The 144,179-nt window shown below is 38.6% G+C and overlaps 1 protein-coding gene across 1 annotated transcript; it reads right to left on the minus strand.

Moving 5' to 3' along the window:
• Nucleotides 1-7,120: 7,120 nt before the first annotated feature.
• HFM1 (helicase for meiosis 1) lies at nt 7,121-118,967 on the minus strand. Its single transcript, XM_004619925.2, has 38 exons — nt 118,897-118,967; nt 112,477-112,586; nt 107,911-108,223; nt 103,473-103,738; nt 102,961-103,008; nt 93,498-93,568; nt 92,914-93,046; nt 91,264-91,415; nt 90,174-90,251; nt 88,870-89,028; nt 87,016-87,216; nt 86,846-86,934; nt 83,789-83,832; nt 83,231-83,332; nt 82,715-82,860; nt 81,342-81,436; nt 80,281-80,414; nt 78,478-78,525; nt 75,267-75,347; nt 72,789-72,880; nt 70,171-70,277; nt 70,036-70,083; nt 62,488-62,585; nt 62,276-62,407; nt 56,076-56,161; nt 55,770-55,853; nt 55,456-55,613; nt 50,214-50,317; nt 47,991-48,134; nt 33,235-33,315; nt 32,424-32,539; nt 28,818-28,897; nt 23,686-23,792; nt 18,588-18,698; nt 17,198-17,288; nt 8,475-8,586; nt 8,220-8,389; nt 7,121-7,187 (listed from the first exon to the last, which is right to left on the minus strand). The coding sequence occupies exons 1-38, from the start codon at nt 118,965-118,967 to the stop codon at nt 7,121-7,123; spliced, it is 4,329 nt and encodes a 1,442-aa protein (XP_004619982.2).
• Between the last annotated feature and the right edge of the window lie 25,212 nt (nt 118,968-144,179).

Consider the following 144,179-nt stretch of genomic DNA (forward strand, 5'->3'; position numbering starts at 1 on the left):
GGTGTGAGATGGTATCTTATTGTTGTTTTGATCTGCATCTCCCTGATGATTAGTGATGAGGAGCATTTTTTCATGTGTCTTTTGGCCATTTGGATTTCTTCTTTGAGAAAGTTTCTGTTCATTTCATCGCCCCATTTTCTGATGGGGTTGGATGTTTTCTTTTTGTAGAGTTCAACCTGTGCCTTGTAAATCCTTGATATCAACACCTCATCAGATGTGTGGGACTCCACAACAGGTTGTTTTCACTCTGGGCGCCCCAGAGGGGGGCGGGTAAGAACCCTTCCCGTCCAAGGTACCCAGCCCCGGCAGCTGACCTCCACTACCCAACCACAGGCATGCTCCAGGCTGCTTTCCAGATGCTCCGGCTGAGCCTCACGCATGAATGAAGTCCTGGGAGCCCAGATAATGTGGAACTTTGTGACTTTGTACTCCGGACTCAATGGGACCTGGAAGCAGAGATCCTCTGCCTGCTATCCCCCAATCTCCGGTGACCTAGGGATCACACCTATAAGCCACACCCTGCCACACCTTGCCAGCACCAGATAATATTCTCATTGGCCACCCTCCAGATCTCAAGAGCTGCTCCTCCCAGATGGGAGTGTATAAAATGAGGCCCCCATAGCCATGCCACCGGACTCCGCGCCAGGCTGTTTTCACTTGGGGAGCCTCAGAGGGGGGTGGGCGAGAACCCTCCCCGCCCCAAGGGACTCAGCCCCAGCAGCCGACTTCCACTACCCAACTGCCACCATGCTCCAGGCAGGTTTCTGGACACATTATAAGACACTTTCTACCCATTTTCCATGAAGAGCCCGGCAAGCTACGGAGAGTATCCTGCCTGCACGGGCAGAACCTGGCAAAGTACCTGTGGCGTATTCGATATACCAAAAACAGTAATGATAGGTCTCATTCCCCTGACCTTGAAAGAGCCTCCAATTGTTGGGAAAGACAAGTAAGGAGAGGCTGCTAAAATCTCAGGGTTTTGAGGAATAGAGATGTTACTGTTGCCCGCTCGAGTTAATCAACGAACAACAGGATGACAGTGATACAGCGATACAGTGAAATGTTTATGCCATAGGGATACAATGTTATTATCCATCACCAAAGTGCCAATATTTCTCCACTTCTATCCACAGAACATTCTTCCATCCCCACAACCCCAGCCTTAATCCTAGTAACTTTAGTTCTGTTGTTAGAGCCTAAGGCTTTGTTTCCACTAGACAATGTCTATCCCCTTGCTTTATTTATCACATTTTGAAACTCATCTTAAAGAAATTAAAAGCTGAATTCAAAATTGAAAGAAAAAAAAGCCAGCACTTCCTGGTTAGAGACAGTTGTCCTTATTTTGTTCTTTCTCCCAAAGTCTAAGATAAGGAAACACTGAACCTCTCTCAGAAACCTCTGGTTTAGGTTTGCAGATAAGATGAAGTGTGACTTGGGGGACCTGTCCTGGAAGCAATTTACTCATCATTCTGGCCCCCAACAGTCTGAAGCCCACCTTTCCTAAAAATGTGCTTACCTACAAAGAGTGTCTATAAACACCACCTTTATGACTGTACAGAGGAAATATAGACACCTTCCAACCTGCAGACATGCCGCCAGTAAAACTCCTTCTCCACTTACCACACTGTTTCTAGATCAATTTGTCCTCAACAACAGCAAAAGAGGATCTCTGTGGTTACTATATGAGTGAGATCTTTAGTTATTTATCTTTGTCTGAGCTATTTTGTTTGATATGACACTCAAGGGCTTTCGTTTTGTTTTGCGGCTACACCTGGTGTTGCTCAGAGTTTCTCCTGGCTTTTCACTCAGGAATCACAACTGGTGGTGCTTGGGAGACCATATGAAATGCTGGGGATTGAACCCAGGTCAGCTATGCAAGGCCTACCCACTGTACTATCTCTCCATCACCTCAAGGTCCTTTTGAATATAAAAAGAATTTAATGCAAAAAAGGATTTCTTGTGGGGCCGGAGAAACAGTGAGTGAGTAGGGTGTTTGTCTTGTATCCGGCTTACCTGTGTTAGATCCCAGGCAACCCATATGGTTCCCCAAGCACTGCCAGGAGTAATTCCTGAGTGCAAAGCCAGGAGTAACCCCTGAGCAAAGCTGAGTGTGACCCAAAAAGGAAAAAAAAATCATTTTTAGGAAAAACTCACCTGTATAGTTTTTTTTTTTTTTGCTTTTTGGGTCACACCCAGCGATGCTCAGGGGTTACTCCTGGCTTTGCACTCAGGAATTACTCCTGGTGGTGCTTAGGGGACCATATGGGATGCCGGGGATCGAACCCGGGTCGGCCAAGTGCAAGGCAAACGCCTTACCCGCTGTGCTATCGCTCTGGCCTCTCACCTGTATAGTTTAGATATTTAGATATCATTGTCACTGTATCACTGTCATCTCATTGCTCATCGATTTGCTTGAGCGGGCACCAGTAATGTCTCCATTGTGAGATTTGTTGTTCCTGTTTTTGGCATATCGAATACGCCACAGGTAGCTTGCCAGGCTCTGCCGTGCGGGTGAGATACCCTCGGTAGCTTGCTGGGCTCTCCGAGAGGGACAGAGGAATCGAACCCCTGTCAGCTACATTCAAGGCAAATGCCCTACCCGGTGGTCTATTCTTCCAACCCTATATTTAGATATAATTTAGATATTTGGAACTTACAAAATATGAAAGTTTTAGTGTTATTATCTAAGAAAATGTATCAAGAATTAATTTATTTAAATGGGTCAGCATATATTTTGAGTTACACATATGTAGCGCTGTAGCAACTGTCATCCCATGTCCTGTTCATTGATTTGCTCCAGTGGGCACCAGTAACATCTCTATCGTGAGACTTATTGTTACTGTTTTTGGCATATCTAATACGCCACGGGTAGCTTCCCAGGCTCTGCCGCGCAGGTGGGATACTCTCAGTAGCTTGCCGGACTCTCTGAGAGGGATGGAGGAATCGAACCTGGGTCAGCTGCATGCAAGGCAAATGCCCTACCCGCTGTGCTATCGCTCCAGTCCATATGTATCATAATTATATAATTAAAATTACATTTTTGGGGGTGTAAACACAACCAAGTCATGTCTATGATAACACTGCCACATTGCCATTCATTTTTTTTAATTTTTAGGAAGAGAATTGTACCTTAGTGTCTACAATTGATTTGACCATGAGAAAATACCTGTAATGCTTATTCAAACAAGAGTATTTCCAGTCCTCTTCTTCAGAGACTCTGAAACTGTAGCTATTAGTAGAAATCTAGGAATCTTATGTAATAAATAGATTATCAGACGGTTTTTCAGGGTAAGAAAGTTTGAGAAACAGTTTGCTGAGTAAAATTCTGGATACTTGGCAATCAAAAGTTCTCTAGAGTCTGGATTTAAAATCTCAAACATCTACAAAATAAATCTGTTTAAAATTATCCTTTCATCATTCCTTAGATCTTTCCTCCCTTAGAATTTTGCTCAATGGCCAAAAGGCACATAAAAAAATGCTCCACATCGCTAGTCACCAGGGAGATGCAAATCAAAACAACCATGAGATATCATCTCACACCACAGAGACTGGCACACATTCAAAAGAACAAAAGCAACCAGTGCTGGTGTGGATGTGGGGAAAAAGGCACGTTCCTTTACTGTTGGTAGGAATGCTGACTGGTCCAGTCTTTCTGGAAAACAATATGGACAGTCCTTCAAAAACTAGAAACTGAGCTTCCATATGACCCCACAATACCACTTCTTGGAATATATCGTGAGGATGTAAAAAAGCACAGTAGAAATGACATCTGTACCTACATATTCATTGCAGCATTGTTCCCCATATTCATTGCAGCATTGTTCCCCATAGCCAAAATATGGAAACAACCCGAGTGCCCTAAAACAGATGACTGGTTAAAGAAACTTTGGTACATCTACACAGTGGAATACTATGCAGCAGCTAGGAGAGATAAGTCATGAAATTTGCTTATAAATGGATAGACATGGAGAGTACCATGTTAAGTGAAATGAGTCAGAAAGAGAGGGACAGACATAGAAGGACTGCACTCATTTGTGGAGTATAAAATAACATCACATGAGGCTGACACCCAAGGACAGTAGATACACGGGCCAAGGGGATTGCCCCATAACTGGAAAACTGCTTCATGAGCGAAGGGGAGAAGGCAGATGGAATAGAGAAGGGATCACTAAGAAAATGATGACTTTTTTTACTCCCTGAGCGGTACTCAGGAAGGAACCAGTTGGGATGGGTGATGCATTCCGAAAGTAGATAATGGACCAAATGTGATGACCTCTCAGTGTCTGTGTTGCAAGCCATAAAGCCCCAAAGTAGAGAGAGTATGGGGAATATTGTCTGCCACAGAGGCAGGGGGAGGGTGGGAAAGGGGGTGTATACCTCGGATACTGGTGGTGGGGAATGTACACTGGTGGAGAGATGGGTGTTTGATCATTGTGAGATTGTAACCCAAACATGAAAGCTTGTAACTATCTCACGGTGATTCAATAAAATTTAAAAAATTTAAAAATATATATATAAAAAGAATTTTGCTCAAGATATTCTCTCTGCCTAGAATTTCTTTCTCATATAGATTTACTTATCAAAATCTTAATAATTTTTCAAAGCTCAGATCAAATTTTAACTTTACGATAAAGACTTCCCTGACTGCACACATTATATTGTATGATAAATGATATGACATAATATGATATTAACTCCCACAGTACTTTAACCTTATTGCAATGATTCAGACAGTGTGTTTCCCTGGACTAGTAGCTGGAGTACTTGGGAGCTTGTTAGAAATAAAATTCTTAGGCTCTACCTAGCCAGATCTTCTGAGTCAAAATTTTGGTTATGGCACCAGCAATCTGTTTTGTTTGTTTTTTGGTTTTAGGTAATACCTGGCGGTGCTCAGGGCATACTTCTGACTCTGTGCTCTGGGATCACTCCTGGCAGGCTCAGGAGGCCATATGGGTACTGGGTGGCTGCATGCAAGGCAAGTGCTCTACCAACCGTACTATGGCTCTCACAATAACTTGTTTTCAAACTCTCTAGATAATCACAACATACCCTGAAGCTTTAGTACATCTTTAATGTATTCTACATTTTATAATTGCACTATTATATGTCTTCTCTACACAATATAAGGTAAATTCCATGAATGTAAAAAGTGTCTTCAATTTATTTTCATTTTGGCTTTTTGGGTCATACCCTGCAATGCTCAGGGGTTACTCCTGGATCTAAGGAATTACTCCTGGGCTGGAGGATAGCACAGCGGGTAGGGTGTTTTCCTTGCATGCAGCCGACCCGGGTTCGATTCCCACCATCCCATATAACCCCCTGAGCACCGCCAGGAGTAATTCCTGAGTGCAGATACAGGAATAACCCCTGTGCATCGCCAGGTGTGACCCCCCCACCCCCAAAAAAAGCAGAAAAAAAAAAGAAAGTACTCCTGGCGGTGCTCAGGGGATCATATGGGATGCTGGAGATCAAACCCAGGTCAGTGGCGTGCAAGGCAAACTCCCTACTTGCTGTACTACCACTTCAAGCCTTCAATTTATTTTCTTAGTAACACCAAGCACAGTGTTTTTCATTCATCATATCGTAAGACTTGTTGAATTAAACTCCCATTTCTTTACTATCAAAATTTATGTATGCAAGATGTATAGATTGTTCTACATCACTTCTTTCCTTTCTTCTTTTTTTTTTTTTTTTGGTGGGGGCCATGCCTGACAATGCTTACGGGTTACTCCTGGCTTTGCACTCAGGAATTACTCCTAAAAGTGCTCCAGAGGGGCTGGAGTGGTAGCACAGCGGGTAAGGCGTTTGCCTTGCAAGCAGCTGACCCGGGTTCGATTCCCAGCATCCCATATGGTCCCCTGAGTACCACCAGGGGTGATTCCTGAGTGCAGAGCCAGGAATAACTCCTGTGCATGGCCAGGTGTGACCCAAAAAGCAAAAAAAAAAAAAGTGCTCCAGAGACCACCACATGCCAGGATCAAACCTGGTTGGCTCCCTGCATGACTATACCCTACTCGCTACACTCTTGTTCCAGCCCCTCATTTTTCATTTTAATAATGATTAATAACCTTTAAAGTTGTGACATGGCTGATTCAATTGCAAGAACATGCCAATTGTAAAGATAAATGAAAGGGAGCTAGTTGCTCTTATTTTTCAAGTACCAAAGCTTTTTAATTTTAAGTCTTTCCCCTAAGTGTAATATATATGATGCCTCCTAAATTTTTCCTAATAACAATCGTATCTTATCTGGAAGTGCCTTTTTCACTTTACTTCTCTTATTTGTAAGGCTTAAAAAATCTATTTCCTATAACTTGAGAGAGAATACAGGAATGAAGGTACTTGCCTTGCATGCAACTGACTTAGGTTTAATCTCTGGCACTACATTCATGTGGTCGCCCAAGCAAAGTCAGAAGTGATCCCTGAGCACAGCCAGGAGTAAGTCCTGAGCACTACCAGATATAGTTCCAAACCAAACAAATATAAAACTTTATTAAATTTTATTAAATTTATTTAAAATTCATTAAATGAGCTTCAACTTCATTCATGCTACAAATGAGATAATACATACGCATTGGTTACAGTGTTATTCATCAATAAATCTGAAATCTAATTTATTAAAAAATAATATAGATTTTGTTAGAGTAAAAGTTAATATAATAATGTTTTAGGATTTACCATATGAAACATGTAAGTTGATAAACATTTTTATAGATTAGCATTTTTTTATTTAGCATCTTCATACTTCAAACAAGCAATATTGTTGAAGCCATAGAATAACTTCATTGATTTAGCATTATTTCCTCCAAAAGTATCTTTCTTAAGAAAATTTAAAAGTAAAATTTTATATTGTTTCCTTCAGAAATCCAATAATAAACAAATAGTTATTTTCTAAGTATAATTTAAATACCTCTTTACTTAAATAAAGGCACTATAAAGGTACTTTATACAGTTATATTATAAGAATTGGAAAATAAAGCAGTCTAAATATATTGTAGCAAAAAGAATCAACAAATTCAAGAAAAAATATCTGAATAATTATGAACTTTTAAAAAAAATGAAAATAATGCATCAGGTGTCTTTATACTTTTCTTAGTGCAAGAATGAGTTTTTTAGATTTGTCTTAGAAAATACCATCAAATATTCCCATTGAAGACTTCATTTCATCAGCTTTATCATCAGGATGATAACTATTGGGGTAAAAGCAAAAATAAATATCAATATTTTTGTGACAGCTTATTTTCAAATATAATAAATAATGTAATGATAAGTATAAATGGATAAATGTGAAGATTACTAAAAAGTTAATATGTCAAGTTAAGGTCAATATACAAAATCTCTTAGAGTATCTGTGGGGAAAAATTATACCTCATTAACCATAAAAAATAGGGAACAAATCTCTTGAAATTTCTTTAAACAAATTGGAGAATAATGTAATTAAAGCTAGTATGTAGAGGCCTATATACTTAGACTATTCAATATGAAGAGGAATACTGCAACCCATAAAAATGATCAGCAGTCAGGGCACTATTGATTAGATCTTACCTTATTCCATTATTGAACCTATAAAACTGTGAAAAATTAATTGGGTAAAATAAAGTCTAAATTAAAAAAACAAAAGCAGATCCCATTTGATCTCTATGTCAGGTGACTTTCACTTTATACTGTTAACATAATATGTGCAAATATTAAAGGCCATTTATCAACACAATATGTTTTAAAGAACATTAAACATATATTTTTGGGCTGGAAATGTGGTTCAGTGACACAGAGTCACTTTCCATGTATGTGGGGCTGGATTCAATCCTTGGTGCCACAAAAACAACAAAATATATAGGTTTTTAAAAATTGAGATATTGATACTATGAATTATCTTGAGGAGCTTAATTTATCATGGTCCAACATTTCAGTATCTACAGTAAACATCGGGTTTTGGTTCTGATCTTTAACATAAACCCAGAATAAAGGAATGCTGAATATGGTTTTTTTGTTTGTTCATTTTGTTTTTGCTTTTTGGGTCCTGGCGATGCTCAGGGGTTAATACCCTGGCTCAGGAATTACTCCTGGCTTGGGGGACCATATGGGATACTGGGGATCAAACCCAGGTCAGCTGCATGCAAGGCAAAAGCCCTCCCGGCTGTACTATCAGGCCAGCCCCAATGCTGAATATGTTTGTAAAAAGTTTCCACTGTAGTTTTAAAATGCCTAAGAAAAGTACTTACCTTATATCAACTTCCTTTTTATTGTCACTGTTTCTAAGAAAGACATCCACTTTCTCGCTTGAAAACTTCTTTTTAAATTTTGAAGAATTTGGTAATTTTTCAGAGTGAGTAAAGCATATCCTTTCAATCACTGGTGATAGATTTTGTTGGTTTTTTTCATGTAAATGGATCTATATTGGGAGATTAGAAAACAGCAGTCATTGAAAGTTTAACTGCTCAGGCAGAATTGAAAGATAAAATAAACACTTCTCTTACAATATTTGTATTTCCAGTTTGTTGAGGTAGATTTATTATGGAGGATGCAGCAAACTTGGATACAGCAGACTTTGATAGATAAATATCTGGCTCTTGATGTGATGAAATGAAACTGAGAAAATTAATTAAAGATTGTAAAAATATAACAAATAGGAGGAACAGTTATTCTAATTTAGATCAATAGTGATACTTTGGGGAAGATGATAAAAATTCATCATACTTTCAAAAAAATATTGGTACCTTGTTTGTTAGGCTCGTGGTGAACTTAGTGAGTTTTCTTTCCTTTAGAAGAAATACTAATTCATAATTTCCAAATTATATAAAAATGCTTTTAAAGGTCTAACAGAAACATTTAATAATTTTCTTTTAAATTAAGTCTTATGCTTAGTTGTCTACCACTTAACAAATGTAAATCTTTTAAAATTATACTTTTAATATCCTTTTTCTGTCTGGTTGCCTCCGGATAAACATCTCCACTTATCTTCTTTAGTAACATAATCTAATAATAACATCTCATCTTCTTATAAATTTTTTTTTCTTTTTGGGTCACACCCGGCAATGGACAGGGGTTACTCCTGGCTCATGCACTCAGGAATTACTCCTGCGGTGCTCGGGGAGACCATATGGGATGCTGGGATTCGAACCCGGGTCAGCCGCGTGCAAGGCAAACGCCCTACCTGCTGTGCCATCACTCCAGCCCCCTTATAAAATTTTTAACACTCTATTGTATAATGTATAAAGCATTCATTTAAAACATTTACTATTCATTATCATATGCCAGATATTATACTACAGGCTGGGGATAAGTGGTAAATAAATTATTGGGGAATGAAGATAATAAATAATTATATACATAACTATAGATCCTGAAATGGCATAAATTAAAATTATTGAAAATTACTGTATGAATGTATTAAACTCAAGTAAATTTAAAAATTAGGGGCCACATACCCCTTGCTGCTCAGATTTTACTCCTGGCTCTGTTCTCAAGGATCACTCTTGGTTGTGCTTGGGGTACCATATGCAGTGCAGGGGGTCAAATTCATGTTGGCCACTTGCAAGATAAGCACTTTACCCACCGTACTATCTCCCTGGTTCTGGAATTTTAATTTCAATTCAAACCTTTTTTTTTTTTTGCTTTTTGGGTCACACCCAGCGATGCTCAGGGGTTACTCCTGGCTTTGCACTCAGGAATTGCTCCTGCCAGTGCTTGGGGGACCATATGGAATGCCGGGGATCGAACCCAGGTCGGCCGCGTGCAAGGCAAATGCCCTACCCGCTGTGCTATCGCTCCGGCCCCTCAATTCAAACTTTTAAACTTTGGGCATCTCCCAAGAAATGTTTAGGGGGTCTGGAGGCCATTCCTGGAACACTCAGCTAACAATGTCAGTTAGGGCCAGGCCAGGCGATTCCAGGGATCAGATATGAAAAACATGAGCCTCTGATCTTCAAGCGAGCTCCCTGGCAATATAAACCCACTTGCATTTGCTTTGTTTTGTTTTTGGTCACACCCAGAGATGCTCAGGGGTTCCTTCTCTCTGCATTCAGCAGTGCTCAGAGGACCATACAGGATGCCGGGGATCAAACTCAGGCTAGCTGTGTACAGAACTATCTCTCTATACTATATGCTGTACCATCTCTCTGGCTCCTTAAACCCACTTTTAATAGGTGGTTATGTGAATATCTTTGAGGTAATAACTTAACCTTACCAAACAAGTTAAAGATGGACAAGAGGTATATGGAAAAACATGCTTTTCGTTGCTAGGAAATGTTAATCAAAACAACAATGAGGTATGACTTCACACCAGTGATATCGGCACACATAAAACTGAAACAACTAGTGTTAGTATGGATATGGGGGAAAAGTTACTCTATCCACTATTGGAGGGAAAGCTGACTGGTTCAACATCTTTGGAAAACAACATGGACATTTCTCAAAAAAATAAAAAACCCACAAAAAAACCACAAAACCCCAAGCCCAAAACAAAACAACCCCCTCCACATGATCCAGCACTTTCATTTCTTAACTTCTTAGCATCTACCCCAAGGGTCCAAAATCCTTGAAAAGACATTTGTGCTCCTATTTCACTGCAGCATAGTTCACAACAGCCAAGATCTGGAAATAATTCAAGTGTTCAAGGACAGATGACTGGATAAAGAAATTGTGGTATATATACACACAATAGAATGCTATTTAGTAATAAGAATAGATAAAATTATGCAATTTGATGCTATGTGGATGAAACTTGGGGAATCATGCTGCATGTAGTCAATCAGAAGGAGAGGGAAAGGTACATCTTGATCTCTCTTACAGATGAAATATAAAGAATAATAGTGGTTTGCAAACTATAACAACCAAAGGGAGATAGAGATACAGAGGCAGGGGATGGTAAGGGGTGGGGGGTGGGGTGGGAGGGATAATGGGAACATTGGTGGTGGATAATGGGCACTGGTAGAGGGATGGATGCTTGATCATTGTATGACTGAAATGTAATCACAAAAGTTTGTAAGTCTGTAACTGTATCTCACTGTGATTCATTAAAAAAATAAAAATAAATAAAAGAATAAAAAATAGAGTAAAAGTAATGGAATAACAAATGGCCAAAAGCAATAGAAACTGGGTTGGTTTATAGAATTTAGATTACCCAGGGGAATGGGCAAGATCTTGGAACATTAGTGGAGGGAGTCACTGTGGTGATTGGTATGGTGTTGGAACATTCTATACACAAAATTTTCATTAATAGTGTTGTAAATTACAGTATCTCAAAATAATTTGGGGGAAAATGTGACAGCTATAAGAAGCAATAAGCAGAGGAGCAGAGAGGGCAGGAGAACCACTTATACTGATCAAGCCGCTTTCCCCCCCATTTATTAATGGCATGGAGTTAAATAATTAAAATTAAAGTATCATTTAAATAACAATTTAAAAAATTTTAAATGGCGCAAGAGGAAAAGAGAGCCTCTTTTTCACCCCAAATCTCAGTCTCTTATGTCTTCTCAGAAGCAACTTTGGCATCCATTTCTCAGAGGTTTCTTGACTGGATTTGCTTGAATACTCAATAATCTTCTCTAACCACTTCTAAACTGTTCTAAAAATATTTGTAGTTTTTAAAATATGTGGCAAACAGTAACCAGCCACCGCCACACTCCAGGGAGCTTTCCCGGACACTCGGGCCGAACCCCATGCATGAGTGAAGCCCCACAGAACCAGATAAAACAGAACTTTGCTAACTTGGACTCCAGGCTCAATGAGACCCAGAAACAACATCCTTTGACTGCCTCCTCCAATCTCCAGCACCCTGCCCCAGGGATCAAACCCAGACAAACCACCCTACCAGAGCCAGATAAATACCTCACTGGCAGACCTCCACTACCTCCACTACTCAGCTACCGCCACACTCCAGGCCGCATTCCGGACACATCATAAGACATTTAATACCCATTTTCCATAATTTTTGTACCATATTTTATGGGCTTCAAATATGGTGTGAACCATGGGATCACCTGTAAGGGCGACTGAAGGCTGCCCTAAAAGCTTCTATCCCTCTCGGAGAGCCCAGTAAGCTACTGAGAGTACCCTGCCTGCACAACAGAACCTGGCAAGCTACCTGTAGCATAGTCAATATGCCCAAAACAGTAACGACAATGGGCCTCATTTGCCTGACACTGAAAGAGCCCCCAATACAGCAGCGTTAAGAAGGATGAGCAAGGAGAGGCTGATAAAATCTCAGGGACGAATTAGACTGCCAAAACAAAGAAAGACTAAAATGACTGTCTGTACTTTCAACGCACGTATGCTGGCATCGGAAGCATCCATCGAGGACCTGAGGGTGCAAGTGCAGAAGATCAAGTACAACATCATTAGTCTGACCAAAATGAGAAGGCATCAGTCACATCACGCCATTTTCGACACTGGAGAAGAACTGTTCCTCGGAACACGCTATAACAGAGGCATTGGTGGCATTGGTGTCCTTGTCAACATGAACTTGGCATTGGTGTCCTTGTCACCAATGATTCATTCGAATGCCTAACAACCCCAATAGGACAATTACACTTGAATAGATGTGGCTCACTGCCGGCAGTTTCTATCTTCGTTGCCTATGCACCAACATTCAACTATAATGAAGAAGAAATTGAGAAGTTCTACATGGAGCTGGAGAATTTCTATAAAGAAGACCACACCTTCTACAAGATCTTGTTGGTGATTTTAATGCCAAGTTAGGACTGAGAAGGTCGCCCAAAGAACTCCACATTGGAACCCATGGCCTAGAAAGGAATGAACAGGGTAGAGACTGAGTTCATCATGTCAATCAAGACCATCCATGGAAACTCACAGTTCCAGAAGGCCAAATCTAAATGTTGGACATGGGAGTCTCCCAGTGGACAGTTCCACAATGAAATTGACCACATTATATTTAGGCGAAGATTTTGTCTGACTGATGTCACTGTTGTCCCAAAATTCCAAACGGGATTGGGTTACCATCTCCTTTGTGCAAAATTCTACTTCACAGAGCGGGGAGAAAGGTCTGCAAAGTTTAAGTTTAAGAAGAGAATTCCCAGAACAACCACCAATTGGGAGCTCTTTGGCACTATTGGGGCAATGTGGGAAGATTGTGGCAATGTCAACAATGCCGTTGTTGACAACATCGATGAGGAATACGATCAACTGGTTTAGCACCTCCATGACTGAGCGAAGAATGCTGAGAGTGGGAAAGTCACAAACAGACGCCTGTCTTTGGAAACTCGAGCTCATTTGCCAATGTAGTTTGGCACGAGCCTCAGGCAACCACAAGCTAATGTCCGAGCTCGCAAAACTGTGCAGAGAAGCGGTAAAGGAAGACCTCAAAGAGAGAAGAGCAGCAGTGTTGGCCGATGCAGCAGAAGCCGGGAAAAGTATTCTCAATGCTCGCCTGTCCTTCACATCTTCCAGAAAAGTAATGGAGAGGATGATTCACAACTCCTACTCAGATCTCTTTGACAGCCATTCCCACCTGCCCACATACCAAATTCCACAGGATGGATATGTCGTTCCCAACATCCTCCCTTCCGAAATCCGACATGCCATTTCATCGGTAAAGAAGTGTACAGCACCCAGTCCAGACAAGGTCAGACCCCAACACCTGAAAAATCTGCCATCAGTACTCGTCAATACACTGGCTCGGCTCTTTATACGCTACCTGTCCGTATGCAAGTTCTGTCCCAGTGGAAAACCAGCAGGATTGTTCTGTTGTATAAGAAGGGAGACATACATTACATCTGCAACTATCGCCCAATCTGCCTGTTGTCCATCGTATACAAGTTTTTCACTAGAGTCATCCTGAATAGAATAGGCAGAACACTAGACGAAGGACAACCATGTGAGCAAGCCAGGTTCTGAAGAGGATTCAGCACGATGGACCATATCCACACACTGACCAAGCTCATTGAAGTTTCGCGGGAGTTCAAGATGCCACTCTGTCTAACATTCATCAATTTAAAGAAGGCCTTTGATTCTGTTGAGACTGAAGCAGTCATCAAAGCCCTAGCCAAACAGGGCATTCAAATTCAGTACAAGATCATACGAGAGCTGTGTTATGGATTTACCACCAGGATCTCACCATTATACAAAGAAGTGATCATTGATGTAAAGAGAGGGGTTCGGCAGGGTGATAGCATTTCACCGAAAACTCTTCAGTGCCACCCTCGAGAACATCATGTGATGACTGGAATGGGAAGAAATGGGAGTGAAGATAGATGGTCGGCAACTATACCACTGAAGCTTCTTTGATGACATTGTTCTCATAACACCAAACGCTAGCCATCAGCACAAATGCTGGCCCACTCCAACCACAAGTGTGGAAAGTTGGACTCCAGCTGAATCTGAGCAAAACAATGTTCATGAAAAACGAACTAGTCCCTGATATACCATTTGTTCTCAATGGAGTGAACAACTCCAAATGCAGCAGATATGTGTACCTGGGTCGAGAACTCAAAATGAGGAACGACTTGGCACCAGAACTGTGCAGGAAGAAGAGAGGAGCGTGGAACACCTTCAAGAGTGTCAAAGAAGTGGTTAAGAGCACAAAGAACCTCTGGCTCTGGGCACATCTTTTCAACTCCACCATTCTTCCTTCACTAACATACGCCTCAGAGACCTGGGCCCTACGAAAACAGGATGAGAACGCTATTCTGGTATCCCGAAGAGGAATTGAAAGAGCTATGCTTTACTCTAGTATCACATTTCACTCAAGTGAGAGAAGGAATTCAGAGTTCCAACCTCCATCGATGGTCAAGAATCATGGATGTTGTCTCATTTGCCAAGGCGTCAAAAACCAGATGGTTCAGACATGTAATGCGATTCAGAGATGACCGCTGGACTAGAGCTGTTACTGACTTGATTCCACAGGATGTCAAAAGAATGCGTGGCTGCTCACCAACGAGATGGTCAGACTTCTTCACCAAAACCCTGAATGAATGGTTTGAGGCTCTTCCTGTTCCTGGAGTGAGCAGATATCATTGGGCTACACTAGCACAATGGAGATGTTATTGGCACCCGCTCGAGCAAATCAAAGATCAATGGGATGACAAGTGACAAGTGGCAAACAGACTGGGCTGGAGTGATAGCACAGTGGGTAGGGTGTTTGCTTTGCATGCGGCCGACCCAGGTTCCATTCCTCTGCCTCTCGCAGAGCCCGGCAAGCTACCAAGAGTATCTCGCCCGCACGGCAGAGCCTGGCAAGCTACCCATGGTGTATTCGATATGCCAAAAACAGTAACAACAAGTCTCACAAAGGAGACATTATTGGTGCCCGCTTGAGCAAATCGATGAGCAACGGGATGACAGTGACAGAGGCAAACAGACTGTTTATGTAAACTCAAGAACAGTTATCTTCCCATTTATGACTTATTTTTTCTCTATATGCAGAGTTTTGTTCACTTTGATGCCTCTATTGTTTATTCTGTATGATTCTGAGTTAGAACCAATGGATGAAAATTTTAAAAAGACAAATTTTAGGCAAATACTTTTTAAAAGCTGTGCTGGAGAGTACTGGAGTTAAGGTAATTTCTCTGCATAGGGCCTACCCTGGTTCTATCTCCAATCCCTCACGGTCCCTGAACACCATCAGTACTGCTGAGCACAGATCTAGGAATAGTCCTCCAGCACTCTAGCCCAAAAGCCCAATCACCTCCTCTGTAAAACAAAAATTGTAAACTATTGAATGGTTTGAGAGATCCATATGAAATAAGAGGGGTTTTTTTGTACAATTAGCCACAGTATGCTCTTTATTTTTTTTAATGTTTTATTCAACATTTTTAATTGAAATTTTGTGGCTTAGAATAATTGTAATAATGGTTTTCTTTTCTTCTTTTTAACTTATTTTTTTTTATTGAATCACGATGTGGAAAGTTACAAAGATTTCAGGTTTAGTAATAATGGTTTTCATGCACATAATTCCAACACCATAGCCATCACTCATGTGCCACCTCCCTCCCTTTCAACCTTCTGCCTCCATTCCCTGCCACTAACTTAATTATGTAGATCAGCTCTTTCATTGTGGAGAATGTGTTTTGTGAAGAATATAGTCCCTACACCATATCTGATCTACACATATTGTCATTTTGGGGGCCCAGGACAGCACTCCCGGCCCCCTAAATGACAATATATTTTAACAAGTATCAATGGTTGAGGAGATGGCTCAAAGGGCTAGAGAGCATGGCTGGCATACACTAAGCTCTAGTCTATTCCCCAGCACCACCTGGCTCCCTAAACACTGGCAGCATGATTTTGGTAGACCCATTACTGCAGGGTCACAGAAATACTATATCACTATACTCCAGGTATCACTGGTAGTAGCTCCCAAGACCTCTGAACACTGCTTGGGAGGTCCCTCTCATCCCCACTCCCACAAGTCATCAAAATAAAATCTGTTGTCAAAATTTTAAAGTCAGGAGATTAAAAAAATAGTTTCCTTAATTTATACAAGACTCATATTGACTGCACAGTAATATCTGGTTGGAGCTGCTGGTGGTGGCTTCCTTTATTATTTTTTTTCTTTTTGGGCCATACCTGGTGATGCTCAGGGTTACTCATATTTTTGCACTCAAGAATCACTCCTGGCGGTACTCCAGGAACTATATGGGATACCAGGGATACTATCATCCCAGCGCCCTTTAGATTAAATACTTTATATTTGGCCTTGGGCCACCAAATACTGAAAGCAGATTGAGTTTGAGATCATAGGCCTACTGGGTTAAAGCACAAGGGTATAACATGACATTTCAGGTCCCTCAAATTCCAACTTCAGCAATCTCAATCCTAATGTTGTGGCCACGTGGATCACATTTTACTGAATCTTGAACATGGCTTGACTTTTTCTGTCCTATTACCATGTACATAATTCTACCTGGAGCATCTCTTACTGCTTTTTTCCTGTCAAACTTCTATTTAGATTGTCAAGTTTTCTTAAAAATGAAGATTTCTGGGCTCTAGTCCCAGAGAACAAGATGCTGTAAGTTTAAGAAACCGAGGGATGTACAATTTCAATATGCACCCCTTGGTGATTTGATGTTTGTGGTAAGACATCCACACTTAGAAGCACAGCTCTAAGATTAAGAGGGGTTAATTAACAGGTTAACTAATACCTTACAGATTTACTGAATCTAAGGACTTGATCCCCTACTCCAATTACATGTGAGGTGGATAAAAAGTTGTAAGTATTCTAAACCAAAGTTTTAGAACTTGCCTGTTTGACATATCTCTTTGTATCTTGTTCTCTGACTCTTGGAAGGATCTCATACTCCCTCTGCTACTTAAACTCAAAGTGGTTCCAAATCCTTGGCAAAGAGATCACATGTTTATTAAATCACAAATAAAATTCTTGGAATCAAATGAATGAAACACTGTGCAAGTTCTACAAAGGCTCTTTTCAACAGATTAGATATAGTCAAGTAAAGAATAAATAATTATTCACAAAATTTTAATTTACTTCTCATGGAGAAACAAGAAAGTAAAACTGCAAAAGACATAGTTTAGCTTATATATCTCTGTCTATACTAAAAGCTGCCCAAACCACTATCTATTCATACTGCATATAAATGATCTTGTATAAAGTTCATACAATATTTTCAATGATTGCCATGCAATTAAGTTAAAGTTGTCCAAACACACAAAAATATCATTGACTGATTTTCCAAGTACTAAAGTTATGTTCTAATATTTTCATGTTACATCAATGGATAAGTATAAAATTGCTTCTTGCGCTACATGAATTTTTATCTGGACAGAATTTGGTAGTTGTTTTGTAACATAGGAAACTACCACTGATCCCATGTCATAAGATTTTCCTAAATTACTTTGTGAAGTTATTATTCCTTCTAAAATGAATATCAGTTTTGTAGATAATTCTTAGGACCCTAAACCAGTAATATTTTGACTCTTTACTATTTGCATTAAAAGATATTTAAAGAGCATTAAGGTGGATTTAAAAAGCAACTATAATTCTGAAGAACCAATTTCTTTCAACCTTCATAGGAGAGATTATTCCTATCTTGCACTTTTGTCATATAGGGACCATGATTTTCTCTTTTAGAAAAATAGAGTGAATTTTCCAGCAACTAAAATAATTGTGTTTAGTACCTTATATGATAATTATTCAATATAAGATAAATTAATTCTCTCCTATTATTTATACTTTAAAAGCCAACTAGAAATAAAAATTATCTTTCTTTCCTTTCCCAGCAGGTAACTACTTTTAAAATAGAATTTTTTCCCTTTATAAACATTAGCAAACCATGTGTGATCCTCAAATGGAGTACTGGATAGTATTTTATAAAGAAAATTCAATAAACAATCTAAATTTGAATAGATTCTTTAAGAAGATTCATTTAATTTTTCATAGAATATTCTGCATTTCATCACCATATAATAATCCTAACCACTGCCCTCAAGAGGAGGAGATACTATTTGTGTAATTGTGTAATTTCAGTTTTTCTCAAAATTAAAAATTTTAATTAACCAAAACTCATTAAGTATGCATACAAAAAGGCAAAGGAAATTATTCCCAGAGACAGAAATGGAAAAAAACATTAAAATAATTTCTCATGAAATTACTTTATACTAAAGTGCAATTTTACCTGATGTTTTTATCTCTTCAGTATCAGATAAAAAGTTAGTTGCTTTTATTAATTTTCCATCATCAAAATCACCCCAAACTTCACTTCCCCATTCAAAGTCCACATTTTGAACTTCAGAAAATGAAGAGTTGCTTTTATATGCTTCTGTCAAATTTTGGCTTCCAGATGCATTAAGATTTTTAATGAATCTCATTTCTTGAGGGGCTTTTACAGTTGAAGGTGTGGAATAGCTCCATCTAGAAAAACCTGTCATGTGTATGTATAAAAGAGCCATATTTTAAAACCATATTTTAAAACTATAAGCATCAGTATGTATTGATGAATTGAACACATTTTTCAACTACTAAACAGAGGTCTTATTTATTTTTATTTTTATTTTTTTGCTTTTTGGGTCACACCCGGCAATGCTCAGGGGTTGCTCCTGGCTCTGCACTCAGGCATTACTCTTGGTGGTGCTCAGGGGACCAGATGGGATGCTGGGAATCAAACCTGGGTTGACCACGTGCAAGACAAACGCCCTACCTGTGGTACTATTGCTCCAGCCCCTAAACAGAGGTCTTGAGTTATTTTCAAAAGCACTGGCTCAACCATTGCTGAATTCTTCGTTCTATTAGTATAACGTATTCTATTTACTGTTTATATGTACCCATCACTTCATTCTCAACAGGTTCTTTAGACAGTTAATTTTCTTTATTAATTTCCATATGCAAATAACGCTACTCTAAGATTAGAATATAGTAGGCTTTAAAATGGTCTTCTTGGTTTTAAGACATAAACATTCTTTACTGTAGTTCTCTTTTTTTGGAAAAGGGATCTATAAAAGTCTCACAAGGCACAGTATATTGAAAAGATTCCTCAAATCTTCATATATTTGGAGGTGTGAATTAGAAGAACTTCCGAATAAACTGCAGAATTTTCTCTTTTTCAAGTAGGTCAGAGTTGGTGAAAATGAAAAGAATGTTATCCTTTCCTGTGCCCTATCTTTTGCTATATGAGATGATGATTAGATCATGTGTACTTGTGTACTTCCTAGAAACCCTTGTACCTATTCTTTTTTATAAAAAAATTAAATTATTTATAATGTGGATTTAAAAAAAATAAAATGGTCGTCTTTCCTCTAGCTCTTCTCTCTACAATTTAATTTCAACTATTATTATAAAGTGTATTTGTCAAAAATATATTTTAATTTTTTTCCTGCTAAAAAATTCTCAGTGTTATCCATAATCTCTGAGGGGGACTACATGCCCTACTTGTTCAGTTTTCCATTTTAGTATGCTAAGAAACATTTAATAATTGTTTCTCTGAAAAATATATGTGCATATATACATACATAACTTTATCATTGTATACATTTATTATATATAAAGCATGTAGCACTATTGCATTGTCCTCTCATTGTTCATCAATTTGCTTGAGCGGGCACCAGTAATGTCTCTATTGTGAGACTTGTTACCGTTTTTGGCATATAAAGGATGCATAGAACACAATTTTAAAATAATAAAAGACAGTATGTCTTTTTTCTTAATTATAAATTTTATTTATCTAATTAAATATCATTGAATGTTTTTATTGTTTTGCCAAATTCTTGCAACTGCAGTCAACTTATCCAGGCAACTGACAAATGGAAGGAGTTCTTACAGGAATTATGGCTTTTTTTTCACTTTAACAAGTAAAATGAAAGAAAATAAGAGACATATATTGAAAGCACTGACTTAATTAGCTTTTTTCTAAATAAACAGTTCTTTGTATCACTGTACCACTGTCATCCCATTGCTCATCGGTTTGCTCGAGTGGGCACCAGTAACGTCTCCATTGTGAGGCTTGTGTTTACTGTTTTTGGCGTATTGAATACGCCACGGTAGCTTGCCAGGCTCTGCCGTGTGGGCAAGATACAGAACAGTTCTCAAAGACTAGAAATAAATTCTCTCAATTCTTTCTGCAATTCATAATGTTGTGATTATAGGCATGACATAGTTAAACTAATCTTCACTATTAACATTTTCTTCATTAAAAAATATTTTAGGCACCATGGCTTACAATACTGTTAACAGTAGGATTTCATGAATAAGACATTCTGGCATCACACCCTCCACCAGTGTCTACTTCTCTCAGTGATTCTGTTGTTTTGTTGTTTTGTTTTGATCTGATTTGTTTGTCTACCATGTTTTCCCTTCTTTTAGTAGGAGTATCTTTCTAGTCCTTTGGGGAAATTGCCTCAATCATTCTATGTGATCCTGGTAACCAGGTCACTTATGGAATCTTGTCTTCCATGAATAAAGGGACCATGAAATGAAACATTTGATACAAGTCTAGGTTACAGAAATTGATCAATGCGTAAATATATTATTCATATCAGGACTATTACAATAAACAAAGTTCTGCAAAAGCTAACAACTGAGACTGCATTTTTCTCCTGATTATGCCAAACAGGAAATATGTGTTAGAGGTTACCTACTCTGTGAGAAAGACTTTTAAAAAATAAAACCAAAAATCAATAGATATACCTAAAAAGATTTGAGAGAAAATCAGCAGGAAGAATAAATTGGGATCTAGAAATGTATGGATCTAGAAAAATAAAAGCCACCTGTATATTAGGACTTTTTCCAGTTTACATGGGATTAAATCAGTTTCCTTTATTGGGATGCACTTAATTCACTTTGAGTAATCAAAAAGATCATGACAAGCTAGATGGGGATACGGAACTAAAGAAGGAAAAACCATTTAAATTCTGAAGAGTGGAGTGAACCCCCAGAAAATCCAGGTATGCAGGACTTTGTGACTGAGAACCCAGAGTTCAATGGTACTGGGAACAGAGATCCTCTGCCCGTATCCCCCTGTCTCCAGCAACTCAACAGTCATGCCTATAAGTCATCCCTGGCTAGCACCAGATAATCTCATCATTGCCACCATCCAAGATTGCATGTCCTTCTCTCCCCGAAGGGAGCATAAAATGATGTTCACCATAACCATGCCTCCAGACCCTGCGCCAGGCTGGTTCCACTCAGGGTGCCCCAGAGGGGTGTGGGTGAGACCCCTCCCCGCACCAAGGGACCCAGCCCTGGCATCCAAAAACCTCCAGAACTCAACTGCCACTACGTTCAGGGCCACTCTGCTCTCCATACACTCTTGAGCCGAGCCTCACATGAGTGAACCTTTTCCTGGACACTTCATAGTGACACACCCTACCCATACTCCAAGAGTACTGCACCACATCTGACGGGATTCAAAGTAGGAGGCAACCAACCTTAGAGGGAAATATTATTATTATTTATATTATAATTTTATATTATATTATTTCGGTTCTGCTTTGGGGCAGGGATTGGGGTTCGGGATGAAAACACCCCAAATATGGTGGTGGGATGGTGTAATGGTGGTGAGATTGGTGTTTTTATATTCACACCAGTATTTTATATTTACAAATATTTACATTTAAATATGAAATATTATTAAATATGAAATGTAATCAAATATTGTGAAGGACTTTATAAAATAACAAAATTAAAAAAACAAAAACAAATTTTGAATAGTGAAAGTTAGAATAGGGAAAGAGAAAAAAGTTACAACAGCAATAGAAGATTCAGAACTGGTCTTCTATGCCATAGCATAGACAAGATTGGAAAGATTCTGATTACAGGTGGTGAGATAAATCTTGAAAGGAAAAGATAATTCTTTTAAGGCAAATAGAGAGTTATGGATGGGTGCAAGAGCAGTATATAAGCAGGGTGAAAAGTTGAAATAGCTCATATACTATGGGTTCAATTTTCAGCTTTCCAATGATAACTAAGAGTCAATTTCATTTGATAGAAATTGCACTGGACTGGGAATCAAGAGATATGGAATCTATTTCTGACTCTACCATTAATTAGATTTGTGATTTTGAGCAAGTCATTTAATCTCCCAGTGTTTGGTTTCTTTCATTGAAAATGAGAAGTCACACAAAGGCCCCTTACAATTTAATGATTCAGCATGCATTCCCATATAATTTTGACATTTTTCTTCTTTCTTTTTCTTGAATTTATATTGGGTAAACAACTGCTATGATGTCAAAATAAGTGGTGGGTATCCTAGACCTTGCCTTTCTAAATTATGCTTAGAAGAAGTGTAAAAGCACCAGCATAAAGGAAAATGTGACAATGGAAACCAAGGATGCACACACAATTATTTTTAGGAAACCACAGCTCACCATTTCTACACAAAGCTCTTGAACAAACAACTTTATGACCAGGATTATTTCTCACACATTTCAATGACCAGGATTATTTCTCACTGGCTACTAATAGCATGATCTAAATTGATGAGGTTATTAAAGGCAGGATCTATACAATTACAATTCTGAAGAATTTGTGTAAATTAATTAATTTAATCATAGATAAAGAGCAAATCTCTACTATGTACTAAGAATAATCCCACAAATTAGGACATACTGATATTACCATAGAAAAGATAAGAATCTTAATCATACTTTAAGAAGCAAAGGGCTACTAAAGGTCCAACCAATTTGATGCCTTAGTTTTATTCTATTCTGTGTGCACTTTAGCTTACTCCTGAATCTGTGCTCAGGGATTATTCCTAGCAGTGCTCAGGGGATCATATGAAGTGCTGGGGATTGAGTCTCGTGCAATTCATGAGCCTTAACCCCTGTACTATTACTCTAGTCTAGTGCCTTAATTTTAAAAAGAAGAATAAGGCCCAATTTTTCCAAGATCATACAGCTAATTTTAAATTGGATTAATCTTATAGTTACAAAATTATTAAAATAAATTTAAAGATATATAATGTAGTGGTTCAATACTTTAAGATTTTATATAAAAGTTTTCTCATATTCCCAGCTTCGCTTCATACTACTTTTAAATTAAATTATTCAACACTATGTAGGAAAAAGGTTTTTTAAAATATATGATAGACTTAGTAAGACCATCTGAAATAATGAACCAAGAATTTGAAATTGCTTCAGTAACCCCCCCAAAAAAGTTACTAAGTTAATAATAATTTAGTAGGTTTATAGGTTTATAGATTGGATTTTCAATAGCATTACTTTCCTATCTGAAGAAATCATAAACCACATTCTTTGTCAAGTTAATATCAATGATTACTTTACCATTGTCTTGATATTCATATGATTCTATTTCTTGAACTTTCAAACAGATTTCATGATGACTTTTCTGCTCCATTATAGGCAACTCAGGTGAGTTTAGATATTCTGACCTTTATAAAGATAGATGAAACAATAACAATGTTAAAGAAAGCATTACAACTAATCTGCATTAAAAAATTACTTACATAAATGAAAAAATTATGATTAATCCACTCAACATTTATATGATAAACTCTACCAGAGTCTGGATAGTAAAGGGTAAAAACTGGGCATTTAATAAATGTGACAGATAATTTAGTAATCTTTATATGCCCCCCATATGTACATATCTGCTATCTATGTCTTAAAATTTTATTGCTAGTACTATTTTCAGTTAGATCACAAAAGCTAGGATTTCTTAAAGCAGCAGTGGCATCTGTTCTGATTGGTCAGTCAGTGGCTGTTTTTTACTAGTTGTTAAGTATATTAAATGTCATCCCTGCATATAGAATACCCTTATCTGAAAGGGAAATTCAGTATACCACTGCCTCCTAAACATCAAGATATAGCATCAATATAGTGCTGTTATTATTTAGGGTTTTTTGTTATTAACTATGAATATGATCTTCATTTATTTTATCTTTAAAGTAAGATTAAAGATATCTCATTTTATGAATCAGATTACCATTAAGGTAAAAAAAGATAGTACACAAAGTACAACTTTTAAATTACATGCTTCTTTGTAAACCTGAGATCCTGTTAATGGAAAAGATTAGACTTTGTATATTTGTATATCAACATTTCTCTCTCCTCTCTTTATTTTTGTTTTGGGGCCACATCCAGAAGCACCCAGGACTCCTAGCTTTGCATTACTGAATCACTCCTGGGGGCCCAGGGGACCACTGGGATGCCAGATGGGGATCAACCTGGGTAGGCCAGGTGCGAGGCAAGCACCCCATCCACTGTATCTAGACCCCTCTCTTTATATTTTTGCTTTTGTGTTTGTTTGGGGGCACACTGACTGTTCTCTGGGTTTAGTCCTGACTCTGTGCACAGAGAACAGTCCTGGCAGTTCTTGGGAGACTATTTGTTGTATTACCATATTACTGTCATCCCGTTGCTCATCGATTTGCTGAGCGGGCACCAGTAATGTCTCCATTGTGAGACTTGTTGTTACTGTTTTTGGCATATCGAATATGCCCTGGGTAGCTTGCCAGGCTCTGCCGTGTGAACGGGATACTCTTGGTACTTGCTGGGCTCTCTGAGAGAGATGGAGGAATCAAACTCGGGTTGGCCACATGCAAGGCAAATGCCCTACCTGCTGTGCTATTGCTCCAGTCCAACATAATAACTATCATCATCATCATCATCATCATCATCATCATCATCATCATCATCATCCTGTTGATCATCGATTTTCTCAGTAACATCTCTATTCATCCTAGCCCTGAGATTTTAGAATTCTCTCTTTACTCATCCTTCCCAACAGTGCCACATGGAGGCTCTTTCAGGGTCAGGGGAATGAGACCCATCATTGTTACTGGTTTTGGCAAATGAATACGCCATGGGGAGTTTGCCAGGCTCTCCCATGAGGGCAGGAAACTCTTGGTAGCTTGCCAGGTTCTCCAAGAGGGAGAACTAGGCTATAAGATGTCGCGTGGCTGTGAAAAGTAGGAAAAAGCAAGCTGAAAAGCATTAAGTATAGAACAAGTACCTTTTTTTGCGGTGCTGAGGATCATACCTCAAACATGCAAGGCACGTGTTCTACCACTAAGCCACATGCCCTTGAATAAATACTTTATCTCAGCAGATACACATAGCAATCTGGAAGAATTTACAAGAAACTTAACAGTAATTTCTGGGAAAGGAAAAATATAGGAAATTTGTACCTCTGACTATTTTATAATGCTGAAATTTTTTTACATAAGAAAGGTAATCCAGCCCTTTTGGCGCCACTGCCGATCGAGCAGGATAGAAGAGCCTAAAAGAGCGCCCTTGGACTCCAAGCAGCCCACTGAACTAATTACAGCATGGGAACTGAGACCCTACACTGGGCTGCGACAGTGGAAGCCGGACATTCCCCAATTTTTTTTAACCTCTCTCTCGACCCCTTCCTCCTGAGCACAGCACAGGTTCCGGGGCTTTCTGAGCGCAAAATGGAGATGCCGAGCCAGCTCTCTCTAGGTTTCTCCATATTATGAGCACCATAAAAGGGTAAAAGTTTGTAGTGATGTTATTTCTGGTTGTACTTTCCCTGGACTTTATACAGAAACCCAAAACCGCATGGCCGCTGCCGCGGCCGTGCGACCTAATGTCATCCAAGCATCAGCAATATGTAATGGTTCCTTTTTAACGGGTCGGACTTTGGGGGGAGATCCTAACAAGAATAGTAAGTCTTTCGCTGAAATATTGAAGGCAATCAAAGTGGTAGCCATCTCTCTAGACTGAACTAAGCCATATCCCACGCCAGCTGAGAAGAAATATCCTTCTTTCTCGGGAAGAAACGCGGCGTGGCGTTAACCATAGTATGATGACCATTAAGCAAACACAGACCTGGTGGCGTGGGAATGGGATATAAGGGGAAAAATTATGTACATGGAACAGCGGGATGCTGGTGGAATCTTGAGCCGGAGCCGATACCAGCGCACTACTTTTGGTTCTAGAAACTGCTTGCAGACATTCTACTAGACTATCAACTAAGCCAGAGCCCCACGCCGGCTGATGACGGGAAATAACCATCTTTTTCGTTTTTTTTTCCCTCTGTCAGGCAGCATGGCGATTACTAAACAGGCATGAACTCGGTGGCGTGGGGCAATGGGGGAAAAAAGAAAAGTTATGTAACAAACAGCGGGACTTAATATCTCTACATTCTCAGCAATGGAGAACTATCAAATGCTTCCTTGGCAATAGGACTGTCTTTTTCTTTTGGGGGGGAAACCCCAGCAACAATAGTGAGTTATGTGTTGAAACATGGAATGTAATCAAGATAAAGCGTAAACGAAGTGAAACTTATCACTTTCAAGGGCGGAGACTGGGGGGCTGGGAGGGGGCGGTAGGTATACTGGGGTGGTTGGTGATGGAATATGAGCACTGGTGAAGGGAAGGGTGTTTGAGTATTGTATAACTGACATAATCCTGAGAACTATGTAACCCTCCACATGGTGATTCAATAAAACTTAAAAAAAAAAAGAAAGGTAATCCATGCATTATAGGAAATATTTTTAAATATATTCCAATTGTTACAATTAAGTTAAGAGCTTAATCTAAATAAAGTTGTTAGTACTTTTATATCATTGTTACTTTATTAATGCAATATATTAATATTAATATTAAAAAACAGCAGTTAGGGGAATCCTCCCTAAGAAGAACCTGCACTGGGGCTGGAGCGATAGTACAGCGGGTAGGGCGTTTGCCTTGCACTCGGCCGACCCGGGTTCGAATCCCAGCATCCCATATAGTCCCCTGAGCACGGCCAGGGGTAATTCCTGAGTGCAGAGCCAGGAGTAACCCCCTGTGCATCGCCAGATGTGACCCAAAAAGCAAAAAAAAAAAAAAAAAAAAAGAACCTACACTTCAATTTCCCTCTACCCTTCCTCTCCTCAAATAAAGTTTCCACTGAAAAGAAAGAAAGAAAGTATATGAAACAGATAAAGTTTAATGCAAAAAAAATTAGGAGGCAGAGTATGTCAATAAGCAAACATCTTAATATAAGTTGTTAATATGAAAACATGTTCCTTCTCTTGGATAAATTTAATTAAGAATTTAAGAATTTTATCAACACACTGGCTTACCCCATTTATTTAATTACAGCAGAAAGTATAATAATATTTTATATATTATTGTTTGGATGACTATATTATAGTAAACAAAATATTATAGAGCTGTGGCTATTTGGCTGTAGAGAAAGCCAGTGATTTGGAACATTGCATTTGCATCTAAAAGCAAAGTTTATATATATATATATATATATATATATATTGCTTTTTGGGTCATACCTGGAGATGCACAGGGGTTCCTCCTGGCTTGCACTCAGGAATTACTCCTGGTGGTGCTCAGGGGACCATATGGGATGCTGGGAATCGAACCTTGGTCGGCTGCGTGCAAGGCAAACGCCCTACCTGCTGTGCTATAGCTCCAGCCCCAAGCAAGGTTTATAATTTGAATATAGAGTGTTGTGGGAGAAAATTTAGGATTTCAGTGTGACTTTATATTTGTGAAGGGGTGTGTATATGCATGCCTGTGTGTGTGTAAGAAGAGCCACACAAATGAGATCTAATTATATTGTAATATAACTATAGCATAACATGATATATTTTGACACCAGGGTAGCTCACAGCTTGCCGTGGTCCATCTAGTCCCTTGTTGGGACCCTACTTTTGGGGTGCTAGGAAGTAACTTTAAGCAACTGAGGCTTAATTGAGTAAATCGAGTAATTTACTGCTTTACTCGAGTAATCGAGTAAATTTATATCCAGGAATAAATATTATTTGGAGTCAATTTGTATCTACGTAAAAAGGACATTACTCTAAAGTAAACTCTGCAAAAGGACACAAGGAAAAGAAAAGAGCAATATTTCACTTAAAAACACAAATCCAGAGTCCTTAAGAAGGGTCTGACCTTACAAGTCAACAGAGTCTGATTTTGGGATAAAGGTGATTGATCGGTTGGGGAAGAGAGCACAGAGAGTTAAAGATAAACTTAGAGGAATGGGAGTACCTCGGGAGCACTGTGAATGGTGTAACCTAATAAACCCAAGTTCCCTGAGGTCAGGAGAAATGACAAGACAATGTTATCCTAAAATTAACATAATATTTGAAGACTTTTTTTATTGAATCATTGTAGATAGACCCTTACAAAGCTGTTCCTGATTAGGTGTCCCCAATTTCCCTCCCACCACCCTTCTCCTCCCTCCACCCCAGCCTGCCTCTCTGGCAGGCACTTTTCTTCTCTCTCTGTCTCCTTTTGGGCATTGTGGTTTGCAATACAGATACTAAAAGTTTATCATGTATATCCCTTTATCTACTTTTAACTCATTTCTTGTCTTATGTGATCATTTCCAACTATTATTTTCATACTAGTCCCTTCTCTATCATTATCTATCCTCTGCCTCCCACACACCTGTAGTATATTCCAACCATATAACATAATATTTGTACCTTGATATACTGGGAAGAGAATCTTTGGGAGTAAAACTAAACCGTTTAAAGTCCACGTTTTGAGATTTATCCATTTGCATCTATTAACAAAAAAAATTTACAAAGAATTAGGTGAAATTCAGGTTACTTCCCAACTCAAGGATTATTTTTAGGCCCCTTAAAAGTGCCGATATTTTTATGGCTCCTAAGTAGACCTTTTCTCTCTGTAAATATTCTCAGTCAACAATCTCACTTAGCCACTTGGATTCAATTATCATCTACCCAAGAAAGACTCAAATCTATATTTACAGGTCATTTTCTCTCCAAATTTTCAAACACTATATTGAAGTATGTATAGAACATCTTTACTTAGACATCCTACCTACAGTTCTCAAAATTAAGTATTTCCCAAGCTAAATGTTTACCTCTTTTTCAAACTAGCTTTTTCTTCAGAGTATCTACCTTTAAAAGGCCCCATCTCCCTCAGTTGCTCAAGTCAGAAAGCTGGTCACCATTTCTTTTTTTTTTTCTTATTGGGTCACATCCAGCTAGGCTGAGGGGTTACTCCTGGCTCTACACTCAGGATATTCCTGGTAGTGTTTGGAGGGCCACATGGAATGCCGGGGGTTGAACCCACGTTGGCTTCGTGCAAGGCAAATGCCCTACCCACTATACTATCACTCCAGACCAGGTCATCATTTCTGATTACTTCTTTTCTCCCTGCACAATCAATACAACACCAAGGTATTTGATTCTACCTATAAAAAGTAATAGTTATTAAACCTAGTCACTTCTATACATTGATATCATTACATTAGTCAATGTAATCATCTTGTTTGGAGTATTGAAAACAAAACAAATCTTTTTTATTTATTTATTTTTTTTTTTAATTTATTTATTTTTAATTAGAGAATCACCGTGAGGGTACAGTTACAGATTTATACACTTCTGTGCTCACACTTCCCTCATACAAAGTTTGGGAACCCATCCCTTCACCAGTGCCCATTCTCCACCACCCGTAAACCCAGTGTCCCTCCCACCCTCCCCAATCCCATCTCCCCCCCACCCCACCCTGCCACTGTGGCAAGGCATTCCCTTCTGCTTTCTCTCTCTAATTAGCAACAAATCTTTTTTAAAAAAACAAAGACCTACTGAATCCTTGTGTAACTTTTAAAATTATTTTCCTCTAATTGATTCTCTATATTACATCCAGAGTGACTTTTATTTTAATTCTAATTTATTTAAAGTCCTTTAATTGATTAAAACCCTTCAGTGGTTTCCCAAGAATTCATCATAAATTCCAAATCTTTAAAACAGTAAAGGATGTGCATGATATAGCACCTCTGTAGCCTCATCTCTATTTCCCTACTTGAAACTAAACTCCAGACATTCTGAATTACTTAGCTCTTTAAAAAAAAAGAAAAAAATCTCATCTCTTTCTTACTCCTGCATAATTACCTATGTCTGAAACACTTTTCTATTTTTCTCTACTACCACTTTCTCTATACTTGAATTATGCCTGTACATCTTTCAGACCTTAAAAAAAGTTTACTAATACTTGCCTGGCTCATCAAATATGGAACACATATACTTTCTTTTTTTCTCCATATTTTTAATTAAAGTACTATATATAACTCAGTGCTTTTGAACACAAGTTATTCATAGTTGAATCTTAGACATAAATATTGCAACACTGATCCCACCACCAATGTCAATTTCCCTCCACCAATGTTCCTAGGTTGACTCCAATATCCCCTCCCCACCCCAATCCTCACGCCTGCCCTCTTAACAGGCACCTTCTGGTCATTAAAGTCTGGGTCTCATGACCTCAGTGTTGTTGACTCTGTGGTTTTGATATTTGATTCTATGATTCCTGAAAACCACCTTTGTACTTGACTCCCCGACCTAATCCCTGTTGTCCTCATCTGTCTCTTCCCCTCCCCCCTCTATTTTATTCCCTCTCCTCCCTATACTCTAGGGTCAAGGCTGATCAGGACATCCTCCCTTAAAACACTGTATTCCTTCATCCAGTTATTCTAAATACCACATATGAATGACATCATTCTTTGTTGCTCACATATACTTTCTAACTAAGCTCAGTATCTTAAATTAGCTTATTACTGAAAAAGCTTACTTAATTTTATCCTTTACTAAACTATAAATTTTAAAAAGATAAGGTTTAAAACTACCTTAAAATACTCTATTTTAGCACCATCATAGTGCTTGACATACTTTTAATGCTTAATAAAGGTGAAATGGCATTAAACAAATACAAAAGAAAAAGATGAAAGAACAGAAGAAAGAAGTCTTGGATAATTAAAAAATTATCTGAGAGAAGGTTGTAACCATTTCAAACTGCTTACTTCTCCCTGTTTTACAATTTTCCCCCTGTGACATCCTCATGATTAGAATCTTTTTTACTATAAAAGCTTAGAAAAAAATAGGCACCATAGCATTTTCTTGGCTCCTTTCTGTGGCTTGGTCTATTTTGCCCTGTATATGGTGATGTATGCTTAGAAAAAAGCTTAGTGAGTAGCCCATCAACTAGTAGGACTCTTCATTACTTCATTACTTGGAAGAGAGCTCTTATTCATTACTCATTAAAATCAGTGTTCCTCAACTGGAGGCCTTATAGCCACCTTTGGGCCCTCAGGATATTTCTAGGGACCAGGTAAAAGTTGCATAAATGGGGCCTATAGCATAAGACTAGGGTGTCACAGGAGGCCACAGGAAGAAAACAAGGTTGGGCGACAGTGGAAGAAAGGTTGGGAAACACTAATGTAGATGTATGAATAAAAATCAACCTGACTTTTCCGTTTAGTCAAGTACACTAGAAGCCAGGAAAGGGGCAAGTGTGCAGTTTCAATTGATACATGAATTTAAGGAATATGTGTTTTCCTTTTTTTTTCTGGTTAAAAAAAGCAAATAAAAGAAGGAAGAGACTGTACAACCATATCCCCCAAGAAGATTTACAGAATATTAAGAGTATGAATATACTTTCCTTCTAGAAAAAAATATCATGAATAATAGTGGAATTTTCATTTGGAGATATTTTCCTCACAAGCAATGTTCAGGGAGTCCAGGGAACATTCCCAGTGACACTCTAACAACTAGATCAGTGATTCTCTGATAGGACCCAAGTTTGTAATGCCAGGAATCACCAGGGCCACCCCAGTGATTCTCTGGGCCCTACAGGGTTTTACTCAGTGATTTTTCCAGAGGCCACCTGGTGCCAGTGGTTGAATGGGATTAGGTACATGCTAGGCATGTACCCTAAACACAGTGCTATCTCCTGGCCTAGTTACATTTCTATTTTTTTTTTTTTTGCTTTTTGGGTCACACCCGATGATGCACAGGGGTTATTCCTGGCTCATGCACTCAGGAATTATTCCTGGCGGTGCTTGGGGGACCATATGGGATGCTGGGAATAGAACCCGGGTCAGCCGCATGCAAGGCAAACGCCCTACCCGCTGTGCTATTGCTCCAGCCCCCCTGGCCTAGTTACATTTCTAACCAAACCTACAGGTAATTCTGAAGTAACTATGGTTACCTATGTAATTGATAGGCAAAAAAAAGGAATATTCATGTACATTTAATTATTAAATAAGGAATGTTACTGAAATTAACCTTTAGGCGTTTAGCTGGAGGAAGAGATAAAACAGCATTCCTGTTTCTTAAATCTGATAAATATGAAGAAATTATTGATTCTTTCATTTCTGACTTCTGTGCAACTCCAACTTTACCTATGAAAAGAAATTCTAGATTAGACTAAACTTTATTGTTCAACTAAAGTCAAAATTCTTCAAAAATTTTTTTCCATACTACCCAGAAAAGAAGATTGAATTACATACTTTATACTGCACATATACATAATTAGAATGTCACTAATATTCATCAAAGAAAGACCTTTCCTTGGGGTTGGAGCGATAGTACAGCAGGTAGGGAGCTTGCCTTGCACGAGGTTGACCCGGGTTCGATTCCCAGCATCCCAGATTGTCCCCTTAGCATCACCAGGAGTAATTCTTGACTGCAAAGCCAGGAGGTAACCCCTGTGCCTTGCCGGGTGTGACCCAAAATGCAGAAAGCAAAACAACAAAAAAAGACCTTTCTTTTTTTGTGTGGGGGATGGTGGGGATTACAAAGTAGTACTCATGGGAACTAAGACTACTCCTGGCTATACTCAGCCCAGCTGTAAGGACCTGAGAGTTCAATCCTTGGGCCTGGTGATGTGGTGCTATTCTGGCCCAACAGTGTTTGGAGGTCACCTGGGCTAGACTCAGTAGTGTTCTGAGGGCTACTGAGCCCCAGGAATTGAACTTGGGACTTAGTGGGTGTAAGGCATGTACTCTAGCCCTTTGAGCTATCTCCTTGGCAAAAACAGTTAAATTTCCCCCTGCCATTTTTAAAGTTATGAAATAAACTATTTTATGGAACTTACAGCAGTCATGTCCACATGTTTGTTTATTTTTACAGTGATGATTACATTCTCGGTTCCCAGGCTTTTTGCAGGCTGTCAGTCCTAAATTGATATTTTTAAAAGAAAAGCATTTTTACTGCATCTGTTATCATGAATCTAATATGACAAAATTTTACCTAGTCTCTTTCCTTTTAGACAGCATAAAAACATAATAATTTCATACTTCTCCAGATGTCAGCCCATTTTGGGAATTGACAAAAAATTACTTCATAATATAAAGACCACATATGGTAAGCCACAACTAAAATAATAATAATGAAAAATAAAAGAACCTCCTCTATGATCAAGAACAAGACAGGTATATTCACTCTCATCACTATTATAAATAGACTCTAATCAAAGCAATCAGGGATCCAAACTGAAAACAAGGAATTAAAATCATCATTATGTGCAAATGATAAAACATAGAGAAGTTCTAAAAATTCTACTAAAAATTTAAGAATTAATTTATCAATGCACTAAGGCAGCAGGCTATAAAACCTATATACCAGCCCAGAAACTTATATTTATTTTTCATTTGTCTTCATCTTTAATTGGCACTGAAATGTTTTTTGTGGATCTGTAGAGGCTTTCAAATAGATCTGACCTTGGTCAAGCAAGTCACATAACCTCTATGTATCTCAGCTTACACATCTGCAAAATGGGGGTAAACCAAACTTTCACATTGTTGTGAAAGTTACTCCTTTTTAAAAAATTTAATTTAATTTTTTATTAGTGAATCACAATGAGGTACAGTTACAGACTTACAAACTTCCGTGCTTACATTTCAGTCATGCAATAGTCAAGTATCCATCTCTCAGCCAGTGCCCATTTTCCACCACCAATGGTCCCAGCATCCCTCCCACCACTCCCACCCATTCCCCCTCCGCCCACCTCTATGGCAGGGCATTCTCATTTGCTATCTCTCTTTCTCCTTTTGGGTGTTGTGGTTTGCGATAGAGGTATTGAGTGGCCATCATGTTTGGTCTATAGTCTGCTTTCAAGGTGCGTCTCCCATCCCGAGCAGATTCTCCTAGCACCATTTACTTGGTGACACCTTCTCCAACTGACCTGCCTTTTCCCCCAGTATTTGAGGCCATCTTCTAAACTGTGGAGTAATACTCCCAGTACTTATCTTGGGTATTAGTCTCCCATTCTGTTACTTTATAGTCCACAAATGAGTGCAATTTTTCTATGTCGGTCCCTCTCTTTCTGACTCATTTTGCTTAACATGATACTTTCCATATTGATCCATCTATATGAGAATTTTGACTTGATCTTTTCTAACAGCTGCATAGTATTCCATTGTGTAGATGTACCAGAGTTTCTTTAACCAGTCATCTGTTCTCGGGCACTCAGGTTTTTTCCAGATTCTGGCTATTGTAAACAGTGCTGCAATGAACATGCAAGTGCAGATGTCATTTCTACTATACTTTTTTGCATCTCCGGGATATATTCCCAGATGTGGTATTTCTGAGTCAAATGGGAGCTCAATTTCTAATCTTTTGAGAATCGTCCATATTGTTTTCCAAAATGACTAAATCAGTCAGCATTTCCACCAGCAGTGAAGAAGAGTCTCTTTCTCCCCGCATCCATGCCAACACCAGTTGCTTTTGTTCTTTTGGATGTGGGCCAGTCTCTGTGGTGTGAGGTGATATCTCATTGTTGTTTTGATCTGCATCTCCCTGATGATTAGTGATGAAGAGAATTTTTTCATGTGTCTTTTGGCCATTTGGATTTCTTATTTGAGAAAGTTTCTGTTCATTTCATCGCCCCATTTTCTGATGGGGTTAGATGTTTTCTTTTTGTAGAGTTCAACCAGTGCCTTGTAGATCCTTGATATTAACCCCTTATCAGATGGGTATTGGGTGAATATACTATCCTATTCTGTTGATTGTCTTTGAATTCTGTTCGTTGTGTCTTTTGTAGTGCAGAAACTTCTCAGTTTGAGGTGGTCCCATCTGTTTATCTCTGCCAGAACATATTTTAATGGGCTAAGGGTATGTTTTGCATAGACAAGCTTTAAATTTGATTTTCAGCACTAAGTGGTGATAAATAAATAAATATATAAATTTACTGGTGTGGTAACACAGACTTTGCATAAATCTAAAACTATACCCCTAATACATATCTAGTCATGTAAAAGTTATTCTAATTTTAAAAATTAAAAACATAATTATGTATAAACCTAACCAAGTGCTGATCCTATATGTAATAATTTTTAAAAGTACTTGTGATAGTGGAGGTATCGCCACATTCCAGGCCACTTTCCGGACAATCGTGCTGAACCCCACGCATGAGTGAAGCCCCACAGAATCAGGTAAAGCAGAACTTAGAGAACTTGGACTCCAGGCTCAACGAGACCTGGACAAAAGATCCTCTGTCTGCCTCCTCCAATCTCCGACACTCCAGGGTTCAAACCCAGAAGCCCCACTGTACCAGAGCCAGATAAATACCTCACTGGCAGACCTCCACTACCTCTACTACCCAGTCACTGCCACGCTCCAGGCCACTTTCGGACACAGCATAAGATACTTAATACCCATTTTCCATAATTTATGCACCATATTTGATGGGGTCCAAATATGATGTTAACCATGGGAACACCTGTAAGGGTGATTGGAGGCCGCCCTAAAAGTCTCCATCCCTCTCGGAGAGCCTGGCAAGCTACCGAGAGTACACCGCCTGCACGGCAGAGCCTGGCAAGTTACTTGTGGTGTATTTGATATGCCAAAAACAGTAACAACAATGGGCCTCATTTGCCTGACACCAAAAGAGCCCCCAATACAGCAGCGTTAAGAAGGATGAGCAAGGAGAGGGTGATAAAATCTCAGGGATGAACTAGACTGCCAAGCGAAGAAAGACAAAAATGACTGTACATTCAACGCACGTATGCTGGCATCAGAAGCATCCACTGAGGACCTGATGTGCAAGTGCAGGAGTTCAAGTATGACATCATTGGTCTGACCAAAATGAGAAGACATCAGTCACATCATGCTATTTTCGACAATGGAGAAATATTGTTCCTCGGAACATGCGACAACAGAGGCGTTGGTGGTGTCGGTGTCCTTGTCTTCACAAACCTGGCCATGAACATTGATTCATTCGAATGCCTAACAACCCGAATCGAATGCTTACATTTGAATACATGTGGCTCACTGCTGGCAGCTTCTGTCTTCGTTGCCTATGCACCAACTACGATGAAGAAGACATTGAGAAGTTCTACATGGAGCTGGAGAAGTTCTATAAAAAAAAAAAGACCACACCTTCTACAAGATCATTGTTGATTTTAATGGGAAGATAGGACTGAAAAGGTTCCCCAAAGAACTCTACATTGGAACCCATGGCCTAGAATGGAACGAACAGGGTGAGGGACTGTCTGAGTTCATCATGTCAATCAAGACCATCCATGGAAACTCACAGTTCCAGGAGGCCAAATCTAAATGCTGGACATGGGAGTCTCCCAGTGGACAGTTCCACAACAAAATTGACCACATCATATTCAATCGAAGGTTTTGCCTGGCCGATGTTGTCCCAAAATTCCAAACGGGATCGGGCTACTGTCTCCTTTGTGCAAAATTCTACTTCACAGAGTGGGAAGAAAGGTCTGCAAAGTTTAGGTTTAAGAAGAGAACTCCCAGAATGACAACGAACTGGGAGCTCTTTGGCACTATTGTGGCAACGTGGGAAGATGCCGTCGTTGACAACATCGATGAGGAATACAATCAACTGGTTCAGCACCTCCATTATTGAGCAAAGAATACCAAGAGTGGAAAAGCCACAAACAGATGCCTGTCTTCGGAAACTCTCGAGCTCATTCACCAAGGTGGTTTGGCATGAACCTCAGGCAACCACAAGCTAACGTCCAAGCTCGCAAAGCTGTGCAGAGAAGCGATAAAGGAAGACCTCAAACAGAGAAGAGCAGCAGTGTTGGCTGATGAGGCAGAAGCCAGGAAAAGTATTCACAACACCCGTCTGTCCTTAGCCAACTATAAGACCAAGATAACTGCCCTCTGGTATCCTGATGAATCTATCACATCTTCCAGAAGGGCAATGAAGAGGATTATTCAAGACTTCTACTCAGATCTCTTTGATAGCCACATCCATCTGCCCATATACCAAATTCCATGGGATGGATATATCGTTCCCAATGTCCTCCCTTCCGAAATCCGACATACCATTTTTTCAGTAAAGACTCTATAGTACCCGGTCCAGACAAGGTCAGACCCAAGCACCTGAAGAATTTGCTGCCAGTACTGTCAATACACTATCTCAGCTCTTCACATGCTACCTGTCTGAATGCAACATTCTGTCCCAATGGAAAACCAGCTGGACCATTCTGTTGTACAAGAAGGGAGACATCCACGACAACAGCAACTATCACCCAATCTGCCTGTTGTCCATCGTATACAAGTTGTTCTCTCGAGTCATCCAGAATAGAATAGGCAGAACACTAGACAAAGGATAACCATGCGAGCAAGTCGGGTTCTGAAAAGGATTCAGCACCATGGACCATATCCACACACTGATCAAGCTCATTGAAGTTTCATGAGAGTTCAAGATGCCGCTCTATGAGAGTTTAAGATGTCGCTCTATCTAATGTTCATCGATTTAAAGAAGGCCTTTGATTCTGTTGAGAATGAAGCCGGCATCAGAGCCCTAGCCAAACAGGGTGTTCAAACTCAGTACATCAAGATCCTCTGCGAGGTGTATTACGGATTCACCACCAAGATCTCACCATTCTACAAGAAAGTTATCACTGATGTAAAGAGAGGGGTTCGGCAGGGTGATACCATTTCACCGAAACTCTTCAGTGCCACTGTTGAGAACGTCATGTGACAACTGAAATGGGAAGGAATGGGAGTGAAGATAGACAGTCGACAATTACACCACTGATGCTTTGCTGATGACATTGTTCTAATAACACCAAACATTAGCCAAGCAGCACAAATGCTGGCCGACTTCAACCGCGAGTGTGGAAAAGTTGGACTGCAGCTGAATCTCACCAAGACAATGTTCATGAAAAATGAACTAGTCCCTGACGTTTCATTTGTTCTCAACAAAACTAACATCTCTGAATGCAGCAGCTATGGGCTGAGAACTCAACATGAGGAACGACTTGGTGCCAGAACTGCGCAGGAGGAAGAGATCAGCATGGAACGCCTTCAAGAGCACTGAAGAAGTGGTTAAGAGGACAAGAATCTCCAGCTCTGGGCACATCTTTTCAACTTCACCGTTCTTCCTGCACTAACATATGCCTCAGAGACCTGGGCCCTATGCAAACAGGATAAAAATGCTTTTTGTGTATCCCAAAGAGGATACATGAAGTATCATCCAATACTATGCTTGGAGTATCACGTTTCACTCAAGTGAGAGACGGAGTCCGGAGTTCTGACCTTCATCAACGGTCAAGAATCATGGTACCTTGTCTCATTTGCCAAGGCGTCAAGAATCAGATGGGCCGAACACATAATGCAATTTAGAGACGACAGCTGGATTAGAATTGTCACCGACTGGATTCCACAGGATGTCAAAAGACCTGGTGGCCACCCACCAACGAGATGATCAGACTTCTTTGTCAAAACACTGAATGAACATTTTGAGGCTCTTCCTGTTCCTTGAGTTAGCAGATACCACTGGGCTCGCCGGCTCGAGCAAATCAAACTTCAACGGGATGACAGGTGATACAAGTGATACTTGTGACAGATTCATTGGTCCACTACTAGCTCCATTCTAGCTTTTCACAAAGACCACCAAGTCACCTTAACGCTCACCCTCTCTTATATAGAGCCAAACGTAGTAGAATATCAGTAACTCTTATCCTCCATGAGGTAAGAGTAAGGGTGGAGTTTTAATTTATTAATTATTTTTATTAGCCTCCAAAGCTATGCTCAAGGGAATCAGGGGCCACTCAGCCATGATGTGCTACTCAGGCCCAGCAGTAGGGGAAGGGAGAGGTACTAAGGCTATACTCAGTGGTACTTCTGGGGCTACATAGGACTGGAAATTGAACCTGGGGCCTCTGTATGCAAAGCATGTGCTCCAGTTCATAGAGATATTTCTTTGTCCCACAGATGGAGTTTTCAATCTGTTCTGCTGTTTTATACTTAGGCCTAAAGAATTTGGAAACAGTGATTAGGGAACTTGCCTTACACATGGCCAACCAGGGACTGATCTCCAGCACCCATATGGTCCCCCAAGTCTGCCAGGAGTGGTCTCTGATAACAGAGCCAGGAAGAAGCCCTGAACAGCTCCTGTGTGGCCAAGAAAACAAACAAATGGAAAAAGAATCTGGTAAAAAGTAAACTTCATGGCATTTGGAAGGCAGCACTGATGGCTACTCATGGATAAGGCACTAGAGGTAATTAATACATGTTAGAAAAATAGCTACATATTTCTATTTTTATATAGAAATTTATATTTTTCTATTTTTATATAAATTTATATTTTATGGCTATAGGGCTATAAAAGCTTTAAGAAATTTTATGTATAAGTCCACAGAAAAAAAGAAACTGTTTTCAGCTTGGCTGCCCTAAAATATAATATATCCAGATATATTCATTATACATTTCCAACTTCCCTGTCTGTTCTTCAATAACCAGTTCAAATGTTTTTCCCCTCCTTAGTAAGATCAAGAAAATAAATATTTTTGTTAGAGCATTGCTTTTTTTTTTTAACGTATGAGTACTGCTATTTATTTAGCCATTGATTAAGCTGTTTGAACTGGGCATGAACTCCACATTACTTTTTTTTTTAACTGAATCACCGTGAGATACAGTTACAAAGCTTTCATGTTCGAGATTCAGCCATACAATGATCGAACACCCATCCCTCTACCTGTGCACACTCTCCACCACCATGTCCCCAGAATATCCCCACTCCCCATCCCAGTCTTCACCCTGCCTCAATGGCAGGCAATTTTCCCAATACTCTCTACTTTTGGGCATTATGTTTTGCTCGAATTTTCCCACCACCATTCAAGCCTACCTTCCAGGGGCAGATGCTAGATTATTTATTGTTCATTGCTAATTTTGAATATCTTGGGTGCTGAAGCTATGCACTTCTGGAATCCCAGATTGTAAATGGTTGGGTTCCAGAGACATTTCTGTAGGGCACTAACCCATTTTCGGATTCAATTGGGCATCTCCGGACCAAGGTTGTTGGTGTGCCAAGATGGTATCCAGAAACACATTGTGGACATGACAGCCAGACTGATGAGCAGGTGGGGAGCCAGGGAGGGACAGCCTGGCACCTCTGTCGCCATGTGGCATGGAGATTTAGTCCTGGAACTTGCATACCTGGGCCTTGCTTGTGGAAGCTCTTGGTCACTGAGACTCCATCTGAAGTAGGCAGGGAGTGTGCACCTTCTCCATCTGGGATGACCCAGTGAAACTGGCTCAGCATGGGGCCCAGAGAGATCTCCAGCTCACTACTGTCTTCTGGGACTCACTACTCTCTCTAGACTAGGGCTGTTGGTGTGCTAAGGTGGCGCCTGGAGGCACATTGTGGGCCAACACCCAGGCTGAGGAGTGGGCGGGGAGCCGGGGAGAGACAGCCTGGCACCTCTGCTGCCATGCGGCATGGAGCTTAATCCTAGGACCCACATACCTGGGCCTTGCTTGTGGAAGCTCTTGGTCACTGAGACTCCATCTGGAGTAGGCAGTGACAGTGCACCTGCTCCGTCTGGGGTGCCCCAGTTGAAACTGGCTCGGTTTGGGGCCCGGAGAGATCTTGAACTCTGTAATGTCTTCTGGGACTCCTTGCTGTGTCTGGCTTTTGATCTCTTTCAAGATTTATTTATGGGTCTCTGAAGCAAGGCCAGTAATAGAGTTTACAGGATGGTGCCGAAGTTGGTTCATGGGGGTGACTGCCAGTGCTTCCATGTGTATTGGGAAGTGGGGGAGGTAGCCCACCCCAAGTCGGTGAAAGCTTTGTGAAATTTCAGTCACAAAATCCGCATGCCCAAATTTTCAGCAGATTATATCTGGTGAGGTCCATCCTGAGACAGTGGAGTCAGGCCGGGGGTATGGCAGCGATTTTGGATTGTGGAAGCAGGTGGCTGCTGGGGGTTCTGCTTGGGCATGCACAAGCTTCCCTCAGATTTACCCCAGTCTGTTCAGCCATGTGTGGGTCTGGGATTAACTGTGGCTTTTGGTCTCTTTTAAGATTTATCTATGGGTCTCTGAGATAAGGCCAATAAATGAGTTCATATAGCTGAGCTGGAGGTGATTTATGGACTTGGCTCCCACATGCCTAACTGTTAGCCATTTAATTTCTCGGAAAAATTTGTCCCAAGTGGTTGGGGTCCGGCCAAAGGCACAGTGGCAATTTTGGGGTGTCAGGAAGCCTGAAGGCACCATCAGGTTGCTGATGAACTTGCCCTGCAGGTACAGGTTGATCTGTTGACAGCATCATACCCCCTAGAGCACTGCTTTTAAGTGAACCAGAAAGTTGGAGATACTATAGAGTTTGAACACCACTGCAAAGGTTTTTCTTGGTCATTCATTCTGCATTTTCAGTGCCTTGTTTAATCAGACCCTTTCAAAAGACATGATACATCTAGACAGTACTGTATTTACAGCAGCCTGTATAAGGTTGTTTGCAGTAAGAGCCAACTAACTAGACATCTGAGGGCTAAGCAGATCAATATACTGGGTACTGATAAAGTAATAAAACAGTCCTAGTAGCTGAACATTAACAGGTAAGCCATAATGTTCCCAAAAGAACATTAAAAACTTTGGCAGAATATAAACTGTCTAAAGAAGGTCTGTTACTATAGTAGATGTCAGAAAAGAGATTGAAATGCAACCATCTCTGAAAGAAACAAGAACACTCAACAACCACAAAAATAACTAAATATCTCCCTCTTCTGGCAAACACAAAGAAAACTAAGTCCTTCCATCTCCAAAACAGTAACTACCAAAATATCCAAAACCCCAGTTTCTGGGGCTGGAAGGAGCATAGACAACAAGGTGTTTGCCTTGCACCATCCGACCGGGTGTGATCCCTGGCATCCCAGATGGTTCACCAAGCACCACCAGGAGTAATTCTTTAGTGCAGAGCCAGAGGTAACCTCTGAGCATCATAGTCTGTGGCCCAATGCACCCCATCCAAACAAAAAAACAAGAAAAAACCCCACCCTGATTTCTGAGAGCACACAATTTAGAATTTACACTTTCTTTTTAAGAACTGAGCCTTTTTAAGAATAATCTAGCACAAACATTTTAGTATTTCCATATTTCTGGTTCACTTAAAGGCAATGTTCTAATAAAAATAAACTTATTTCCAGCTTCCCTGTCTATTCTTCAAAGACCAGTTCACCTAGCACATCACGCTGTTTTTGATACTGGACAAGAACTGTTCCTCGAACATGTGACAGTAGAAGTGTCAGTGGTTTCGGTGTCTTGTCAACATGAACCTGGCCATGAGCACTGATTCATTTGAATGCCTAACAACCTGAATTGAACACTTATATTTGAACAGATGTGGCTCATTGCTGGCAGTTTCTATTTTCATCGTCTACACACCAACATCCAACTATGATGAGGAAGAAATTGAGAAGTTCTACATGGAGCTGGAGAAGTTCTACAAAGAAGTCAACAACTTTTACAAGGTCATTGTCAGTGATTTTAACACCAAGATAGGACCTAGAAGGTTACCTGAAGAACTCCAAATCAGGACCCATGGCCTAGAATGGAACGAACAGGGTGAGAGACTGTCTGAGTTCATCATGTTGACCAAGACCATCCATGGTAACCTGCAGTTCCAGAAGGCTGAATCTAAACGTTGGCATGGGAGTCTCCCGGTAAACAGTTCCACAACGAAACTGACCACATCATATTCAACCAATGGTTTTGCCTGACCAATGTCGCTGTTGTCCCAAAATTCCAAATGGGATCAAACCATCGTCTCCTTTGTGCGAAATTCTTCTTCACGAAGTGGGTAGAAAGGTCTGCAAAGTTTAAGTTTAAGAAGAGAACTCCCAGAACGACCACAAACTGGGAGCTCTCTGGCACTATTGCAGCAATATGGGAAGATGCCATCATTGACAACATCAACAAGGAATATGATCGACTGGTTCAGCACCTCCATGATTGTGCGAGGAATGCAGAGAGAGAAAGCCACAAACAGATGCCTGTCTTCGAAAACTCTCGAGCTCATTCGCCAACGTGATTTGGCATGAACCTCAGGCAACCACAAGCTAACATCCAAGCTCGCAAAGCTGTGCAGAGAAGCAATAAAGGAAGATCTCAAACAGAGAGAGCAGCAGTGTTGGCCGATGTGGCAGAAGCTGGGAAAAGTATTCGCAACGCTCACCTGTCCTTCGCCAAATATAAAACCAAGATGACTGCCCTCTGGCATCCTGATGAAACTATCATATCTTCCAGAATGGTAATAGAGAGGATTATTCACGACTTCTACTCAGATCTGTATGATAGCCATGCACATCTGCCCACATACCAAATTCCGAAGTAAGGGTATGTAGTTCCCAGTGTTCTCCCTTCCAAAATCCAACATGCCATTTCATCAGTAAAGAAGCATACAGCAACCAGTCCAGACAAGGTCAGACCCGAACACCTGAAGAATCTGCCGTTGCTACTGTCAATACACTTGATTTTGTTCTCTAATTCTTTTTCTATGCCATTCTATTCTATTTACTGGCTGAAACTTAATGTTTAATTTCTCTGATATGCCAATTAATTTAAAGTTTTATTACATTAATAAATTATCCAGTTGCTCTTTAGTTCATCTTCTGTTTACTTTTTTCGGGCTTTCTTTCAATGTTCCAGGTTTTCCTCAAATGTCTCTTTATTCTCTGCCACCTGCTGGTAAGGCAGTTCTATTATATCTCCATTTCAAAAATGAGTAAAGTAAGTCATAAGAGGTTAAGTAACATGCTTGAGTTTATGCAGATAATAAATATAACTTTGAGATTCTAATTCAGGTAATTTAATTGTAGAGTCTTATCTCTCAGCTATTCTGCTTCCTTACTTATTGATTGACTGCCTTAATCTTTTCAAGTAACTGACTTTATTTATAAAGGAAAGAAATGTGTTGGCTGGAGGAAACAGGTTGCAGGTTGTTTTGGGATTAGGCATTGCTTTGCTCCTTAATCCAAAACGTTCTAATAGAAGCTTTTCAAAACATTTCCACATGGTGGTGCACAGTGACCACACATGTTTCCAGTTGTGATCAGGGTTGGAACCCTAAGATATATCTTAGATATCTTAGATATTCCAGGGACTGTTTCGAATTTTAAGGCAGAATTGTCAGATTTGGTGAGAAATGAAAACTATATGCATGTTTGCTTATAATATCAGTATATATTTCCTTAGTGATTATTTTGCTATATTCTTCCTTAGAAATTTCCTTAGAAAATAAATATTATTGCTATCTAACTCCCACCTACTCCCTACATCCTGAGAACTGTCTGAATGCATCTTACTAATAAACATAAGCTTTCAAAAGTTGATTGTTAAATAAATAAGATTCTTGGACAAATTGGCCTACACTGTAACCTTAGGTATACTTTATAATTAGCAGATCCCACACCATCATTATTAACATCGGAAATACATGTATTTTCAGTTTTGTAACACATCATACTAATCTGTATATTTCTAAAGTCCCAGGTTTGCACTTATCCGAAACATACAAAAGCACTAATTGAAGAGATATATACACTGCTGTGCTTACTTCATTATTTACAACAGCCAAGGACTGAAAACAACTAAAATGTTCAATAATAACTTTATAGAGATGTGATACATATATATAATGGGATGTTACTCAGCTACAAAAACAAGATGAAATATTGCAACAGCATGGATAGACCTAGAAGTTATCGTGCTCAGTAAAATAAGGCACAAAGAAATATTAACACCTTATGATTTCACTCATATGTGTGTATAGAGAATATAAAACATATGAATTAATTAAAAAAAACTATAGGACCAATTAATGATTACTAGACGGCTGAGAGTAGAGTGTATAAAATAGGACAAAGGAGACAATTTTATGGTAAAGAGTGAATTTAATATACAATATACACATATTGATTTTCAATGATGAATACACGAGATATATAACAATACAATGTTCTTCATTTAAATAAAACAATGTCCCCAGTTCCACATATTTAAAGTAAAAACCATAATGTCAACTACAGCGGGTAGGGTGTTTGCCTTGCACGTGGTCGACCCAGGGTTCGACTTGTCCGTCACTCTCAGAGAGCCCGGCAGGCTACCAAGAATATCTCACCTGCACGGCAGAGCCTGGCAAGCTACCCATGGTATATTCGATATGCCAAAAACAGTAACAACAAGTCTCAGAATGGAGACGTTACTGGTGCCTCCTCAAGCAAATCGATGAGCAACGGGATGACAGTGATACAGTGATACAGTGAAGACATTAAATATACTTGAACAAGTCAGTAATAGATGGGAGATAGGGTTTGGTTCTTTAAAAAATTTCAGAAAAATTCAAAAGTATCAGGCATTCCTCATACTTTCACCTCACATTCTAATTTGAAATTAAAATAAGTTAGTGAACAAGCTACTAGAGTTAAAATCTAAAATATTACTTTAACTTTTACAGTTATGATTTTTCTAATCATAGATTTAAGCTCTTTGTGATTTTTACTTTTTAAATGATAATACATTTTTAGTCAAAATAATACTATCTCTTTTACTTATCAAAAAAAAAACCACACTGGTGAACTGGAAATCTTATGTTGTAATTTAATGTAAATATACACTGGAGTAGATAAAAAAGACTGACTTTTGATTAGCATTTAAATGTACACACTTCCAAAATGTTCAGGTAATGTGTCTCCCCCCACCAACTTTCTTCAAATACATTAAATTCTTAGAATGAGAAAGAAAATCCAAATGAGTTTATTAATGTCAAATCAGTTTTATTCAAATTTTAAAAAGCTTAAGCTAGCCCAACAAATTGGGGATGTAAGTAAAAGGTTAAAGTTCTGAATGCCGAACCGGAGCAATAGCACAGCAAGTACAGTGCTTGCCTTGTGCACAGCCAACCAGGGTTGGATCCTCAGCATTCTGTTTGGTCCCCTGAGCACCTCCAGGAGTGATTCCTGAGTGCAGTTAGGAGTAAGTCCTGAGCATTACCAGGTGTGGCCCCAAAACAACCCCACTATTTTTTGAATGCCAAAATTGGCTACTAAGAAATATATAACCTGAATTTCTTTTAATTTTACAATTTAAAAAGTGAGTTTTCATTTGTGACATATAAAATAACATAATATGAGACAGACACCCAAAGACAGTAGACACAAGGGCCAGGAATACTGCTTCACAGTTGGAAGCCTGTCTCATGAGCTGGGGGAGAAGGCAGCTGGAATAGAGAAGGGATCACTAAGTCAATGATGATTGGAGATATGTGCTGAAAGTAGATAAATGACCAAACATGATAACCTCTCAGTATCTATTGCAAACCAGAATGCCCAAAATTAGAGAGTATGGGCGAAATTGTCTGCCAAAGAGGCAGGAGGAGGGTTGGGATGGGGGGGGGGTGATAGTGGGTATATTGGTGGTGGAAAATGTGCACTGGTGGAGGGATGGGTGTTTCATCACTGTATGACTGTAACTGACAGCTTTGTAACTGTATCATATGGTGATTCAATAAAAAAAAAGTGAATTTCACATTTCCATTATATTTAAAATAGCCAAAAAATTTTCCTTAAATTTTACAAAAGTTTTTCTTGTAGTATAATAATACATAAGAAACTGATGATAAAATGTTTTCAGAATTGTAAAAAAGAATACAAATAATTTTATTTTATTTTTATTTATTTATTTATTTTTTTGCTTTTTGGGTCATACCCGGCAATGCACAGGGGTCATTCCTGGCTCATGCACTCAGGAATTAACCCTGGCGGTGCTCAGGGGACCATATGGGATGCTGGGATTCGAACCCGGGTCGGCCGCGTGCAAGGCAAACGCCCTACCCGCTGTGCTATCACTCCAGCCCCAAGAATACAAATAATTTTAAATTTTGCACATTGAGGCGCATATTTTAAAAATAGCATTCCTATAATTTGACAATAGACACTATTAAAAGAATCAATTTGTAAGCTCACTTAGAAACATTTGGCAACTATCTCTGTGTAGAAAATAAGTTTTTTCTTTTTGGGACACACCCAGTGATGCTCAGGGGTTACTCCTGGCTCTGCACAAAGGAATTACTCCTGGAGGTGCTTGAATGACCAGTTGGGATGCCGGGGATTGAACCGAGGTTGGCCACGTTCAAGGCAAATGCCCTACCCATAGTACTATCTCTCCAGCCAGCAAGTTCCTTACTTAATGTGCGCATCTTTCCAGTCACCTCACTACGTATTATTATTGCAACTATTATCACTGTCATTGTCACCGTCGTCCCTTTGCCCATCGATTTGCTCGAGCGAAACTTTGTAAGACTTTTTGTTACTGTTTTTGGCATATTGAATATGCCACGGGTAGCTTACCAGGCTCTGCCGTGTGTGCGAGATACTCTCGGTAGCTTGCTGGGCTCTCCGAGAGGGGCGGAAGAATCAAACCCCGGTCGGTTTCATGCTAAAGCCCTACCCATTGCGCTATCGCTCCAGCCCATTGCAACTATTATGAAAAACTAAATATTTAATTCCAGAATACCCACTATTTCATTCAAAGTAGTATATAACTACTTCCTAGACATCTTTGCCCTAGTGAAAAAACTGAAATAAATATAGTATTTACCTTTATTAGATCCCATATTAGATCTATTTGAATGGTAAGAATGAGATACCTCTATTTCTGATTTCTTTTGTAAAATTATCTGATTTTCAAACATCTTGGGTCCTAAGTAAAAGACTGTAAATTTCTTCTGAATATCAAGTCCAACTGAAAAAATAAGAATGAATACAAGGCATAATATAACTATACAAATCCATATATCACACCAATTATTTGTTTTATATCTTACATACTATTTTTTTGTCACACCTGGTGTGACAAAATGCTCAGAGTTTATTCCTGGCTCAGGGATCACTTTTAGCAGGTTGAGGATACCATATGAGATGGCAGGAATCGAACCCCAGTTAGCTGCATGCAAGGTAAACACCCCACCCACTATACTATCTCTCCACAGCCTATACTTCCTTTTTATTTAATTTTTCTACTTGCAGTGCTATGGACCAAATTCTGGGATTTACACATATGAGGCAGTTGCTCTATTTCTTATCATTACCTCTTTATTTTTTCCCTTGATCAATAAATTAAAAAATTATTTATTTTTAATTTTTTAAAGGACTGGAGCAATAGCACAGCGGATAGGGCATTTGCCTTGCATGTGGCAGACACGGGTTCAATTCCTCTGTCCCTCTCGGAAAGCCGGGCAAGCTACCGAGAGTATCCCCCCCACATGGCAGAGTCTGGCAAGCTACCTGTGGCGTATTCAATATGCCCAAAACAGTAACAACAAGTCTCACAATGGAGATGTTACTGGTGCCCGCTTGAGCAAATCGATGAACAACGGATGACAGTGACAGTAAGTTAATTTTTAAAAAAAAATTTTATTAGTCAATCATCGTGGGATACAGTTACAGTTATAAACTTTCGTGCTTACGTTCCAGTCACACAATGATCGAGTACCCATCCCTCCACCAGTGCCCATTCTCTACCATCAATTATCCCAGTATCCCTCTCACTACCCCTACCCCCTCCATCTCTCCCTCTAGCCTCTGTTCCACAGCATATACTTTTAAAATTGTGAACTTTATAGGACTAATAGTCCAGGAAATTAAAATGTGAAATAAAATTTAAATAAAACAAATGAAATTTTATACAATTATTATCATAAGAATCAAATCCTATAATAATTAAGATTTAACTATCTTGAAAAATAAAATATCTAGAAATAAATTTCTAATTAAAAATTTTTTTCTAATTTTTTAATATAGGGCCATACTATATTTTTCATTTGTAAATAAGAAAGCTTCCCTTAAGATTATTCACATTTAAATCACTTAATCATTTGTCTTGTTTTTGTTTCAGTATCAAAGGAATACTTAACATTTTTAAGAACTTAATTTTATTTATATAAGGTTGTTCACAAAAATTTATTACATTCAATATTCCAACACCAATCCCACCACCATTACATCTTCTCACCACCATTACTTTGAATTTTTCCAACCACCACCCAAGCCTGCTCCAATAGCAGACCCTAAATAATTTATTCTGTATTGCTTGTTATGAATAATTCTCTAAAAATAATCAAAAGAGGGGCTGGAGCCATAGCACAGCAGGGAGGGCATTTGCCTTGCATGTGGCCAACCCAGGTTCGATTCCCAGCATCCCATATAGTCCACCTGGGCACTGCCAGGAGTAATTCCTGAGTGCAAAGCCAGGAGGAACCCCTGTGCATCCCTGGGTGTGGACCCTCCCCCCTCCAAAACAAAAGGAAAAAAAAGCCACTAAAAATAATCAAAAGATGTTTCCTTAGAAGAAAGTGTATGAAGATTGTCGATCTCACCCTGGAGCCATTGAGCCCTTGTATAAGATTACTAACATCTCATTACAGGTTGATCCTTGTGAGCTAATATTTTTTTAATTGAGATTGATTGCCTTCTACCTTACATTCTATCCAATGTGTGCTACTCCTGGTACATAGATAGCAGAGCATATGAGAGATCATGGATGTGCACTCCAGGAACTCTAAAATTTTAAATAAGTTAACACACTTGAAATTAAATTTTTAACTGGATGGTGACTTTCAGGTCTGAGGGATCTCTGTAGACTTATTTGTTGAGTGTCTGGATCATGGCCAGTTGATGAGCTTATATGGCACCCAAAATAGTTCGTAAGCATTACTGCCAGACTCTCAAAAGAACAGGGGGGTGAGGGGAGGTCGCCAAGAAATACTTTTAAAAATCCATGATATTCTTTACATTCATGTTTTCTTTAATTCAATGAACTTACCATATTCAGAACTAATTAGATTTATGCTAAGATCTTCTGATATAAGAGCTTTCCGCACATCAATTTTTTTAGTCCAATTACCACTTTTCAGCAAAACAGAATCCCTAAAAAATAGTAACATATAATTTAAATAGTGACCTAAACACTAAATGAAATAACACATTACTTTTTAATGGCTAACTGATCCAAAGTACTCTTTGGTAGTAAACTGAGTTATATAAAACGACTTTCTCCTAACTTTGAGAAGGAACAAAGAATGTCAACAAAACTACAATTACAACTTTCCTAACTATAGGTCACAACTGATTTCAAGTCACATATTAGGCTTACCTGAAGAGTTGCTAGCAATAATCCATGAGCTTACCCCTTAATCACTAACACTTTAAACTGGTTACACACAAATAACATGTATTTGTGAGAACTTCAATTGAATTAAATTGAAGTAGTTCATAACTAAAAACTCATATACCGTCAACCAATTTTGTGACTGAATTCAAGTCTTATGTAGTCAAGTCATCATTAGACTTAATTGTCAAAGATGCTAAAGATTTAAACAATCATATACTCTATTAAGTGTCTCATAGCTTTTTGCAGAAGTTATCAAAGAAGGGTATATCCTGTTAGTAATGGCAGTCCCTTTAGGAATCTTGCATGGTAGCAATTAGGGGATTCCCATTTCAGAGTCACCACCGTTCTTGGACATTCATGTATAGTAATACGGTTAATGTCACTAGCTCAAGAGTACGAAATATTACTAAGTTTTCCAGGATTCAGATCTAGTGTTGCTATGAACTAGTTTTATATACTTGGACAAACTGATTAAACTCTTCACCTTAATATCTTCCTTTATAAAATGTAGATAATATCTCTCTCATACAAAGGTTAATTTGGAATCTCAAACATAATAAGTGCTTAAAAATATATGCTGTAATTAAAACTGATATCTTTAGAATCAACAAGTCTCAGAATGGAGACGTTACTGGTACCCACTCGGGCAAATTGATGAACAGGAGGACAGTGCTACAGTGCTATCATTAGAATTCGCTTATAACATCTTTGGATAAATAATAATATTAGAGAATAGACTGAGCAAAATATAACAGAATGGCATGCTGGAGTAGAGGGTTTAAAGAAAGGCACCTCCATAAAGTACCTGTACAAAAAAAAAATGAAAGGCTACTTCAAGAAATAAAAAAGGACACGAGGAAATGGAAACACATCCCCTGCTCATGGGCTGGAAGAATTAACACTGTCAAAATGGCAATACTCCCCAAAGGATTATACAGATTCAATGTGATCCCCATAAGGATATCGATGACATTTTTCAAAGGAATTGATCAAACACTCCCTAAATTCTTATGGAACAACAAGCCCCCAAGAATAGCTAAAGCAATTCTTGGGGAAAAAAAGATGGGAGGCATCACCTTCCCCAAACTCAAACTATACTACAAAGTAGTAATAATTAAAAAAAAATTTTTTTAATTAATGAATCACCGTAAGGGTACAGATACAGGTTTACGTATTCTCATACTTGTGTTTCTGTCATACACAGCTGAGTAACCATCCCTCCACCTGTGCCCATTCTCCACTGATGACCCCATCATCCCTCCCATCCCCCTCCCTAACCCCTCCCCCCACCTCGCCTCTGTGGCAGGGCATTCCCTTTTGTTCTCTCTCTCCTTTTGGGTGCTGTGGTTAGCAATGGAGGCATTGGGTGGACATCGTGTTCGGTCTATAGTCCAAAGCAGTAATAATTAAAACAGCATGGTATTGGAACAAAGACAGATCTGCAGACGAACGGAATAGGGTTAAATATCCTTACACACACCCTCAAATGTATGATCACCTGATCTTTGATAAGGGAGTAAGAAATATAAAGTGGAGCAAGGAAAGCCTCTTTAACAAATGATGTTGGCAAAACTGGACAGCTATGTGCAAAAATAATGGGTTCATGGAGAATGCTCCGGACCCCAGACCGGGCCGACAACACGGGGGCACCTCAGATGGAGGAGGTGCGGCCTCGGAGTCCCAGCGACACTGACATGTTCTACTAACATGGCTCCGGTATGTGGGGATGGAACTATTTCTCCAAACTGCGGCCGCTCATGAGGCCACGTGACCTTACCTGATATGCAAAAAGCCCTCAGGAACAGCTCCCCCATCCCTGAGCAGCCATTATCCCAAAAGCACAGAAACCAATCTTGGAATGCAGCGGCTGCTGGCAGACGTACTCCTGGACTGTGAACTAAGCTACGGCCCCATGCAGCCCCAGGAAGGGAAGGGTTTTTGTCCCTCGGCCTTTTTTCCCCTATGTGGCAGCATGGCGACTGCCACCTTTCAGAGCCAATTGGACAGAGGGATAGGAGCTTGCAGTGATGGGATGCGAGGGGAATCTTGTGATGTGGGGGGCAGAACCGGCCCTGCTCCCCACCCAAATGAGACCCCGAGCGGCCACCCATGAACAACTCCTCTGCTCCTGAAGACAGGATCCCAGAGGCACACAAACCAATCTAGGAACGCAGCAGCTGCTGGAAGAAATACCTCTGGACTTAATTACTAAAATACCAGAATTCCCAAACTGGCAGCTGCTTTCGTGACTGTGCAACATCATATGTTCTTTGTTATCAGAAGAGAAAACATATGATCTAATGATGCCATTTCGGCAGGTCTGATTGTTGGGGGGGGGGGGGAATTCCAAATAATAATAGTGTGTTTTCTTTGAAAATTGAATGTAATCAAAGTAAAGAGAGAGTAAAGTGAAAATCATCTGCCACACAGGTGGGCGGGGGGGGGGAAGTGGGAGGGGACGTATGCTGGAGTTCTTGGTGGTAGAACATGTGCACTGGTGAAGGGATGGATATTTGATCATTGTATGACTGAGACTTGAGCCTGAAAGCTTTGTAACTGTTTTCATGGTGATTCAATTAAAAAAAAAAGGGGGGGGGCTCATACCTCTACCTAACACCAGTCACAAAGGTCAGATCAAATTGGATTAAAGACCTCAACATCAGACCAGAATCTATAAGGTACATTGAAGAAAAGGTTGGCAACCTGCAGGACATTAAAACTAAAGGTATCTTCAAAGATGAAATGCCACTGACCAAGTAAGCAAGTGGAAACAGAGAGAAACAAATGGAACTATCTTAAACTAAGAAGCTTCTGCACCTCAAAGTAAACAGTGACCAGAATACAGAGACAGTGTACAGAATGGGAAAGGATTTCACCCAATACTCTTTTTAAAAAGGGGTTGTTACCAAGGATATACAAGGCACTCGAGGACAAGAAAACATCCAATCCCATCAGGAAGTAGGGCGATGAGATGAATGAAAACTTTCTCAAAGAAGAAATCTGAACGCCCAAAAGGCATGTGAAAAAATGCTCTTCATCATTAATCATCAGGGAGATGCAGATCAAAACAACAATGAGATATCATCTCACATGAGAGACTGGCACACATCCAAAAGAACAAAAGCAAATGGTGTTGGTGTGAATGTGAGAAGAAAAGGACTCTCCTTCACTGCTGGTGGAAATGCCAACTGGTCAGCCTTTTTGGAAAACAATATGGATGTTTCTCAAAAAAACTAGAAATTGAGCTCCCATTTGGCCCACCAATACCACTTCTGGGAATATATCCCAGAGATAAAAGAAGAAAGTACAGAAGAAATGACACTGCACTTGTATATTTATTGCAGCATTATTTACAATAACCAGAATCTGGAAAAAACCTGAGTACCCGAGAACAGATGACTGGTTAAAGAAACTTTTTTTTTTGCTTTTTTTGGGTCACGCCCAGCGATTTACAGGGGTTACTCCTGGCTCTGCACTCAGGAATTACCCCTGGTGGTGCTCAGGGGACCATATGTGATGCTGGGAATCAAACCTGGGTCGTGTGCGGAAAAGGCAAACGCCCTACCCATTGTGTTATTGCTCCAGCCCCAAAGAAACTTTGATATATCTGCACAATGGAATACTATGCAGCTGTGAGAAAATATAAAAACATGAAGTCTGCATATAATTGGATGGACATGGAAAGTATAATGCTAAGTGAAATGAATAAGAAAGAGAGGGACATACATAGAATGACTGCAGTCATTTGTGGAACATAAAGTAACATAATAGGAGACTAACACTAAAGACAGTAGAGATAAGGGACAGGAGGATCATGCCACAGCTTGGAAGCCAGTCTCACATACTGGGGGAAAAGACAGCTGGGATAGAGAAGGAAACACTAAAAAAATGATGGTGGGAGGGATTGTTCAGGATGGGAGATGTGTGCTGAAAGTAGACTAAAGACCAAACATGATGGCTGCTTAGTACCTGTATTGCAAACTATAATACCCAAAAGAATAGAGAGAAAGAAGGAATGTGCCTGCCACAGAGGCAGGTGATGGGAAGGGATGGGAGTGGCAGGAGGAATACTGGGAACATTGGTGGTGGAGAATGGGCGCTGGTGGAGGGATGGATACTCAATCATTGTATGACTGAAATATAATCACAAAAGTTTGTAAGTATGTAACTGTATCTCATGGTGATTCATTAAAACATCATCATCATTATCATCATCATCATCAAAAAGGAAGGTACCTCCAGGATGGAGAGAGTACAGTGGGTAGGATGCTTGCTAATAATAATAATAATAATAAAGGAGGGTACCTCCAGGATGGAGAGAGTACAGTGGGTAGGATGCTTGCCTTCCACGTTGTTGACCTGGGTTCAATTCTCAGTACCTCATATGATCCCCTCAGCCCTCCCAGAAGTGAACCCTAAGCAGAATCAGGATTAAGCCCTGAATATCGACAGGTGTGGCCCCCAAAATAGACAAGCAAAGGAAGATACCTCTTCCATACATTGGATATAACTGCTATGATCCCTACAATAGGTCTACAGAAAATTTTAGATTTAAATTCATAATAGAAGTTATATTTTGAAGTCAGTAGAAGGAAGATTGAACTTAAACAGTAGTAATATCATAAATGACTGGATAAAAACATCACAATTAGAAATTTTGGCAACAGTGAACTATTGTTACTTTTTATTCAGATTATAGTGATCTTTCACTTTATTTTTTTGAGTACTAAATATAACAATCTAAAACAATAAATACAATGTCAATATCTTATTTAATAGAGAAACTACCCATATATAGATTAAAAATTATAATTTACTATTATGCTTTTCTCTGTAATTTTTATTATAGTATATGCCTAAAAATAAAATCAAATAATATAACTTTAACACTTACATGATTTTGTGCTTAAAAACCAGTTCATTATCTGCATTACCTATGATTAATGTAACATAGTGAGAATCTGGTGCTGTTCTTTTAGTTCGTAGCTGTTCAAAGTTTTTTAACATAATGGTGACTAATATTTCTGCCATGGTTTCATTATACCTTGTAATCTTCAAAAACAAAAAAAGAAAGACAAAAAAGTGTTACAAATAACCTTACAACTCAGATTCAGTTCCAAGACAGTCATGAATAATTTTACTCCTGAAAAGTCAATGAAAATACCTTTAAAAAAGTAAAATGCCTAAAAAAAGAATCTTAAAAGATACCTGTTTTATTTCAAGCTCATATTTTGGAAGATATGTCACAGTTTCTTTTATTTGTGTTCCAAAAGGCGGGTGTCTATTTAAAATCTAAAAACATTTATATCATTATATTCTTACTACAATTCTGAAACATTTTAGCGAAGTATTTTAAAAGCCAATAATTTTAATAATTCTTTTAAACCAAAACACGGATAAACTGAAATATGACAATAAAAAGGAAAATTATTTTAGTGCAAATAAAGACAAAAAACAGGTTTTAAAATATAGGTAGAATTCAGGAAACATTAGAAATAAGTAAACATTAAATACCAGTTCAAGTTCTCTTGCATTTTTTTCTTCTATTTTTTTAAAGGAAGTCAAACCTGCATTAACCATTGCATTTGATAATGAGATACCTGTGGGAAATTAATTAAATGATATTTTCTAAATAATCCATTTAAAACTAAATCCGTACTTAAATATTGAACTACATCAATAAAGTTATTAAAATTTATACAATTTTTTTTGCTCTTTTGGGTCACACCCAGCGATGCTCAGGGGTTACTCCTGGCTTTGCACTCAGGAATTACTCCTGGCGGTGCTTGTGGGACCATACAGGATGCCGGGGATCGAACCTGTGTTGGCTGCGTGTAAGGCAAACGCCCTCCCCGCTGTGCTATCGCTCCAGCCCCAATTAGACAATTCTTTTTAAGTTTTTTTCTAAAGTTTTCAATTCAATTATTCTGGTTATGGCATCATTTAATTGTTTAATTTCTTCAAACCAAAGTAAGACATATATTTACTTTATTTTAAAAAAGAATAACTCTTTGGTTCACATGTCAATTCAACCCTTAGTTTGACCATATATGATCCATCGGGCAAGTATCAAGAGATCTAGTATTAGGATTTGATAAAAAATGACAACCTTATTTAGGATAGGAATATTATTTCATGCAGCTAAGTTTCTCAGATCTATTTTAGAAACAGTTATCTGTATGATTCTGTACCTAGTTCAGATCATTCTATTCTTCTACCTAAAACTTCCAATGTCTTCCAGAAGCATTTAGAATAAAGTGGCAATTTCCTTACCATGGTCAAACCCCTTAACTAAGAAAGTTGAACACAGGCTATCTTTCTCAACTAATTTCCTACCATTCTCTTGTTGACTGTTTTTGGGTCACATTTGCTTTAATTTTGTTCTTTCAATATATCAAAATTTAATTCCATTTTTTCCCTGCTTACTTGTGTTTTAAGAAACTGAAAAAAATTTTAAACATTTTTATATGTTTCCCCAGTCTCCAGCGACCCAGGGGTCACACCCATAAGCCACCTCCTGCCAGTGCCAGATAATCACATAAGCCACCATCCAGATCACATGGCTTTTTCTCCAGGAAGGGAGCAACGTGATGCCTGCCATAGCCATGCCACTGGACTCTGAGCCAGGCTGTTTCATTTGGGTGCCCCAGAGGGGGCAGGTGAGAGCCCTCCCCGCCGCAAGGGACCCAGCCCTGGCAGCCAAAAACCTCAAGAACCCAACCGCCTCCACGTTCAAGGCCGCTTCCCACACGCTCTGGCCAAGCCTCACCTAAGAGTGAACTATTCCTGGACTGACACATCATAAGACACTCCCTACCCATTCTCCATAATCACTACACCACATTTGATGGGGTTCAAATAGTAGGCAACATATTTATGTATTTATATAGGTCTCATTTCCCTGATCCTGAAAGAGCCTCCAATCATTGAGAAAGACGAGTAAGGAGAGGCTGCTAAAATCTCAGGGCTGAGTGTAATAGAGATGTTACTGGTGCCTGCTCGAGTAAATTGACAATGAGATGACAGTGATACACACATATATATATATATATATATATGTATATATATACACATATATATATATGCTTATATACACAGCTTCACCCAGGGGTCACGCCCATAAGTCACCTCCTGTCGGCACCAGATAAGCTCCTCTTTGGCCACCCTCCAGAATTCACAGCTGCTTCTCCTGGAAGGGAGCATAAAATGAGGCCCCCATAACCAGCCACCGGACTCTGTGCCAGGCGAGAGTGCCCCCCCTCTCACTTACCCGAGAGCCCTCCCTGCCTGAAGGCACCCAGCCCTAGCAGCCGACCTCCACAACCCAACTGTCCCCACACTCCAAGTCTCTTTCCACACACTTAGACCGAGCCTCACGCATGAGTGAAGTCCCACAGAACCCAGGTCATGCGGAACTTTGTGACCTAGACTCTGGGCTCAACGGGACCTGGGAGCAGAGATCCTCTGCCTGCTTCGCCCAGTCTCTGGCAACTCACAGGTTACACCCATAAACCACCTCTTGCTGGCACCAGATAATCTCATTGGCCACTGTCCAGAACTCATGGCTGCTTTTCCTGGAAGGGAGCATAAAATGAGGCCCCCATAACCATATCACCAGACTCTGAGCCAGGCTGTTTTCACTGAGGGTGTCCAAGAGAGGGGTTGGGTGAGAGCCCTCCCTGCCCCAATGGACCCAGCCCCGGCAGTAGACCTCCACAACCCAACCACCACCACCACGCTCCAGGCCACTTTCCACACACTCGGGCCGAGCCTTACATATGAGTGAACATATTCGTGGACCCTGTGGTCGCTTTTGTGGCTGCGCAATACATTATAAGACACTCATTTTCTGCAATTACCACATCATATTTGATGGGTTCAGACAGTAGGCAACAAATCATAGAGGGAACTATATATATGTATATATATATGTACATATATAAATATGCCTGACTGGGAACACCTGTAAAGGGGATTAGAGGTTGCCCCAAAAACCTCCATCCCTCTCAGAGAGCCCGGCAAGCTACCAAGAGTATCCCGCCGCATGGCAGAGCCTGGCAAGCTACCCATGGCTACTCGATATGCCAAAAACAGTAACAATGATGGTCCTCATTTCCCTGACCCTGAAAGAGCCCCCAATATGCCACTGGGCTACACTAGCACGTGAATGGAGACATGTTACTGGAGAATGAACAAGGGATGACAGTGATACAGTGATACAGTAATACACTGATACACAGTTTAAGATATATTCAACCTTTAACAACATGTTAGTGAAATTCTAAAGATGTCTTAATGGCCCCTGCCAAAATAGAACAATCTTCACACTGTCTCCTCTATGGATACTTTTTTTTTCTTTTTGGGTCACATCCAGTATTGCACAGGGGTTACTCCTGGCTCATGCACTCAGGAATTATTCCTGGCGGTGCTTGGGGGACCATACGGGATGCTGGGAATCAAACCGTTTGCCTTGGAGTGCAAGGCAAACGCCTTACCCACTGTGCTATTGCTCCAGCTCCTCTATGGATACTTTTTTGTAGCATTTTTGGCAGTTTTCCACAACAGACAATACAAAATATATTATTTTGATTGTGCTTTGGGACAGGGCTTGGGGCTTGGAATGGAAACATCCCAAATCTGGTGGTGGGGAGGTGTACTGGTGGTGGGATTGGTGCTTGAATATTAAATGTAATCAAATATTGTGAAATACTTTATAAAATAAAAAATTTTAAAAAACCTTTTTTATTGAATCACTGAGATATACCCTTACAAAGCTGTTCATGATTGGATTTCAGTCATACAGTATTCCAACACCCACCCCTCCACCAGTGTACATTTCCCAGCACCAGTGTCCTCAGGTTCCCTCCGACCACCCCACCCCCCACTCCCTGCCTGCCTCTATAAGAGACTGAAATTTATGTTTATTATACTCTTAAGCGATAGCACAGCAGGGAGGGCATTTGCCTTGCACCCGGCCAACCCGGGTTCGATTCCTCCATCCCTCTCGGAGAGCCCAGCAAACTACCAAGAGTATCCTGCCCGCATGGCAGATCCTGCAAGCTACCTATGGCGTATTCGATATGCCAAAACAGTAACAAGTTTCATAATGGAGACGTTACTGGTGCTTGCTCGAGCAAATTGGTGAACAACAGGACAACAGTACTACAGTGCTATACTCTTAAGAATGAATTTATCCAAATCCCAAAATAGAAGATATTGTTAGAAGTATAATCACTGTTATCACTGTCATCCCGTTGTTCGCTGATTTACTCAAGCAAGCACCAGTAACGTCTCTATTACACTCAGTCCTAAGATTTTAACACCTTCTCCTTACCCATCTTTACCAACAACTCCTTACCCATCTTTACCAACTCCCTATTGTTATTGTTTTTGGCATACGGAATACGCCACAGGTTGCTTGCCAGGCTCTCCGAGAGGTATGTATATACCTGTTACTGTATTTGGGATATGAATACGCCACAGGGAGCTTACCAGGCTCTCCTGAGCGGCCAATAGACTCTCGGTAGCTTGTCAGGTTCTCCAAGAGTGAGAACTAGGCTATTAGAGGCTATATAAGCTTCCAGGAGCTTGGTTTTATAGCCTCTGGATGTTGGCCATTGATGGGATTACACGGTGCCAGGGGCAATTTCTGTTTGTGACTGCCTAGTTACTGGAAAATGGGGAATCTGGGTGGAAGAGGCCCAGTCCCAATCCAGAGCAACTTTGGAGATCTCGGCCCCGGGTCCCGCACACTTGGGTTCCTCTGCTGGTTCCTTCATGCTTGAGGCTCATCTGAATGTGTGGAGAGTGGCCTTGAGCATGGCTGTGGCTGGGTTCAGAAGGTCTTTAACTGTCGAGGCTCTGCTCAGGGTGGGGAGGAAAACTCAACCTGTCCCTCCGAGGGGCCCCAGTGAAGACAGCCAGGAGCAGGGGGCAAGAGACTCTCAAGAAGTATAAAACTCCAAAATATTACTACCTTATCTAAGATACACATATTAATTAGCATTCCTTACAGCTTTAACTATTCTTTAATTTTCAAGTATTTCTCTTACTTATTCTTTTTTTTCCTTTTTTGGTCACACCCAGTGATGCACAGGGGTTACTCCTGGCTCATGCACTCATGTAATCATGTAATTACTCATGTAATCCTGGCGGTACTCAGGGGACCATATAGGATGCTGGGAATTGAACCCAGGTTGGTCATGTGCAAGGCAAACATGCTACCCACTGTGCTATTGCTCTAGCCCCTCTCTTACTTATTTTTATGAATAAATGGATTAAACACTTTGATATAAAACTTATTCCTATAATATACATGGAAGAAAACATAGGCATTACTGTCCAATAGTCTGACCCCACTAGAAAAATAAATAGCAGAAATAAAGAAAATAAAGAAATGAAGCTATATCAAACTAAAAAGCTTCTTCACTGTTAAGTAATGGAATTTAAAACAAAACCACCCTATTTCTTGAGAAAAATATTCACACATTATTCATCAAAAAAGTGATATCCAAAATATATAAAGCACTCTCAAAGTTTAACAATAATTTCAAAATATAATAGTATAGTGGGTTAACACTTGCTTCCATGCAGCTGACCCAGGTTTGATCCGTGACACCCCATCTGGCCCCCCAATTTCCGCAAGGAGAGATCCTTGAGCACAGAGCCAGGAGTTAGCCCTGAGCACAATGAGGTGAAGCTCTCCTTACCCGCTACCCCAAAAATAAAAAATCTCACAAAGCCAAAGGCACAAATTTGGAAACTTAAGAGTGCTTGAGTTTATCCCAGTCTTTGTAAATAGCACCTTCTAGAGTTTTCCCGTTTATATCATAAGCCAGATTCCAGTTTATGTCATGAACCAGACAGGAAATAATCAGGTACAATAATTTGTCTACATACTCTCTATTACATCAATACCAATTCCTATTGTTATTGAAAACAAGCAGTTAAGATACAGGTGTCAATAAGTTGATAAAAGTATTAGTAATGAACCAGAAATAAGTCAGAGGTGTTAAATCTGTACCTTGTCATTGAAATTGAAACAAAAGTTATAAAAGTGGAAGAGAGAGAGGTTGGGGTGACTGCTCTCTCTCTTTGAGTGATAATTTGCATTCAGCAGTTTTGGATCCCATCACCCACACAGACAGCATAGTATCCTGAACATCATCAGGGTAGCCCACCAGGTGACTCAACCTTCTCCCCCACAAAAAAGGTGGAAAATAGAGCAGCCATCACATACTATTAAAGTTAAATGTCATTTTTGGTTCAAAAAAAAATTTTAATGAGGACATTCACTTTTTTCTGGTTTTTCTAATTAATTGCGAATGGAATAATTCTTTAAGTAGAAGCAAATAAAATCACAACTTCAAGAGAAATATCATACCTTATTTAGTCCTGTAGTTTTTAAAGTTAAATATCTGTACCTATTATAGAGTAGTTTTGTTTTTTGGTTTGTTTTTTGTTTGTTTGTTTGTTTTGGCTTTTTGGGTCACACCTGGAGATGCTCAGGGCTTACTCCTGGCCCTGCACTCAGTAATTACTCCTAGTGGTGCTTGGGGGACCCGAAGGATGCTGGGGATTGAACCGGGGTTGGACATGTGCAAGGCAAACACACGACCTGCTGTATTATTACTCTGGCCCCAAAGCAATTTTTAAAACATTTAAAAATAAAATAAATTACAGATATTGACAATGAATACATTTATTGTACTTACCAATTTTTTCCAGCTGTTTGGATACATGCTTAGAGTTTTCCCAAAGTTTACATCTAAAACATTTTGCTAAAATCAAGCTGTTTAATAGTATGATAAACTTCTTTTCTTGAGTAGCCATAAATTCTGATAGCCCTAAAAAAATTTCCAACGTTAATTCAGTATACTAGTTTACTGGAAAAAATACTGAAAATTGATTAATGTTAATACATTACATCTTGTAATTCGAGAACCATTTCTGAAAATCTTTGCAGTGTCTTGTGTCAAAGCAAAGTCTTGTATAGGAATGCATCCTAGCTGAGCCTGAATAAGACTGAAGGAAAGAACACATTTCATTACTTCCTTTAAAAATTATCGCACAAGCACTATTCACCATAGCCAGAATCTGTAAACAACCTGAATGCCCAAGAACAGACAATGGAACAAAAGAAACAATGGCATATCTACACAATGGAATACTATGCAGCTATCAGGGAAAATGAAGTCATGAAATCTGCCTATATAAATGGATGGACATGGAGAGTATCTTGCTGAGTGAAATGAGTTAGAAGGAGAGGGACAGATACAGAATGACTGTATTCATTTGTGGTATATAAAAAAATATATAGTAGAGGGGCTGGAGCGATAGCACAGCGGGTAGGGCGTTTGCCTTACACGCGGCCGACCCGGGTTCGAATCCCAGCATCCCATATGGTCCCCTGAGCACCGCCAGGAGTAATTCCTGAGTGTAGAACCAGGAGTAACCCCTGTGCATCGCCGGGTGTGACCCAAAAAGCAAAAAAAATAATAAAAAATAAAAAATATATATATATAATAGAGACTAATATCCATGGCCAGGGAAGACAGGGAATAGGAAGACTGGTCAACGGTTAGAACTAACCACAAGTGTGTGTGGGATTGAATGTAGGTAAGATAAAGAAGAGACCAGTATGACAATAATAGCTGGGAATGATCATGCTGGACAAGATCTGAGGATTAAAAGTAGGTAAAGGGATTTTCTTGATAATATTTCAGTATCAATATTGCAAACCACAATACCCTAAAGGGGAGAGAGAGAGAGAGAGAGAAAGAGAGAGAGAGAGAAAAAGAGGACAAGCACATGCCATAGAGGCAGACAGGGAGTGGGGAAGGGCGGGAGGTAGCGGGTGATGGGGTGATGGGAGGGAACCTGGGAACACTGTGTTGGGAAATGTACACTGGTGGAGGGATGGGTGTTGGAATACTGTATTACTAAAATCCAATCATGAACAGCTTTGTAAGGGTCTATCTCACAGTGATTCAATAAAAATGTAAAAAATAAAAATTATAGCATATAGTTAACTTAATTACCTCATTTTGAAATTCCTCTCAGTCTCGATTTGTGTAACACTACATGATCATACCAAAAACATCTAAAATTATCAAACTGTCCTTATCTTTTCTGGTTGATTGATATACAATAGAAAGATATTAAAAAATAGCACAATGTATATAATCAACAAATATTTTAAGTGCAAATTGAATAATAGGCATAGTGGCTAGATGCTGAGGCATCTGTTTTGTCTATTAGCTGATTGTTAGAAATGAGCAGTTTCTTGGCTACAAAACTTAAGTGATTAAGGAAAAAGGATATACCATCTATTCTGTCTTGTTTTTTCTTTGTTTGAAAAAGAACTTTATTGGGGCTGGAGCAATAGTAGGTAGGGCCTTGCACTCGGCCAACGTGGGTTCGATTCCCAGCTTTCCATATGGTCCCTTGAGCACCACCAGGAGTAATTCCTGAGTGCAAAGCCAGGAGTAACCCCTGTGCAATGCCAGGTGTGACCCCCCCCAAAAAAAAAACCACCGAAAAACAAAAAAAGAAAGAAAAGAAAAAGAAAAAGAGCTTTATTGGCAATAAAACAGTAGGTTGGAAGATGGCAAATTCATGCTCAAATCAACCATTCCTACTGTGCCCTCTGTACCATAGATTCTTTGTTCTCTGCTTTTATTTTTAAGCAGCTGTTGTTGGGTTTTCTATTTGTTTTGTTTTGTTTTTTACTTGGGGGCCACATGCAGAGACACTCAGAGCTTACTCATGACTCAACACTCAGGAACTACTCCTGGTGATGCTCAGTGGTCCATACAGAATGCCAGGGATCAAACCCAGGTCGGGCTCATGCACGGCAAATGCCCTATCTGCTGTACTATTACTCTGGCCCCAGCTAGCTGCCTGTTTTGACGTTAAAATAACTAGCCATATGCAAATAACTAGCCATATGCAAATAACCCTGAATCTAATTAAAATTACCAAACTTATATTACATTTTTCGGGGGAAAGTGGTCTCATGACAAGATCAAAACCCTTCAGGTGTGCAAAGGGAAAGTAGGCAGCATAATTCTACAATCATGGCTTAGTTTTAGTAGAAGATATGTAAAAATACAAAGAAAGAACAAACCCCATTTTCAGAATGTGTGCCTTCAGCTGATAGACTATTTCCTTTAGCTTCAGTATAATTCTAAGTTATTTTATGTCATCTATTAGGAAGTAGAAAGTTACAAGGTTTGGTTACAAAAAAGAACCTGAAGGAAAAATGCTAATAGCATTCTTTCTTCCACACAGAAGAAAAACAGGGCTTTTGAACAATCGTGGAATGCATAAATTGCTGTAGTAAACATAATATTTTTGAAATAATATTTAAACAAGAATGAAAAGCAGAACAAGAATTTATTCCAGTCAGTACATATCCTTGTTAGGGCTATTTCACTCTCCTCCAGGCTTGTTCTCTATAGAAATGTTAAGTCTCTTAGCTCAGGTGACATGGCACTTCTGCTACCTGAACTAACGGGAATAGAATTGTGTGGTAGTTATAGGATGACTAAATTAGGATTATTGAAAGGATTAAATGAGATGTGGTATTGAATTAGTTTGAAGTAGACTCAACTATGACCAGTCTACAAGGCTCAAACATAAATTGATTATTCTCTGGTGTAAAAGATACCCAGTAAGGTAATCCTAAACTTAGTACTGTGATCGGTGCGCATATGTATGCTTCCTGAGCCCATGTGCTGCTTGCGCCCACATGGCCGAGTACATGTGGTGCCTGAGCACGTGTTGCCTGCATCTCCCATCTTGAGATGTGTACTTTCGTGCTTTCGTGTCTCGTGCTAGGATGTGTGTAGAGCTCTCTCCACCCTTGGAGAAGCCCGAGTTCTCTCTTGAACGCGTTACTCTTACTCTTCTCTCTCCCATTTATCCCTTCCTCCTTCCCTCAAAAACTTCAAAATAAAATGTTACTTAAAAAAAAAGTACTGTGATCTTTCAAATGACTGGAGACCAATATTTCTGCTCTTTATCATGTGTAGCATATATTCTCAAAGTATCTTAGTCTAAGAAGATTGGTAGAGTACTAGCAATTGTATATTTACTCCATAAAGCACATAAGTGGAAAGGGAAGAATAAGAGGTAAAGAAATGATGTCCTGTTTACAACCTGACTCCATTCTAGGAAGACAAATTTCACACTTTTACCTGTATCTTATTAACTAGAAATATCTTAGTTATAGGGCCACATCAAGCTACAAAGTTGGCTAAGAAATGTTAATCTTGGGGGCTGGAGCAATAGCACAGTGGGTAGGGTGTTTGTCTTGCACAGGGCCAACCCGGGTTCGATTCCCAGCATCCCATATGGTCCCCTGAGCACGGCCAGGAATAATTCCTGAGTGCATGAGCCAGGAGTAACCCCTGTGCATCGCCAGGTGTGACAACCCCCCCCCAAACAAAACAAAAAAGAAATGTTAATCTTTTTTCTGTGTAGTTAAGAATAGGGATTAGTGGGGCCAATGATGTAGCTCAGTGGTAGAGTAGTAGAATGCCTTCCATGTTTGAGGACCTGGATTTGAGTCCTAACAACATTAATACCTCTGGGTTGCACCACCTAGCACAGCCACCACACAAAAAAGGGTAGTATTAATAAATAAGGTCACTAACAATTTAGAAAACAGACAACAGCAAGGAAGAAGAAAAAGAGTATTAGGGCCAGAGGGAAATTACAGTAGATAAGATGCCTGCCTTGTATGTGACTGACCCAGATTTGGTTCCCAGTACCACATATGGACTCCTGAGTACCATCAGGAGTGACCACTGATCACAGAGCCAGGAGTAAACCCTGAGCACTTCTGTTATGCCCTCCCTTGATCCCCCACATACAGGTGATTATTAGCAAAAGACTGAAAAAGAAAGAAAAGAAAAAGCAGGTTACTAAAAATGTAAAGAACAGTATCAAACAAAATTCTAGTGAATGACTTAGCCAACTTTTAGTCAAATACATTTCTTTGCTACAAAGATGACAGATTTAAAAATTCATGAAGTAAGCAATGAAAAATTTATGAATCTGTTATTTTGAATGCACAGAAAATCACTGTCATGGTCATCCCATTGCTCATCGATTTGCTAGAGTAGGCACAGAAAATATTTTGAAATTAACATTCTAGAACTAAAACTCCAAATTATCTCAAGCAGGATTGTTTTAAAAAAGGACAAAAGTAAAAATATGATATTTTTTATCTTAAATGGAAAAATTATTTAATGTTCATATATGTCAGTCATTAATCAGTCACTGTCACTGTCATCCCATTGCTCATCAATTTGTTTGAGCGGGCACCAGCAACGTCTCTCACTGAGAGACTTATTGTTACTATTTTTGGCATATCCAATACACACGGGTAGCTTGCCAGGCTCTGCCACGCAGGCTCGATACTCTCGGTAGCTTGCTGGGCTCTCCAGGAGGGGCGGAGGAACTCAGGTCGGCTGCGTGAAAGGCGAAAGCCCAACCGCTGTGCTATCGCTCTGGCCCAGTCATTAATATAAAAGTATAAATTTACATAAGGAAATAAAATTTGAAGGGAAGAGACAGAGAAATAAAAATAATATATATTTGATATGTCGAAAAAGAGTCAAAAAAGGCAAAAGAAAAAATAACTGGAAAAAAAAGAGTAAATAGTCATGTTAACTCAAAACAGTACTGATAGTGTACAGTGGTTAGGGCAATTCCCTTCCGTGCAGCCACCCCAAGTTCAATCCCATAAGGTTCCCCCAAGCACTGCCAGGAGTAAGTCCTGAGCATTGCTGGATGTGCCCTCTTTCAAAACAAAACAGTACTTATTACACATATCAACAATTAAAATAAGTACAATTTTATCTTTTTGACTCAACACTAGTCTGTGCCTTACTTATATAACAAGAAACAAAGAGTAAAAAAATCACACACTAGGAAATACATCATGTAAATATCAGTTAAAAAGAAAGCTGCTAGAGCTGGAGATGAAAGATCCAGAAGTAAGTCTTTAAAACAAACAAACAAACAAAATAACTCTTAGAGGCTGGAGAGATAGCACAAGGTTTAAGGCCATGTCTTGAACATGGATGACCAGGTTCAATCCGTGGCACCACACAGTCTCCCAGAAATCAATGAGTGCAGCCCTGAAGGCCATTCCCTCCTACCTAGAACCTACCTACCGAGAAGCTCCCAGGTATCACTAGGGTTAACCCAGGTAATCCCAGAGACTGAAGAGCTGTCACAGCAGCATAGCCTTGAGCCTTAGCAATGAATTGCTGGTCTAGTCATCCTGGAGGTGATGAGGGGCCTAATGCTTGTGAGGCACCTTTTTTGCCCTTATTATTATTATTATTATTATTATTATTATTATTTAAATCTTAAATCAAAGACAGATACTGAAGTATAAAAAAAGACTAAGAGGATCAATATCCACTTAAAGAAGAACAGATGTGAAATTTAGAAACATTAACAGGGATATGAGAGGGATATGAAAAGGATATGGGGGAGATGGGATTGGGGAGGGTGGGAGGGACACTGGGTTTACGGGTGGTGGAGAATGGGCACTGGTGAAGGGATGGGTTCCCAAACTTTGAATGAGGGAAGTATAAGCACAAAAGTGTATAAATCTGTAACTGTACCCTCACGGTGATTCTCTAATTAAAAATAAATAAATTAAAAAAAATGTATAAATCTGTAACTGTAAAAAAAATAAAAAATAAATAAATAAAACTTCAAAAAAAAAAAAGAAAAGGATATGAAAGTTGCAATTATTAGTTATTATCATCTATTACAAGTCTATACATTTTAGGTTAATAAAAATAAACATACACACTTTCATGGCTTGACCATACTTGACTGAATGTACAATGGTGGCTGATAATGAGATATTAAATTTTAATGAGTATAAAAATTGTGAAGCTATAAACTTTAAATTTGACAGCCCCTATAAAACATTAGGATCCAGTTTAAGGCAATGCTAATGGAAGAACTAAGAATTCAAGTTACCCAAACAGTTACCCAAAAGGGTGTTTTGGAAGAAATTTCTTGTCTTATCTGAATTCAGCATAGCAACATAAATTGTCTCAAGATTCTGTTTCTTGTTTTAATCTATTACAGTATAGGAATATGGCTCTGGACAAGTCACAACTTATCTGGGCATAATTTCATTTGCATAATAAGATAACTGGGCTTTACACAGGTAGAGGGATGGGTGTTACAACTGTATAACTGAAACCTAATCATGAACAGCTTTGTGAGGGTCTATCTCACAGTGATTTAATAAAAAAATTTTTTTAAAGTAATTGGGCTACACTATCTTTAACTTCTCTGTGATATCTAAGGATATATGAATTTTTAGAAAAGCAATCATAAAACAAAACATTAACTTCTATTTCTCCAATTTTATATTTGCCTGGTGAGTTATTCCCTCACTTCAAGGTATTTGGGAAATAAAATTCCATGGCATGTCCAGGAGTATTCCAAAGAAAGAATGGACTCTACCTAAAGAGAAAAAGAAATTATTTGCCTAACTTGTTTGATTGAGCTACAACAAAAAAATCATTTTCAGCCAGTGATGTGACTCAGTGCATATGCTTTGCATGTTGGAGGCCGTGAATTAAATCCCCAGCACAGTGTGGGAAGAGGAGGGGAAATAATTTTATTTAAAATGATTAAATGATCTAAATTAAATTAAAAAATTAAACACTACAAAATAAGTACTCAGATAACTAAGCATTTTATATGGAGGGAAAAAAATCGCATTTATGGCAGAAAACTGGGGTAAAAATCACTACAAATTGCTGTATTACCTTACTCTACTCTTTAAGTGATTAATTTTCTTTACAAATTTCCCATTCCAGAAAGATATTCACCTTACTGTCATATATGCATTCTTTCACTCATGTTTTTGCTTTTACTGCCTATCTTATCTAGAATGTCTATTATTCAATAAGTAATTATTGAAATGTTCTCATACTGCCCATTATTTTTATTTGCAGGGTTCCTGTTCAAGCTAACTTGAAAATTCCTAATGATGTGTATGTCTTCTCTCAGTCACCTACTTTGCTTCAACAGAAAACATTCTCAATAAATATTTTTAAAAATTACAAATAAATCAATTTTAAGTGAAGTCTAAAAGTTCTTGGAGGGGCTGCACAAGGGTAGGGCGTTTGCCTTGCATGAGGCTAACTTGGATTCGAATCCCAGCATCCCTTATGAGGACCGCCAGGAGTAATTCCTGAGTGTAGACCCAGGAGTAACCCCTGTGCATTGCCAGGTGTGACCCAAAAAACGAGCAAAAAAAAAAGTTCTTGGAAATTAATTAATTTCACATTTACATTCTGAATCATTTAACATAAATATATCCAACTTTATAATACAGAAATTTTAAATGCTTAAAAATTTAATAACATTTCATAAATATGAACTATGAATAAGTAGTGCTTTGAGATATTATAGTTATCTTTACCAATTTACTTTCATTTCTCTTGTTTTAATTCTTCCTTCCATTGGATACCTAGAATAAAAACACAAGGCAAAAATTTATTATTATTTAAATTAAATTAAAGCTCTGAAAATTTCTTAAAATGTTTAGTTTTAGTACCTGATAGTTATCCGGTTTGGATCTTTGTTCAAAGTATTCAGCATTTTCTTTTCACTTATTCTTAATTTTACATCTAAAAATTCCTTACAACTGGATATCATTGTGACCTAAAAACATTCAGTATTTATTCATTTCATTATGTTCATTATTCATTTTTATCCTTTTAATTCTTTCAAAATTTATCATAATATATTTTTAAAATATCCTTAGTTGATGAAGTACGGGTGTAAGAGTAAGAGATATGTGAACTTTGCCATTTTTATCACTATTAAGCAGTGTAAGATGTTTATCTTCAATCTTAGATTTTTTTTCAGAAATTTTTTTTTCATTTTTGCTTTTTGGGTCATACCTGGTGATGTTCAGGGGTTATTCCTGCACTCAGGAATTACTCCTGGCACTGCTCGGGGGACCATATGGGATGCTGGGAATCGAACCCGGATTGGATACATGCAAGGCAAACGCCCTATCTGCTGTACTATTGCTCCAGCCCCTTTTTGTTTTATTTTTAATCTTTATTGAGGTATTATAATTAAAATACTATTAATGGTACTTCATGCATATATAATTTTAACACCATACTCACCACAAGAATATTCACTTCCCTCCACCAACGTCCCTAAGATCCCTCCCATTCCACCATACCCACAATTATGTTCCTCATCTTTTCCTCTAAATTTCTTTCTCTGTATTCATTTATTTTTATGCTGCTTTAGGATGTTATAGTTTAATCATTTAATATGAGTTAAAATTTTGCTTTATAATTTTACTTAAAAGATTCATTCACGATCCACTAAAAAGCTTTATAAATAATTGTTATATGTTAGACATTATGCCTAACACTGGGACTATACTAATGATTATAAAGGCTGCTGCTGATATTTTAATAGTTTTGTTCCCATTTTCTTTACCCGCAGTTCTTTTGTCTGGATTGTCACCAATACTATTATATTTCCAGTGCTATTCTTATTCACATAAAAATATTAAGGGAAAAATTTATACGTGGCGGAAGAATCCTGGCCGGCGGGCACCACACACCGGAGAATGCTCCAGACCCCAAACCGAGCCAATAACACTGGGGTGCCCCAGATGGAGCAGGTGCAGTCTCCCTACCTTTTCCAGATAGAATCCCAGCGACACTGAGCTTCTACTAACATGATTCCGGTATGTGGGGGCCAGGACTATTTCTCCCAACTGCACAGCCACTTCTGCAGCCTCGAGACCTTTCCTGATATACAAAGAAATGCTCAGGGACGGCTCCTCCGCCCCTGAACGGCCATGATCCCAGAGGCACATAAACCAATCCTGGAATGCAGCGACTGCTGGCAGAAATTCTCCTGGACTCTGAACTAAGCTATGGCCCCATGCAACCCCAGGAGGGGAAGGGTTTTTGTCCCTTGGCCTTTTCCCCTTTGTGGCAGCATGGCGACCACCACCTTTCAGAGCCAATTGGACAGAGAGGTAAGAGCTTGAAGTGTGGGGCACTCGGGAAATCTTGCGATGGGGGCGGGGCAGAACCGGCCAGATGAGACCCTGAGCGGCTGCCCACGAATGGCTCCTCTGCTCCTAACAGTCATGACCCCAGAGGCACACAAACCAATCTAGGAATGCAGAAGCTGCTGGAAGAAATACCTCTGTACCTAATTACTAAAATACCAGAATTCCAAAACTGTGGGGCTGCTGTCTCAGCCGTGCGACATCATATGCTCTTCATTATCAGCAATAGAAAACAAATTATCTAATGATGCCTTTTCAGCAGGTCTGATTGTTGGGGGAAAATTCCAAATAATAATAGCTGGTTTTCTGTCAAAAATTGAGTGTAACCAAAGTAAAGAAAGAGTAAAGTGAAAATCATCTGCCACACAGGCAGGTTTGGGGGTGGGATGGGGGGTATATTTGGGTTTTTGGTGGTGGAAGATGTGCACTGGTGAACGGATGGGCGTTTGATCATTGTATGACTGAGACATAATCCTGAAAGCTTTGTAACTGCTCTCATGGTGATTCAATACAAAAATTAAAAATTTAAAAATAAAAAAAATTATATGTGGCACACAAGTCGGTCATTGTTCCTACACATGGCAGACTTTCCATGACACATGGTCTTTGAATCTTTTACAGCATTATTATCCTTTACAGTCACTGCAACTTACAGTTCAACTTACATTCAACTTACAGTCAATGTAAGTTGAAAGGCAGTTATCATCCCTGTTTGGGGTATGTATTTTTTCTTAGCTCTGAAATGTAACTATAAATAAAAATTGGGGGAGGGAAATTTTGGGGTCATACCCAGTGATGCTGAGGGGTTCCCCCTGGATCTGCACTCAGGAATTACTCCTGGCAGTGTTCGGGGGACCATATGGGATGCTGGGGATCAAACCCGATACTGCCACATACAAGGCAAAAAAATATTTTCTAAGGAGAAATATTCCACATCACATAATTAAATATATATATAAGGGGCATATGAGATAAAAGGTATTTAAGATAAAGGTATTATTTATGTGCTTTTCCCCCCTATTTATCCATTCTTAAATTATATGAGATACATTACCAAACTGTTTCTTCAATTTTATTTTAAACTAATTCATAATGTATTAGTTTTCTAGTGAAAATTAACTTACCAGATCAGATAAAGTTTCATTTCCACTGATTGTACAAAATCTCTTTACAGTTTCAAATGTAATGTAATACCAAGCCATCAATCTTCCTGCCTCTGTGGAAAAATATGGAAAAATAAAAATTTACTCCATCAATGAAAATACTTGCTTTTCCATCGGTTTAAAATATTTCCCTATCATCTAAATATACCTTTATATGTGTATTTATATACATATAAATATTAGATATGTATATTTTACATATATGTATCAATGTCATATCACTCTCATCCCGTTGTTCGTTGACTTACTCAAGCAGGCACCAGTAACGTCTCTATTCCTCCCAGCCCTGAGATTTTAGCAGCCACTTCTTATTTGTCTTCCCCAGCAATTGGAGGCTCTTTCAGGGTCAGGGGAATAAGACCTATCATTACTGTTTTGGGCATATCTTGTATATATCATATAGTACATATTTGCAGACATATTATTCTTTATTTCTCTGGAAAACAGTTATTACAGAGATATAAAGGAAAATGGTATGAGTAAATAGTTTTCATTGCACAGACATGAATCTCTTTTTCACCTTTTTCCTATGAGAAAGTTATATTATTAAAACATATTGTAGAATATCAAATTGTAGTAGGAGGAAAAACTAAAGATAAAACTCCAGATCAAATTTTGTAGCAAAACTTTTTGTAGCAAATACTAAGTGTTTTTTTAAGCAAACTTTACCCTTATCTAAGCTATAATTTCAAGTTTCTCTACATAGCAACAGTAACTGTCCCCATTTGAGTGTTTCCCATAAATCCAGCTTTCTTTCTATATCAAAAGGCAAGAACTCTCTAATCCTGTGGATTTTCCCAAAGGTCCTAAGCTTATTTCAGGGTTTGACTGCTGACAGTTTGGTTCTATAGGTGATTTTCTCTCTTTTTATTTTATTTTTTTGATTTTTTGGTCACACCCAGCGATGCACAGGGGTTACTCCTGGCTCATGCACTCAGGAATTACTCCTGGCAGTGCTCGAGGGACCATATGGGATGCTGGGAATCGAACCTGGGTCGGCCGTGTGCCAGGCAAACACCCTATCTGCTGTGCTATCGCTCCAGTCCCAGCTGATTCTCTTTGACAGCCGCTAATAGGACTGAATCAGAGAAGCAAATTCAGGAGATACATATGAAGTGATTTATTGCAATGAAGAGACTACAATAGTTTTCTTAAAATGATTTTAATTTTGTAACTATATTTCATGCTGATTCAATAAAATAAAAATTATTTTAATAAGGTAGTCTCTTAAAAGACATATATATATAATAATGAAGTCAATGTTTCTCTTCCCAATAAATTTCTAGTCATGAGTACTAAAAACTACAAAGATTTCTTCCTTTCTTATTATAATCTAAATAGGAGGGGGGGAAAAGACAGACAGCAATAGAGACAGGAGTTAAGGAATCATGCAGAAAAGCACTCTTTTATTAAAAATTGCTCAATAAGTGAAAACAATAATACAGAAGGCTCAACTAATAACAAACAACTCAGTAAACACTCAATGACTTAAAAAACCATAGTGAAATATAACAATTTCCAAACATTTTCTTTTTTTTTAAATTTTAAAATCTTATTGAATCACTGCAAGATAGTTACAAGCTTGCATGTTTGGGTTACAATTACACAATGATCAAACACCCATCCCTCCACCAGTGCACATTCCCCATCACTAATATCCCTGGTATACCCCCCTTTTCCACCCTCCCCCTGCCTCCATAGCAGACAATACTCCCCATAATCTCTCTCTACTTTTGGGCATTATGGCTTGCAACACAGACTCTGAGAGGTCATCACACACATTTTCTTTTACCGAACTACTTTTTGATAATTCCACTACCATTTTGTTGTAACAGGAATATACAAAACAAATTATTTTGTTCTTGCCAAGGGGGCAGGGTTGGGTATGGAGGGGTTGTGAAACTGGAGACAATGGTGGAAAGAAGGTCACACTGGTGGTGGAACTGGTGCTGGAACACAGTGTTTAAATAAAGTTAAATAAAAAGAATTGGTAAAAGGAGACCTGGAGAGATAACTCAACGGCTTACAGGCTGGGGTTCAATAGCCAGCACTGCATATGGTCCCCTGAACACTCCAAGAGTGGACAACAAGCCGGAATAGGCCTTTGAGTTCTATCAAGTGTGACCTAAACACAAATAAACAACAACAACAAAAGAACTAGGGAAAGGGGGTCTTTAAATGTTGTAACAGGTTTGGAGCAACCCCCAAATTTGAACACTTCAATCCTCTATTAAATCACCAGAATAAAGTAAGACAAATTCTGTGCCTGTAAAAAAAAAAATTTAAGTAGGACTCATCGATAAATTTATCATACTTATAATGATACCCTGGTGAGCACTAAGATAACAATTTTACCCTCATTTAAATTTTAGAACAACTTTTAAATTTAATCTTAAGTAAACAATTGTTAAATTTAGTAACAATGATGAAAAACATTACCAGTTGGTTTGAAATTAACATCTTCATCCATCTTTATCAAGTCAAGAGATGATAAATCATTCAAGTTCTTCAAACATAATTCTGTCCAATCATTAAAATAAAATAAAAAATCATTTCTATTTTAGTAAAAAAGAGGAATCATCACAAAATGTAATTTATTGTCAAATATGTTCAAGTTATATATTTGTGTAATTGAGAAGAACAGAACCTATTTAAATGGTAAGAAAAAACTCATTTATTTGTAAACTAATAATGCTAAAAAATTCTAATAATAATAATGTACAAATTGCTAAAATAACAAAAAATAACACAAAGTGATAAAATAACATAACTTTAAAATTAAATATATCTAAATTAATTAAAAAACACAGTAATTACTAACTCAATCCTTAAAATGCATAGTGTATATTAATATCATATCATATACAAATTAGGAAATAAAGAATAGAGAGGCAGAGTGACTTACTTCATATCTAAGTAACTTTACTATCTGTGTTCCAATACGGCTGTGAGTTTTGTTCTGTTTTCTTTTTGCCTTTTTAAACTTTTATCAGGTAAATGTGTACATGTTTACACACATATATAAATAGGCACACATACAAATTGTAGAGTGCTTCTATAAAGATTGTTCCCAAAACACATCTTTTCCCTTCCTCAGAGTTTGCCACTCTCTTGAGTCAACATTTTTTTTTCCTTTTTGGGTCACACCCAGTAATGCTTAGGGGTTACTCCTGGCTCATGCACTCAGGAATTACTCCTGGCGGTGCTCAGGGAACCATATGGGATCCTGGGAATCGAAACCGGGTCGGCCGTGTAGAAGGCAAACGCCCGACCCGCTGTGCTATTGCTCCAGCCCTTGAGTCAACTCTTTAGAACTTATTTCAGCTAATATTTTTGGCATATACTTCCATATCTCTCAATACGCTATCGCTACGTGGGAGGATCCTCTAAATAGGAAAATGAGTTCACTTCAGCGATTGTAGCAGTCAACTGCTTTCAGTGTTACCTCTGTTTTATGCTGTAAAGCATAAGAAACTGAAGAGAATTCAGAACAAAAAGTGGGAATATTACAGCCCATTTAATCCTACAGAGCCATTCACAGCAGTTAGAAAGCATGGTTTGGGGGGGAAGTATTTTAGTTTGAGTATCACTGCATAGAAAGCTGATAGTTTTAATGTCTGTTTAAGTAGGACATTTTAATTCACTGCAACTTTTCTTAACCACCCACTATTCAGCTGACATTTAGTAAGCTAATGATTCAAGAAAGATTTCTTATAGAATGAGCACTATTCTCTTTAAGCTTTATATTTATAGTAATGAGCAAGACAAGATTCTTTTCTAAAGAAATTATATTATAATGAAAGCAATCAATAAATAATACAGTCTATGGAATTGAAAAATACTGGGTAAGAAAATAATGCTGACAAAGGAACAATGGAGTAGATATTTTAAAGTATTAGTGTATTTCTATAAAGCTATATAATTTCTGATATAAAGAAAGGGTAGTTAACCTGATTTCTAACATAAAGTACCACTGTTTCCAAGAACAAGGAAAATAATAATGAAATCATTCTAACTTCCTCTCTGTAAAGTAGGTTTAAATAAGATAGTCTAGATAGTCCTCTCAGAGAAACTGATATCTGAACAATGATCTGAATGAAATAAAAATGCAGGTAATATATTCAAGCTTTACAATAAGAAACAGAAGACTGCAAGAACCTGATGTATGAATAAGCTGGTATATTTGAAGAACCACGCAACAGCCCATTTGGAGACAGTGTAAAAAAGCGCGGTGTGGGGGGAGGGGATGACATGATGAAGTCAGAAAAAGAGAAGGGGAGAGACAGTTTGGGTCAGGTTGGAGAAAAAAGAAAAAAAAACAGAAGGGAAGACCTAAACAGATCTTTGTGGGCACTGGTAAAAGCCTGGTTTTATTCAAAGAGTAAGGGAGATATTGAAAAATAATGAGCAAGAAAGTATAATCAAATTTTGGACCCATCCTAAGAGCCTTAAGGCAGATCTCCAAGGATACCAAAACCTTTTATTTAGCTTTATAATAAATCTTTAAAAGTAAGACTTAGCTACTCTCTAATGACTAAAGATAATTGTGATTATGCTAATGTAATGAAATATAAATCAGTACAATGTCAGAATACAGCAAGTTATCTCATGAACTTTGTGATTTTTTTTATCATAATGATGAAAACATAAGATTTTTAAACTCTTTTACAAAATTAGTCAGTAAATGTTACTATCTTATACATATTTATGCCACTATCTAAAAGTAGAGTGTTTTTAATTGGTATGATTTGATAGTTTATTTTGGAGTTTGTGAATACTAAAAATTATTACATATAAATTAACACTTGCAGCACTTTTTTTCCTGGAAAAAAGTCTCTGAACAATGCAGAGAAAGCAATTTATAATCCTAATAAAAGCTTAACAATCTTTTGTTAAATTAAAAGGTAGGTAGTGAAATATTGGGTGATTAAAAAATAAAGTTGGGATTAGATGAGACTATATCTTTAGCGAAAATTTTAGCAGAAAGCCCATATTATTAGCAGAAGCCCATAACCAAATAAGGCAAGCACTTTTAATTAAAGTTAAACTAAAAAATAAAAATAAATAGATGGGTATATATAATTTTTTACTATGTCATTTAAAATTAAAGAAAAACAGATTAATATCTTATACAAGTAAAGATATTCTGATAGGATTAAAAAATAGATTAATTCAGGAAAAATATACCTTTAACTGCATGTGAAAAATTTTCCTGCAAGTTAGATTACTTTGTCTTCTTATAAACTGACTTATCATTAGCTTGCAGTATTATAGCATTTAAGGAGTATAGTTTAACACTTTTATTTGTGTATAGACTTTTATTTGTGTATAGGATTCACCACATTCACACCAAAGTTCCAGTTTGATCCCATCAACAAAAAGACCTCTATGATCATTCCCCAATTCCGTCTTTCCCACTGGCAATCATTATAGTTATCACTAAGTCGAGGAGTAAATTTACTTCTTTTAGGCCAGCTGTTTTTTAAATTATTTACATCCAACATACGAATGAAATTATTAGTTGTCTTTCACTTTCTTTCTAAGCAAAGTTACTTTAAAAATTATTTCTTAGAGTATTTTTACTTTCACAACTGATTCTTTTTCATTAAAATGTACAGGATACAATTTTTTAGAAAGAAATGCATCTAACCTTGTAATTTTGCTTCAATTCCATCTTTGTTCAATCCAGATGAAAAGCCTGTTAAGAACATTTGTAAAAAATGAAATAAGATGAACTTAATCATTATAAACTCCATTTACATCCCAACTAACAACAACAAAAACAGAATATGCTGAATCTTAAATAGAAAAAACAATAACTTAGATTTTTTTCTTTTTGGGTCACACCCGGCGATGCACAGGGGTTACTCCTGGCTCTGCACTCAGGAATTACCCCTGGCGGTGCTCAGGGAACCATATGGGATGCTGGGATTCGAACCCGGGTCGGCCGCGTGCAAGGCAAACGTCCTACACGCTGTGCTATCCCTCCAGCCCCAATAACTTAGATTTTTAAAAAGCTTAAACATCTCTAGGAAAGAACCAGTAATGAAGCCCTTTCAGTAACAACTGACTACTTGGGGTCAGAGAGATAGGATAGTAGGTGCTTATCTTGCACGTGGCCAACCAGGGTTCCATCCCGATTCCCAAATGGACTCACAAGCCAACCAGGAGTGGATCCTGAGAGCAGAATCAAGTGTAATCCCTGATCACTGTCAGATATAGTCCCCAAACTTAAAAAAAAAAAAAAAACACCAAGTTACACCTGTGTACAGTGACCAAATAGATGCATTTTCTACCTCTTGGATAACTGAATATTTTGAACCTCGTGTATATTAAAATGGTATTGCAATGAGTCAGGTTTTCTAATTCCAAGTATTTTTACCTGAAATCTTTACCACATGAAAGAACTCTCAAGAAGTAACACGATCAAATGTGTGTTAACTTTAGAAACAAGATAAAAGTTTCAGCAGCAATAGTAGTACTGTATACTTTGTACTGAATACCAGTTTAGACAGAATTCAAGACTTTAAAGTTTTACTTATTTTAAATAATTTTGAGCATTTGGTAGAATTATTTTCCTAAAAGATCTATTTTTTTCTTTTTGGGTCACACCCAGCAATGCACAGGGGTTACTCCTGGCTCATGCACTCAGGAATTACTCCTGGCAGTACTGAGGTACCATATGGGATGCTGGGAATCGAACCCGGGTCAGCCTCGTGCAAGGCAAACGCCCTACTTGCTGTGCTATTGATCCAGCCCCTTAAAATATCTATTTTTAACCCTGGTATATAGCACAACCAAAACTTATGAGCACCAGAGATCACTGTAGTGAAAGTATGTACTAGCACCACAAGCAATATATGCAACCCCCCTTGAGCAGTGTAATTAAGTGTGCAAGCACTACCCCCATTTAAATAACAACAAAAGGGAAAGGAGAAATATTCTTTTTTTTCTTTTCATTCTTTTCTTTTCTTTTTTTTTTTTGCTTTTTGGGTCACACCCAGCACTGCACAGGGGTTACTCCTGGCTCATGCACTCAGGAATTACTCCTGGCAGTGCTCAGGGGACACATCTGGAACACTGAGAATTGAACCTGGGTTGACCATGTACAAGGCAAATGCCCTACCTGCTGTGCTATTACTCCAGCCCCGGGAGAAATATACTTGATGAAAAAAATGAGTTTTTAAAAAATACTCTAAAATATATTTAAAAAATGAAAGACCTATTTTTAGTGGTGCTTATTCCAAATCTTAGTGAAAGGCATATAAAATAGAAAATATTCTTTTCTATCTAGTCTTGACGTTTTCTAAGTGTATTCTCTAAGTGTACTTTGAACTTTTTACTGTTGTCCTGCTACCTAGAAGTTTCTATAATATATTTTGTGATCTATAAATATAACATAGACCAAACTGGCTTGAAAGCATTAGTACTTTTCTAAATCAAATTAACAAACCATAATGAGACGGATTTTTCAAGGCTCTAATATAAAGCAAGGTTGATCGTATCCATTCCAAAGCAATATTTACATCTGTGATGGTACGTAGTACTATCTCTGCATTTAAATGCTCAATAAGATGTCTGTGCAAACTAATAAAAAAAAACTTCATTAGTTATAACACACATCAATTTATATAAATGCTATAATTTCTAAAGCAAATGAAATAGTAAATAGCAAAAACAATTGAAGATATCATCAGGGCTACTTTAATACTTAATACCCAAAATGCTTAATTCTTAATTCTCAAAATAATTAATACTTAATTAATACTTAATTAAAAAATTAAATCTTTAAAGTTCAATTTAACTTTTAAAAAGATTATTGTATTTCTCCACTCCAATCTCTAGTAGGCAACTACTGTTTCTAAAAAGGATGATAAATGAATTATAACCTATTTCTCCAAGAGTACTGTAAAATTAATATTAAAAATTTTCAGATTGTCTATCATTAGACGTGCCAAAAAAGGTAACAAGTCTCACAATGTAGATGTTACTGGTGCCTGCTTGAGCAAATCGATGAACAATGGGACTACAGAGCTTCAGTGCTATCATTAGACACATTTCAAAGATAATGTGAATAAAATTACATTTCTTTCTTCTCTTACACATTATCACATGCAAAACACATCAGAATGAAATAGATTACTGTTTTCTTCTCTCTCTCTCTCTCTCTCTTTCTCTCTCTCTTATTTTTTCGCTTTTTGGGTCACACCCAGCAATGCACAGGGGTTACTCCTGGCTCATGCACTCAGGAATTACTCCTGGCGGTGCTCGGGGGACCATATGGGATGCTGGGATTTGAACCCGGGTCGGCCGAGTGGAAGGCAAATGCCCTATTCAGCCCCATTACTGTTCTCTTTTGTGTAAACTACTTAATTTCTTAAAAAGATACAAACTTTATAGGCAATTAAAATTAAGAAAATTAACTTAGAAAACCTTCTAAACAAATTTTCTTTTAAGATTTTATAAGAAAAATGTAGGTTATACTGACACTATCTTTTAAAAGTATTTTATTACCTGCTTTCCACAGTGTCATTACAAGCCAACATCTGAATGTATTTCTCTCTTGTATTTAGCCGAGTCATAATAACGGCAGTAGCTGTAGTGTCAAACTGGTAAAACATACATACATACATACATACATACACACACACACCAATGCAATTTAGTAAAGAAAAACATCTATTGATAGCTATCCTCATTAGTGGCTCAAGTAAATTAATATTAAATGACCCCCCCACCCCACTTGGTATTAGCACCAGGTCAAAAATACTGCTTAATGCTTCTGAAACAAAATGTTAATTGGACATTTATTTTAAAACTTTCAAAGGGTAAAGATGTAAATATGTGGCAAATAATTTTTGCAGTGGTAAAATCAAAGTAGACCTTGATAAATATTGTAAGGTTCAGTGATTATAATCAAATTTATCCTAGAAAAATTACACATTTATAAGGGCCTGGGGATATGGCTCAAAATAGATATTTACATGCTAGTGGCCTGAGTTCACTTGCCAGTACTATCTGAACCCAGAGCAACGTGCTGGAAGTAGGTACTGAGTATACTGGTATCACCCGAAAAACAAATTTACACTTATATAAGAATATTTGGGCTAGAGCGATAGCACAGCGGGGAGGGCGTTTGCCTTGCACGCGGCCGACCTGGGTTCGATTCCCAGCATCCCAGATGGTCCCCCGAGCACTGCCAGGAGTGATTCCTGAGTGCAGAGCCAGGAGTAACCCCTGAGCATCGCTGGGTGTGACCCAAAAAGCAAAAAAAAAAAAAAACTTATATAAGAATATTTGAAATTTAAAAAAATGTTTTCCTTCTAAATTGTTCCTTTAGTACCTATATTAATTACTTCTTTATTCAAGTAATTGATCAGTATGGCATGTCCTGTAACATATTAGTTAATATTCTAATTAGTTTCTAATCAAGTAAATAATAATCAATTGTCACAATATCTGGCGACCACTACTGGCATTGTGCTGTAGGATTCAGGAATAATACATGTGCTACAATGCATGACAGTCCTATTCAATACAAAGACATAACTTACAAAATTACAATAGCATTCCTATTCAAAAATTTAAAGTAAATTTAAAAAATTCTTAAAACCACAAAAAAAATTTAACTGCAAATACATCACAAACCTGATCATTCCTTAACAAATTTCTCCATTAGAATGGATTTTCTGTTAACTGTACATCGCAGTGATTCTCTAGTAAAATTTTTTTAAATTAAAAATAAATAAATAAATAAAATATATTTCTCATTTACATTTTCATTCAAAGTTAAATGTAAAATATTAATTTATAGATTAAAAATCCACGTGTTTTGTAATTTTTCTACATCTTATAATAAGTACAAAAAGTTAAATACTGTCACTTACTTGAGGTCTACCAGCTCTACCAATCATCTGCAAAATATCTGATTCACTGTACTCTTCAAACATTCCTCCAGCATAATGCATTGTAGATTTTATAATTACTAGGTGAGCAGGTAAATTTACTCCCATCGCTAAAGTACTGGTAGTAACTGCAACAAATTAATATTACTTTCAAGCCATATAAATGAACTTTTAATATTTTCTTATGTTATATTCCTATAAATGTATATATAGGGAATCTTTTTAATGAAATAGAGGAAAACATTATGAAATATCTTTAAACCAAAATAAACTATCAAATTCCACTTTTCAAACTGCATTAACTTCAGAAACATAACAAAGAACTAAAACTGCCAAAGATTTGCTTTAGCAAGTATATGCATGCTTTGAAATTAAAATAAAATTTAATATATGACATTAATAAAGGGAAGGAAAGCAGAAATAACTCATAAAAGTTAATCTTCTCTCTTTAAAAAGTTTTCTTGAAAATATTAATCTACACAAATATGTCTTACTTACAGAGGACAGGTAGGTCTCCAAACATAAAAGCTCCTTCTACAACTTTTCTATCTGACAGTTCCATACCAGCATGATGAAAAGCAACACCATATATTATGATATCTATAATGAAAGATATTACCCTTTATGTAATATTAATATTTTATCAGCAATGAAATCCTCTTAGCTGTAGCTGAAAATAATATTTAAAAACTACTCTCTAGGCGGGCTGGAGCGATGGCAGAGTGGGTAGGGCATTTGCCTTGCACAAGGCCGACCCGGGTTCGATTTCCAGCATCCCATATGGTCCCCTGAGCACCGCCAGGAGTAATTACTGAGTGCAGAGCCAAGAACAATCCCCAGTGCATCGCCGGGTGTGACCCCCCAAAGAAGCAAAAATAAACAAACAAAAACTACTGTTTAGGACTGGACAGAGCTCAACAGGCTTTGTACATACTTTGCATGTGGGGGGCCCTAACGCATTCTCTGGTACCACACTGTTCACCGGGCATAGCCAGTAGTCCTTAAGAACTACCAGGTATAGACCCTCCCAAAGAAAAACAGTATCTCTTAACATACCTCTTAGTTTTGAATCTCTTGTAGAATATGCACACTTCTGCAACCTATTTTAAAATACAATAAAATTAAGCTATTCCAATGAACACAAAACTCAGATTTATTATTTTGATTATGAAATCAAAATATCTTCAAAGTAATAATACTTGAAGATGTGAAGAATATCTAACTTTCGAGACACACAAACAAATCTCAGACCAGAGCAACTTGCTGCAGAGATGGCCCTGGACTTTGCAATGGCTGTTTGTGCTGGGCTGCTCCAGACGGGGACAAGTACTGTCCCTCCACCTGCCCTCCAGGAGCTCTGGGCGTCACCATTTTCTAGAAGTCAGCAAGAAGCTCCAGGTATGAGTGGCTGTGGTGGCAAATCCCACATCTGGCAATCGTCTTCTTAAGCTCCCACACGTCCATGATCCAGAGACACACAAACGAATCTCAGACCCAAGCAACTTGCTGCACTGATATCTTTAGATCCTAATTATTAAAAGTTTAGAATCCCAGGGCTAGAGCAATAGCACAGCGGGTAGGGTGTTTGCCTTGTACGTGGCCAACCGGGTTCGATTCCCAACATCCCATATGGTCCCCTGAGCACTGCCAGGAGTAATTCCTGAGTGCAGAGCCAGGAGTAACCCCTGTGCATCACCTGGTGTGACCCAAAAGGCAAAAAAAAAAAAATTAAGAAAGACTATCTAACTTTCATACTGAAAAGTGCCTAATTTTAAATCTCAGTAACAGCAAAAAGAATTGTAATTGGCAAAGAAAAAATAAAAACACAAAGAAATTCCAGTCCCTGACTTTAAACTACCATAAAATGGAAACACCCGAAATATGGTGGTGGGAAGATGTAATGGTGGTGGGATTGGTGCTTGAATATTAAATGTAATCAAATATTGTGAACTACTTTATAAAATAAAATAAATTAAAAAGAATTAACTCAAAATTAATTGAAAATGTGGACTGGGGCGATAGCACAGAGGTAGGTCATTCGCCTTGCATACAGTCGACCCGGGTTTGATTCCTCCGCTCCTCTCAGAGAGCCCAGCAAGCTACTGCGAGTATCTTGCCCACATGACAGAGCCTGGCAAACATACCAAAAAAATAGTAACAAACAAGTCTCACAATGAAGATGTTACTGGTGCCTACTCAAGCAAATCGATGAGCAACGGGATGACAGTGACAGAAATTAAAAATCTGATGTTTGCTAAAAAATACATGGGAGAAAACAGGCAAAATGCTCAAGGACACGGACTTTGGTGATGTCTTGGAAGAGTTAATTCCAAAGACAAGGAAAATAAGAACAAAATTAACCAATTGTATCAAACTAAAGTTCTTATACTACAAAAGAAACTATCATTAAAACAAAAAGATACTTTACTTGGGGCCTGAGCAATAGTACAGTGGGTAGGGCGTTTGCCTTGCACGCGGCCGACCCGGGTTCAATCCCCGGTATCCCATATGGTCCCCCATGCACAGCCAGGAGTAATTCCTGAGTGCAAAGCCAGGAGTAACCCCTGAGCATCACTGGGTGTGACACAAAAAGCAAAAAAATAAAATAAAATAAAGAGAAAAATTAATTTCCTTAAAAAAAGATTACTAAATGGTAGAAAATATTTACCTATCATAACAAAAATAGTGTCACACTTCTATATGAAGCAATCAGTGAAAGGAATATTTTTTTAAAGGTGAGATCTTATACATGAAAACTATAAATCATCATTTTAAAAACAGTCAAAAACAAAGCAAAATGGAAAAATATTCCATGTTCATAGGCTGTAAGAAATGTCAATGTGAAAATGATCATTCTACCTGAAAGATTATACAGACTTAATATAGTCCCTACCAAAATTCCCCTGGTATTCTTAAAGGAATTGGAACCTTTAAATTACCCAATAACAAGGCAATTTTCGTAGAGAGAAAGATGAAGACAATGGTGTCTCTGACTTTATACTACACTAAAACTATACTAATAAAAACTGGCACTGGAATGAAAGTAGACTCACAGGCCAATACAATAAAATTGAGAGTCCTCAAGTAAACCCTTAGATGTCTAATGTTTAATTTATAACAAAGGAGCAATAAACTCAGTAAATCAGATAAGGAAAGTCCCTTCAACAAATGATGCTGGGAACACTGATTAGACACATGCAAAAAATTACATAGACAACGGTAAATAAAAAAATAAAAACTCTTAGACTCGGAACTAAGGTTTTCAAGATGAGGTGGAAGGCTGGGGAGAGCGAGGGTAGTAATAGACAAAAGCACAAACTTTAACACTACTGAAAAACATGTAAATACACAGTGAAAAAAAGAGAAATAAATAAAAATAAAATGAGGCCTCAAAAAGATTGAGATGAGGGAAAAGACTCAGGATATGAATCAAGGAGTACAAGCCTGGAATGTGTTCAGCTCAAGGTATCACATGGCTTCCCCAGCATCTACAGAGTATGACCCTTGAAGTTACAGAGAATTGCTAGTCATGTTCTCCAAACATCATGATCAAATGTTGAACTCCCACACTACCACTTCAAATCCCAGTAACAAGAGAGAAGTCTTGGGGCCCTGAGAATAGCTGGGTCTGCACTGTTTATAAGAATGGGAAAACTTCACTAAGGAAGATATACAGATGGCCAACTGTCACATGAAAAAATTATCATTATCACTTATCATGGAAATGCAAATCAAAATAATAATGCAATACTATCTCAACCTGTGAGAAGAGCCTATATTTCAAAAGATCAGGAAAAAGTGCTGCGATGTAATGAAGAGAAAACAAGAGAAAATTACAGGTTATATTAAGCATTTTATATATGTTACATATAAATCATATATATGTAACATATATATATATATATATATATAACAACCCCTATCCTGAAAAAGTTAAGGGGTTCAGAGAGATAGCCTAGGTGGTAAGGCATTTGCCTTGCATATCAAACGTTCTTTGATCCCTGGCCTTTCCTTCAAAATGGTAAGGAACAAATCTAATTTTATCTCATAAATATATCATAAATATTATCCCTAGAACTTTTTCTACATCTAAGATAAAATGAAAAAGTATACCTTTGTCGCTGTTCCACAGACATAATAAATTTAGCATCTTTCACAAGAACAGAAGCTGCTTGCTGCACACCTTTCCTTGTTGCACAAAACTAAAAAGAAATGAATCACTTTTTATTGTCACATTAAAAATTAAACATTAAGTTTAAAATTAAGAAACCAAAAATTCATACCACAAGTGTAGGCTTCTGATCAGAGTACGTTTGTATAACACTGGCAATTTTATAGTTGAGGCTTAAATCGAACTTAAATTCAGTTTGGTTACTACCACAGGGAAATCCAAGGACCACTTTCCGAAGTTTCACTGGTCTATGACTCTCATCCATTTTCAAACATACGGCAGGCCTTTCACCATCAGAAAGCCATTCTGCAATCTTTAACAGGAAAATTAAAAATTCTTAAAGTTTTATGGCTAAAAAGTAACCCAGGGATAAAGCACTCAAAAGCGAAATAACATCAACAGTCAGGAATGTGATTAGAGTACAAGGCTCTACTGCATGATGCCCTGGTACCAAAAATTGTTCTCCAGTATTACTTACTTCACAATTCTATTGATATATGATATCAATTATTCCACCTTTAATTTTATTGGGTTTGGGGCCCAGCTGGCGGAACTCTGAGCTTATCCCTGGTTCTGTGCTGTTATCACTTCTGGCAGTGTGTAAGAGATCATATTTCATATTAGGGTGTCAGAAATTGAACCAAGGTCACAAGCATTCAAAACAAATGCCAAATGCCTTCAACCCTATACTATCTCTTTTGCCCTATTATTCTGTTTTTATTTTCATTCATAAGAGTACAGAGTAAGACTTCGGCAGAGAAATCACATTTCTTATCAACCATTGTAACTTCTTTGATGTCTTTTAACACTATGCCTACAAGTGACTCTCACTATTTATATATTCTCCTAAGTACCACCTGAAGAATAAGAGTAATGGTTGGGATGACTTGGATTGGAAAGAATTTGCAAAGATGTTTCAAACATTGAACAATAATAGCCAAATCATTTGAGAGATGATAGAACCAAGAACATATTTCAGACTTAATGCTAGATCGACTAGTTAAGTTCTACAGCTGTCACAAGAATGCTTGCCTTCAAATAGCTAGGTTTAGTACTCAGATTTCATACCTTACTAAAGAACTGATCATTATATTAATAAGAAGACAGACAAAAGGGTGAATAGTTGCACATAAAGGATATATACATTCCCAAAGCTAGTCATGGGTAAGGATTAGATTACATAAGAATGTATAGATTAAGGGGCAGGGAAGAACTCAAAATGTTGAGAGCATGTCTTATATGCTTGAGGCCCCAGTTTGATCTGTGGCACCACATGGCACCCAGTGTACTGATGGGTGTGGCTGCAGACTATCCCTGAGCATATAGGAATAGTTCTGGTGAACCCCCAGGCACCACTGGGCTTATGTAGCACCACATTGCTACTTTGAGATCTGAACTGTCAGGTCTGCACAGCTGGGCTTAGTATCACCCAGTGTCCTTCAGGTTCCCTAGCACCACTGGGAAGACATAATGGAAACGATAAAATAAGCAATGTACAGCTTGAGAGGAATAGAAACCCAAGGATGATATTAGTATAAGGTAGATGCTTTACTTGTACAATGTCAGGTTCATAGAAAATGGGGAAGGTGGGTGGTAACCATCTATACAATTTTTTAACTTTTAATCTCTACTGTCCTAGTTAAAAAATTAGAGGCAGGAGGTTATAATAATAGCATTATTAATCAAGTTATGAGGCACTTACGACCCATGAAAGTAAGACTTTTAAATATTAGTAAACAAAAAACTTATTTAAAAAATTTATTAAACCAAATCAGCAAAACTTAACGCTACCATACTATGAAGTCTAACCACATAACTTTTTATAACATACTTTTCTATTAAATAATTCACAGAAAATTTTTCTGTGATCCACAAAAAAATTTAAAATCTTCACTTTTCTTTAGGGTTAACATGATGAGAAATTTCAATAGTCATAAGAAAACATTTGAATAAAGTAATAACTTACATCTTCAGCATTTGGAATTGTTGCAGATACAGCTACAAATCTTATTGGAATAACAAGACTGGTGTTTTCTAAGGTATGAGATAAAAACTTGACAGTTTTCATTCTGCTGACTACAACTTCAAGAGTCGGACCACGATCCTCATCCTTTACTATATGTACCTAGTGAAGAAATCGAAAGTAATTATTAGCTATAAATTAAAATCCAGGTAATTAAATGCATAGTGATAGTAACACTCTCTTTGCTATTAATGAAATAAGCATTTTCCACTTAAAGACATAATACAAAACATATAGTTTGGTTGAAACATCTTCCTTAAGGAACCAAGAGTATACAGAGTAAGAAAAGCCTCTTTAGAAAATGATGTTGAAGACTGGAGTGATGGTACAGCGGGGAAGGCATTTGTTTTGCATGCGGCCGACCAGGGTTTGATCCCCGGCGTCCCCCATGGTCCTCTGAGCACCGCCAAGAGTTATTCCTGAGAGCAGAGCCAGAAGTAATCCCTATGCATTGCTGGGTGTGACCCAAAAAGCAAAAAAAAAAAAAGTGTTGAAAAAAACTAGGTTTCCAAAGGATCATATAGAATTTCCATTTTTAAAAGGAATCTCTATATTGCTTTCTACAGAGGCTGCACCAACTCATATTCTCACCAAGACTGTACTAGAATTCCTTTTTCCTCTATCTCCACCAACTCTATTTCTAACATTTTTATTACAGGCCATTTTCATAGCGTGATGTGAAATCTTGTTATTTTATTTGCAGTTTCCTAATAACCATTGATGTAAAAACTTTTTCATAAACATATGAGTCTCCTTTGGATTAAGTATTAATGAGACTTACAGTTTGGATGTGGTTGATGACACACGTAATATTTTATACCTAATGTACTCACTGCTTATGATCTAAATCTTATAATAAGATTTATTTAGCTGTTATCAGAACAGCAGGGTGTAATAAGACCAATTAGTAATTACCAGAGTAAGCTAAGACATTGGGGACAATTGGTATGACAAGGAAAAGAACCAAAATTTCAAGTGAACACATTAATTTCAATGATGTACATCTGAAACATACAGTGTTAATATGCATTGTGGCTTCAAAAATATATAAAGAAAATCAATTTTAAAATGAAAAACAAAACGGTTGCTTTTTATATCCCTGTATTTTCATGTTTATTTCTCCCATTCTAGTACTATCGAGGCCTGACCCTGCTTAGGATCTGAGATCACATGAGGTCGTGCACTTTTAGGGTGGCATGGACATAGATTTCATATTTATTTCTAAAAGCGAATAATGTATTCACTACCTCATCAATAAGAAACAGTCGAACCAGTTGAACCAAAGAATTGTCTCTCCATTTTCTAGTCATGCTATCCCATTTTTCCTAGAGAAAAAAAAAGCACAAGTGGTTTACTGTGACAAGAAAAATAATACTATTAATATATTTTAATAAAAGTTTAACATGTTATAAATAATAGAGACATTACAAATAATGGAGACATACTTTTGCTGGTGTCCTAAATGCATTTTGAAAAATATTTAAAAATTTGAAAATTTAGCTTTTTTGTTTGTTTTTGTGCCACATTCAGCATTATTTGGAGCTTACCCCTAACTCTGTGCTCAGGGATCATTCCTGGTCGGGCTCAAGGGAATATAAGGTGTTCCAGGGATTGAGCCCAGGGGTTAATCATTTGTAAGGCAAGCAAATGGTACTCACTGTACTACCTCTCCAATCCCAATTTAAAAAATCTGAAGGAAATTGACTATCTTAAAAGAACTTAAAAACTCAAGCATTTATTTTAAGATTTTTTATTTTCAAGATTTTAAAGATTTATAAATATACAAAAATATTTATAATTAAATATCTTATATTTAAATATATTTATTTAATATATTAATATTTAAACATAAACATTTATATATTTAAATATATTTTTAAAGATTTTTTTTTTTTTGCTTTTTGGGTCACACCCGGCAATGCACAGGGGTCACTCCTGGCTCTGCACTCAGGAATTTCCCCGGCGGTGCTCAGGGGACCATATGGGATGCTGGGAATCAAACCTGGGTCGGCCGCATGCAAGGCAAACGCCCTACCCGCTATGCTATCACTCCAGCCCTAAAATATATTTATTTTTAAGATTTATAATTTATTTAAGATTCACCAAGATATCAAACATTGCAGTTTGAAAGCTCTACCAAGTTCTTTTTTTTTTACAACATATTATGTTTGGGTAAAAGAAAACTACCAGTAAGTCTATTACAAATTATCCACAATAACAAACTGCCTAATCAAATCTATTGTCTACTTTTTATGTCATTTGTCTTCCTTATCTTATTTGTGAAGAGAAACATTTTGTAATAAGCCAAGGATATAATAAAGTACAAATAACACCTACTGGAGTTGTCATAATAATGTGGGCATGCTGAATCTCAAATAGGTCATCCATTACTGTATCTCCAGTGAGTTCTTTACAAACAAGTCCTATGGGTCCAAATTTTTCTTTCCAATCATCAAAACGTTGACTACATAAGGCTTTTATTGGTGCCACTATAACAATATAAGATATTTATTTTGAGTATTAGTACAATTTTTAAATTTTCACAAATATTGGCTAGTGAAAATAGGGAGAAATACAGACTTAAGTGCTGCTTAACCTTGATTAAAGTTAACTAATTTTTATGCTCACTTCAGTAGCATATATACTAAAAGTTAATATGCATAAATCATTTTACAATATAAAGATAACCACTGAGTAGATCTGAAAATAAACTGAAAAAGAAGTGATTACTCAGGGAATTGTAACTAAAAGTATAAAGAAGTAAAACAGATTGTTGCTTTTCAATATAAGACATTCTGTGATCTTTCTTTTTTTGTTTGCTTTGTTCTGGAGCCACCCCAGTGATGCTCAGCAGTTACTCCTGGCTCTGCACTAAGGAATTACTCCTGTCAGTGCACAGGGGACCATAGAGGGATACCAGAGATCCAACCCGGGTGGGCCAAGTGTAAGGCAAGTGCCTACTCACCATACTATGTCTCCAGTGCCCCCTATTTTTTGTTTTCTTTAGTTGGTAACAACTGGCAATGCTTGGTGGCTCCTCTAAATCCAGTGCTTGGGGCCCTTCTGATGGTACCCAGGGGCTACAGCATGTACGTCAGTCTTTAAAACTATCTCCCTAGTCAGTTGTCACTGATTTATTTTAAACCACACAAATTACCTTAAAAAAATACCAAAATGCACTTGTAAGGGAGGTAGAATTTCTTATGGAAATTTCTAGGGTTTTGGAATGCTTGCTTTTATTTTTCATCTAGCTTGTCCTTTTAAAAATTATATAAATACTGAGAATTCACCAACAAGTTTTGGGGATGTCTCCCAAAGGGAAAAGCGGTTCTGAAAACTCAAGGATAGAGGAAGGAGCCACTGGGCATGATGGGTTGTGACAACTGTATTGCCACCACCTTTGAGACTCAGGGTCTCAAAGGTGGTGGCAATACAGTTAAGGTCAGTCACATTCTATGTAAAAAACATGGAAGAATCATGGAAGCCATGGAAAAGCTAAAGTCTGGAATGTGATTCAATAAAGAGACTACACAATATAGTAAAGATAAAGCCAGGCAAGGAGTAGTCTTGGGTTGGACGACCAGAGGGTCCATAGTGGGACCATTTCAAGAAGCAGCCTTTGCCTTGCCTGTGAGTGGGCTGGATAAGCCCGTATTTACAGACCCTCCAGCTAAGACAAAATTTGGTTATTATGTTACTATGGTTGAAGAGAAAAAAATAAAATTGTTATGAAAAGTTTTCAAAAAGTATATAAATGTGAAAGTGCTAAATTCATACATTATTTTTGTGTATAACTGAAAATATATGTTTTGAATTTAATGTGATAACAAAATGTTGATGCAAAAAATATAAAATACAAACAACAATCCTATTACTTACGTGTCTTTGCATCTATAGGTTTTATTAAAATGAATAATACTCTAATATAATATAATATATACTCTAATATAATAATATATAAATTGAATACAATATGTAAATACTTACTGTAAACAATTTTAATGTTTGACCATGGCAATGGCACTTCCATTAACAATCTTGTTATAGCTAGTTCAAATATTACAGTTTTTCCAGAGCCGGTAGGAGCACAAATCACAAAATTCTTATCTGTGTAAAGAAGCTTAAAAAATAAAATCTAGTCAATCATGAAATACATAGAAATTTTCATATATATTCTCAATTTTTCTAAAATTATACTTTAGGAAGACTATAGAGTACTATTTCAAACCCCTTTATCTCTAAGATATTTAAATTCAACTTAATTTTAGGTTTATTTCCCTCAAAAAATAACATTATTAAAAATGTATTATTAGTGATAAGCTAGACCTAGAGAAAATCATATTGTATGTTTCCATTTTTTTAAAATAAGTTTTAATAAATACAAACCAACTCATCTATAAAACTCACATGTATTTATTTAATAAACATTTATGAGTTCCTATAATGTACAGTCAGAGTACATCCTAAACTAATGCTGAGTGTAGTACTGGTTATCATAAAGATGAATACCATATAGTCCCTGTCCATAGACAGCACAGATTTTAGTATAAAGATTACAATAAAATACTTACATCATCAAAGGCTTTGGATTGTATATAGTTGAAATATGGAAACCCTTTGAAAATACTTCTAAATTTTGCAGCTTAGAATAACGTTAAGGAGTAAATGTTTCATAATTTTGAAACTGCTACTTTTAAAATTAAATTATCTGCATCAATATTTACTGATGGAACTTTAATACTTGGTATCTAAGCATCATAAGGAAGAAAACTAACAGATGAAAGGAAAAAGCCAACAGAGAAACATAGGCGACTACTGACCTTTCCTCTTCCCACGTTGAACTAGCTATAACAATTATGAAGTAATTCCCCCTAAGAGATATCCAGAAACTAAATGTGGGACTCTTACTCATGCATGAGGCAAATGATAAAATACTCAGGTTGAAATGGACAAAAAAAGATGACATAATTCTTGCCCTAAATCTCAGGTTGTCACAGTGCCAAAGGATTAGAAAGCAACCCAACCCAAAATTCCAACTGTTCCCCAAGGAGCAAAGGATTTTAGACACATCTAGTTGTCCAACTTTCAATATTCATACCTAAAATATGGACTTATAATAGCCAGTTCTGAAACGCAATGAAGTTTGCATTTACAAATCCCACAAGACAGTAACAATAAAGGCCATAGGTGAATCGTCTGCTCTCCATGTCCCACTAGAGAGCTCGGTGCAAAAGATGAGGCAAAAATTCCCCTCCCAATTTCTACACGGAAAGGATTTAACCACATACTTTCCCAACTACCATATGTGATTCTGGCTTCCAATCATTAAGCATTTAGATGCTAACTAAAATCCCACTTTGGGAGAATGACAGATGGTAGCACACCATCAACTACTGACTGACACTATGAACAAAGACAGAGATTTGGACAATGACAAGTTTCAGAAACAAGTGTCTTGATCTTGGTTGGTTGAAGTTTATTTCAAACATAAGACCAGTCTATCCTGGTGCAAGGATGCTGACATTATCAATGGTGTTGGAGTTGGAGCACTGAATCTTCAAAGGTGTTATTAAAAGCATTTTAAGCCCCAACAGACAAAAACCTCAGAACTCAATCACTGCCATGCTTACATCTGCTCTCCACAGACTGAGATGAGCCTCACCCAAGAGTGAATCTGCAGAAAAACCCAGGTATGCAGGATCTGTGAATGAAATCTCCACGCTCATTCAGAGTGGGAATGGGCCTTCTCCACCCATCTCCCAAGTTTACCAGTAGCTTGGCAGTCACACCCACAAACTGCCCCTGGCACCATAAAATCTCATCAATGGCCATTATCCAGAAATAAAGCTCCTGGAAGAGAGCAACATAGGCCTCACCCATGAATGAATCTGCTCTAAAATCGTATTTGAAATTTGAGAATTTCTGGAATGACCTCTCATACTCCACACCACTGGTGTGCCAAGAATAGCACACAACATTTGATTGGGTTTAACAAACATGTTAGTAATCTCTTATACAAGGGCTTAATGGCTCCAGGATGAAATACAATAATCTTCACACATTTCCTCCAAGAAATCTTTACTGGACCATTTTTAGTGGATTATTCATAACAAGAAATACAAAATTAATTGTTTTGGTTCTGCTTTGGGAGATACAGTTTGGGATTTGAAGTGCAAACATTCGAAATATGATGGTGGGAAGGCGCAATGGTAGTGGGACTGGTGTTTGACTATTAAATGTAATGAATTATTGGGAACAACTTTATAAAAATAAAATAAAAATAAGAGCCTTTTAAATCATGGTGCATCCATTAAATATATATATGAAAAATAGAACAATTATGAGTCATAAAACATATATACTTTTGGACTAGATCATAGTCTATAAATATTAGAATTTTTGTTTTTGTTTTGGGGCCACACCCATCGGTGTCAGGGCTTATCCTAGCTCTGCATCCAGGGATCACTTCTGTTGGGCTCTGGGAACCACATTGGATGCCAGAGATTGAATCCAGGTGAGCCATATACAAGGCAAGTGCCTTGACCACTATACTACCATTTCATGCCCTAGGATTTTTAAATGGATTTTTTGAAGTATTTTACATTATGAAGGAAAATAAATGTATATATTATCCAGATTTATAATTTTATAATTAAAATTTATTTCAATTAATTTCAATGGTTATAATTATATAATATAAAATTTAATTATACTATGTAAAATTTGGCAGAGTCTCTTGCCCCTGCGCCTGGCTGTCTTCACCAGGGCCCCTTAGAAGGGAGTGGGTTGAGTTTCCCTCCCCGCCCTGAGCAGAGCTCCCGCAGCCAAAGACCTCCGGAGCCCAGCCAAAGCCATGCTCAAGGTTGGGACGAGCCTCATGCATGAAGGAACCAGCAGAGGAACCCAGGTATGCGGGACCTCGGTTTGGGATCACCAAGCCTGCTCAGATCAGGACTGGGCCTCCTCCACCCAGATCCCCCATTTTCCAGTAGCTTGGCAGCCACACCCACAAACTGCCCCCAGCACTGTGTAATCCCATCAATGGCCAAGATCCAGAGACTATAAAACATACCTCCTGGAAGCCTCCTCTTATAGCCTAGTTCTCCCTCTTGGAGAACCTGGCAAGGTACCAAGAGCATCCTACCTGCACGGCAGAGTCTCTGTGGTGTATTCGATATGCCAAATATAGTAACAATGATGGGTCTCATTCCTCTGACCCTGAAAGAGCCTCCAATGTGGCACTGCTGGGAAGAACGAGTAAAGAGAGGCTGCTAAAATCTCAGGGATAGGATGAATGGAAACATTACTGGTGACTGCTCGAGCAAATCGATGATTGACGGGATGATAATGACATTGATACAGTGATATGTTAAATTTATAATTTTAACTATATTGTGTAAATCTTTATAATTTCCTATTTCACTAATGTATCACTGATATATAAAATTAATGTATTAAGTCTTGAGATTCTGGTGACACTCTGCTATCTTGTGATGTACTGGTATAGCAGCACTGGAAATATAAAATAATATCAATGTTGTTGTAAACTATAACATTCAATAGAAACTAATTTGGGAAAACTACAGACTTTAGATATATTACATTAAAATAAAAAGGCCAGTCTTTCAAGATGGAGAGGGTTGAAAGTCTCTGCTTTAATGTTCAGAAACCAACATAGTCAATGAAAATAAAAAGATGATAAATTTCCAGAAACCAAACGTGATAAAATAAAATTTAATTTGAACTCAATAGATTGTTCAAATTAAAGACGCAGAGTGGGTCAAGAGAACAATGCAGAGCCCCAGCGACACTGAGCAGCAACTAACACGGCTCCGGGATGCGGGACTGGGACAACTCCGAACCACGGGGGGGCACTGGAGTGGAGCGGCGCCAGCCCAGCCTCCAGGTGGCCCCGGTCGCCGGAAGTCCCACCCTCGACCCACCCTTGGCGCCATCTTGCCACATTCAACAGAGAAGAAGCCAGGCTTTCTGGTGAGCAACGTGGCCGGAGAATGCTCCGGACCCGAAACCGGACCAGCAACACCGGGGATCCAGACGGAGGAGGTACATCTGGTACACCTTCTCCAGATGGAGCCCCGGCAACACTGAGCAGCAACTAACATGGCTCCGGGATGCGGGACTGGGACAACTCTGAACCGCGCGGCGCGACCTTTTCTAAAAACTGAAACCATACAATCTTTTAATGGAAAACTAATTATCAAATGCTTCCTTGGTAGTAGGGCTGTCTTTCTTGGGGGGAAACTCCAACAACAATAGTGAGTTTTGTGTTGAAATATGGAACGTAATCAAGGTAAGGAGAAAATAAAGTGAAATTCATCAGTTATACAGTTGGGGAGGGCGGGGGGTATACTGGGGTTTTTGGTGGTGGAATATTGGCACTGGTGAAGGGATGGGTGTTTGAATATTGTATAACTGAGACATAAACCTGAGAACTTTGTAACTTTCCACATGGTGATTCAATAAAAATTTAAAATATTAAAAAAAAGAGAACAATGCATTAAAAAAGTAAAAATTTAACAAAAATAACAGACAAAAATCACACAGTTGGACAATATGAGAACTGAACTGAACACAAAGGAAAAAACTTCAACAGAAATAATCAATATAGTCCTCTTCTCCCCCACCCCCTAAAAAGGAGAGGAAAATACATTTCCAAAACTCATTCTATAAAGCCAGCAATAAGCAAGTTAAGGACAACTGTCTGCCATAGAAGCAGGGGTAGGAGTGGGACGGGGAGTAGGGGAGTGATACTGGGGACATTGGTGGTGGAAAATGTGCAATGGTGGATGGATGGGTATTTGATCATTGTATAACTGAAACTTAAACATGAAGGCATTCAAACCAGTATGATTAGTACACATATTTTTAAAAAATTTTCAACTAGATTATCAGCAAACCAAATTCAACAGTGTATTAAAAAGGATCACAGACAGCTGCCCCCAAGCTGACTCACCCACACAGTCCTAGTCTTCTGACGCATGAGTCTATATCCGAGGAAATGCAAGCCCAGCAGTTAAAACTCATGGACACACAAGTCCCCCCACATGAGAACTCTGGGGATCCTTCAAAGAGGGGAAGGCCAAATCTCCACCCTGCAAAAGCTCTAGCAACTTCACCACAACCCACAATTGCTGCCAACACCAATGGTGCAATTCCACCATTTCACCACTCTCTGCAGAGACCCCAAACTGAAGATTTTAGGCTTTGAACTTCAGTATCTTTTCAACTCATTGGCCCAGACCATAGATTCTAAAGTGTTGAACCACATGGCTGCATATGTGGCTGTATGACACCTTCAAATTCATCAATACTGAAATTTTGGTAGGAGCACACCAAATCACAAGGGAAAGTAGTAGAGACATCAACTAAATTGCACTGTAGCATGTTAGTCCCACTGTTCATCAATTTGCTTGAGCGGGCACCAGCAATGTCTCCATTGTGAGACTTATTGTTACTGTTTTTGTTTGGCATATCGAATACGCCATGGGGAGCTTGCCAGGATTTGCCATGTGGGTGGGATACTCTCAGTAGCTTGCCAGGCTTTCCAAGAGAGACAGAGAAATGAAACCCAGGTCGGCCACATGCAAGGCAAATGCCTTACCCGCTGTGCTATCACTCCGTTCCATCAACTAAACTCAGCAAACAAAAACAGTAACACTGAAGGTTCAATTAACAACAAACACTAAACCCTTAGACAAGGAGTTCACAACCCCATGGTGAGATAAAAGCAATTTCACGTATTTTCCAAGCGATATGGAATAAATTACTGTGTGCCTGCCAAGGGATCAGTCTTAGAGGGTGGTTTGGTAAAGTTTAGTAAATGAAGACAGTGGAGGAGAGAAGGTCACATTGGTGGTGGGAATGGTGTTCGAACATCCAAAGCCTGTAAAACTGTATTATGAACAACTCTGTAAACAAGTGTTTAAAAAAAAATCACAGACGTGTCAGATAAAATATATTTTTGGAATGCAAAGACAGTTTAACATATGCAATCAATGTGAAATGCCACAATAAAAATCATATGATCATCTGAATAGATGCAAATAAAAAGCATTTTATATAGCATCCTTTTTTGATTAAAATTATAATTTTAATATAATTAAATTATATTAAATTGTAGTTAAATACATTTATGATGTATCAAAGTAATGTACATCAAGAAAATATAGGCCATATTAAGATAAACTCAAAACTAACATTCTACTTAACATTTAAACTAAAGAATTCCTCTGACATCAGAAACAGTACAAGAATGACCCACCCTCATCACTTTCATTCAGCATAGTATTGGAAGTCTTAGCCAGAGAAATTGGAAAATACAAATAAAAGGCATATGAATCAGAAAGGAAAGAGTAGAATTATTTCTATTTGTGGATGATATAATAGTAACATGTAAGAGCCCACCAAAATATTACAACATTTTAAGAAATTAAATCACTGTCACTGTCATCCCGTTGCTTATCGATTTGTTCGAGCGGGCACCAGTAACATCTCTCATTAAGAGACTTATTGTTACTGTTTTTGGCATATCCAATACGCATGGGTAGCTTGCCAGGCTCTGCTGTGCGGGCTCCATACTCTCGGTAGCTTACTAGGCTCTCCGAGAGGGGCGGAGGAATCGAACACGGGTTGGCCATATGAAAGGCGAATGCCCAACCGCTGTGCTATTGCTCCAGTCCAAGAAATTAAATAATTAAGAAAATTTAAGAAATTAAATTAAAAAATTAAAATTAAATATTACCCTATGAAAATATTTAAGATACTTTTAACAGTTGATTTAAACACAGGTCTCTTAACAACTTGATCAGCTAAATGATGGATGTATTGGAATATTGACTTGGCAAGAACTTAAATTATCCTGACTCTATAAAAAAGTTCTAAACCATTAATTAGTAAGAAGAAACTGTCCCTTCTCCAAGGTAAGAATCTACTGTCAGCTGGGAAAACATTTGCAATTACATGGCATTATTTTTAGTTTGAGTCAAATTTGTCAACTACATGTATTAAACACTATATGCAGAATATATTATTATTTTTTATAAAGTTGCCAGAGCTATAAGTAAAAAATGTGCTCCAACAATTTACTATATATTAACAGTATAGGATGCATATTTGGAAACAAACAGAAATTTAATACATGATATACTGTCTTTTATGATGCTATACAAAAATTGATAATTTGCAGTAATACTATTATAAATTAAATCAGGTTGCATATTTATCTGCACAAATTTCTCCTTTCGTCTCAAAATACCTCACTACTAGGCCCTACATGTTTTTGCCTCCCTATATCTTATACTTTTCACCTTATAATAGACTTGCCTCTTACTCATCTCTGGTCATACTGCAATTTTCCTCAAGTAGGGGTCATGCAACACCTTGTGGGCCTTCAGAATATTCCAAAGGGACCAAGGCATAAGATTATGGGCCAGTCAATAAGATACAGATCAAAGAAAAGAAACAAGATCAGATGGGTGCCTCAGTCAGAAAAAGAATAAGAAACCATCACAGTTCTCTTGTGATCTTAAAAGAATATTTCAGTCATATTTCCTGCTATAAGGCCTTCCCTATGCCTTGCTTCTTCCCTCAACATTTCATTTACTTCAGTTACTCTCTCACTCCCATCAGTTGCATGAATCTCACTATCCCAAAGTCTTCTTTAATTACTCTATTTAATTCTAAATAGAGTAGCCATATGCCACAGCCAGGCTCAAGGCCAATCTCCACACGTTCAGTTGAGCCTCACGCATGAAAGAACCGGCAGAGAAACCCAGGTGTGCCGGACCCGGAACCCAAGATCTCCAAGGCTGCTCAGATAGGGACTGGGCCTCTTCCACCCAGATCCCCCATTTTCCAGTAGCTAGGCAGTCACACCCACAAACTGCCCCCGGCACTGTGTAATCCCATCAATGGCCAACATCCAGAGACTATAAAACCAAGCTCCCGGAAGTGTGCGATGCAGAGTCTCTTGCCCCCGTGCCTGGCTGTTTTCACTGGGGTCCCTTGGAGGGGGCGGGTTGAGTTTCCCTCCCTGCCCTGAGCAGTGCCCCAGCAGTTGAAGGCCTCCGGAACCCAGCCACAGCCATGCTCAGGGACACTCTCCACACGTTGGGAAGAGCCTCACATATGAAGGAATCGGCAGAGGAATGTCTGATAGCCTCATTCTCCCTCTTGGAGAACCTGGCAAGCTGTCGAGAGTTTACTGCCTGCACAGGGGAGAGCCTGGCAAGCTCCCCGTGGCATATTCATATACCAAATATAGTAACAATGATGGGTCTCATTCCCCTGACCCTGAAGAGCCTCTAATGAGGCACAGTGAGAAGGACAAGTAAAGAGAGGCTGCTAAAATCTCAGGGCTAGGATGAATGGAGATGTTACTGGGCCTGCTCGAGCAAATCTATGATCAACAGGATGACAGTGATACAGTGATACAGTGATTTAATACTAATCCTGATCAGCTGTCCAAGTCTTACCATCTTATTCCATTCCCCTTTTTTTCCATGTTATACACTACCTCCTAAAACACTGACTTCTTCATATATTTATGTTTAGTTTGTATATTTATATGTTGTCACAATAGCTCAGATATATTTATCTCCCCGCCTCCATCACAAAAATGTTAACTCCTTAGGTGCAAGGATTCATTACCAATTGTCTTAAGTGGCATCTGAAATACAGCAATTCCTGTACACAGTAAGCACTCAATTAACATAGCTTTAGATTTATTAAATCAAGCAGAAAAATTTATAAATCTTCATTTTATTTCCAGTTGTATGGAATCAGAATAGTTGTACTAAAACAAAAATCTATTTTTGTGTTTGTCAATCCATCACCTTCTGAAGGAATTTCACTTTTCCTTCAAAATATGTCTCTTCCTATAAAATATTTATTTGTAACAAGGCCACAAGTGAGCCATCATGCTGTTTTTTTCTCTCATTAGGTAGTTCTACATCAATTTACATTCACAAAACTGAATCTTTGATTCAGAGCAGACATAGAATCAGTTTTCTAGATCATGAGAAAACTCAAATACTTGCGCCATTTATTATCACTATCAACACTTGATATTAAATCTTCCCTTTCAATCAAAAAACTCTCAGCAGTCTCACTGCAATTATACATTATAACAGAGAGGACAACATCTGCAGAACTGAAAATGCCAATAGGACTATGGCAGGATAAACATGACCAAAATTCCACTGTACTGAAGATTCAAATACTGTGAAACAAAAATAATCAATGCACACAGGAGAAGGCAGCAATCCTTACTAACAAAAGAAAACAAAACAAGAATCATTTTGACTGTGCCAAATGAAAACACTTAAAATGCTTCAAAAAGTAGTTTTATATAATGGAAAGTTTTAGTAAAAAAGTAAGAATTTCACATCATATAGATAATAAAACAAGCTATTTACTGATATTTCCTATGATTCCCACCTAGTTTAGATCACTGAGAGAAGAAAATGCAGCAGGACTGCAATATCATGCTGAGCAGAAGCATTAAAGACTGGTTATTTCAAAAGTTATCAAAGGACAGTGGAAACAAGGGCCAGGAAGAATGGTCCACAGTTGGAAGCTTGTCACAAGTGGTGGTGGTTGGGGGTGGGGGTCAGCTAGGATAGTGAAGGTTCCACTATGCCAAAGATAATTGGAAATTATCACTCTAGACAAGAACTAATGCTGAAAGTGGGTAAAGGTACAAATGTGATAAATAACCTCTCAGTACCTAATGCCTAAAAGGGGGGTGGGGGTGAGAGAGAGAGAGAGAGAGAGAGAGAGAGAGAAGGAGAGAGAGAGAGAGAGAGAGAGAGAGAGAGAGAGAGAGAGAGAAGAGGGATGCACGTCACACTTTGTTTAGCACTAGCAGACACACTGGGTCTCTTACATAAACAACCCAAAAGATTCACTTTTCTTTCCTTGCTGGTCAAAATAAATAAATAGGAATTCTACAGAACAAAATGTCTCAATAAAATAATAATCATTATTTCAAATATAACAAGCTGTTAAGGATACGGATTTCTGTGACAGACTTCAAAGAATCTAATCCAGTTTCTGATAACCCTAAAAAAGAATACTACATTCTTACATCGACATTTATCTTTTCAATGAAAAACATTTCAATAAAACTTGCATTTTATTTATTGAAAGCAATTTTAAAACACTAGAGCACAGTTCTGAAAAATAAAAATACTTAAAAAATACAAATACTGGGGCTGGAGTGATAGCACAGTGGGTAGGGCGTTTGCCTTGCACGTGGCCGACCTGAGTTGATTCCCAGCATCCCATATGGTCCCCCGAGCACCGCCAGGAGTAATTCCTGAGTGCAGAGCCAGGAGTAACCCCTGAGCATCTCCAGGTGTGACTCAAAAAGGAAAAGAAAAAATCCTACAAATACAAAAGGAATGCAGGAATTGTACTTACAGATTATCTATTTTAATTTACTATATTTTTGTATTCTTTCTTATGCCAAAAATACATAAAAATTTGTATTTTTATAAAATTAAGTGAAAAACACAAAGAATTACCTTGAACTTTATGGTGCAGGGGTACAGATGGAAGAGACGGTACTCTGAATAAGTCTTCTCTGGTTCTAGATGCAGGAAAGGTATCACTTGCTGAAAACGGTTTACTGTTTGAATACTGAGATTTCTGATTATTATTGTTACATTTCCATGATCTCCCTTTGTTAATTTCTGTTTGGACAATTTTTCCTGAATCAACAGGATAGTCCAGGTTTTCACTATCATTAGAAATAGCACTCATATGCATGTTGTCAGATATTTTAAATAACCTGAAAAACAAAACAAAAACAAGTTTTACACTTAGAACAAAAGCTTAGAATATGGGAAATTAGTATAAAATTGGTCCATTCTAAAATAGTCACAGGGGCTGGAACAAGAGCACAGTGGGGAGGGTGTTTCCCTTGCACGCAGCCGAACTGGGTTCGATTCCCAGCATGCTATATGGTCCCCCGAGCAACGCCAGGAGTAATTCCTGAGTGCAGAGCCAGGAATTGCCCCTGTGCATCATCCGGCGTGACCCAAAAATAAAAAATAAGAATAAAGTAAAATAGTCATAGATTATGGTTTATTCATTCTCACTGCAGCAGCATATATATTAGATTATGGTTTATTCAAACAAAAAAGTAGATTAATATCTTAAAACATAACCTGTTATATTTACTAATGAATTCTTTTCACTTTCCTAAAAATTATGTATCTGTATTTGTGACAGCCAGCTTCCAATGGATCTTTGTCTCCTGGTATGCACACTTTTCTCTCTATATCAGTTATATTTGTTAATGAATTCTTTTCACTTTCCTAAAAATTATGTATCTGTATTTGTGACAGACAGCTTCCAATGGATCTTTGTCTCCTGGTATGCACACTTTTCTCTCTATATCAGTTATATTTGTTAATGAATTCTTTTCACTTTCCTAAAAATTATGTATCTGTATTTGTGACAGCCAGCTTCCAATGGATCTTTGTCTCCTGGTATGCACACTTTTCTCTCTATATCAGTTCAAGAATGGCCTATGAGACTAATACAATACTACTGAAGCGTAAGTTTATAGTTTTCAAGGCTAGATAACAGTATACTTTATTGCTTCTATATGATCTCTTAGATCACTTTAAGGGAAGCTAGGCACTGCACCATGAGAACAGTCAATTCTGGAAAAGGTCCATCTGGACAGGTATTAAGGTCTCCTGTTAATTAAAAGCACTACTTAAGAAATACTTTAGAAAGATGTAGGAAATACAAAATCCATCTCTGAGATGATAATTTAATTTTATTTGACTGATGAAAAGATAGTGTATCATAGTAATTTGTTCACAACAGTCCTAAGGAATGAGATGACTATGAAAGTTTCTAATACAACACTCACATCTTAAAGATAAGTAATGAAAACAATAGCAGATAATAGTCTTAAAGAATTCTGTACGAAATGGCATTCAAATGAAAACTTCAAAATACAGAATGATCTCTAAATGATTTTTACTATTAATTTCAATGACATTATTTTGTGTAAGATCAATTTCTAAACACTTCTGAGAGAAAAATGTATAGAAATTTTAGAGGTATATCCTCTTCCAGTTGTTTATGTTTTGAAAAATGAAAATTCAAAAGCAGATGATTGGTCTTATTAAATAATACAGCACAATCTTATTATGGGATGGTAATATGGACTAAGAAAACATTTCTGGCACAGGATGACTGCTTGCTACATTAAAAGTTATGCTAAGATACAGGGTGCCCCAGAGAAGGGCAGGGCTCTCACCCGCCCCAAGGGACCCAACTCCAGCAGTCAAAAACCTCCACAACTCAACCACCTCCACGTTCAAGGCCGCTCCCCACGCACTATACCGAACCTCACACATGAGTGAAGTCCTCTGGAACCCAGGTAATGCAGAAATTTGTGACCTTAGACTCTGGGCTCAACGGGACCAGGAGTGGATATCCTCTGCCTGCCTTCCCCAGTCTCTGGTGACCCAGGGATGACGCCCATAAACCACCTCCAGCCAGCACCAGATAATCTCGTCATCAGTCACTGTCCAGATCACACGGCTGCTTCTCCTGAAAGGGGGCATAACATAAGGCCCCTATAACCATGCCACAGGACCCGCGCCAGGCTGTTTCACATGGGGCGCCCCAGAGAGGGGTGGGTGAGAGCCCTCCTCTCCCCAAGGGACCCAGTAACGGCAGGCAAAAACCTCCACAACTCAATCGCCGCCACACTCAAGACTGCTCCCCACATGCTCAAATCAAGCCTCACATGAGTGAACAGAGTGAACATATTCCTGGACCATGAAAGCGGCCGCGCGACACATCATAAAACACTCCCTACCCATTCTCCATAATCACCACACCACATTTGATGGGGTTCAGATAGTAGGCAACAAATCATAGAGGGAAATATATATATGTATGCATATATGCATATTTTCAGATATATATGCCAAAGCTCACATCACCCAAACTTTAGTTACGTTAGTGATATCCTATTGAATGTCTTGATGGCTCCTGCCAAAATAAATCAATCTTCACACTGTTTCCTATATGAACACTTTTTTGTAAGCATGTTCAGCAGTTCTTCATAACAGACAATTGTGAAATATTATTTCAGTTGTGTTTTGGGACAGGGATTGGGGTTTGGGATGGAAACATCCCGAATTTGGTGGTGGGAAGGTGTTATGGTGGTGGAATTGGTGTTTGAATATTGAATGTAATCAAACATTGTGGACTGACTTATAAAATTAAAAATTTTTTTTTAAAAAGTAATGTGGAGTTCATGCTGAATTCAGTCAGCTTAATGGCTGAATAAATAGCAGTGCTCCTACATTATAAAAAAAATAAAAGTTATGCTGTGATACTAATTAAAAGCATAGACTTTGGGATCAGACAAATTTGGGCTTATTCCTAAGCTCTTAAACTTTCTAGATAAGCAATGCTATCATTAAACTTTGAAATAAGTTTTTCAAATTTAGAAAATACAAAATACATGTTGTTTTAGTTATGTGGCTATCAGATTCTTCCCAGATTCTATGATCTTCCACAGATTCCCATATGTCCTCAACTTCTCCATTGTTATATTTACTCCCTAGTCTTAACAAAAGTGCTATTTTTTTCCTGAAAAATACTTGTTCCTTAAAAACCTATTAAATGAAAACTGTTAATTCTCTATATCCAATGTACCTGAAGACTGGAAACCTGTGTCTTCTCAACCCCAAATCTACACTATTATTATTCAACTATCTCATAAAAGCACTTTGTAACTCTCCTCATTGCATATGCTATCTATAAAACTGCAGTCACTTTAGAATCTTTTCCTCTCAATCCCAAATTCATTTAGTTTTTTTTTTAAAAATTTCTATACCTGAAGACTGGTAGAATATAGCAAAACAGGATTTGTATACAAGCTGCCATTTACACTGGTTGTCTGAGTCAACACAGTACTGCCCCACTCCACTACATAATCCAAGTGTACCAAGTGTTGGGTAGCAATAATTTCTACCAAAAACCATCAGGAAGATTCTGTTAATCACCAACAGTTTAGACCAATGGTTGAAAACTACTGATTTAGATTAGTTCAAAACCATATAGACAACCCATTCAAAACTCCACACTCCCAAGTTTCTTAGGTATTCATCTCCAGTAGTTTTATCCTTCCCACTACTTCAATCATTTTTCTTACCTTATATTCTGTTATTATATATTATTGGTCTTCTTCTAAAAACATATATTTCATTCTCTGACCATAACCTCTTATCCTGTTTGTTCAAAGTACCAATTAGATTAAAAAAATTGTTACTATATTTTCTCCCAAAGTTTTACCCTTCTTTTTTCTCATGCAACTTTGTCTTACATAGGACTAGACTAACATTCCATGTTTTTTTTTTCATTCCATGTACTTATAGTTTATATTTTCAGTCACTCTTATTACTCTCTTAAACAACAGCTCTTTGGTAATCTTCAATCATTTTTAAGTGTAAAAATGGGTTCTGACCATAGAGAGTTTGAGAATCTCTGCTCTAACCAGACGTATTTCATTAGAATACTCTCATGCTCTAATATATTTTGATAATTATTTCTTACTATCTTTTACCCATTAAAACATTAATTCTCTGAAAACAAATAACATGTGACTAGAATCCATTATCAGAACATCTGGTATACAGGCACTTCCTTTTGTTGTTTGTTTTTCCATTTAGGGGCCACACTTGGTGGTGCTCAGAGCTTAATCCTGCCTCACTCCTATTGGGGATTAGGGGACCATATGTGGTGTAGGAGATTGAACCCTGGTAGCCACATGCAAGGCAAGTAAGTGACTTACCCCACTGTACTATCTTCCCTATTCTCCATTTGTTGTTGATGTTTTTTCTTATTCACATTCTACTTTACTTCAAACTTTAAAAAATATATATATTCAACTTTATTCACAATATTATTCATTTAATTAATTACCTTTTTTGAAAAACTGATGGGCTCTCTCCTTTATCTTCTGCAAATTTAATTAAGTTGGTATCTTCTTGTACATTGTTCTCAGGTGTTATCTTATTGCCAAACTGGCTTTTGTATTTCTGAGAGGAACTGTATGTCAGGTTGGCAGCAACAGTTGATATGTCATTGCTAACTGCCACTTCTAAATTCTGATCATTTTTTTTATTATTATAAGAGGGGAAGGGAAACTGAAATGTCATTGTTGGCAAAATGAAATTTGTGTCTTCATCAGTTATCCTTAAGTTTGATGTTAACATTCTTGGCCATTTTTCCTGACCTACAAAATAGAATATGTTAATTATATGTTCTCCCATAAAACAAAATTTCAAAATAAAGACACTCCGAATAGAATTGAGAGACCAAAATCTCTAACACATATGGACAACTAGTCTACAAAGAGCATAAAATAGAAGATGAATCTTCAACAAACGGTGGTGGGGAAAGTAGATAGCTACATGCAAAAGAAAGAAATCGAATCATCATCCCACAGCAATCACAAAAGTTAACTCAATATCAATTAAAAACTTAAATGTCTGGGGTGGACATTTAAGATGAAGTTCATTGGTAGAGCATTGCAGTCTTACATGTGTCAAGTCCTAAATTCAATTCCTGGCTTCAAACACACCATAAAACTAAACTTAAAGTAAAATATAGTTTTAGGAACTGGACTCAACTTGGCTAGGAAAACAAAAGCAAAAATTAAGAAATGGAATTGCATCATACTAGAATACTAAAGAAAAATACTGCAAAAAGGGTAATAATAAAATAAAATAGTAATACTTTAAGGTACAAAAAAATTTCACTAAAACAAAAAGACATCCTATTGAATGGTAGAAAATATTCACGCACCATACATCTGATAAAAGGATTGTCTAAATACAGAGACAGGAGAATATGGTGGTGGTGCAGTGGCTGGTGCCAGAGCTGGCAGAGTGTCAGCATTCTGAAAAGAGAAGCCAACGGGGTCACAAAATTTCTACATGAATGAACCAGTGCACCAGTGCAGCTGAACTAGTGTACCCAAGCTGTAAGCGACCTTTAAATATTTTTCTCTCAAAAAGAGTGGCTTTAAGAGAAATCAAACTGGCACCCATCATAGAGCACCAGTCCAGAGTGGGACACATGAAGATAGCAGCAGCAGAGCCAGGAGCACAGAAGCTGACAGAGCAACTGCAGCAATCAGTAAGGGGTGGCAGTCCACTGCCATGGCAGTATTTCTGTGTGAATGAGTAAGTAGTGCTGGGACCACGGGTTCCGGAGTTGAGGGGGCTCCCCAGGTTCCCATCATAGGGGGCCTGGCTTCTGCAGCACCAGCAAGTGTAGCAGCCACAGTAACTTGCCTCCACCATCGCTGGGACGGCATCCCAGCTGCCACTGCACCCCCAGATTAGCTCTCATTGTCAATGCTACAGGCACAGCATATTAATGGAGGAAAATCTCCCTGAGTATCAGCCAAGTGGAGACTGGACCCAAGGATAGGGGTGAGTGCCCCCTGGTCAGGTTCTTCTGGACTGGTGGCAGCAGCCGAACCAGTGCACCCAAGCTGCATACAGTAGCCACTCTGGCCCAGGTTCTGGTCCTGGCTAGAGCTGCTGCTACTGTCACCACTGGGCTGCTGCTACCGCCACCACTGGGACCCAGAGGGCAAAGCATTACTGGCAAGCCAACCTGGCTCCAAGGGCCAAGAGCTACAGCAGCCTGATGGTGTCCTCCAGCTTTCTGATGCCCCCGAGGTGCTGTTATGCCTCCAGCAGAAGTACAACTACTTAGGACCAAGTTTCCAAATAAATTTAACCATCAAAACCTAGGTACGCAAGAGCCACACCCACAAACCACCTCCAGATCCACCATACAAGCTCATTTATCGGCCTTGCTCCAAAGACTCATGAATAAATATCAAAAGAGATTTAAAAAAATACCGTAAATCTTCTCGGACCCACACATGGCTCAAAAATCTGGGGTATATCAGAGGGGAGTAAGTTAGCCCAAACAGAGGCCCTGACAGCTGCTTATTCCCATAGTGCAAAATCACTGCAATGTCCCTGGCCAGAATTTTACTGTCTCAAGACCAACATTACCTAAATTAACCTGCTGAAAATTGGGGTATGTGGGTTTTGTAATATCTCCAGACTTTCTTGGAGTTTGGATGGGCTATCTCCCCACACTTCCCTATACTCCCAGAAGCCTGGCAGTTATCCCCATGAACCAACTCCAGCACTACCATGAAAAGTTCTTCTACTGGTCTTGCTCCAGAAACCCATAAATAAATCTCAGACCTGTGCATGGCTAAATAATCTGGGGTACATCAGAGGGGAATGAGTTAGTTCAGTGTCTGCACAAACAGAGCCCCTGGCAGTCGCCTGCTCTCACAATCCAAAATTACTGGTATGCCCCTGGGCTGGACTCCACCATCTCCGGAAGGACCTCATTGAGATATAAGCTGATAAAAATTTGGGTATGCGTATTTTGTGACTGAAATCTCCAGGCTTTCTCAGAGTTGGGATGGGCTACTCTCCCCACATCCTCCAGAAGTCCTGGCAGTCATGTCCACACTCCAAAGCTGCTGCCCAGTTAAAAAGGCTACTCCAACTGTACCTACTTGATACAAATACTGAATTCCCTGAACAAACAGGATAACCATTTAGTATCTTTATTGCAAACTATAATGCACAATAGGAGAAAAAGAAGAAAAATGTCTGCCATGGGAGGCAGGCTATGGGGTGGGGGGTACTTAGGAGGTGGTGGGAGGGAAACTGGGGACATTGGAGGTGGGAAGTGTGCATTGGTGCAGGGATGGGTGTTGGAACATTATATGATTGAAATCCAATCATGAACAGCTTTGTGTTGATCTATCTCATAGTTATCCAATAGGAAGGAAGGAAGGAAGGAAGGAAGGAAGGAAGGAGGGAAGAAAGGAAGGAAGGAAGGAAGGAAGGAAGGAAGGAAGGAAGGAAGGAAGGAAGGAAGGAAGGAAGGAAGGAAGGAAGGAAGTCCAGAATAAGTGCTTGTCAAGATGTAGAGAAATGGATCCCTTATACACTAGCAAAGGGAATGTGAAATGGTCCCACAACAACCTCTATGTAAGCTCATCCACTGGCCCAGCTTCATAGACTCATGGTTAAATCTTGGATGAGATGCAAGTCAAATGCAAAAATTCATGGGTATACTGGTCTCCCGACTGAAAACTCTGCAGCATCAGTAGGAAGGGAGCAAGCTGAGTCCCTGCCACACTAAAGCCCTTGCAGCTGCACCCACATTTCGAAGCTGTTGCCATGCCAATGACCCAATTCCACTGCTTCATGACAAATCTGCAGAGATGCCAAACCACCAAAAGTTCCAGGTATAACAGTTTTCAGGCTGATAACTTTGGGTTCTTCTCAGAGTGAGGGCTAGAAGTTTCCCTTCACCCCACATACTTCTGGAACCAACAACAGCCACGTGCACATCCCATGACTGCTGCCATGTAAGCTCATCCATTGGCCCAGCTTTACAGACTCATGATTAAACCTTAGAAAAGATGCAAGCCATGCACAAAAATTTATTGGGGTATACTGGTCTCCTAAATGAAAATTCTGGGACACCCCTGGAAGGAGGGTGGGCCAAGTCCCCATCCTGCTGATGTTAACTCACAGTTCTAACTCATATCCTGGGGTTTCTGGAGCAAAAAGTCCAAATTCTACAAGAGTGACATCCCAGGAGGTGTACACCAAATTAGATGGGAAAGTAACAAAAAAGCTAAAAATTAACATTAATAATAAAGGCTCAAGTAGCAAAGAACAGCTTAGTAATATAAGGACTTAATGATCCAATGGTGCGATATAACGTTTTTCACAGTTTTTTTTACTTAGGTAGTTTTTGATAATTTCATCATTTCTTTAGTTGTAACAAGCAATATAAAATAAATTTTGTGCCCGATAAGAGGGCAGACTTTGGGGATAGTTGGAAAAATTGGGACAATGGTGGAGGGAAGGTCACACTGGTGGTAGAAATAGTGTTGGACTATTAAAGGTCTATAACAACTATATTATAGCTTTAATGATAAAAGTACAAGATTCACAGAACAATAAAAACACATATGCTACTGTGTGTATATATGCCTATGTAATATGAAGAGGAAAACTATTTAAATTTTACTATCTGAAAAGCACTACTTTGAATTAGTTTCATTTTATTCCATTAAATTAATTTATATTTTAATGTGTTACTAGATTTCTTATATTTACATGAATTACGGGCTGGAGCAATAGCACAGCGGTTGGGCGTTCACCTTTCATGCGGCCGACCCGAGTTCGATTCCTCTGCCCCTCTCGGAGAGCCCGGCAAGCTACCGAGAGTATCGAGCCCACACAGCAGAGCCTGGCAAGCTACCCGTGCGTATTGGATATGCCAAAAACAGTAACAATAAGTCTCTCAATGAGAGATGTTACTAGTGCCCGCTTGAACAAATCGATGAGCAACGGGATGACAGTGACTGACAGTGACTGACATGAATTACATGGGTTCAACTTCACAAATAATGTGATAATTTACCTAATGCTTCATGAGTTTCTAGTTCTTCCTCTAATGCCTGAGTATCTGGAATTTCTGAAATCGATGGGGCAGGTGGGAGAAACCAATCAAATTTTTCATTGTCTGGATAGCTATGTAATACAAAAAAATGAATGAATCTTAATAATGCTGTAACATTAAAAATACATATTTGTTAATTAAATATTACTCAATTACATATCTTTATACTCTATGAACTTTCTGTCACCACTTTTGATTTAGGCCATAAAACTTTTCAGTTGTCATAGAATTAATGATGTAAATCTATGAGATTTATACATAATCTAAATAAAGATAGTAACTCTTAAAATGCTTATTGCAATAATTTTAAACTGTTCTAATGTAAAAATAGTATATATTCTCAAACTTTAGCACCTTTAACTATTACAAGTACATATAATCTATAAACATATAATCAATAGCAAACCTCAAACTGTTATTGACACCTTATAGGTATTCTATAGTACCCTATTTTATTACAAATAATGTCCTTACACAGATATTCGTCTTCCAGAGCCACATAAAAATTACAGAAAATCTAAGAAACCAATTAAAACTAATGATCACTTTGTAAATCTACTGTAGCTGGTGAGAATTTTGCTATCCTGATTTACTCTTTCAGCTGTAATCCTATAAATATGTATTGCTTAATTTTTCACCTCTCATAGATCTAACACATAACTAAGACTGCTATATTTCTAAATTATAATACATAATCATAAAATGTCTAACAAACTCACATTAAACATAAAGCAACTGAAATTTAAGATTATTTCTGAGGGTTCCCAGGATCAATGTATGATTCCTTACGATAATTCATGAGATTCAGCATATAATCCTAATCATGGCTATAGGGAATAACCAGGAAAGTCCATGAATGAATTTCCAAATGTCCCCACCCAGTGGATGTAACTTATTTCCCCCAACAAAGACCTGTATCCACACCTGAATGTTGCCAATAAGGGAAGATCATTAGAACCTCAAGGCCTGGGACTTAGGGTTGAAGGTGGGGAAGCTAATACTACACACATTCCATGTCAGCACATACCTACATTTCATATCCCCATACCAGTTATGGTTCACTATAGTCCATATTATTTGCATAAATAGTCTATACACAATCAGCTACTTTTATTAGCTAATGGCAGGAGTTTCCTACATTCTGTTTCAGACTCCATCCAAGGCAAGCAGTTCTTTTCAGGTATCAGTTTAGTCCTACTATATTCTCTATTTTTTGCAGAGGGACTACTCCAGAAACCCAAGAAAGCATTAAGATACAAAATGAAAATATTTAGTTTTACTATTCAGTCTATCCATAAAATGAAATTTTATTTATGATTACCCCTCCCCCTGAACTCAGACGCAACCCAGAGATGCCTCACTTTCCCAGTCTCCTGAAATCTAAACCACATTATAATCTTTTTATCCACTATATCCAGGCACACATCACCTGTTACTGAATCTTCCCCATAATACACAATACTTTGTTTGTGTTTGTTTGGTGTTCTGGAGTTTGCTGGTCCTGGGGGTGGTTGGAGTAAACCCAGAGGTTCTCAGGGATTACAACTGGCTCCATGTTCAGAGATCATTCCTGGAAGGGCTCGACTGACCATATGACTGATATGACTGATCAAACCCAGGTTGGCAGGTACAAAGCAAAAGCCCAATCCACTGGGTTATTTCTCCAACCCCTATAATACTTTTAAATTTACAATTTCTTTTATATCTCCACTCATTTCTATTATATCTCCCAATCAAGGCTCTAATCAACTTATGTCTGATAACAATAATAACAATAATAATGTTTGAGAACAATAAAGCCTAAACACATTTTACAATCTCCAGAATATTAGCACTGTAGCACTGTCATCCCATTGCTCATCAATTTGGTCAAGTGGGCACTAGTAATGTCTTCCCTGTGAGACTTGTTGTTACTGTTTTTGGCATATAGAATATGCCACGGGTAGTTTGCCAGGTTCTGCCAAGCGGGCTCCAGAATATTACCTTACCATTAAATTTTAGTTTATTAAAACACCATGATTTACAAAGTTATTCGTAGTTGAGTTTTAGACATATGGTGTTCCGGCATGGATCCCACCACCAGCATTAACTTCTCTCACCAGTGTTCCCAGGTTCCTTACTCTCCCACCCCTCACCCCTTCTACCCCTTCAACCTGCAACCTGACAGGCACCTTTTTAAGTTTGGTTGTTAAAGTTTGGGTCTCATGATTTCCGTGTTGTTGATTCTGTGGTTTGGATATTTAGCTATACCCTTCCTTTATACCACCAACATACCTGAATCCCCTTGGCTCCTGCCCCACAATGCTTCCTGTCTCCCCTCACCCTCGACCAAACACTTGATTTTTTTTCCTTCTTAGTCATTCTGCCTATTTTGAGGACACACTCATCAGTGCTCAGGGCTTACTCCTAGCTGTGTGCTCAGGCATCACTTTGGCAGAGCTCAGTCGACCGTATGGGGTTGAGCAGGAGTCAAATCTAGGTCGGCCACATGCAAGGTAAGCTTCCTACCCACTGTACTATGACCCTGATCCCCTGGAATTCTTTTAATTCTATTACTCAGTTCAACAGTCTTTCAGTGACTTCTAAATAATATCCAGGTAGACTGAGAACATTTTAAAAGTTTTAACTCTTTTGCATATACCTTCTTATAGCCCAGGCCAAAGTGAATTATTTGGCTTTTTTTTTTCTTTTTGGGTCACACCCAGTGATGCACAGGGGTTACTCTTGGGTCATGTACTAAGGAATTACTCCTGGCTGTACTCAGGGGACCATATGGGATACCGAAAATCGAACCCAGGTCGGTGGCGTGCAAGGCAAACACCCTACCCACTATGCTATCAATCCAGCTCCCAAAGTGAATTATTTGTAATACATTTAATCCCTCTTTATCTCAGCCCAAAAGTATTTCCTTTAGATTTTAGCCCCTGTATCCACCCTAACACCATATGTACTTGTAGAAGTTCTCTTTTACTCATCCTTTAATCCATTCAACATTCTAGTCTTATATGCCAGGCACATTAGATAGTTCATTCAAAATCCACCTCAAATCCTACCTTCATAAAATCTCCCCAGGTTCATTAAGATTCCTATTTAAACCTATTTTTTAAAATCCCAATCATGTATATCCATGTGGAAGGGAGGTAGGGAGTAAGTTAGGAACTTGTGTGGCATATCCAGGTCACTGTTCATGACAATCTATTCCAAAGAAAGCACTCAGAGGACCACCAGAGGTTAGAGACGTAGATTTATTGTTTACTTACAGATGCAACTAATGGCAGGTCAAGAAGAACCAAAGTCTCACTGAAAAGAGACATTTATATGACATAGATCACAGAGGGTAAAGACAAACAATTGTATGCAATATGGCCTTCAGAAAGAACAGGTACAATTGGTATGTTGTTCCATGCATAAAACTAAAAACATCTCCAAGAAATAGCTATCTTTCGTATCTGGGAACTTATTGGCCAGGATATATCCCAGGGACAACTTTACCTTACCCAAGAGTAAGTAAAGGGGGGGAGGAGTCAGTGTCCTTTACTTCAATTGCCTGGAAGGAAGAGCCAAACAATATGCCCTCTACATTGTAAAAGGCAAAGGCTTTATTTTTATTTCCATTTACATTGATAATACTTGAAACCGGACTTTATTTAACATATTATGTTAAATATATCACGATCACGATAGCCTATTAAACACCAATTTCTCGGGCGGGCCCAGTAACATCTCATTTCGTCCTTTCCCTGAGATCTTAGAAGTCCATCTCGACTCGGCCCTCCCAATAATGTTGCACTGGGGGCTCTTCAGGGTCACGGGAATGAGATCCAGCTTGTTACTGGATTTTGCATATAAATACACCATGGGAAGCTTGCAAGGCTGTCCCATGTGGGCAGGAAACTCTCAGAAGACTGCCAGTTTCTCCCAAAGGGAGAAGCAGGCTAAAGATATTGTGCAGCCGCTTGCGGCCACGCACTTCTGAGAGCTTGCTTTTAAGTCTCTCTCTGGATGTTGGCCGTTGATGGGATTACACACACCTGGGTTCCTCTGCCGGTACCTTCATGCATGAGGCCTGTCCGAATGTGTGGAGAGGGGCATCCAGCATGGCTGTAGCTAGGTTCTGGTGGTCCTCGGCCGCTGGGAGCTCTGCTCGGTGTGGGGGGGGGAAGCTGGAGCCCATCCCCTCCGAGGGGCCCCGGAGTTATGTTAGGTTTATATAACATAAATATATATGTTAAATATATATTTGTTCAATTTCATGGTTTTTAATTCATATAAGTCCTGTTAAAGATCTACTACTATACCTAGCTTATCCTGAATGAATCCTCTATTTCTAGAAATTTTTCTATATTATATATTATTCTATACTATTTGTCTGGAATGATAGCACAGCGGGTAGCATGTTGCCTTGCACGCAGCTGGCCTGGATTCCATTCCTCCATCCCTCTCGGAGAGCCCGGCAAGCTACCGAGAGTATCTCACCCACACAGCAGAGCCTGGCAAGCTACCGTGGTGTATTGGATATGCCAAAAACAGTAACAAGCCTCACAATGGAGATATTACTGGTGCCCGCTCAAGCAAACTAATGAGTAATTGGATGACAGTGATACAGTGATATACTACAATTCACTGAAAATACCGTGAATTTTCTTATGCTTTTTTTTCCCCCCACTGATACAATCTGCTTTAAATGATCACTTCCTCTCTGCTTTTAAAATGATCAAATCCTTCAAAACCTCCTGAAGTCTTTCCTTCTACCATAAACTAGAGTTGATAAGTATGGCATAAGTCTCTCTTAACTGAAAATTCATTGCATGAATATATGCCTATTATTTGCTTTGAATTTTTATTAATAGGAAAGGAACCATATATTTTAGCTTTCCCAAACCAGTCCTGATTAATGCCTATTGTCCCAGTTAGCTGTAATATTTCACTCTCAAAACTGTCCCAATATGGATGATGTATTAATTCTATGGTCACATTATTTATTACCTTTTCATATATCTATTTAATTTCTGCAGAGAGATTTGGGTTTTTGTCTGTTTCATCATTTTTATATCCCTTTCAGCAACCTCTCAATGTTTTATTAAATAATTTTCTCATTGCTTCATTAAAATAGAATAATAGAGACAAAAACAGAGAACTTTTAAATGAGAACAATTCATATGTGAAATTTTTCATTCTTTTTCACTTCCTATAACCGGCTCCACCCTTATAGGGCTAACAAGGACTATGAGGACAAGTAATTTGAAGATTGAACTCGGGGCTATTCCCCACAGTTCCATGTTACATTCGTACTACCTTTATGCCATTCTTTTTTTCTACCCTTCTTCCTCCCTTCATTGAATTTTCCTGCCATACTCAGTTATTCTGTTTTGTTTTTGTTTGGGGGCCACACTCAGCAATACTCAATGGTTATTCCTGGCTCTACACTCAGGAATTACTCCTGGGGTGCTCAGGGAACCATATGGAATACTGGATATCAAACCCAGGTCAGCCACATGCAGGGCAAGCTCCCTAGCTACTGTACTTTCTTCAGTCCCCCAAAGATATATTTTTTTGGGGGGTCACACCCGGCGATGCACAGGGTTTACTCCTATCTCTGCACTCAGGAATTACCCCTGGTGGTGTTCAGGGGACCATATGGGATGCTGAGATTCGAACCTGGGTCGGCTGCATGCAAGGCAAAGGCCCTACCCACTCCAGCCTCCCCAACGATTTTTAAAATGATTTTTAAAAGATACCATCACCTCTTATTCTGAGCTACTCTTCAACCATTACTTCCATTGTTTTGATTTGTTTTGTTCTGGGGCCACACCCAGTGATGCTCAAGGCTTATTCCTCCTTGCAAAGACAGGAAGACCATATGTGGTGCCAGGGATGGAACCTGGATGGGGCAATGCAATGCAATCACCCCTACTGTTGTCCAGCCTCAACTTCCAATTTTTAACCTTAGCCAAAAACATTTGAACAACAACAATAAAAATTTGAACAAACCAGAAATGGAAATAAATGAAACCCTAATAGACCAGAATCTGGTCTTTTTATGTTTGTTTTTGTTTGGGGGGGCCACACCCAAAACAGTACTCAGGGCTTCCTCTTGCTCAGAAATCACCCCAGGTAGGCTCAGTGATCAACCTGAATTCGCTACATGCAAGGCAAACACCCTGCCCATTGTTTTACCACTTGGCCCCAATCTACTTTTTAAATTATACCATTTAGAATTTAAGCTTCACTTCTTACAATTTAATTCCATGATTACCAAATGTACATGAAACCCCATTCTGCTGATCCTTTTTTATATGTATATTTTCCATAGAGAAAATGTAAACAAAAAAATATAAGACACAAAATACACCAAGCTATTATTTTTTACAGCAGACTTACTTTTCAGTTTCATCTGGTTTCTCAGAAGACAAGTTATCCAAAGAAAACAGGTTGATATCTGACCTCAGCATTGTTAAAAACTGGATTTTGTCAAATCTACAAAATATAGAAAAACATAATTTATATTTTATTTACAAAAATGCAGAAAAACATTTCTAGTTTCATAAGCTATAATGATTAATTTCCCAGAATAATCATATCTTCTGTAACTTTCTTCAAAGTGCTTCAATATTCAAATACAATTCAAATATTCTCTCTACTTATTATTCACTTCTTCATATGAATATTCACAACCGTATACCTCTCTTCACACCAAATCAATACATAGAATGTGTTCTTTCCTATTCTCCACCTGGAAAATTCCTACTTATCTTTCAAGATATCTTGAAGAATGTCAAATGCCATTTCTTCTAAAAAGTTTTCTCTGAGTTTGTCCTCAATTCCAAGGTGGAATGATGATTAACTTTGTACTCTCCTAATACAAACTGGTGTCTTGTTTTTTTGTTTTTTAAATAATTTTAAGGGACTGAAGCGATAGTACAGCAGGTAGTGCGTTTGCCTTGCATGCTGCTGACCAGGGTTCGATTCCCAGCATCCCATATGGTCCTCTGAGCATCACCAGGAGTAATTCCTGAGTGCAGAGCCAGAAGTAACCCCTGTGAGGAGTAACCCCTGTGCATTGCTGGGTGTGAGCCAAAAAGCAAAAAATAAATAAATAAAAATTTTAAAATAAAAATAATTTTAAGCTACAAATTTTACATTAAGATATTATATAAATGTAGAGGATGAAAGAGTTCATCATTGACTATCTGAGAATAAAATAACTGAAGAAAGCTAAATAAAGCCTTAAGCCTGATAGGGAAAGTAGAATAATTTCTAAACACACATTACTTCCTTTGTATTGATTGCAATTCCTCCAGAAGCATGCACATCAATACTACATTCCAGTTTTTGTTTTATTTTTTATAATTGCAATTTTTAAGCATGAAATATAACATAAAATACAAATCACGTTTATTTATTCTACTGTAGTTAAAACATTGCAAATCTTTCCCTAATAGTGTTAAGTAAAATTTAAAAAACTATATGAGTGCCATCTGGTGGACAAATTCACAACACTAAGATTGTGTGTGTCTGTGCAAGCCCATGCATGTGAATGCATGTGTGTGTATGTGTGCATATGTGCGTGTGTGTATAAACACAAATCCACATTACCAAGGCTGAATAGATTTGTGTGTGTGCCTGTATATACATGCATGAATGCCCAAGTCCACATGTATATAGTCTCAACAAGAGGAAAGGCAGACAAGAGGGAATCCGAGAAAAAGAGATACAGAGGAGAGGAAAGGTTGGATGGAGAGGGAGGGAGGGAGAGAGAGAGAGACAGAGACAGAGAGACAGAGGCAGAGACAGACAGAGACAGAGACAGAAAGAAAAGAGAGGAGAGGAAAGAGTGGGAGAGAGTGGAGGAAGGAGGAGGAGAGAGGGGGTAGGAAGTAGAGAGAGAGAGGGGGTAGAGTAGTGGTAGTGGGTAGAGGAGAGAGACTGGGGGTAGGGGGTTCTCACGGTAGAAAGTGGGGAGGCAAAGGAGAGGAAGAGAATCTCTTGATAAACGCTAGTAAAAGGAACTGCATTTTAGGACTTTTCTTATCTATAATGTTGTAAGGGTTCTCATTGTTTAGTTAATGGTTCCCCACCCCTTTCCAACTGTTTAACTCATGGTTATATCCACCAATCTGCTGGTGACCAGTGAGCTGTTGCCTGGGGTCCTCTCACGATGCACAACTTTGAACACTACTTTGCCTTTTTCTACTCCATCAGGAAAGCACTAAACAGACACCTGACAGACTGGCCGAGCTGAAAGAACTTATCTGCAGGCAAGCATCCTGAGACCTGGCAAAACACAACTGACTCATTACATAAAGCCTGGACCAGAGAAAGAGACCTTAGTGAGCTTAGCTTATATCATTTCTATTTGAGAACAAGATCTGCTTCAATAAAGAACATCTGTACCAAAGTGCCCACACGGTTCTGGTGATACCCGGGCAACCAGGCCCAGTGGGTCAATACCAGGACCTGGTAATACAGCACTGTGTGGGCCTTCTTTGGACCACAAAGATCACCCCAACACTGATCAGAGGCTACACTCAGAAGCACTTGGGGACTTCCAAGGCAGTAGCCCACTGGACTTGGAAGGCTGTGCAGTGGAGGAGATAGAACTGGGGGGTCCTGAGCATACACAGCACAGGTCTCTAACCCCTGTTCTAATCCCCATTTTCTTAGGGAATTAAATGACCAGGATTGATAAGAATTGAACCATCCCCTTTTAATATTCCTATGCCAGTTCTTTTCATCTGCAGTGAATCACTGAGTCAAAGACAAAAGCTTTAGAAGTGAAGACACAGCTTTGAAGTAGGGGTAAGTTGAGAATCTCAGAGTTCACCGACTTGCCCTGGAACTTAGAGACTGCTCAGGAGCTTGACTTCTGTGGACTAGTGCCTGTTGATGGGAAAAAGAATCCAACTCATTTTGGACTTTTCTGAATTGTAATCCTTATATTCTCAGGGACATCTTTTGTATTTTGTATTTTGTGTCTTCCAGTGTGCCCCAGCAGGGTAGTCAGTCACAAATAACTTGTGATTTAACCAGCCTTAAATCTCATGGGTTATGGGGCTCATCCATTGCTACTTTGATCCGTTGGTCCCCAGCACATTCCTTCATTCAGCTGCCGGGTCTACTTGTCTGGACTTGGGCTGGAGCGATAGCACAGTGGGTAGGGCGTTTGCCTTGCACATGGCCAACCTAGGTTAGATTCCTCCACCCCTCTCGAAGAGCCCAGCAAGCTTCCAAGAGTATCTTGCCCACACAGCAGAGCCTGGCAAGCTACCCATGGCATATTCAATATGCCAAAAGCAGTAACAAGTCTCACAGTGGAGACATTACTGGTGCCTGCTCGAGCAAATCAATGAACATTGGGACGACAGTGCTAAAGTGCAGTGCTACAATCACCAATAAAAAAGAAACAGTGAAAATGAGGGGCCAGGAAATGTCTCCAAAAGGTTGGAACATAGGTTTTGTATGTGGGACTCTTGGACTTAATCCATGACCCCATAAACAGTGTTGGGTTTGTGAACCCAACCCGCCCCCCAATGAAACAAATTAGCATGGCTCTATAACTACCAAAAAACCTGACTTGTCAATGATAAAAAGCCAGGATAATAGAATGTAAGCAAAATTTTTCCAAAATATTCTAAAAGAGTTTAAAAATCGTAATATTTAAGTAAGCAATTTCAGAACTTGGAAACAATTGCTTGATAAGTTAAAATGCTAACCATGTTAGCACGCTGTGATCATCCCAAAAGTAACAAACAAATTGTTCCATTTCTAATCTGGGAATAACTATATAATTAAAATACAACTTAAAACAGTTGTATTGGGAATAAAGTTGTTTTATAATTAACTAAAAAACTAGATGACTGAGAAACTTTTTTCAAAAGAAACTTTGATCCATTATCTACTTTCTGGCATAAGAGACAATAACTTATTTGGCTCAAAATAAAATCACTATGTACATATCTTAGTTCTGGTGAACCCCTATAAAAGAAAACACCATCTAAAATTCTCCAACCGTTATTCATCATCTTTCCTAATCACACTAATTTATATTTTGCACACTGATGGATGGCAATAACCCAGAACAGTGCTTGGCACATCAGAGAGAGTCCATAAGAATTCACTGTGAAATAAATGTATTAATAATAATAAGATTATAAATGGACTGGAGCGACAGCGCAATGGGTAGGGCGTTCGCCTTGCACATGGCCGACCCAGGTTCGATTCCTCCGTCCCTCTTGGAGAGCCCAGCAAGCCACTGAGAATATCTCGCCCGCAGGGCAGAGCCTGGCAAGCTACCTGTGGCCTATTTGCTATTCCAAAAACAGTAACAAATCTCACAATGGAGATGTTACTGGTGCCTGCTCTGGCAAATTAATGAGCAATGGGATGACAGTGACAGTGGCAAGATTATAAATATGATTTTATATCAACTCAGAAACTTAAAAATTTTTAACCCAAGCCTCAATGTTCATTTTAAAATAATATTTTTGTTTCTAGCTCAGGACTACATAATCAGATTTAAAAGATCATGAATTTGGCAATATCAGACTATAAAAAAAATGGTATGGGTGTTTTTGTATGTTTGGTTCAAACAGCTCTAGGACACACCTTGATATGTTTTAATGTTTGTAATTTTAGGAGATGCTAAGTTTTTCATTAAAACAAGGTTTATATTCAGATTTTCTCTGTAACCTTTCTGATATTCATTATAGAGTTTTCATTTCAGCCTCTGGTATAAATTAATATTAAAATACATATTTTGGTTTTCATAAGGACCAAACCCAGCCAGTCCCATTAGATCTGATTTTTTATATATTTGCATCTGCTCTAATTAATCACTGTTAAAAAAAATACCCAAATTGGGTTGGACAGGGGATTCAGAGTGACTGTGCAGCAAGTAGGCTCTTTCAAGTACCCAACCCGTACATGGTGCGACCCACCAGGAGTGATCTATGCGCAGAGCAAGGAGTAGCCCCCGAGCATCCTCTGATATGGCAAAACAAACAAACAAAAAGCCTCAAACTGGGAACCAGGAGAGTCCAAAAGCCTTAGGCGCCTGTGTGAGATGCCCTATGTGAGAAAGCCTTAAGTGCCTGTGGTCCTTCTAGACCCCAGTGCCGTAATAACCAAGAGCAGACACGGGTGCTGGGTATAAGTGTGTATGTGTGTGTGTGCGCGCGCACGCGTCTCTGTGTCTCTCTCTCCACTCACGGCCCCTAGGCCCAACTGATGGAGATGCCCAAAGAAGGCGCCAGAGCGGCAATCACAGGTGACCAAACTGGGCGGGGGTGGGGGTGGCAAACACAAGCCCCTCTGTGGAAGTGCACACTATCCGGCACCCGACCAGCCCCACCTGGAACCCCATGGGGCAGGAAGGTTCCACTTGGAACCCGAAGCTGGGCAGGACGCCCCAGGAAAGGCCCAGTTCCAGCCCAGCTGCCCGGGCTCCCCACAGCACGGTCCCCGCGCAACGTCCCCGCGCGACGTCGGGGCCGCGTGAGGTCCTTTCACTCACCCCCAAAGCGCCGAACCCCTGTCCCTGCTACGAGAAAACAAGAGCGTAGCACCGCCTGCGCAGGCCCCACTGGCTTCCTCCGAGGGGACGAAGCCCCCTGAAACCATACATACGCGCAGGGGCCTCCCCAGTCCTCGCAGCTCTGGGGAGCGGCTTCCCGGCCGCGCCTCAGCTCTCGCCTCCGGACCGGACCGGAAACGCCGTCGCAGCGCGAGGCCGCAGGCCACAGCCTCACTCACTCACCCACCTTAGCGCAGGTGCCCGCCAGGGGCCCCCACCCCACTTCCTCAAAGTCCAAGGTCTCCCAACTTCCCCTAGAGGGTGGCAGGGCCCCAGTACTCCCCTTCCCTACAGGGCCATGCGACGCTTCAAGTCTTCATATGGCCCCCGTGTCCACCTTCCCCACAGAGCGCGGGACTCGCGCCTCTCGCCTCCAGGAGCTCAGGAGGGAGCCGACGCCTATTGGCCCATTCGCCCGCCACTCTAGGTCAGCCCCTCCCTTTCCCTTCCCCCCTCCCTCATCCTCCCTCCCTCCAACACCCTCCCCACTTCCACGGTGTGGCTAAACCAACCTCCATGGGTCTCCATTCTTCCCCTTGTTGGAGTTCTTGTTTTCATGTCGTTGGACGTAGATCCTGGGTGGAATTGCTGGAATTTCTTTTAGAAAGAAAGCACTGATTTGTGTACATCCCCACTAGTAATGCAGGAGTGTGCCAATGTGCCTGGTCAGGGATCAACACTTGCTATGTTCCGTTTGAAATATTTTCCTGTATTATGTATAATCAGGGCTGAAGTACAGCTGGTAGGGCGCTTGCCTTGAGCACCACTGGGTGTGACCCTAAAACCAAAATAAATAAATACATAAAATTAATTTAGAAATCAGTCATACTAGTAGATGAGAAATTATATCTCATTATGGGTCTTTTTTTTCTTTTGGGGTCACACCCCACGATGCACAGGGTTTACTCCTGGCTTTGCACTCAGGAGTTACTCCTGGCGGTGCTCATGGGACCATATGGGATGCTGGAATCAAACCAGGTTGGCTGCATGCAAGGCAAACGCCCTACCTGCTGTGCTATTGCTCCAGCCCCATGATATCTCATTATGTTTTTGATGTGCTTTTCCCTGTTGAATGATGTTGGTGGGTATCTGTTTAATGGCCAGATATTTAATGACCAGTTGAAATCTTTTGTGAAGCAATGCCTCTTTGGGTTCTTTGACAAATGTTTGTGTTATTTATAATTTTTGTATTAAGTTGCAGATTTTCCTTTAATGTATCCTAAATATCAATTCCTTATCAAATATGTGAATTGCAAATATTTTCTCCCCTTCAGAAAGTCATTTTGTACATAATATGTTTAATGTTAAATCATGGATGCAAGAGAGGTCACCAGGGCCACTGTAGAGTTTCTCTGGAGATTTCATGCAAGCTGCAGGAGGCAGAAACTGCTATTTCAAAAATTTTATCAGAAGCAAACCACCATCATCAAACCACCTGTGCAAGTCAAGCACTTGAGTAAGTCTATTTTTCTCACACCACCTCATCTCTGGAGTGACAAACAACCAAATCATTGATTCAGTAACAAATGGAGACTCATAATCAGTGTATATTATCTATGGTTAATGGTATTTGGCTTTGTGTAATAAATTTTACACTACCTCCTTAAAGATTATAGTAGATTAAAACTGGCAAATTATTCTGCCATTATATATAATAGAGTCTCTGAGTTAACAGAAACTAATATGTTCCTTCAGTTGCTTAGCATTTTAATGTGGTGATTTTTTTCTGTCTGTTGTAATTAAAATTCTCACATTCAGAATCTTAGATGATTTTATATGAGATTATCTTAATAAAAATGGAATAAATGATAGCTACAAAAATTGAGAAGTCACATAAAGGCCACTTAAAGGTCATAGACAGATATTTTAAAAAATATTTAAATGTCAGAAATCAAATTATCAGGAAAAGTTTTTGATGTGTGTGGCAGAAGGAATGCTGAGCAATTTCCAGCAGTGTTTAGGATCACTCCCAGTGGTACTTGTGAGACTATTTAGCGCCTAGAATTAAACTCTGGGCTTTACACATGCAAGGCAAGTATTTTACCACTGACGCACATACAAGGTTCATGTCCCTAGCCTAGATAAGAGGTATTAAAAGTAAGTATTCTTTTCGTTGTTCTGATGTAAAAACAAAAATTATTGTGAGAATCTCATTTTTTTTTTTTTGCTTTTTGGGTCACACCCAGTGATGCTCAGGGGTTACTCCTGGCTCTGCACTCAGGAATTACTCCTGGTGGTGCTCAGGGGACCATATGGGATGCCAGGGATTGAACCCAGGTCAGCCTCGTGCAAGGCAAACATCCTACCCACTTGCTATCGCTCCAGCCCCTATTGTAAGAATCTTGCAGTAATGTCATCAAAGACATCATATTTTGTTTAGAAGTAAGATGGTTTCTAGAAGTGACATAACTTTGCAATGAAGAAAGTGATGTTGTGTGACACAAATAATCAGTTAAGATACCGGATACCTAGAGATATGGGTAGAATAATAGAAACAAAGAAACTACATGAAGAAAGAGGAGTAATACATCCACTTAGAATTCTTTCCAGGAAAGGGTGGGGGCAGAGGTAGAGGGAGTGGAGAGAAAATCCATTGCAATGGGAGGTTAATTATTCTGTTGTGATTACACTCATGTTTTAAGTTTAGACTCAATTAAACATGCGATATCTCATGTTTAAGTGTGCCGAAACATTGAGAAAGCTCAGAGCATGTGTAGCAGTTTTTTGAACAGTTTGAACAATTCCCTAGAAGAAAGTTGTATTCATGTACTGCATTCATATCTGCCCAGAGCCTGAAGCAACCACCAAGAGAAATAGACATGTCAGTTTTCTCATAACCATTACTAATCACCAGAGAAGGAAAAGGGCTAAATAAAGAATACACTCTGGAAATTCTGGCTGCTTACTCCTATCAATTCTAAACATCAAGTAGACAAAGCAACTTGTGAAGAAAAGAGTAGGTATGCTCAAGTGGTCAATAAGCAAAAAAATGGTACAGTAGCAACATTAAGGTCAAGATCTCTCAGTACCAGTACTAGACAACCTAAAGGAAATTCTTTCACATTCAGGAAACCACAGACTCAGAAAAAAAAGAAGAAAAAGGAAAAGGCAAACAAACAAACAAACAAAAAACAGCAAGAGAAGCATCACTGTGCCTTCTGGAGTGAAAAGGTTCTGCCCTGGCAGAGATCTGCTGGCCTCAAAACAACACATTGCCCAGAGAGAGCTGTGATATGACAGTAGAATTGTCACCGGAGCAGAGGTGACAGTTCTTAAAAGTGGAATCTGTGACATCAGCTAACAAAGTGAATGTGTTCGAGCAGAGTATTTGCTGTTTCTGAGGTCTAATAGTCCTGATTGCAAAAGCCAAAAGTATTTATATTAAAGTCCCTTCATCTAGTTGTTATCTGAAAAAGAGAAGGAATCACTGGACAGGATTTGTCAGAGATTTGGGAGTTCAACAAATTAGGGGATATAGGTTCAGAGTTGCAATTTGTATACTTGCCTTTGGTCAGAAAGAATTACATAAGTTATTACCTTTCCTTTTCTTAGATTCAAGGCCTACGGAACATGCTTTACGACAAAATTTAACAGCTAACAGCACTGTAGCACTGTTGTCCCATTGTTCATAGATTTGCTCGAGCAGGCATCAGTAACGTCTCCATTGTGAGACTTGTTGTTACTGTTTTTGGCATATCGAATACATCATGGGTAGCTTGCCAGGCTCTGGCATACGGGTGAGATACTCTCCGGTAGCTTGCTGGGCTCTCCAAGAGGGATGGAGGAATCGAAACCGGGCCGGTCGCATTCAAGACAAACGCCCCACTTTCTGTGCTATCGCTCCAGTCCATATAGGACTATAGAGTCTGTAAATACTTGTTCACTTAATGAAGAGGTTCTCAAAATTATTAGTCTTTCCACTCACTTTTCAGGAAAAAAAAAAACCTCAATACTACTACCCAGAAATCCACCTTCTTGAAGAGAATGAACAGAAAGTGCTCCTCAACTGCATCTGAGACCACTACCAACACCTCCCCCCTGGATCATTCCAGTGACCTTCACAGGGACAGCATAACCCACTTAGGAAAACGCTAACTTTATTTAAAGTATGTTGTGTTTTTTTTCTTAAAAAAATGTCTGAGGTTTCATAAAGTAACATGTGAGCATACTCCTGAGTGGTAAGAGAATAGATGCATTGTATGTGTTTTGAGGAGGGCAGAAAAATATGCAAAACCAAGTGTATTGATAACAAATACTATATTAGAATTGTATACTAAAATTAAGAAGAAATACTGTTGTTACATTATAAAATCAAGAACTCAAGTGAAACTATTCTGGCTAGAAATATATCTAAAATGTGTGGGTAATGAATTTAAGAAAATACACGGAGATCGAGAAGGAAATTTATAAAACTCTATAAGCCTCGGGGGCTGGAGCAATAGCACAGTGGCAGAGCATTTGCCTTGCACATGGCTGACCGGGGTTCGATTCCTCCACCCCTCTTGGAGAGCCTGGCAAGCTACTGAGAGTATCTGACCCACATGGCAGAGGCTGGCAAGCTACCCGTGGCATATTAAATATACCAAAAACAGTAACAATCTCAAAATGGAGATGCTACTGGTGCCCGCTGGAGCAAATTGATGAGCAATGGGATGACAGTGACAGTGACAGTGACAGTATAAGCCTAGGAAGTAAGGTAGAGAGTTATTAACCTGAAAGTGAAATGAATTCATGTGTGAGAACTTTTCACATGCCTATGGCACAAAAGCATTCTAACACTGTTAGCTGCCATTGAACATTAGGAACTTTAGTCACCAATTTTGCACATCTTTAATTGACAAAATAATTTGAATATGCTATTTTAGGGAAAATTACGGTGTTACTTCTGAGAATTAGTTTCACCCAACTCCACAGCCTACGTTTACACTTCCTATTCCATTCACACCAGTAGAACTGGAAATTTCTACTGGCATCATACTTTGTATCACAAGTCACTATAAGAAATTTTGTTTAAATTATGAAGTTATGAGCTGTAATATGGAGAATTAGGAAAAAATACTGAATAAAAGTGGCATGCACATGATTTAACTGGAAATTTTGTCCAAATCAGAAAATATTCCAGAAATTATTTTTTGGTATCTAACTATGGTGAAGTAATAATTTTGCCTTAATTTCCCTATACCTGGTCCTTGGCTCTTTCTACAGATCATTCCATTTTTGTTTGAACAGCAGTTGTCTCTGGTTGTCGCTGTTGTTCAAGTGTTGAAATTAGAAAATAGTTATTTGTTAAAAACGCAGTCTTTCTACAAGTCCTCATTTTATTTATAACATCTGTTATTACGTAGAGCAGATTTAATATACAAAAAAGATATATCTTCCCTTAGACTTCACTCCTAAGCAGCATGTTTCCTAACATATCCATATACACAAATCATATTATATATATAATAAAACAAAACATCTTAAGCTTTGAAGTCTTGAAATTTTTTGTCATCCCCCATCTTAGCTCCCATATGTTTTAAATTGTTCTAATTCACAGAGATTGCATAGCAAGTTACAAATCTGCATGATATAAAACATATGCCTGGAAAACCTAGCATAAGTTAGGGATCATTGATCTACATGCAAATGGAAAAATGTACAGTCCCCCTTAACCCCCCAAAAATCTGATTACGAAACTAAATTCTTTTCAAGTCACATTTTTTTTAATGTAAGTACAATATCTCAGTTGATTTATTATGAATTGAGAAAGTTTCCCAGGGGTTTCTTACCTGTAATTTTGGTTCTGGATGCTAAAAATGAACAAAATCTTAGACTAAAAAAAATAACGCGCTTTCCTCATTATACTGAGAAATAGTGTTTGATTTGCAGAAGATAAAAAAAAAAATCTAGTTACTGAGAGAGTCACAGAACTCAAGTTTTACTATACCTGTTCCTGGTCTCTTTCAACACACCATGTTATCTTAAACAAGTCTTAAACAATACATAGAGTATTGCATTTGGTTTTTGGATGATCCATCTTCTAAGGGATTGTTGATGAAGTGTTTCCTAATATGGTAAAATGGCAACTTAAGAATCTAGAGTTTAAAGAATATATAAAGAAACAGAGGAGAAGAAAAGACTAGAAGGAATAGGAGAATAACAGCAGTAGAGGACACTTGCCTTGCATCTGTGAAGTGCTAGGTTCAAACTCCAGCATAAAAAAAATATAAGATGAAGAAAACTAAGCTGTATCTTTTTATTGTGTATTTTTTAAGGTATTGTTTCAGAGGGAAGAGCCAGGACCATAGAACTAGTTTCCTCACTAAGTACAAAATAGATTTCAACTATGAAGAATGGTAAGATTCTTCTAATTTTTATATCAAAAATATTGAAAATAATTTAAAATACATACTTTAATGAGTTGTGAGAGTTGTATAAATCCGTAAATTTGCCACCTTTAAAAACTACAGAGCACTTTCAGTACCTCTAAAGTGTCTCCTTTCCTTTACAGACATCCTCTCCTTCTGACATTGGTCACAGGCAACCACTGATCTGCTTTTTGTCACTGCAGAAGGATTTGCATTTTTATGTAAATAGATCTTACATCACATACGCTTTTGTGTCTGGTTTCTTTTACTCAGTCTAATGATTTTCAGATTGTTGTGTATTGTGTGAATCATTCCTTTTACATGCATTGTATGAATAGACCACATTTTGTTTATTATTTCCTTAGTTGGCAAACATCGGGTTATTTATAAATTTGCATTAAATTAAAACTGCTATGGTCATTTGTGCAAAACTTTTACATGAACACGCTTTCATTCCTCTGGAATATATACTTCGGAGTAGAATGAGTAATTGTAAAAAACTAAGGCTCGCCGAGGGGCGAGCGCACTCGCGGGCTCTCCAGGTGGCTCTGTCTCACCGCCCGCGTTCAGTGCCCCGGAACCGCTGTGTGTGCTGTCGGTCGAGGGCAGGCGATGGGAAGGAAGAGGGCCAGACTGGTTGCTCGATCAGTTTATTTCATTCTCTCTCTCTCTGCTTCTCTCCCGCTCTCGGTCTCTCTCTGGATCTGTGGATCTGGCCCTCGTGGATCTGGACCCGTGGATCTGGCCCCCGTGAATCTGGCCCCGTGGATCTGGCCCCCCAACCCACTCTTACAGCCTAGTTAAATCTCCACAGCATGAGGGGGTTGGGGCGTACACATAGGTGTGGTCACCATCAATAGCATTCCCTTAGGGAATGCTTCTCCTAGGACTTAATTCTCTTTCAGCAGGAGGATTCACCCAAGGGCGGAGTCCCATGAATGTGTTTCTCTTCTCCTCAGCCAGCAAACATATAAGAATTATAATATTAATTATTTTGTATGGACACATAAAGAGATGCATTAAAGCTTATAGAATTGCTCTCCTGGGGCCATCTCAATCTCAGACTACAGTGCTCAGGCCAGATTAGTCTTTCCTATCCCTGGCAGGGTCCCAGTCTCATAATTACTATTGGATCATGACAGCATTTGTCTATGATCAAGCTCTTAACTTACAGTTAAGAATTAGGCACTTTGGCCAGGCCCATCTCGATGCCAGGGTAGCATATAACTCACCGCTTGCCCTGGATCCTTCCTGTCCCACGTCGGGAACCCTGCTTTGGGGTGCTAGGAACTGAGGGCAACTGAGGCTTAAGTGGAGAAAGCAGATGCCTGGGAGGGAATAATATTCGAGGCCAATTAATTCCCAAGTTATAAAAACATAATATTGTCTTCTTGTGTCTATACAAAACAGACATAGCTTTAAAGTAAATTATTCAAAAGGCACAAGAAGAGGAGAAAGGCAATATTAACTTATATAATATAAATTCAGTATCCTAGGAAGCTCTGACCTTACAAATTAGCAGAGTCAGATTAAGGGAAAACCTCGGATTAACTCTTTTGGGGAAGAGAGCATGGAGAAGTGATTATAGCTAAACAAAGGGATGGGAGAGAGTCGGGTACACCTTGATGGGTGAGATTGGGGTAAGCCTAAACTCTGGGGAAAACCGGGACAAGCTACTTGTGGCAAGGAGGGAAAGGACAAAGTAATGTCATCCTACAAGTAATGTGGCTATGTGGTAAAGGTGAATTTGCGTTATCTTTTTGAGTAGGGAAAGACAATTTTTCCTGTTTTGGGACATCTGGGCCCCTGGTTTTCAGGATTGGGGGTTCATATTGAATTATAACTCTGGCTTTCCAAGGCTCTGACTTGCAGATGACGGATTGTGAAACTTCTCGGCCATTGCACATGTGTCAGCCAATTCCTATGATCTCATCTAGATCTATCTCTATATATGCATGTATTCTATTGGTTCCATTTCACTAAAAATCCTTAACTAATGTAAAAGTAAAATTTGGTTTGAGAGATTTTCATTTGTAAAATTTTCATTACGGGATTTGAGAGATAATACAGGGGTTAAGGCACTTGTCTAGTATGTGACTGGCCCTGATTTCATTCCCAGCACCATATATGGCCCCTGATCCCTTCTGAGAGTGATTCCTGAGCACAGAATCAGGAGTAAGCCTTGAGTAGCATAAGGTGTAGCTCACCCCCCACCCATTCTGGAAGATGTTTCCACTTCTGGGAAGATGGAATTTGCATACTATTCCCTTTTCATTCCACTAAGTGTAACCAAAACTTTTAAAATGGTATGTAAAATAAACCTAGAAAGACTTAGAAATCTGGAAAGAAAAAGGCAGATTAGCCAGGAACCTTAAACCCAACAAAGAACCTAGTGGTGATTAGCAACTTCTTGGATTTTCTTAATTCTTTTATTTTCATTTAAAATATTTATTGATTTACCATTGGATTACAGAATTATGAATTTCAGTGGTTTAACTTTACACACTTCTATATGTGTGTAATTGTCACCGCTCCTCCCACCAAACTTTAGGTATTCTTTTCATTTCACACATCCACAGATATGGAGCTAAAGAGGATAACAAACCAAAAATGCCAATAGGCACCTACCTCCAACAACAACAACAAAAGCCTGAACCATAACATGACTCCAAAGGACAAGAAAAAGGGAACACTGTAAAAAAAAAAAAAAGTTTTGAGCCATTATCACAGGAAAAGTTTTGGACTCACTGCCATTTACACCAGCCAAAACTTAATAGGGACCCCTTAATGGGGACCTTGTCCAGGTCACAACAAGGGATCCCTCACCTTCAGATGTTTCTGGCAGTGCTCACCTGTGTCACATTTCTCTAGTAAAAAGAGTGAAGGATAGAAAAAAATTGAGAAGTCCTGCTTTATATAAACTGCCTTTGAACTGTGATTACAGGGAAATCAGAAGTTTTTTTTTTTTTTCATTGAAGAAGTTTATTCCAATTGGAGGAATACCAACTTCTGGGTACAGAATGGTGATTGTAGTTAATAAGACTATATTATAAACTTAAATGTTGCCCACCAACACTTCAAATATCTTAAAATTTGGGGCAGAGATTGAACCACACCCAGTGATCCTCAGAATTTACTCTTGACTGTGTGCTCAGAGGCCATTCCTGGAGGTGCTCAGGAACCATATACAGTGCCAGGAATAAAACTGGGGTTGATCATATGCAAAAAAAGTACCTCAACTTCTAAACTATCTCAGGCTCAGATCTTAACTGTAAGAACATTTAAGTGTAAGTAAGTGATAAAAGGAAGATTATAGCGACTGGTATGGTGGCATACATTTTGTAATGTGTAAGTGTTGCAAGTCAACACACTGTACTCTAAATGTGCACAATGGTATCTACAGTTATATCCCAATAAATCTGAGAGTGTAAATAAACAAATATATTTGTTTTAAGTACATTGTTCAAGTTTTGCATCTTGAATTTGTCTGCCTTTGTTTAGTCTCCAGAATCCTCAGATAGTCATATTTTCCTGTGCTTTTCCAGTTTTAACATAATTGTTTATGGTACTATTTGTTTGTTATATACTAAACATCTTTATCAATTAAAAAAGAAGAAAAAAAGAGAGACTCAAACCAGGAATTACTATTTTAAATCTTGTATAATACCAAAATTTGGATTAAAATATGTGATTTCCTTGTATCCATAAGAGTTGTATAAAGCTTTCTTAGGATATAGTTAATTACAACCCCAAACCAGAAAGTAAGATTATTTTTCAGTAGTTTCCTTACAAACTCTAGAACATACACAAAAAATTTCACATTTGTGCTAATACTTTTACACTTCTACTACATTAATATGAATTTTTAAAACACAATTTTTTTGACAGAGATAATAGAAATATATTTTGAAGACTTCATATCAGAATATATTTCTTTTTTTAAAATAGTTTATTTTTAATTAGTGAGACAACGTGAGGGTACAGTTACAGATTTATACATTTTTGTGCTCATGTTTCCCCCATACAAAGTTCGATAACCCATCCCTTCACCAGTGCCCATTCTCCACCACCAGTAAACACAACATCCCTCCCACCCTCCCCAGTCCCGTCTCCCCCCACCCCACACTGCCACTATGGCAGGATATTCCCTTTTGTTTTTTTTTTTTTTTTTTTTTTTTTTTTTTTTTTTTTTTTTTTTTTTTGCTTTTTGGGTCACACCTGGCGATGCACAGGGGTTACTCCTGGCTTTGCACTCAGGAATTACCCCTGGCCGTGCTCAGGGGACCATATGGGATGCTGGGATTTGAACCCGGGTCGGCCGCGTGCAAGGCAAACGCCCTACCCGCTGTGCTATCTCTCCAGCCCCGGATATTCCCTTTTGTTCTCTCTCTCTGATTAGGTGTTGTGGTTTGCAATAAAGGTGTTGAGTGGCCATTGTGTTCAGTCTCTAGTCTACATTTGGCCCGCATCACCCTTCCCCCACCTGACCTCCGACCACATTTTATTTGGTGTTCCCTTCCCTAAGTTGTCCAGAATGAGAGACCAGCCTCCAAGCCATGGAGACAACCTCCATGTAGTAGACAATATTTCTACTATTCTTGGGTGTTAGTCTTATAGACTATCATTCTATATTCCACAGATGAGCGCAATCTTTCTATGTTTGTCTCTCTCTTTCTGACTCATTTCACTTAGCATGATACTTTCCATGCTGATCCACTTATATGCAAACGTCATGACCTCATTTTTTCTAACAGCTGCATAGTATTCCATTGTATAGATGTACCAAAGTTTCTTCAACCAGTCATCTGTTCTAGGGCACTTGGGTTTTTTCCAGATTCTGGCTATTGTAAACAATGCTGCGATGAACATATAAGTGCAGATGTCATTTCGACTATAGTTTTTGGCTTTTCTGGGATATATTCCCAGCAGTGGTATTGCTGGGTCAAATGGGAGCTCAACCTTTAGTTTTTTGAGAATCGTCCATATTGTTTTCCAAAAGGGCTGAACTAGCCGGCATTCCCACCAGTAGTGTAGAAGGGTCCCTTTCTCCCCACATCCTCTCCAACAGCGGTTGCTTTTGTTCTTTTGGATGTTGTGCTAGTCTCTGTGGTGTGAGGTGGTATCTCAAAGTTGTTTTGATCTGCATCTCTCTGATGATTAGTGATGTAGAGCACTTTTTCATGTGCCTTTTGGCCATTCGTATTTCTTCCTTGGTAAAGTTTCTGTTCATTTCTTCGCCCCATTTTTTGATGGGGTTGGATGTTTTCTTCTTGTAGAGTTCAACCAGTGCTTTATATACCATTGATATCAACCCCTTATCTGATGGGTATTGTGTAAATATCCTTTACCATTCTGTAGATAGTCTTTGTATTCTGGTCACTGTATCTTTTGCAGTGCAGAAGCTTTTTAGTTTAATGTAGTCCCATTTGTTGATCTCTGTTTTAACTAGATTGCTTAGTTCCGTGTCATCTTTGAAGATACCTTTATCTTCAATATCGTGGAGGGTTTTGCCGACCTTGTCTTCAATGTACCTTATGGTTTGTGGTCTGATGTTGAGGTCTTTAATCCATTTTGATCTGACTCTTGTGTATGGTGTCAGGTCGAGTTCTAAGCCCATTTTTTTGCATGTGGTTGTTCAGTTGTGCCAGCACCATTTGTTAAAGAGGCTTTCCTTGCTCCACTTCACATCTCTTGCTCCTTTATCAAAGATTAGATGATCATACATTTGAGGTTGTGTGTGGGGATATTCCACCCTGTTCCATTGGTCTGCAGCTCTGCCTTTGTTCCAGTACCATGCTGTTTTAATTGTTACCGCTTTGTAGTAGAGTTTAAGATTGGGGAGGGTGATGCCTCCCATCATCTTTTTCCCAAGAATTGTTTTAGCTATCCGTGGGCGTTTATTGTTCCATATAAATTTCAGGATTGCTTGCTCCGTTTCTTTGAAGAATGCCATGGGTATCCCTATAGGGATCGCATTAAATCTGTATAATGCTTTGGGGAGTATTGCCATTTTGACAATGTTTATTCTCCCTATCCATGAGCAGGGGATATGTTTCCATTTCCTCATGTCCTCTTTTATTTCATGGAGTAGCGTTTTATAGTTTTCTTTGTAGAGGTCCTTTACTTCTTTAGTTAAGCTGATTCCAAGGTATTTGATTTTCTGGGGAACAATTGTGAACGGGATTGCTTTTTTCATGTCCCTTTCCTCTTTCTCATTGTTTGCATATAGGAAGGCCATGGATTTTTGGGTATTGATTTTATAGCCTGCGACTTTACTGTATAGGTCAATTGTTTCTAAGAGTTTCTTACTAGACCTTTTAGGTTTCTCTAGGTATAGTATCATATCGTCTGCGAATAGTGAGAGCTTGATTTCTTCCTTTCTGATCTGAATCCCCTTAATATCTTTTTCTTGCCTGATGGCTATTGCTAATACTTCCAGTACTATATTAAAGAGAAGTGGTGAGAGTGGGCATCCTTGTCTTGTCCCCGATCTTAGAGGAAAAGCCCTTAGTTAAAACACAATTTTCAAGGTGAGTATATTATAGTCATTCTGAAAAGGAACTTTCAATCAGGGAGATGCAAATCAAAACAATGATATATCTCACACCAGTGAGAATGACATTTATCAAAAGCACTGGAAACAAAAGTATTGGTGGGGATATTGTGGAGAAAACAAATAACCCTAGTGTTGGTAGGAATGTTGTCTGGTTCACATCTACAGAAAATAGTTTATAGATTCCACAAAAAGGTAAGAATAGGATTCCCATATGGTTCCAAAATTACACTTTTTGGCATCTATCCCTAAATATAAAAATTATAATTCAAAAATACATATGCTCACCTACATTCATTGCAGCACTTATACAATAACCAGGGGATGGAGATAACCAAAATAACTAGACTACCAACAAATGACTAGACAAAGAAACTGAGGTATAAGGAATAATATGAAGCTCTAGGAAAAGAAAAAAATCTTAAAGTTCACAGCAACATGGATAGAATGTTAAATTAAGCAAGTAATAGGGAGAAGAACAAATACCAGATAATCCCATTCTTTTTTGGTATATAGAGACAAGACAAAGGAATAGGCAATATCAAATGATGATAAACCCCTTGATTTTGGTTTACAAACTTAGACTACCAAGTAGTGTGTACAAGGAGGGAGAAATAGACTAGATACAGGTATCATGTTATATAGCCAAATCTGACTCAGACATTAAGATACACTCTCTTTTCCACCAATTAGAACCTGAAGAGATCAAGTTTTGATAGTCCAGATGTCAATAATGCCCCAGGATAACAGTGCTACATGATGGGTAGAACTTGGGTCTCCAGCTGGTCATAAACACAGAAGGGCAATTTGCCATCCTAGAGAATTCACAGATCATTCTCACATGACAAAGGAATAAACTTCTTTAAGTAATGGAATTCATTTTAGGTGCCTTTGTTTCAGCATGATAGCCTTACCCTAGTACACCTTGAATTTGTTCTGAATTCTAAGTTATAGTATAGACAGAGAAGAACAATCAGCAGATTCTACAGTTGTTCTGTTCTTTTGTTCCAAGCACCAGAAAAAAAAGTAATTAGAGTTCCAAGCTCTCTTTCCAGAGAGCTGTATCAGTTGATTGAGTAGTGGAACAATGTAGATAGAAGCTATTTTCTAAGTCAACTTTGACTAAGAAACAGAAAAAATAACAGATATGTTTCATTCCCAGGAGCTCTCTTAAATGAGAGGTCTAAAATTAACCATCTTAAAATAACTCACATTCTTTGCCTCCTGACCTCATTCTTTGTCTCTGGCACAAATTTACCAAATGTCTCCACAGATTTCTCCAAAAGAAAAGCTAAGACACTCTGGAGGACCATTTTTAACAAATCCAGAAGGTGTCATTCACATATGAGTCTAATTACTGCTTCGAGATGTGTTTTTCCCTATTATAATGTTATTATCATTAAACAGAGGTTCCAATGCCAGAATCTTGGGAGGCAACAATAAGTTTCACCATTTCCTGTGATAAATTGTCTCTTCTTGGTAAAATATGTACAATGCTCTTGCCCTACCTTAATCTTAAGAGCAAAAAAATGCAAAATATTTCTTAGTTCTTGCTGCTTTGTCTCATCCCCCATCCCCTTTTTAAATGTCTCAACTTGAACTTCTATGGACTTGGATAATATCTCTTGAATTATCTTCCCATAGTTTGTTTCAGATTCTTATCTTTGATACTGTTTTCTTTCAGTGCAATAATGTCTTCATTTTTATTTTTCTTCTAGTTACTATTTTCCTCCATCCAAAAACAGTAACAATAAGTCTCTCAATGATAGAAGCTATTTTTGTTACTGGTGCCCGCTCAAACAAATCGATGAGCAACGGGATGACAGTGACAGTGATAGTGACTATTTTCCTCATAAAAAAAACCTCGTTCCCTCTTGGGACCGGAGAAAGAGAATAAAGGGATTAAGGTGTTTACTCTGCACCCAGCCAACTGAGTTTGACCTATGACACCACATATAGTCCACCAAATATCACCAGGAATGATCTCTGAGCACAGAGCCAGGAGTCAACCCTGAATACCAGCTGTTTGGCCCAATAACCACCCCCAAAACAAATAGCCTCTTTTTCTTAAATCATATAAGGATCTTTCTTTTTCCAGTTTTATTTTTATATCTTTAAGTGCAGTAGGATTCCTAAGGTCTCTGTGTTCCTGTTAGACCATCCATTCCCTCAGCGTGTCCTTTCTAAGCACTTCTATAGCAACCTCCGGCTTTCTTGAGCTCCAGGTGTGTCAGAGATGGATATAGTCTAACTCAGCTGTTTAGTAGTTGAGTTGTTATGTATTGCTTCTTTCTCAGCACAGAGTTTTCTTTATTTCTAGCCCTATTGTATTTTATGGGACCAAGAGGGATTCTTTCTCACTATAGGAGTAGAAAGGATATGCCATTTTGTAGTAAAGACAGTTCAAAAAAGTTTGCCTTTTGTTTTTTCTCCTTGGCAGGTCTGATGGAGAGGAAGCAAGAGGACCTCAGGAACCTAGAGCCAAGCAGAGCCAGTGGACAAAAGGATTCTGGACCCTCTGTCATGGAACACCATGGGGCAGGCAACCTGCCAAATATCTCATTAGGCTGATGGAAACAAGAAGCAAACTTTTGTTATTTTAAGACACTTAGATTTTGCATGGACAAAGATGAAGGCTGTACTACATCATTAGCCTTGCCTAGCCTAACTAGTACAATAATTTTCTCAGTTACAGCAGGATGACAGTGCTACACCTCTAACTGTGAATTTCAAATCATAGTAATTATACCCAAATGAATAAATCATAAATCATCGTAACACTGTAGCACTGTCGTCCCATTGTTCATCGATTTGCTCGAGCGGGCACATGTAACGTCTCCATTGTGAGACTTGTTGTTGCTGTTTTTGGCATATCGAATACGCCACGGATAGCTTGCCAGACTCTGCTGTGCGGGTGGGATACTCTCAGTAGCTTGCCAGGCTCTTTGAGAGGGATGGAGGAATCGAACCCAGGTCAGCCGAGAGCAAGGCAAACGCCCTACCTGCTGTGCTATTGCTCCAGTCCAAATCATAAATCATACCATACATAAATTTCACTTTTCTTGTAACAGTTAAATGTAATAAATTGTGCTGATTTCCTATAACAGGTTGCTGCTCAAGTTTGAACTAAAACACAGATATCTTCTCTTGGGGGAAGGAGGTGAAGTGACATCTCCCCAGCAGAGCTCAGGGAGTCCAGGACTCACTCCAGGCAGGGTCCAGTCATGTGGGTTGATTAGTTCAATGCTAGAGTCCACAAAGTGGTGCTGCTCAAGATTTGCCCATGCCAGGTACCACTAGGGTCACTCCTATACTAGGGGATAGGGCCTGTGATGCCACAGATGGAAGCAGGGCCCCTCCTGAAAAGCAAACATCCCCCAACCCTGTGCTATCTGCAGATAACATCTTACTGAAGGAAAGAGATTAGAGTTGTTTCAAAATTTTTTAAATAATTTTTTCCCTTGAGTAGTCACACACATACTTACAGAAAAGTACAAAAAGTCCTCAACATATAAGAGCATACCTTTCTCCCACTTCCTGTCATTGTTGTCACAATGACTGGAAGTCATATATGCTTTTGTTACTGGGGTTTGCACACTTTGATGTGGTACTTACCTAGGTCCACTACTTTATTATCATTATTATTATTAGGGCTGGAGTGATAGCACAGCGGGTACGGCTTTTACCTTGCATGCGGCCTACCTGGATTCAATTCCTCCATTCCTTTCGGAGAGCCCAGCAAGCTACTGAGAGTATCCCACCCGCTTGGCAAAGCCTGGCAAGCTACCCATGGTGTATTCAATATGCCAAAAACAGTAACAAGTCTCACAATGGAGATGTTACTAGTGCCTGCTCAAGCAAATCGATGAGCAACAGGATGACAGTGATACAGTGATACAGTGATTATTATTATTATATTTTATATATTATTTTATATTATATATATTTTATATTATTATATTATTATATTTTAGATCCATTCCCTTTCATGGTGGCATTTGCATTTAGGGGTTCTGAGGACCACAGCTGAGCAGCAGGCATAAACAGCAATATCAGGCTTGTACGTGACACATGCAAACAGCAGCATCTTTCATATTTGAAATCATATGCTTTTTCCTCAGAGGAATCTTACTTAATATTATAGACTAACTTAGGCTCCACTTTTATCTGCCCCTGTATTTATGACATCCTACATCTCTCCTCCCCTCTTTATCTGTCTGTTTCTCTGTCTCTCTCCCCCCATACCTATATACTAGTATAATAACTATTAGTTATTATACAACATATAATTGATGTCAGCTTCCAATTTGAAATGCAATCTCTATGAATGTAAGGACTAAGTCTTATTTAATTTCTCATACACTTAGACACCCCCAGTACATTGCCTGGTACAGTGCACAAGACTAATATTCAAAACTATTAGATTATTCTGAAAAGAGACACTACTATCTCTTTAAAACTTTTCTGTTGCTTAAAAATAGAACTATAGTGCCTACATTTTCTACCCTAATACAAAAATCTTTCCAAATGTTTGCTGCTGTTTTTATTGTCTGGATGATACAGTAGACATTCTCTACCATATTTCTTGGGATGGGGAAGGTGTTACTTCATGGACTCTATCGAATTTTGGCTGAAACAAAAGACTTTCACTTAGGAACCTGGGAAGCTTCGTGCTAACAAACTCTGGAAATAACTATTGCATTGGTGAATTTGGCACCCGTTCGTGACATTGCTGCTTTATCTCTTTGCACTCCATAATTTTTATCTCATTGCTCTGGAGCCAAATTCTCTCGTCATCTCTGCCCATGTTCTGCGCTGGTTTTCCTCTCAAAGCTTCATCTTGTATTTCTACATCTGCCCTCCAAGGACAGCTGGAAGACCACCCTGACTGTTTAGTTAAGAATCTCGTTAATTTCATCTTTATTTGTATGGTCTTGCTAACCAACCCAACTATAGAGGTCACACAGTGTCATAGTTCTATGATCCAACTTCGCAAAAAATAGAAAGATTTAGGAAATTTCTTAGTAGGAAACCAGAATTTGCTATCTGTGTGAAATTTTGCCTAACTTGAAAATGTTGCTTAAGTTTTCTTCACTTCAAGTTATCTGAACTCACTATGAGAAATACTTGAATCAAAGGACATACTGTATTATGTCAGAACTTTGTAAATCACAAATGAATATGTACTAGTTATAATTGATCACTTTAATCAGCCAGCTCTTTGCAAGATGGGTAGAACTATTTACTCACTGTGGAGTTTAGTGGGAAATGACACCCTCTTCAAGAGTTTTGTTCTCTCTAAGAAATCGACCAACAAACCCTTTTCTCTGACCTTAACATGTCCCATATATTGCAATTCTGTTATACAGTAGAATCTCTTAGCACTTTGGAGTCTTTATATTTTTCACTACTCATTAGATGACCTGCTATGTTGAAGTAATACTTAGAAAACTCTCAAGTTGTTATTTGGAAAAGTCAAGAGCGTGAACAATATAAAGTGATACGATGATTTCTACCTCTGTAATTATTTTAATAATCCTTACCCTGTTCTAATTACTTATTCTCAATTTCTTCCTCTGCCTTCTTCCTCTACTTCCTTTGTTATATTCAGAGTTTTTTTCACCCCTAATGCTCACCATTTTGATTCCTTCCTACCACATCAATCTACTTCATTTGTTGTCTTTCTATTTTTCTTCCACACACAACAAGGATCAGCAAGCCATGGCTCATAGGTCAAAACCATGTTTACATATCCTTTAGCGTTTCTTTGGTCCTGTAACTGCAGTACTGAATAGTTTCAAGAGAGATCGTTATGACTTATGTAAGGGTTGACTGATGGTTTGTCTACAATTCATGTAACCTATGCATGTTACTTAATTAGGTAAAAGATCATTAAGTTGAAGGCCTTGACGTCATCCTACATTATCCACTTAGTCCCTAAGTTAAAAGGTATAAGTTGTGGTTGTAGACATATAAAGAAGACAAACACAGAAAGGTTCCTTGAGCACTACCAGGAATGATCCCTAAGCCCCATCCAAAAATAATCCCTGAGTACCGCCAAGTATGACCCAAACTGCTCCCCACCAAAATAAAAAGAAATAAAATTCCAGAGCCTAAGATATAGCTCAATGGGATGAGTACACTTATGCAGGCAGGAGACCTAGGTATGGTCTCTGGTACTATGTTTCTCTGAGCACTGCCAGAAGTGACCTCTGGGCACAGAGCAGGGAATAACCTCCAGCACTGCTGGGTGTGTCTCAGACTCCTCCCCCATCCACCTGAACTAAAACCCTTTGAGTGTGAGGGCAATCTGATTGTGACATGTCATTCCAGTGATGGCCAGGGTTGATTTGGCTGATCTGACTGGCTAGGCAGGTGTCTCCTACCTCCCTCACCACTCCATGTATGTCCCAGCACAAGTTGTGTGTTCTGCTGAAGAGAACAAAAAGGATATATGAGTAGATAGAATCTCCAAACAAGCTCTCAAGAACTAAGATTCCAATCTTTGATTGATGGAAAGTTTACATGTGTATGTATGTTTTAGTTGTTTTTGTTTTAGAATGCTGCTTTCTGCTTTATTTTAATAAAATTAGTTTATATTTATGTAGCTTATTAAATTATCTTGAATTGTAAATTTAATCAGTATGAATATGAGGGTATTTTTCATCTTAAACACAAAACTGCTTGCCTTTTGTTTTCATATTAGAAACATGCCACAAGTTGTTCATAAATATGAATATAAATATAAAACAAATATGATGCTCCATTTTGTAAAATTAGGAGCAGCTTCCAACAAATATGCTTTTTCCAACTTTTTCCAACTTCTTCATGACTTTCTTGGGGGTGAAATGATATTCTGCTTATTCTGCTTTTTTGTCTAACATCATCGTAGAATGCCTGGTGTTGCTGTTCTACAAATGTAGGTATCTTACAAAGATTTTAGGTTAGCAACAATCTTTAAAATACTAGCTAATTCTCTGTGGGGGAAAAAACCCACCAAAACCCAGCAACTACCCTACAAGTCTTAAGTGTTGGGAAATTATGGTTTACTTCCAAATCCTAAAAAAACTCAAAATTTCTCACTGAAATAATAAAAATTATGAATAGCTATCATATAACCTTGTAATGTGCAATAAATTCTTGTCAGTATTACTTATTAGTTTTTCATCAACATTAAGTTTGAAATTTA

The sequence above is a fragment of the Sorex araneus genome, chromosome 5, assembly GCF_027595985.1.
Source record: "Sorex araneus isolate mSorAra2 chromosome 5, mSorAra2.pri, whole genome shotgun sequence".
Classification (NCBI taxonomy): domain Eukaryota; kingdom Metazoa; phylum Chordata; class Mammalia; order Eulipotyphla; family Soricidae; genus Sorex; species Sorex araneus.

What these genes read in the sequence shown, in the direction of transcription:
- HFM1 (XM_004619925.2), bottom strand. Translation starts at nt 118,967, where the DNA reads ATGCTGAGGTCAGATATCAACCTGTTTTCTTTGGATAACTTGTCTTCT. An exon ending in ATATGAATATCAAGACAATG is followed by an intron (nt 18,699 to 23,685) that starts GTAAAGTAATCA and finishes CATTTTCTGAAG; the next exon opens with TTCAAAATGTGGACTTTGAA. An exon ending in CAAAGAGATATGTCAAACAG is followed by an intron (nt 8,587 to 17,197) that starts GCAAGTTCTAAA and finishes TAATTTTCTCAG; the next exon opens with TTTCATTTCATCACATCAAG.